Source organism: Mercenaria mercenaria, chromosome 9 (assembly GCF_021730395.1).
Source record: "Mercenaria mercenaria strain notata chromosome 9, MADL_Memer_1, whole genome shotgun sequence".
Taxonomy (NCBI): Eukaryota; Metazoa; Mollusca; class Bivalvia; order Venerida; family Veneridae; genus Mercenaria; species Mercenaria mercenaria.
In genome coordinates, this window is record NC_069369.1 from 21,021,386 (window position 1) to 21,162,589 (window position 141,204).

The window sequence follows — 141,204 nt, forward strand, 5'->3', positions numbered from 1 at the left end:
TGTGATCAGTCTACATCTTGCAAACATTACTTGTCTGTTTCATCTATTATATCACCATATACACATATTTATGTTAGAATTATCGTTAAACTTAAATACATATACCGAGCAAGGCATAATAATTAGTTTTAAGATTTCTTACCATCGGCCTGTCCGTTTATTGTTTTGATCGGTCGCAACAGGAAGAGGGGGAGTACAGTCGTTTATAGGGTATGACATTAGAACACATGAAAATATTACCTATGCCGGTTGTAACATGAACCAATTCTAATTATAGTTGCAAAACACTTACGACGTTCTAACCAATCACGATGTATAGCTTAAAGCTAAACTTGCTCGATCTTGAAATATTTATCAATCAATAGAAATGTTCAGGGTACGTTTATAATCTCTCTAAGTCTGAACTTCGGAGACAGTAGACAGCAAAACGGTTTAGTGTGCATACAGGCACCATGTTTGGGAAACAAACATTGGTAGCAGGTTGTTTAGCTATTGATGGAGCTCCACGTTTTTTAACAAAACAACAGCTTAACGAAATAATACAAAAGAACGCTCCAAAGGCAAACGTTTTGAAATATGAGTTTCAGGAGAGTGGTTTTTCAAAGCAATGGATTCTCTGGCTAGACTCATCGGAAAGTAAGTGTTATTTCATATTTGCCTTTGCTATGAAAGCCCTTTATATATATAAGTTTTGGTGGCGTATGTAGTGTATGGACAGCTAGATTAAAGGTAGAAAGACTGCGCTGCGTAAATCATATAATATGTAGAATTTAGCCTCTTAATTCGCGTTCTGCTTAAGTCGGTGTACATACAAGTCAATGCAGACATCATTATCACCTAGAGAAAATTAAATGCAAAATTTTTACTGTCAACTCCAAAAACCTTGTCTCATATGGCATGTTTCTGTAAAGGTCCTGTCTAAGGAAACAAGCGTAGTTTAAATGGAGCACACAATCCTGTGATAACACTGTCTGGCGACAAAACTAGCGGATTCTCCAACTAATATACTGACATTGGGATAATAGTATTTATTTCTGCCTTTTTAGATTTTACTTATATCCGTCATTAGTGTTCGTTGAGAAAAGTTGTCGCTCAATATCCAAGTTCTAATATCCACGGAGTTGTCGAATTTTATTTGTTTCTTTTGTGAAGTTTAAGATGTTTTGGAGCTAGATTGGACTACAAAACGTTCCATTTTATGCAGTACGTATCTATAGCTTCAAAGCCTGAAACCGAAGTAAAATATCTTGATATCTCAAATATGCCGACAGCAACATATTTAGTAAAAGTATGTTATGAACGTCTACCCAAAATGGCATTTGTATGCACTTGTTAATAAAATTTCGAGAAAAACTCAAATATTCAATGAGGCGTCTGATACAAAAGTCAAAATTAATTCTTTGCGACATAAAGTTCGGTTATTTTTATTAATGTATTCTTTCATTTAGTTTAAGATTGATTAAACTTATTTGGAGTTAACTTACATGAATTTAACTTTGACGTCGAGCTTTACGCTTTATTTCTCAATTCCATGTGTGAAGTATGTACAACGCATAGGACAACGTTATATTTTTGTTAGTGAAAGCCTTTTTTACATAACAGCCGTATTCATGGAGAAAATGGTAAATATTTGATTAGTAGCACTGTCATATTTTACATAAAACACGCACACTCTCCAAAATAAACAACTAAATATGACGTGTATGTACTACAACCAGTGTTGCTATTTGTCACCAAATTTAAAACAGATGTTGATGAGAGGTGTATGGTTTATAAAGTATGTTAGAGTCTTGGGTTATTGATTACGGTGTATTCAAGTAAATTTATTGAATTGTAAAGTAATAACTTTTCCTTTTCATTCGAGTTGGTGCTAGATACATACTACGTAAATGATACTTTCTTCATACTCCTTAGGTAGAAATTCGTTCGCAATAGGTTATGTTGTTGCGTAATTTTGAATAGAACCGTACCTGTGAGGTTATTATCGTGAATTACAATAACAAAATATGTGAACTTATTATTTCACACTATATCATGAAGGAAGCGGAGCTATGGAAGAGCATAAGTGCCAGGTGCATTTTATCTACTAACTTTAATTTTTTGAGATACTAACTGGAATGACTTACTCGAAATTTCGAGACAAGTAAGTCGAAATGTCAAGTAAGCAAATCAAAATTTCGAGTTACATAGGTAGAAATTTCGAGTGAATAACGCATAATTTATTATACTTAGTCTATTGCCATATTATCTTCAAAATTTGAAAGTCTGTCCGTCTTTCAATTCTAATTGGCTACTTCTACCTTCACATCGATATGTACCAATACATGTAGGTATTTAAGTATACTCTGGCCTCTAGAGCTACTCCAGATTTCAAGCTGTATCCAGGATATATATCTGTATTTACATGTATAGTACATTTCAGTGACAGGGGCTCGAGTTAGGTCGAAAACCTTACAGATATTGTCTAAATAATGATTATACTAAGTTTGAACACTACACTGTGCTCGAACCATGTCGAAAAGCTTCAAGACGTGGTTTGACAGTAAAACTGTTTAAAAGAGAACGTTGTCCAGTCCCTAAGACTGCCAAACCTAATCTTGGCAAGACCTGTACATCTACATATACTATGGAGATTAGTACTTCAAAATTTTGAGATACATGCACCGACTTAGTACCTGGAAATTTTGAGTTGATTATCTCTATATTTCGAATCAGTATCTCAAAATTTCATTTTATAAATAACATACACCTAGTCCTAATAATCTGCCGTATGAAGCAAACCACAGTTTAGTAATACATGATTAATGGTAGCAAAACAAAAACTACAGAATCACGAAATCCATTTCATAGAATTTTAAACTTGACTATCTTTAGTATTTTCATTTTGCATTCCTGGTAATGGCCTTAACCCAGATATCTATTTAAAATGTGGTTTGCTTTTACAAGTTTAGACAAGTATTATCCTTTCGCAATCGATAACAAACCCGCATTTGAACGACATTTAAAAGGGGAAAAATACAACTATGGAACACTTTAAGTGACGTTATGGTTTTCCACTTTTTTATTTTATGATTTTAAATGTTACATTTTTTATTGACTCGTAATAACCAAATAATATTTAAAAAATACGAAATATTATTTCGCACAATTTTTTTGTTTGTTATTTCGTAAGAACGAATCGTCATTTCGTTTTAACACGTGAACAAAATTATTTAAACGAAATAATACCGTGTTCAGACTACGTTTTTAATCCTATATAATATATTAACTTGTGTTTATTTTTTAAACTCGTTTGCGTCCGCACTATAAGTGGTGTAAAACGTGAATTTTGTAAAGGTCAAGTGGTTTCTGTAATGTAGCATTAAAACTACCTCGGGAGGTGGTTTTAATACTACATTAAAAAGTAATGCTACATTATTTTACAAATGTGAACGCAGATGTGGGTTATAACTGGTTTTACAATCCCAAATCCACAGATCTTACTTTTTGGAGGAAGAATATGTGTTTCTCTTTTGTATCAAACAATTGATGCTGTGGCTGGCAAAAGTAATTGGACTGTTGTTGAAACAAAACCATTAAATTGCGATATGGAGTCATGCTGACGCTCAAAATGGACAATAGATGGAATGAACAGAAATTCTTAGATGAACAGAGAAGTTTAAATATTGATGACCCCTTCTTGTTTCTGTTAGCCTCAATTCTTTGTAACCTTTTTTGCTTATTGCAAGATATTTGTTAACTTCAAACATTGCATGTATATATTTAAACCACATTTCTTTGCCTAGTGTGGACGTAAACTAGATTATATTTTGATGGGTTTTGAATGTCAAATACCAATTGTAGCCAATTAGTGCATAATAAAAATAAAACCGTTCTGCTAGTGTGAACACGGTATAAGTGAATATAAAATCTGAAATAAAAGTAGTCTGTTTTGTGAAAAAGAAATATTATTTCGTAAAAACGCATCAATATGTCGTATCTACGAAATAATATTTGTACGAAATACACGTCGTAAAAATGAAATAATTATCGTTTCTTCAAAATGATATTTCGTATTTTCGAACAGATTTCGTTTTCATGAACGAATTAAAAAAGAGGTTATAATGAATATCTAAAATGAAAGTGTCAGACTTCTTTAAACGGTTTTAGTTTCCCGTTCTACGATCTACAAAACTACAAAATACTTTGCCTGGTACTTTTGAACGCGACCCTGACCTGTTTGAATATTTCGTCTAATTGCTTGATGAATTGTAGATCAAAGTTAAATTAAATTATATGAATTTGTGTATTGAAAAAGACTAGCCAAATGATAAATAATTGTAATAATATATTGTAGTCGTGTTTCTTTCTTACCAGTCGACCAATGATTGTCAAATTTTCAGCCCAGAGTATTTGTCCTTTATATTGACGTAAAATCTTATGCATTCTTCCCTTTCGATTTCATTGTCATGAGTATCTTGGACGTACAACACATAATAAAGAGATGGTACCTAAAACTCAAATTGCATCATATAGTACTTTCTGTTGAAAACTTAATACCTGAGTAGAAGGTCAACATAATTTGACGTCCTGAAAAAAATGTTAATTTTTCTGCTTTATTTTCACGAAGAACATGAACTTCCCATGTACAGTTAAAAAAAAATGGATAAACTGACCCTCCTGTTGCCATTCATCCGTTTATTTTTTATTTCTCCTACTGTGATAAATTACTAAAAACTTTAAAAATTGGAATAAACCATTTCAGTTTTGGGTAATACCTCAGTCACACATACGGCGCGGATAGCTACGTCTAGCTACGGATAGAAACGTAGTTATCCGTATCGTTCCGTACCAGAGTCGTACCTCAGAGTAGTCATCCGTATCAATCCGTACCAAAACTTGGTCAAAACGTATTCAAAACTTGCAAGTTTCTCCAATTTTTGAACATGCACAAAAGTTTGAGCGAACCGTAGCCATTTGAGTGTGACTTTAGTCCAACTTGGCTGAAACGTATTCATCCGTAGTTAAACGTACTAAAACGTAGTTATCTGCGCTGTTACGTACCTCGCCGTAGCTGAACGTAGTTGTCCGAGGCTGTTCGTACTTTAGCGTAGTTCAACGTAGTTCACCGCCGACCCGTCCGTGCGCTGGGCAAGTTGCCAGGCGCAGTAAAACGTAATTCAACGTAGTACCTCGTACCTATCCGTACTTATTCGCGTCCTATATTGTTTTGTTTGTTTCCTATTTCTCACCATATTTCCCGTACTAAGACGTACTGCTCCGTAGTTATACACCCACAGACCAATTCTATCCGCACCGTACCTCAACGCACAGACATATCCTTATGTGTGACTGTAGCTTAAACTACTAAATATCCTGCATTTATTATGTGTCTTCTGATATTGAATGTCTCAGCGCGCACCTGTTCCGTGTCCCGTTTACTACAGAATCTAGGTCAAAATCCATGTTACACAGCTAACACTGGAAAAGATATGATGAAAATTAAATAGCAAAATTTTAACAGAATCGAATAATGACATTGTTTTACTCTCTTTATGACCCCAAATTAATTTCAAAAAGACACCGAATACACACGCATGTCTAAAATTTACGAACGAGCAAATTCCGTTATACTGCAAGAAAGATTTCTTAATCCTAGGCCACACCTTAGTTCTTCAGAAAATTTTAAAACGACTGGGCGAGTGAGCTAAGTATTTATTTGACGTTTTTGGGAGGCGGGTACATCTTTTTTGGAGAAGCGGGAAGTTTTTCGAATTTTCTATACTAATTTTGACAATTTTAACGGTGCGTTTACAAATAATACACTGTGTAGCATACACTGGTATACAAAAGTGGTATATTTACACAGTCTGGAAAAAGGTATAATCAAAGTACTGATAGCACAGTACTGCTGAGAGGTGATTTATGTTAGTACGTGCATGAAAAGGATCCATTCAAATTTTGGCACAAGCGCTAACAGCGCTTTAATAGTTACAAACCCAATACATATACATATAGGATTTGATTCGGGAAACCGTATCATCAATATGATACTGCGTTTTGCTGATATTATACAATTATGCATTCAAACCCCATAAAGTAAAAAGATGTGAAGTAAAGGCATGCAGCCGATAGTTATTCGTTCTAAATTACTGCGCCATTGGTATATATTCAAAGAATTTTGAACTATTTTACTGTTCATGAGTACTTGTATCCACGGCTGCCTCAGAGATGGTGATAGAGATCATAGAGGAGGCCATATTTCCAGTCTGTAACGATAGTAACGTCACAGGTGGTAAATTATTCCGCATTGAACTACATTGTACAGCGGATAGATACGAAATAGTTGTGAGCCAGTCTATTCCTGATTAAATTCTGCGCGGTTGCAAAAAGAAGGTGATTTTGATATATCGCCTTCCAAAAATATGTAAACATATTTCAAATTGTATAAATTTACAGATTTGAGGGTATGGAGCCATATGGGAATCAATTGAGATATAAAGCTTGCAAGAGGGTTTGGAGACACTTTAATTAAGCCTATAGTTATTGATGTACACACAAATTTCAAGGGGCATAACTGAAAAACATCAATATTCGCCTAAAACGATAATCTCTAAAATCCCAGACTTAGATATGAACTGTAATTAAGCTTGACGGAAAGCTGAAAAAGAAAATTACACTGGCTAAATTTGAAAACCAAAGTCGCATTATCAAGGGTTCATGCACAAGTTTCACAACAGTATGAATTTGATGTGATTTTGCAGTAAGCAAATGAGAAAAGAGAATTCTCTTTTAGAAGATACATGAACCATACCCTTTTTTCAAAATATGACATTTCCGTCCTTTATATAGAAGTCCTTTGATAGATACATGTACTACAAAAACTTTTTTCATAACAAATGGTACCGTTGCAAAGTACTTGCATCTTGTTACACGTTTATGGCTGGCAAATGTGTCGCAGTTCGCAACTGCTACTTCTTTTTTTATAATTTATTTCCATTTTTTTTTACACCAAAAGCATCATAAATTCATAACAAAACTGATTTTATGTGCCAGAAAAACGTTTACATATACAATTTTAAGGGTAGTTGGAAATGTAGCTCTACATGAACAAGAATTGTCTAAAAATACATACATGTACATGTCTACAGAATTATTGACATATATTGTTCAACATTAGGTGATACATATTATGTTCCAGTTGGAGGCTATTCTAAACAGAAAAACTATGCACATGATTATATAGTTTTACAAACACCATTCGAGTAATTAATCGGCAAATAAATTTGACTTGCAATGTTTAGGTCTTAAAGTTAACATCATTAAAATTTGTATTATAATTTGGTATCGATGCCCAAAAGAAAAAGAAAACGAGCACGAAAGTGGCAAGGCAGGCTAAATTGTCCAGCAGGCATCAGGAATCCAACTACACACATTAGGTTAGCGGCATAGTTAATATACATAGTTACCTTGCTTACATTTAACCTGCAAGGTTTGTACAATCTTTAACATGGTATTGATCTAGGGGAGGAAACTCTAACAAATACTTTTGTGTGGCATTGCAGACTTACATACCTTTTCTATAGTAACTTTTTCAACAAGTTATATGAAAAATAAACTTTTAAGGAAAAAAAATAGTTTAAAATGTACAAGGTCAGACCCACGTGTTACACTTAATCATCTACAAGTAGAGTCCTAAAACTGTTCCATTTTCTTTCAAAGCTATTCATATTTTGTTGGGTTTTCTTTGCAATATATTTCTCAGTTTTCAAATGTATTCTTAAATTATTAATAAACACCTGTAAGGTAGGAACCGCCTCCTTAAATTTACTTTGATAAATAGTGTATTTGCCAATCAAGATAAGTAATAGAATAGCTGCACTGAAATTTGTATTGCCTAATAGAATGTCTGACATTGAACAGTTGATATCTGCATTAGGACATTTTCTTTTTATCCATCTTTCAATTTCTTCCCAAAATATTAGCGAAATTTGACAGTCTGCAAATAAATGCTCTATGGTTTTTGAGTGATTGTGACATAGTTTACAAAGATTATCATTTCTTTTCCTCACTTTTTTGTAATAAATAATTTGTGCCAATAATTCTGTGATTTATTTTGAACTGAAACCACTAAAGGTTTTGGTCCTTTGTTATTGCAAATGGACAACTGTATATAAATTCCGAGTTAACATTAGCATTTAAATATAATTTATCTCTCCATTTCCTACTGAATTCTGGTAAATTATGAAGGCTTGACATAAAATCATAAATACACCTACAACCTTTTTGCACACTGAATGTTTTTACTGGTAATGGCTGCAAAGGATTTTGCTCTTTGACTGCGTAATGAGGAAATCTTAATTTATTTAAAATTTCCTAATTAATTCAATTATACTTTGGTACTGAAGAAAGTTTGTTTGGATATTATATATATCTATAAAACTATTAAACGATAACAGATTTCCATTTCTATTCAAGACGTCATTCACCAATTTAACTCCCAGTTTAAAGAATCTCGAAAAGTAGTAACATGTCCCGCCTATTTTAAACATACTATTTTGCCAAACCGGTAAAACACAGAAATATTTCTATGGTTTTGGGTATTGCAAGCTGAGTTTTATATATACCTGGAAAACATCTTTCCAAAAAAGATTTTTCACATTATATAGTTTGTTTTTTAGGAAGTCAGCACCAAAACTGCGAAATGTATTAAGAAATGGATATATCTGTGTAATAAAGTAAAAGTTTTTAGTATTTTATGTGTAAGGTACCTTCCAAACCATGTGATTTTAAGAAATGTCATAAAAATTTCTAAATTAACTACTCTAATGCCACCATATTCATAAGATTGTGTTATGACTGCTCTCTTTATCTTATCAGGCCCAGAAGTCCATAGAAACTTATGAAATAGGTTTTGTATTGATTTAGTTATTTCTGTGTTTGGGTTTGGTAAACTTAATATTAAATGGTTCAGTTTTGACAGAGCTAATGTCTTGCCAACTGGTGTAATAATCTTTTAGACCGTTTTTAATCTACCTCTACTTTTGAATAGTAGTTAGCAATAACAGTATTGTTCAGATTTAATGTAAAGGTTACATCCAGTAACTTAAATTGTTCTTGTTCCCATAATAGGCCAAGATCAGTGGATAACCCTAAATGACTATTTTTCCTTGAGCCTATCCTAACAGATTTCGCTTTATCTACATTAATACATAATTCAGAAATGTTGGCATATAACTCTAATGTTAACATAGTGTTTCTGAGAGATATTTTACTTCCATCTAACAGTTCATTGTGTTATCTGCATATTGTTACAGTAAAAATTCAGAGTTGTTAAAGGTAATGCCATATATTCTTGGGTTTTGTTTTAGCATATTTGAAAGAACTTCAGCACCGAGTATAAAATATAGGGGACAGCGGGTCCTCCTGACGACATCCGCGGTGAATATGGAACCAATCTGAGAGATGTCAATTAATAATAACACAGGATGGAATATGATTGTAGAAAAGCTTAATCCACTTGATGAAATGTTCACCAAAATTGAATAATTTAAGAGTTTTATACACGAATGACCATGACAGAGAGTCAAAAGCAGTAGCAAAGTCCAGTAGTCAAACTATGCTAGGTATATTATTTTTTTTCTGTGAAGTACTTTATATCATAGATTAACCTTATGTTATCTCCTATGTATCTGCCAGGTAAAAAGCATGTCTGATCTTCACTGATTAATTTATGTAACACTAATTTCAAACGTTGGGCAATACTTGCGGATGCAATTCTGTAAGATACATTTAATAATGATATTGGGCGCCAATTTTTTTATACTTTACTTGTCTTTATTTCCTTTTGGTATACAGGTTAGGACCCCCTTGTTTTAAAGTAACTGATAATTCGCCTGTACCAAAAGCATGGTTAATGAACCATACTCCTGTCTTCATCGCATAATTTTTCAAAATGATATACAGATTTTTACTTTAAAGTGTTTCTAGCTGTCTGCGGTAGGGCTGTGAAAATTGTCCGTTTCATATAGAATATATAGGGAACAATAATTAGGTACGCATACACACTGATATTTAGCTGCTTTGAAACTCGCCCTCTAGCCAGTTTCTATTGGTTCTTAACGCCGATTACCTTTTTGCTCTGTCTTCTGTAAAGACATCAGGTACATGCATATCAGTATAAGTTTGTAGGAATGTGTCGAGATAAAGGTAACAGCACCTTGTGGCGCTAATGTTTGCATTTATACGTCAAAACCCTAGTATCTCCTTTTAACAAATATACCTCTATATATCTGAAGGATAGCCAATGGGTATCTTTCAACATACTGTAGATGACAGTGCAATAGACTGTATCAGTTTCTGTATTATATTGTTTATAGTTTTAGTTCTTACACCGTAACTCTTTAAATGGAGGAACAAATAGCACCTCAAGGTGAGATTAACAAGTCTTCAAAGCGATAGTGAACTTTGATTTGGACAGAAAATAAAACACATTGTCAAAAATTCTTTTTGACTTCGTTACTCTATATTTTCCAGCTTTAAGCTGTCGGTGCAACTATTCAAAGCCCTAGCTAAAGTACAATATTCTGAAAGAAGCTATGAATCGAAAGCAATTGCATGTATTGTAAACATGATAAAGAATAAATACTAGTATATTGATTACAGCACAACGTCATATAAACATGTTGTTAAACGAAAGACACTTTGGGTCAATACCAATTAGCATTAGAACTGAGTAGAGGTGGTGATCATAGAACATGTTTCGTTACAATTACAGCACGCTTTAAAATATACTGTTTACCATCAATTTCATTTAGCATATACCACGAAAATGATGACAGGCCAATGTCGAATATAAACATGCTGATGAAGACGGGCACATGTCCCCATTGTATTAACATTGTATATATAATGTCCATTTATTCAAAGAGCAATACCACACTGGGTAACCGGCTATCCTGACGCCAGCTGGAAATGTAACCCAGCTGGAAATGTAACCCAGCTGTAAATCGCTAAGTAAAGCTTTTCATTTATTTCTATTAAAACGAAGCCAATTCTTGCAAATCAACTTGACAGTTTTGTCAAGGAATGACCATGGTTTACATTTACAATTTCTAGGCCAGAAACGATTGTTATGTTTTGAGATATTCGCTAACAAATTCTTCAGTTTGAAATATCAAGCAAAAATCCAAACTTTACCTACCGATTTACAGCTGGGTTACATTTCCAGCTGGGTTACATTTCCAGCGGGCGTCAGGATAGCCGGTTATCCAGTGTGAATACAATACAGTAAAAATGCATACAAAGGAAGTCTTTGGTACACCTTATATGCAGGTAGTCTTTGAAATACACTGAAAATTGAACTTAGAATTGAGAGTAAGCTAGTTTCGATTTAGATATGTTTTTGTCACATATTGGAATGTATAAATAATAGTGAAGTAAAGTGTACCGATGACAGCGTAAATGTAGTCAGCCGGTCATATTTCTCCACCGCTTCTGAGACGAATCCTCCACCGCCGCAGCAAAAATCAACTTGACAGTTTTGTCAAGGAATGACATCAAACACCCGAGGCGGACATTCTTACATGTCGCTATTGAAACTAGCTATTTAATAGTCTGGCATTGATCGAACACATGGGCCTACATACATATTACATATGACCTCCGTAGTTCGCGTCACATAGTGGGAATAACTTTAAATAAGGAAGTATAAGATCCCTCATAAAATCTACCCAACTACGTAAACAGACACGATTTTGTCATACGTTTATCCAGTGACATTGAAATGTAAAATATGCTGTAGTTTTGAAAATAAGGCCATGCCAAATTGATTAATTGTTCTTCGGAACGCCTTCATTCATCAAAAATTTCATCTTTGAGAAGAAATGGTCAGTAAGAATGAAAAACTCTTTTACTGTGCTGCTGATCAGTAACAGCGAAATCTTTACTTAATACTTATATAGTATCTCCTTTTCGCAAAACAACTCATGCATTTTCACCTGTATATATTTCACACTGGCCATAGTTTTCGCAGAAGCGGTGGTTCCAACGCTGCGGCGGTGGAGGACTCGTCTCAGAAGCGGTGGAGAAATATGACCGGCTGACTACATTTACGCTGTCATCGGTACTTTTTCTGATGAGTTTTTCACGTTTGACTGAAAATAACCAGTGAGACAGGAGTCCGCATGTGTACTCTTCAAGCCATAAAAGATAATAGGTAAGGGTAGATTTCTCGGAAGTACAGAGCACCAAAAACACAACCCCAGAGCCACGCATTTGCATAGTAGGCCCACAACAAAAAGAAGCTGTAATGAAAAAATATTCCAGACGGGTTGCTTCAAATATCCAACAAGTACATATTAATTTATGCTAAATATTGATGGAGGGGAAGGAAATGGTAAGGGGCGAAATAGGTCGGGGCGGGTGGGGGAAATAACCCGAAAGGAAATGTAGAACAACGAAAAATATACAAGGGAATGCCATGTTCTTTAAAAACAGTCACACTACAACGTAAACCACAGTAGCGCAGACACTCATGTACCAAAGATAAACACACAACTACGATTAACTGAATAACATAGAAAAACGAACAAACAACACATAAGAAAACAGTAGGGCACCGTTATAGACTCACAAGCAAACGCACCCATACAAGTAGGAAAAAGCAATCAAGTACCGTTTTAGGATTCGGCTGCCAAAACATAGGGGAGCCACGAAAAATTACTAAAAGTAAAGGGGGAGGGGATGCAAAATGTAGCGTAAATGCAAACACTTGGTCAGTGCAATTCTTTGTCATTAATGTAAACACTTCTGTACAGTTTGACGAGGGACTGCCGTTTTTGTAGAATTCCCATCAAAAGGGTAAAATCATGTGCAAAACGACCCCTGAGCATGTTTGCATCAAAACGTACGTATGACACTGTCAAGCAAAACCTTTTTCTCCGTAATCGGCGAATTTTCATTGCAGGCATACAAAATAATCGACCAAAAATGATTCCAACGCAGTGTGCGGTGGGTACAATTGCAACGCATTACGATGTATCTTGCTTCTTTAATGTTCGTTAAGGACTTTAAACTTACCTATACAGCATTTTTCCCGGGATTTTGATTGGGCAAGGGCCATGAAATCACTTTGACATTAGTCAAAGTTTAGAATAACATTTATATAATATTGATTTGCACATTTGTAAATACAAAATATCAAGTGACAATATTGATTGTTTGATTAAATGCTGACCACATGCGACATCTGCATCGTATGATATACCAACTTGACTAAAGTACAATACAATGACTAATACGCAGATTACCATTACAAAATGCCATTGAGCAGCTGCGTTATAGGAGTTAAGACTTTTTGCAAGTAGGCTGATTTACCTCTTCTTCTACAATATCCTTTTATTTTCAGACGTTTACCACAGGATCGCAAAGTGGCAAGGAAAAAGTTTAGATTTTTTTACGTAATGACAAGATGAGATTGTGTGATCGCCCTTCGTCCATCGTCCGTCCGTCGTTTGTCCACAATTTCTTGTGAACACGATAGAGACCACATTTTGCAATAGATTTTAATCCCTGAAAGAGCCAAAATGTATTAATGTTTACCTTATGAACACGATAGAAGTGATATTTTACTTTCGATTTTAACCACACTTACATACAAATTAAGTCACAATAAGATCTCGGTTCCTTTTGAAAACAAGCTAGATTCAATCATACGTTCTAGAGATACTACCCCTGAAAGGGGCAAATTTTCTATTCTGGTCCTTTCAGCCCTATGAGGTTTCATTTATGCTTTGATTGGATACAAACTTGCATGAAATGCTTATCTTAATAATCTCTAGGTCAAGTTCGAAACTGGGTCATGTGGGGTTAAAAACTAGGTCACCAGGTCAAATAAAAGGAAAAGCTTGTTAACTACCTAGAGGCCAGTCATGGCCTTATCTTCAGTAATGTTTATCTAAATTATTCCAAGGCTAAGTTTAACATTGAAAACTAAACGGAGAAACAGAGTACAAACAACTAACAACATACAAGCAGAAAGCAATGATACAACAAATAAAAGACAAGAACTTCATTCTCCTCTGAAAACTGTCACAACACCAATCAAACATTAGAGACCTTTAACTCCTTGTTCTAGTGCCAAGAGGACGACAAAGAAACAACTAATTTCAGTTATTCTTATTATAACAACTGAAGAGGAATTACAGCTGGGAACATCCATAAATATGTTAAAAATGATGAAAAATACTATAAAAATGACAAATGGTTGCAGCATGTGCAATATGTTAGAGAATACTCCCCCGCCCCCACCCCAATGCGTCACCGACTTTGATATTTTGTGGCCAAAACAAATTTAGGCCAGCGGAAACCCTGTCTCCATCATAGCAAGAGGTAAAACAGAAATAGAAAGAGAGTAATTGATACAGTAGCTGTGCGAATTTCGATAAGCTCAAAGTACAAGAGACAGGTAAATAAGTTGAATGTCTGTCGATATACAAGAATCCAGATGATATTCTGAAATAACTAGGTTAATAGTTTGTTATTGTTAGAGTGTCTTATAAATGAGGAAACGCAATTACATCTGATGATTGTTTTCTTCTGGTATACTAAAACGTGAACTCGATTGTTGTTAGTGCCAGTACGCAAGTAATACCGCTAGTTCATTTTTAATGCAAGTAATATCTATATTTCCTTTTTAATATGTATGCTTTTCGATTCTGCCCTATACAGGCAAATACACTGATTGTATTTAGAAGTACTAATCTTTGTATTGTATATTCGTTAAGATAACATGTCGTAAAGGCATGCTAAGTGTCTATGTTTTATAAGCATTTAAACGTGCAGAAAAATATTTTATCAAGGCCATTCCTTAATGCAGTCCAAATCAAATTGTTGTAAACGCGCTACCATTGTTAAACTTTACCGGACTGTTAAATTGTTGAATGCATAACAATATTATCTATGCCGGTAGTAACATGGATCAACTATAAACTGATTCTAATTTTAGCTGCAAATACTTATGACATTCTAACCAATCACTATGTTAACTTAAAGCCAAATTTGCTTGATCTTGACATATTTATTCACCAATAGAAATCTCCAACCTCTGTCTTATATATCTCTAAGTTTTAACTCCGAAGTCAGTCGGCAGCTTAAGGGTGTCGTGTGCGTACAGGCACCATGTTTAGGAAACAAAAATTGGTAGCAGGTTGTATAGCTATTGCTGGAGCTCCATGTTTTTTAATAGAACGACAGCTTAAGGAAATAATACAAAAGAACGCTCCAAAGGCAAACATTGTGAAACGCGAGTTTCAGGACAGTGAGAAATGGATTCTCTGGCTAGACTCATCGGAAAATAAGTTTTATTTGCATTTTTGCCTGTGATATGAAAGCTCTTTTTACACACATGTAACAGATAGTTTTGTGTCGTTTGTGTAGGGACAGCTAGCCTAAAAGAAGTTACACTGTGCAAAATCAGCGTACATAGAAGTGAATGCAGAGCCTCTATGTCAGCATCATTAATGCTTACCAATATTTTCGTGTCAGCTCCGAAACCTTTGTCTCGAATGGCAAGTTCATATGAAGGTCATGTCTAAGTAAACAAGCGTACTTTTTAATACATAAAACACATACAGAACTTTTCAAAAAATAGCTTACTTTATTCGCAAACTGTTTTTCAAGTCCAAACGCTTTTTCAGAATTGTTTGCAGACTGTCCCTTCTGACATGCCAGTACAACTAGTTACATCTTTCATCGACAATTGCGCATCCTCTTCGGCCACAGCTTTTACATCTCGGCAAGGTTTGGTTTAATGGCCTACCAGAACGGGTATCATCTTGTGAAATATAATTTCCCAGCTTTAAAATGTTTAACCCTCCTAAAACTTGAGTGAGCATCGAAATGGAATGAGGTGCATATATACCACACAATTCATCAAATATCTGCTTTGAATCAATATCAAGCCTATTGCGGCATTAAATACAGGAATAAATTTCAGTCTTTTTGTTCATTTTACAGTGTGACAAGTAAATTGATCAGTGTATATGACTGCATGTCTTAATACATGTATTTAGTATAGATAAATGCATGTTTACATTGTGATTCTTTATAAATTTCAATAAAATAAATGTATGTTGGAATTCAAAGATTTATTAAATGCATAACACAATAGTTTTTGAAATGTTGATTCAAATGACCTGTATACTTTCTTATATGGAAACTAGTTAATAAATATATGTTTCTCTTTGTCTATCCATATTTCATAAAGATGGAATTTCCTTTAGCTGCATGATTTATCAAATGATTTGTATAAAACTACATCCAGATGATCATGAAAATGTTGAATGAATGCTAAATTTGTATCATATATATATAGTTAACATTATTGTAACAAATTAATTTTTGAATGACTTTAACAGAAAGGCCTTTTCAACAGTTACTGCATATCTCTGCAAATCAAGCTACACCCAGTCAAATAAACGATTTGCCAAAACTGACTGCATCAGGTTTCAGTTAAATACAGCCTTTAGTTAGGAATGTATTAGTTTGATGAAACGCATTTCATTGAGCGATCTATTAAGCGATTTATTATATATGCGTTCCATTATGCGATCCATTAAGCGATCGATTATAGGATCCATTATACGATCTATTATGCGTTCCATTATACGACCTTTTATGCATTCCATTGAGCGATCTATTGTGCGCTCCATTAGCGTGTTATTAAATGACACATATTTATGTTAATTAGCGATCCATTAGCTCATTTATATGTGAAATTGGAACAGGGTTTTGATGGTGTTTATTGGATTAACAACTCGCTTGCGGATCATGGTTTTAGTGGCATTTATTGACAGTGTTTATTGGGCCTTTTTTGTTTGGGTGTATTTCAATTTAAAATAACGCGGTTATTTGAAAAGCAATTTGCACAAAATAAACAGATATCGTTAGCTTTTGGACACATTTAAGTGCAATGAATACCTTGGATAAAACAACTGAAGCTCAACAGTGACATCGGTGACATAACGTTTTACTGAATCTTCGCATTATCTGTTGATTCCTTGAGTGTAATACGACTAAATTTCTTTGCAGCTAGCTTACTTGTATGCAAAACAAAGTTTTCATTTTCATGTGCAAAGTATGTACACCATTACATTTTGTTACCGGAAGCGACTTAGCCTGTTTACAAAAAAGAAAAAAAAAAGAAGAAAAAAAAAAAACCCGTATTCATAGAGAATGGTATATGTTTGGTAAGCAGTGATCATATATTGTTCCCATAAAACACAATAACAAAAATAAAAACATGTCAATTTCTCAATGTATATATTTATAAATTTACTACTGCCACTTTTAAAAGTTCTATGTAGATCATTTTCAATTTTTGTTTGTCACCAACCTTGAAAGTAATGTTAAGTTCTATTGATTTATTAGAGGTGTATGGTATATGTAGTAAGCTAAATTCTTAAGTTATAGCTAAATTACAATATATTCAAGAAAAGATTGAACTTCATTCCATTTCTAGAGTTAGTGCTAAATACATGCTCTGCTGAAATAATATTTTTACCTATTCCTTAGGTAAAAATCGTTCGCAAAAAATTATGGCTGGAATCATATTTATGAGGTTATTATCTTTAAATGCACTGACCTACAGATCTAACGCTAATATTTTCTCACTAAAGCCGTTTCACAGAATTTAAAAGTTGACTATCTTAAGTATTTCATTTTGTATTCCTTGAAATGGCCTTAACCGAGATATTTACAACTAGACCTTCTTGCCCTTTAAAGATTGTGTGGTTTTATCTGTCGATCCTTTACAAATTCAGACGAGCTTAACTGTTGCAACCTGATATAAACACAAATGACAAGTCAAAATAGAAACGCAAATAACGACAGAGAGACGACGCTTGAAAAGATTAAAACAATGGTGAAAGCTTACTACTGAAAACTTTAAGTGACATTATACTTTTTAATTTCAAATGTTACTTTCTTTTATTTTGGTTCATAAAACGAAATTCGAAAATAAGAAATATTATGATCGCAATAATTTTATTTTTATTTTGTTTTATAATTTCGTAAGAAGGAATCGTAAGTATAGTTCTATTTTAGGTATAACATTTATCTGTAGATCATTTAAATCTTCAAGGTCTACAGTCGCGTGAAGCATGTGGCGACACACCATACATAAAATACAGAAGTCTGACATGATTTATTTTACTTGCCAGTCTACGCATAGAACAAATAGTGGTCGCTATTTATCTGTCTGTAATTTGTCTGTTCATCTGTTTCCTATTTTCCTTCTCAGCGTGAAGTGAAAGCCACATGATTCCGCGATTTCGTAGTGATTCATACTGTTTTACACTTATTCCATTGTTACTCCAAAAATTCTGTTAAAACTACTGATGCCATCGTAAAATATGACTTTAGAGCAATGTTTTAGCTAAGTCGCAACATCCATTTCCTTGTTTTAGTAAATTTAAATTTTAGAAATATGTTATTGACTTTTACAAAGTCACCAGATAACGCCATTTTCCCTGTTGCATTCTTGGACATTTACTGCTGACTGAAGAGCTGAGTCATCATTTATCGATATCTTAAACTCTCTACTGAGCAGATATTGTAGTAAGAACTGGTAGACACTACCAGATAAAGGTAGTTCTACCAACTTTGGGTCATTTCTACCACTGCCTTGTATATAAGCAGCACATTTTTGGTCACAAAGTCAGTCAAGCATACGAGGTTCTAGGGCAAACATATGCTATATTTTTCTGAGGAATCAAGGAACTTATATTGGAAATCTTGATTTAAAAATATAAGACAATTATTTACAAAGTAAATAAAGCATTTATATAAAAGTCTACTGTTTTGTCCAGAAACTTATTATATTTTAGCGCTTAATATTATTAAGCCAGTTTTACAGACTTTTATATAGTCTTTTTAATACTTTTAAAGATGACCTAATTGTAAGTGACTAAAGGATTGTTTGAATTTGTCTAACTTTATAAACCTGAGTTTGGTACCCATTGTCACTGCGTGAGTAATTTACGCGCATTTTACCGTGTATATTTTATATTTCATCAGTATACGGAGACCTTGAACGCGATATTTAATGGAATCACCATTTAATTTAATTGAAGACTTGATATTTAGTGTATTGCGTAATCAAACAGCTACCAGAATTATTAAAATTTTATTAATTTGAAAGCTGACTTAATTTATTCATCTTTGTTTCCATACCATCTACAAGTATATTAATACAGCAAGCGTATAATTGCGTATTTATCCTAATACGCAGGGCTTCATCTTATCTGGTACATACAACTACCGTATCTATCCTAAAATATGAAGCAGTGTTTCATTTTATCTGGTATACAACTAGGTACCGTACATATCCTAATACGCAGAGCTTCATCTTATCTGGTATATACAACTACCGTACTTATCCCAACATATAGAGTTTTTGTCTGGTCTGGTATACAACTACCATACTTACCTTACATACGGAGCCGTGTTTTACTTCGATTGGTATACAACTACTGCACTTATCCAAACATACAGTTTTGTCGAGTCTGGTATACAACTACCATACTTACCTTACATACGGAGCCGTGTTTTACTTCGATTGGTATACAACTACTGCACTTATCCAAACATACAGTTTTGTCGAGTCTGGTATACAGCTACCATACTTACCTTACATATGGAGCAGTGTTTTACTTCGAAGAGCAAACAGCTACCGTACTTATCCAAACGTACAGTTTTGTCTTGTTTGGCATACAACTACCATACTTACCTTACATACAGAGCAGTGTTTTACTTCGACTGGTAAAACAGCGTTACGGTGTCTTATCTAGTAATGTGCTAAACGAGTATCGTACTTACTCTAGCAGACAAAATAATGTTGTGATACTCCATCTTGTGTACAATACCGTATTTACCCTATGATTTGTTGCACATTACCACAGCATTGTGTGAAAGGAGAGCAGTTCGATTAAGGTGGTTTCTAAAGAAGGGCTGTTGTACTCATAAGTTAGTGACCCCCTACCCATTGGACCGTAACAATATATTGTCTTTTGGAATAGATATTTTGTTTTTACGACTTAAAAAGAATGTTATATATCAAATGAAAGTGTCGGAGCTCTCTTTAGCTGTCCGTAGCTTACCAATCTACAAACGGCAAAATACTTTGCCTGGTACCTCTTGACATATTGCATTGAAAGATAAATTTCGTCTAGTTTATCAGTACTTTACTACGTCTTGATAAAATGTAGGTCAATGTTCAAAAAATTAGATAATATGAATTTGTGATATTGAAAAAGACTTGCTTATAGGTTTTCTGATAAAGTAGGGCATAAGATATGAACTGATAACGATCATCGCCTTTTGCCTCCTATCAGAGGACATAAAGCACAAACAACTCCGTATGCATGACCAGACGTGCGTAATGATTACGATAATATAAGTAGCAACATAAAGCGAACATATCAGCCAAGTGAGATCTTTTAAAAGTTGCTAAATCATAAACAGAAAAACAAGATTTAACTTAGCTACAAATGTTTAATACGACAATAGACCGCAATAACTCTCCGGGAGAACTACGTTCCAACGTAAGTCATGTCTCAACGATATCATGTGACATATCTCAACGATGTCTGTTAACGGTATCGCTCAATATCACGCGGCTTATATAATTTTCATATATAATAATTACTTTGATTATATTTTTTTGTGTCTTTGCATGAACATGTATTCAGGTTTTAAAAGTAATCGCATAGATTGATTAAAACATTTAGATTTTGAAAACAGTCGTCTGTTACTTGAGAAAATAGAAGTAGTTTGCTTTTTTTCCAGAATAAAAAATATACACCACGTTTTCAAAAAAAAACCCCCAAAAACCCCAAAAAACAGACGGTCAATGATCGACTAAAGGCGATGTCAGTTTTAATCTTAGAAATATATTTCTGCAACTGCCTTATTATAAACAGGCAATATATTTATTTAATATCATGTTCCTCACTCTAACCGATGATGTTACTAACTCTAAAAGTGACATAGGCAATTGTTACTGACACTCGTCGAAGTCTTGCGGCTAAGCACATTACTGTTATTCGAGAAATATACCAGCAAGTCTATATGTGACTGAAAATCAGATTCTGTTCAAAGTGTGTAGTATTTTTATCCGGTTTTCCATTAACAGTTTCCCCAGCTTATGGGCGTTAATTTCCCGCGCTGTGCATACATACCCTACTTTAAGAAAGAGTGCTGCAAATAAAAAAATCATATTTGCTTTTTTACTTTTATCATTTGTGAAATACAGTATGCAAAAAAGAAATATGTCAGAATTAAACGCTAGTTTGTATATGATATGCAAAAAATGCAGTCATGTGTTTACGAATCGGATAGAAATATCCGTCCAGAGGGCACCTGCGCCTTGGACGGTCACGAGCTATGACGTCTAAAGTTCCTAATACATTCGCACGTAGTAATCATTATTATGTGCGGATAAAATGAGTGATACGCCTGCACATGATGACGAAAACATTTGTTACAAAATAGCTAATTTCTGTGCAAAGCTCTGGAAGTAATGCTTCACGATCCGGATAATGTGTACGTATTGACTAACAGCGTACGCATGTATCAGTTATTACCTGTTCTTACGTGAACACGGACTATTTAAACAGCGTGAACGTATTAGCTATTTTAAGCCCATTTAGTAACATTAATGCGTTATACGTCACTGAGACAATTTAAAATATTAAGGTTCATGGTGATGGAAGGCCCTAGGTGCCCCTGTGAACATTATTTCATATATACGGGCGGGCATCCTGGTAGAGCGAACGGCCTACTGCAAGCGTACTGGATGGCTTTCTTACATGAAAATCCCACACCCAAAGCTTAATTTCAAGCACACATTTGAGAGGGTAAGTAATTTGAAGTCAGCGACCTTTGCCCTCGGAGGCCTTTCACGTTATAACTTACTATGGGCGCACAGAATATACAATGCAAATTTAAATGATTTTTGTAAAATTCATACATAACCCTATTACAGATCTTGCGGATCATACATTAACTCTAAACGAAGATCTTTTTAAAGGAATCTATTGCAACAAAACAAAATCTTTTCACAAGAAATCGGGGGTTGGGGGAATGTAAAACTATACGTGATTTTAGTAAAATCAAAAGATCTCATTAATCTTGAATTTAAAAAGGCAAAGGGATTAAACATACATATTGAAATAGCGAAAAAATCACGAATAAATACACAATGTACTTGAGTCACTGCGAACATAGATTGGAGAGAAGAAATTAATAATGATTTAATGAGATTTTTTTGTTTAGAAAGGAACGTAGTAAATTGCAAATTTACTGAGATTAAAATAAATGCTTATATTTGCATGACTTTCAATTCAAAGAAAGGAAAAAGGTGATTCAGTAAAACGACAAAATAAGAGATTCGAATAACTGCATAACTTTTATGAATTCAGTTTGAAAAAGAAAAGTAAAAAGGTAACTGAGTAAGTATGGTGTATCGTAGTAAATGCTCACGTTTCGTGAATTTAATAGGGAAATTGAAAGATGAAAACAATGCGAAGTAATGAAATGTTCAGGGAATGCGCGTGTTTAAAAAGGACGAGGACGAAAGAAATGTAGTAATGTATAGAATTATAAAATTGTAATGTTCTTCCGAGTATTAAAACCTTACAGGTTCTCTACTAACTTTTAACGTAAAATGTAAACATTGAAATGCATAACATGTATACTCCTTTTTAAAACTGAATGTATGAGTAATGTTTCAGATGAACACCACTATTGTGTAGGAGTCACCGACAATGCTTACAACATTTCATGGTATTTAAATTAAATGAAAGTATTTCTATAGCTAACACCTGAAGATTCTTGTTTCTGTTGTAGAACATTAACTTTACGTTTTAATTTTCATGCTGAAACTGTGTATAATTGTATGCATCCTTTTCAAATACTTTTACACCAGCCTGCGTAAGACTATAATGTGTAAAATGATAACGACAACTGAGCTGCACCATGAGAAAACCATCATAGTGGGTGTGCGACCAGCATGGATCCATGTTGTCCGCTAACGGTTTCTCTAATTGCAATAGGCTTTGACAGCGAACAGCATTGATCCTGACCAGACTGTGCCGATGCAGGCTTGGATCCATGCTGGTCGCAAACGCACTATGTTGGTTTTCTCATGGCGCGGCTCAAATACATTCGTCATACTGATTAAATTGTTGTACCTTGCTCAGACATCATCTAGTCATTTATGAAAGTGTCGAAGACATGTTCTCAACGTAAAGATGAAATGTACATAAGAATTTTCTGTAAGTTCAAATGGTTATTAATATGTTAAGACTTTGCAACACTGTATGTGAGATGTTGTCACATATTGTCCGTTATCTTTGCGGCCTTGCAACATTTATGTAGCTTACATAAGTTTATTTGTAGCTAGTTTGTTTTATCTTCCAAAAATCTGCAAATAGCTAATATTGCTTCCACACATTAAACTCATCTTTTCAGTTATAAAAGCTTAGATTCAATGCTTTATTGCACATAATAAATGAAACAACAAGGTCATAAGGAGCGACACCGTAACATTGTCGTTGAGATATGTCACATGTTATCGATGAGACTTGACTTACGTTGGAACGTAGTTCTCCTGGAGTGAATATAAGATTTTTTTTTTTAATTATACGCAAAATCGGATGTTTTCGCCGCGTGATATACACATACGAGCACCTCTATTTATACACAAACATTTTACAAATATGCATTTACAAAACGCCAAAAAAATATCTAGACAGGTAAAACGTAAATGCTTGCTTTCATTTATTATTCCACTACTGGTTGAAAACCAGTTTCGGGGACTATAGGAAAGCGCTTTTCCGTCCGTCATTCCGTCCTTCCGGGCTAACGAATGGGTACTTGAGTGTCTAGCAGGTTAGTGTTTGGACTCTTTGTTTATATGACAGTAACTTTAAAAATAGTCCAAAAGTGGGTTTATGTGACTAATTTTTGAGTTTATAAGGCTAAAATTTAACATTGTAAAGTCACTTAAGTATCATACCGTGAGTACGTCCATGAAGAGATTTTAATATTACTTGGCACAAATGTTTCCCATGATGAGACGACGTGTCATGCGCAAACCCCTGACCCTTAGCTTAAAGGTCAAGGTCACAATTGCAGGTCAAAGGTCAACAGAGCTTTTTCCTGTCCGGTCCATATCTCTGTCATCCATGAAGGGAATAGTGTTTGGCACCAATGTACCTCATAATAAGACGATGTGCCTTGCATGACTTTCAGACCCCTAGCTCAAAGGTCAAGGTCACTCTTGGCAGTCAGATGTTAACATGGCATGAACAGGGTCTGTTTCGTGTCCGGTCTATAACTCTGTCATTTATTAAGGGATTTTAATATCACTTGGCACGAATATTCCTCATAATAAAACGACGTGTCGTGCTGAAATCCCTGGCCCCTGGCTCAAAGGTCAAGTTCACAATTGGAGGTCAAATGTCAACAGGGCTTTTTTCCTGTCCGGACCATAACTCTACCATCCATGAAGGGATTTTAATATTACTTGGAACAAATGTTCCCCATGATAAAATGACGTGTCCTGCGCAAAACCTGGACTCCTAGCTCAAAGGTCAAGGTCACAATTGGAGGTCAAAGGTCAATAGGTTTTTATTTCCTGTCAGGTCTAGAACTCATTCATCAAGGGATTTTAATATAACTTGGCATAAATGTTCCCCGTGAAAAGATGATGTGTCATGCCCAGCACCCAGAACCCTAGCTTAAAGGTCAAGGTCACAGTTAGAGATCAAAGGTCAATGGGATTTTTCCTGTCCGGTGTATAACTTTGTCATGCAAAACAGGACTTGAATATTACGTGGCACAAATGTTCACCACTATGCGACAGAGTGTCATGCGCAAGAACCTCGTCCCTAGGTTGAAGGTCAAGGTCACACATAGAGGCCAATGGTCAGATACAAGAAAAACTTTGTCTGGAACATTTCTTCTTAATTCATGGAGGGATTTTGAAGTAACTTGACATAAATATTCACTACCATGAGAGAAATTGTTGCGCGTAAGAACCAGATCCGTAGGTCTAAGGTAAAGGTCAAACTTAGGGGGGTCAAATCCCAAATTCAAGAATGACTTTGTCCGGATCATTTCTTCTTCATGCATGGAGGAATTTTGATGTAACTTGGTATAATTGTACACGATCATGAGATAGAGTGTCATGCGCAGGTGCCTTTTATAGAATTACTTCCCTTTGTTGTTACTATACATAGCTTATATTGTAACTTTTTCATTACTAGTCATAGGGAAAAATCGAGACCACTTTCCTGTAGTACAACATGCATGTTACATTCAGTTTGAGGTGTATTTTGACCTATCTCTACCTCAGGTGAGGATTTTTGTGTGGACTTAGAATTCTTTTATGGATTGTTTTTTTATGATTAACTTCCCCTAGTTGTTACTATAAATAACTTATATTTTAACTTCTTCATAATTGACCGTAGGGAAAAACCAAGACCACTTTTTTTCTGTGGTACAACATAGATGTTACTTTCAAATTTTAGGTGTATTTTAAGGTATCTCTGCCTGGTAAGGAGTTTTTTTGTGGATTCAGAAAAACAAAAGAATTACAATAATTACTACACAAACACAGAATTAAAATTCCATTTACAAATACAGGTGCTAGTATAAAGAAATTTGCTATGACGGGCGTATATTGTGACATTCTGACACATTTGATTTTTTTTACTATAAATAACTTATATGATACCTTTTTGATAATCGGCCAAACTATAGGTATTTATACATACAAATTTTAATTCAAGTGTTTTGTTATAACATATTGTATATATACATGTAGTACAATATTGCTTATACATGTACATTATTGACAGATATCAATTCATAATGTTATACTGTAGTAGAGAAAATTAGTTGCCTTCCAGTAGGGGACTTTGTATTGCATGGCAATAATTCATTCACTTGTTTTGACCTGCTTTAGGCGGATCATCGAACTGAAACGAAATGGAGAAACAATTTACACAGATATTTTGAAGCTAACAAATATCATGTGACAAGTTCTCACCTTTATTATGAATTTAGAAAAGCCTGATTAAATTAGGGCTAAACAAACAAAGTGATAAGATACAACAGTGTTTTTTTAAATTTTTTTTTAAATTTTTTTTTTATAATTATATCTCAGCATTGCAGGATTTTTCATTGAAATTTAAGAAAATGCATTCAGGAACCTAGCTTTTATAAATAATGAATTACGTGTATTTTGAACAATGATATCTCTTTATTGCTGGATTTTATCAGAAATGAAAGAAACTGTATTTAGGCCACACAAGGGGAATTATATATTCCCAAATCACATTTCTTATACTATAATCAGAATTATCTGCAATTAATGAAGTTTTCTTATTAGTCAGTTCACATTACCCATCTCAAATTTCATATTGTGTCATTGGAAAGGTCTCCAGTCAAACATTCTGTTCATTCATCGTGCCAATATAGTGTTCCTTCTGTCCATATTCCTTTTTATTTATTGAAAATGCAACTGAAAGCCTCTTCAGTTTCTAATAAATTCCAGCAATGATCAATATTTCTGGTTTTATTTTGTTACTTGGATGAAAATATTATAATAATTGAATAAAAAACTTGTCATTTGTCTCATTAAGTTTTAAATAATTATATTGAGATAATCGGGGTGTTGAGAGCTGGTGAACATCCCCCGGATTTGACACCGAACTTACATCTTTGGCTTTACTTACCTGAACTACCAATCGGATTTGTCAACGATGGGAGAAGACTGCTAGATGAGAGAGTTGGATGAAGTTACTAACTAGCAGCACCAGTGAAATATAACTGAACGGCGTGATTTGCCCGAATATAAGCAATATTTAAACAAGTTTCTAGAGGATTTTTTCTAGAAAATTACAGGTACAAACTAAATATCTTTCTACATCACATGACTAAGGCCGACTGCCGATCATTCATAAAATCCATCGTTTACATTTTTACTCGTTACCGGTTCATTTGTAAAACCACTATATTTTCAAAATGTGAAAGTACGCAAAGATCTCAGGTACGGTCAATTCTATTTAGGCAAGAACAATATGTTCATTGTCGAAGTACGAAGAAAATAACAATTACAGGGTATGTTAGGGACAAAATACTATGATGATAGTCGCATAATGAACAACCACTTTAATATTTTTGGGAAAGGTTTGCCTTATATCATATACAGGTATTACATTTACTTCACCCACTTCAGTACCTTAACCACCTCTGTAGCCTAGGGTAGAGCGCCCGATTCGAGTGCTTGGGGTCATATTTCGATCCTCGGCGTCAATACCAAAGACGTAAAAAATGGTACAAGTAGCTTCCTCGCACGGCGCTCAGCATTAAGAGGATAGTAATAGGACTGTTTAGTTCGATGTCAGTACAATGTGACTGGATGAGGTATCATGTCACGTGTCTACGGCGTGATATTCCAGTGAGGCAGCACTATTGGGCATGCTCACTGCTACAAGAAGATACCGTCGTTTAAAGCCCTGAAAAAAAAATTGTTGAAAAACACACACATACTTCAGTACCTGTACGAACTTATCAGACACTGACGTATTTTATTTCATAAATAAATAATATTAGCATGATTATAATAAAAAAAAAACTTTAAGCATTGGCGAGCACCTGATGTAAGTGCTGTTTTCTGATGTGAAGAATCAAAAAGTGGTTGATGTCTCAAGTAAGTAATGAAAATAAAAGTATTGTAATGCCATAAATTATGATTGACGTTGTAGCTATTATGGCACTACTTGCTATCTCCAAATGATAAAGTACAGTTCCAGTTTATCTTCTTCAGTTTTCTTCAGTGGAAAACAACACAGTTTAAAGTTAACAATCACAGTTTTCACAGGGATATCCGTAGAATATAACAATTAGTAACAAGCGTAAATTATTAAGATATTACAGCGTTCTAGTGGAAAAAGACTGTGCTTCTACTTGAAAATCCAAATCTATTCTCCTAGAAACCTGCTGTCTTGAAAATATATCCGCTCTCAACATACAATAACTGACCAATTAAAATGACCTTTATTGTGACTGTAATTAACATTATAAACCAGTCAAATTCAAGAAAGTGTACATGGTAACAAAATTAAAAGTATTTAAATATTAACAAGTTTTTACAGCAATCAACACCTTATCAGTCAGGAAGTCTTAACATTTAAATTATCCAGGTAGACGATCACAATGACCTTATCAGAAATATATTTAGAAATCTTTTAGCAAATTCTGGACTATAAAATCTGTTGAAGTTGAGACATACAATAAAGTTTTGATTTCTGTCATGAAAACATAAAGAATTTCCATTATTTAAGAGATTTAGTAACATAAACTTATTGAATAATTTATCCTTATTGTAGTTTCTATGTCAAAAACTATACATTTTGGTGCTAACTGATTTTCCATAATTTTTTTCTTGATTTTTCACTGCACATCTCTATATATGAATATATAAAAACGAACAGACGTTGTAAGTTAAAGAAGCCATGTCTGTTCCTTAACAAAATTATAAAGTTGATTTGCAAGGATTGGCCTCGTATCAATAAATCAATTTACCAATTTACATCGTGTTGGGATATTTGTTCTGCCATCGCGCATCGGGATAACCGATTATCCAGTGTGCGGCTATCCGACAAATCCATGTATGTTCGTGGTACCTATTTTCACTCTATTCTGGTGTGTGCAGCCTATGGCATGACGTGTTTGCAGAACTATGTATGAATGATACCATAAGTCACTATATCAAAGCTAAGTAAAAATTTGCATGAAGAACTCAGCAAGGGGAGGGGTGGGGTCCCAGTAAGGTGTCCGTCTTAGCATTTTTTAAAAATTTTATCTACATTTTATGGCAATATTCATACATGTATTAAGTTTCATTAACACGTGTAACTGTAACAAGTTTTGAATTACTTTTATAGATATTCACATTTAAAATGTGTGGAATAACTTGATATATGGCTTGCCAGCAACACAATTTCTGCTATTTTTTGATAAAGGATAAAACCTTTTACCTGAAACTTTCATTATAAGATAACTTTGCAATGGACATTTACACATGTTGCATTTTAACATCTTATTTTCATCGCATTACCACAAAGTGGCCTGATCAAAGTTACTGATTTTCAAAGGACGAACTTCACCAAAAAGCTAAAACATTTTTTTATTAGTTAAGATATTCAGGTGTTATTTTCAGTTGATATTGTAAAACGACTTATCCTCATAAACCTCGTAATGGATCTTCATCAATCGAATCTTCATCAATCATGGCATGTAGAATCATTGTAAAGTGCTATCGCATTTTTTTTTAAACGAGACACTTTATCACTTTTAGGGGCTACTACAGCTAAAAGAGACAAACACATTTAAAAACGATATCTTTTATTGAAATGCTTGATAAATATTCATCAAACTTGCTTTGTAGCATCATTGCAAGGCCCATTCTCAAATTTATTCCAAAGAGAGGGCACTTGCGCCTTTTAGGGTCTACTAGAGCTAAAAATGGAAGAAACCTTTATACGACTTCTTCTTCTGTTGAACGGCTTGATGGATCGTAATCAAACTTGGTCTGTCATTGTAAAGTCCTGTCTTGATTTTGTTCAAATGAAGCCACTTGGACCATTTCAAAAGCAACTAGAGCTGAAAATAGAATAACCTTCAGTTTAAACAGCATTTACTAGTATTTCAATTAAGTAAATACAACATAAACAGCATTGTAACAAGTACAGTTAAGATGAGGAAAAATGTTACAGGGCAACCTATCTGAACCATTTTCCTAAGCATTTTATGTACAAACAATTAGAATTTTATTGTTATGACAGATTGTAACAAGATGATCAAAACAACGAAGAAAAGTAAAGATAGAAGACAAAATAACCTTTGATCTGTTGCACTGTTATAAGGCCCTGTTTCAAATTGTCATAAGTTTCCGAACTGGTTGATCTTCATCAAACATGGTGGTCTGTAGCCTCATTGTAAGGTCCTCTCTAGATTATCTTTGAAAAATGGAAAAGCGTGGCCTCTTTTGGTGCTACTAGCGCAAAAATAGAAATACCTTTAAATGACTTCTTCTCATGAACCGCTTGTTCGATCTTCATCAAACTATACATATCATCATCATAAAGCCTTCTTTTCAATTTGATCAAATAGGGCCTATTGGTCCATTTTCTTGGTCCGCTAGAGGTCAAAATAGAAATACATTGAAACAATGTTTTCATTAGATGGATCTTTATCCCACTTGGCCTGTAGCATTCTTGTTAAGTTCATTCTGATATTTCTCAAAAGGGTTAAACTTGTCCCTTTTAAAGGGACACTTAGTAAAAAAATATAAATATCTTTAAATGCCTTTGAATGGCTTGGCGAAGCTTCATTTTTTAAATTAAACATTGTGGAGCTTTTTTCTAATGCGTTAAATTAGCTTTTTAAATAGTCAAGGTCAGGTATGCGCCTTAGGGCTTGTTTCATTTAACCAGAGTTAGCTTAGTTGCTTGTGGAAGGTCAGTGGCTCTACCCAGATGCCCGAAGCACTACAAGACCATTTGCCAATGCCATTTTTGATGCTTTTAGATCAGTCTAAAATTTCGCGTACATATCGTCACCACAACGCAGGAAGTGGATATCTGCACTGACTTAAAGAAAGACTTTTTTTGTGCTAAGATGACGATATGTTGCCTCCGGACGGGATTTACTATAGCCGATTATGGCAATAGGTAAAAGTAGCGCATCCAGGTTTTTATCACTTAAAAAACAACGGGATCATTGACAGCTGTTAAAAGTTATAGGTGTATGTCTGCTTCGTGAATATCTACTGGACATCGGGTGTTTAAGTACCCTGACCGGTACGTTGTGAAAAAAATCAGTAGCCGATGAAAGTTTTGGGTAGCCCCCGTGCTCCGGACATGGGCTTACTAAAACCCTGTCTTATTCTTTTGTAATGGCAAACTACATTTTTTATCTGTGTGCTATTTCCATAGGTGGCCTATTAAGAGAAATGAAAATCGCTGATTTCATATCACTTGCCCTAGAATTATTTCAAGGGCAAAAGCTAGCTTAGTAGCTTATGGAAGGTCAGTGGCCCTACTCAGATGCTCGTCTTTGCCTAAAATAAGGCACAGAGTGGTATCTGGAGTCGTCATCTCCACTAGCAGTTGGAAAGGTGCCGTTTGACCTTATTTTTGCCAGTGTGTCCTTAAACCAAACAAAAATATTTATGTCTGATAATGTGCGCTTATGATACTGTTGCAAACTTGTCAAAATGCTATAAATGAATTAGCCAAAGAATGGCGATCGGAGGAAAAGATCTTGATTTATGAATTAAAAAGTAAAATAAGGCCTACATGCACTGAATGCACCGTTTGACATTAGCCTTTACAGCGTACGATGATGGTAATGCATTTGCAAATACATGTATGCTATTTTTCAATTTAAACTGGTATACCAAATTTTCGTTTCAGGTGTTGAACACTTATGTGACGAAATTCAGGAAGAAGAGATATCTATATGTAATGAAAGATATACCATAACTTACCACAAATGTGACCAGTCTTGTGTTCCTGAAAACTGGTTGAAGGAAGAGGTAATAAATTTCTTCTTTGACAATTAAATCACACTGTATACAACTACACTTTTTTTGCATTTGGTATTGTCATTTCCTTTCTGTTGTTCGTATGGTCTGTTGTTTAATCGCTTGGTCGCAGTAGTTTAATAATAAATGTATAAGAATGTAGGTCTATCGTGCAGAATTATAGGGAGAACATAATAATATTCCAATAAAGAGGTCAAAGGTTTTATTTTCGCACGAGGCATATGTCCTCTCTGACTGGTTCAGTAATATTTTATTGCTTATTTTTACATCCATAACATTATACAACAACAGTTGTACATGTACAAAAATATGCAAATGGGTCTGGTCTCCAGTTCTTGCAACAACAATAATCGACCAACTCAGTCATCCTCCACATCTGGTTCATGTGGGGAAGTTGACAAGTAATTATGGGACCTAAACGTGCTAACTAAATCAAACAGTAAACATTTACTTAAATGCTAACTTTTATTTCTTCTTGAATTAGAAGGCTGCTACCATAAAATCACAGCCGGATGATGGACTACAGCAGTCAGGTATGGGAAACTATTTGTTGTATATTCTTACATAGGTATTTCAATGTTACTTACAAGAATGTATTTTCATTGTGTTTTAACGTTACCGTACTTCAATAATAGGCGACTTTCCAACTTCTGATTTTAGAAGAAGACCTCCGTGCATTATTCAATCACGGGCGGGCATCTGGGTAAAACCACCGACCTTCCGGAAGCCAGCTGGATGCCATTTACGATTCCTTTGGATCACGACAAAAATTAGTTACCGCCTCGGTACCCTAGTGGTAGAGCGGCGTCGGCTTCGAGTTCGGGAAGCCGTAGAATCTATCCTCGGCCAGCATCTACCAAAGACACGAAAAAAATAGTACCAGTAGTTATTTTGCTTGGTGCTCAACACTAAAAAGGATTCCACCAAGAATTAAATGCTAAGAGCAATTAACATATTGTTAGGCACGTCAAGGAAAGTACTTTGGGTGTTTATATAACGGAATTAACGACACTTTCTAGTTGAAGATATATTTATTTTCATAGCAAAACGAGTCAACGGAATTGACGGAAAGTATGGATGAACTACAGTACACATCCATAGATTACTATATAGGGTTCTATATATTTACTGAAGATCCGTTAAGGATTATAATAAAATGTTGTTGAGAGTTCTTTGGGCGTTTATATAACGGAATTAACGATAGTTTTTAGTTGAAGATCTATTTATTTTCATAACAAAACGACTCAACGGAATTGACGGACAGTATATATGAACTACAGTACACATTCAAAGTTAACTATATAGGGTTGTACGTATTTACTGAAAGTCCGTTAGAAGTTAGAGAAAAAATGTTCTTGAGTGTAAATTATTTTAAGTAATGTTTATGTGTCTTAGATTTCTTACGGTTTTAGCGGATTTTTGAGTCCAGTGTCTTAGTTTTTATCTTTGTTTGTTTTCCGTGTTTAACGGATTGGAAGCTAGTAATGAACAGTTCGGGCCTGAATTTATAGTTTCCCGCGTAGAAATCTTTGAAAGAAGGTGTGTTGCCGCTAGCCAATGATTCTGCAGTTCCTCTCCCATTAGCCAATCGCTGGATGCCGTCAGATCAGTTACTCAGCAATACATACGCCGTACAAGACAAAGATCCGTAAAATGCAAATATAGTTCCGTAAAACGTCTCTGCGAATCCGTTGACTCCACAAAATGTCTTATTCTGGTTTAGTTAGGATAGCAAAAGGCTTTAGAAACCCCGAAGCAAACATCACAGTTCTTCTCTTTATTTTCCGACCATTTCGGGTGATTGAAACGGTTTTGTATAATAGAAATAAGCATTTATCATATCTGATCGGAAGTTGTCTGTTCAATGTAAATCAGTTAGTAATATCTTGATTTTAGACGAAATGAAGTTACTTGTAATGCAAAACATGGATGTAATGCACGGAGATGTATTGTTACGATACAGCAGTATCATATTTTAGTAATAACAGTTCTGATATAGGCATAAGAATTATGATTGTCATCCGTTTTCACGACCAGGAAGGAAAATAATGGTTAGAGTTTTCCTTTATGTATTGCTTCTACCGTCTGTTTGTACGCGTTATGATAATTGCTGTAAGCATAAATTCAAGCCCATTGAATGTTTATGTCCACGAATTAAATAAGAATCTTTTGTGATTGTCACAGACACATAAATAAAGCAGGGTGGGGTATCTCATATAGCAAATATATATAGGCACAGACGCTTGGGGTTAGGTGAGCGGCTCTGGCGCGCAAAATATTCTTGTTTTTCCATTTCTTTTTGCAAATTATCATACCAGAAGTACTGCAAACAACTATTAAAACGATTAAAATAGTATTTGATGGCGTTTTAAAAATGCCACCAAATACCATCAAAGCATTAAATACTACAAGATAACAAACCATTCGCCATTGTTTACATGTAAAACCGAAATTCTTAACTGGTTTATGATCCCAAGATGACAAACACACGTATAATTCTGGTGTTGTTGATTCAGAAGGGTGTAATCTTTCAATTGTAATGCATGTCGCAAACCCATTTTGTCCACAACCTTCACATTTCTTCGAAAATTAACACCCGTACCAGTACTGACAGCCCAAAAGCATCAACTTCCGACTCAATTTGGGGAATACCCAGTTTCTTAGCGCAGATTGTAAACCAGTCTATAATATTGCTGACAGTTTTAATCGAGCTGAATGAAATTGAACTCGGTCAGATGTTGTTTATGTTGTATATACGTGTAGTTAACAACATAATATTTTGTTATTTTCCATTTATATATAGTTTTAACAGCATGTAGATTACTTCATTCTGTTTTGTTATCTTTATCATTTATATTATAATAATTATAACAACACGGTTCTCAATAGCTTAAAACTATGTACACTGTTTCACACTGTCTTATGATGAGCTTTTTAGTACCCAAATTTACCTCCTCAAGCTAATTAGGCGGAAATATATTTGCCACAACCTAAAACTTGTTAAGTCTAGACTTAAAAAGAAAATGAAAAGTGAATGCATTTACCACTTGAACTGGGAGTTGTTCCATGTATCAATCACCCTGAGACTGAAACATTTTACCGAGTTTCTGTACGAGCCCTTTTTGTATAATTTCTTGTTATGACCTCTAGAATTTCTGGAGAGACTAAACATTTCATTATTTTCTTCATGATCTATTTCATTTAAAATTTTGTATAATTCTATCATATCGGCTCTCTCACTTTTATACTCTAGTGTAGGCAAACCCAAGATGCTTAGTCGTTCGCTGTAAGTTTGTTACTAATGATTTTACCATTCTTGTTGCCATGCGTTGTACATTTTCCATGCTAATATACTTTTTTAATCTTTGGGACCAGACTGGGGAAGCATACTCTAGATGTTGCCGTATAAGTGCTTTATACTTGCACTTTATACTTTATACGAGTTTATGAACATATCTCTAAAGATATGTGTGAAGGTGATCAGACCAAAATTTCTCTTTGCTAATTTCATTTTTGTTCAGAGGATGTGTTGATCGAATTTCAGATTAATATAAAGTGTTACTCCAAGGTCCTCTGTTGAGACCGGCTGAATTTTCGTAATTATACTCTTAACTATTTTACATGAAGAATTATGTTCTTTGATCATCTCCAATAGTTAGGACCTTGCATATTTTAGTGTTGAAGACCATCTGCCATTTCTTTTCCCGCTCACATGCATTAAAATGTTATTTTGCAACAAGTTCTCATCTTCTGGACCGTCTTAAACCGAGAATGTTATACAGTATGTGTATGTGTGACCTCTTAGGCTCATTATACCATTAGGCTTTAATGCTGGAAATATTATGTCAGAATAATTTATATAATTGATGTATTGATTACGTAACATAAGAGCACAGATAGTGCTCGACTCCATTTTCATGCTATCTTTGCTAAAATACTTGTTGAATTGCTGTTAATAATAGAATTTGGGTCATTTATGGCTGATTTGGGTTTATTATATGGATGACTGGGTCCCTGCTTCGCACATTGTCATATACAAAAGTTAAAAGGGAACCAGATAGTTAATAGAGCAGGTACTCGTTGTAAGACGTTGTGTTTAAATTTGGACCAATCAGAAACAAGTTCTAAAAATAGCACGTCTAAAAATAGCACGTCTGCTGGGGTATAAATAGGTAGATTGATGACAGAGAGCTCATTCGGTATCCAGCGGTTGAAGAAGACACATCGAGGATTCAACTAATAATTTATCCCAGTACCTTGATAAGGAAGTTATTGCAACTACACTGTCAGGGCGGATAAATTATTAAAAGGAAAAAAATAGAAGTTCGTAGACTAAAGAAGAGTAGCAGAATTTCGATAAGGTTTCGAGCTATAGGGCCAGCGCATAGGAGTTTTACCTTAAAGGTAATTGAATGCTATAGACCATAGCATATATAGGCTGAGCATCGGGAAGCTGAGACAGAGATCCGGAGTTTGGTAATCTACTGAGATAGTAGGAGGGTTCCAGCTTATAGACGATTCAGCATTATTGGCGAAGTACAGCCAAGGCATCGGGGATATACCTATATGGTAGTTGAATGCTATATATGATAGCATATAGGCGCTGAGCATCCAGGAATCAGGGCATTCATATAGAGTTGAGAGGACAGAGGCCGAGCATCTATGCGATAGGACTCGTATGTTGTTGATTCAAAGACATTGTCTGACGGGAACTTCAACAAAAAGACCAGTCAAGTATAGAGTCTCCAGCCTATAGGAGTTTGAGCTAATCATTTTTAATTAAAGATTGTTAGTTTGAAACATTTAGTGATCTGCCTGATCCCTGAAATTGTCTAGCTCATAATAAGAAATCATTTACGAATCATTGGTACACGAATCATTTAGGCAAGGTAGCCAGAGGAAAATTCTATATTTGAGATATTTGGTCTCACCAGCTCTACGTTTTAACAAAGGACATTCTACATTCGTTTGTCAGCTAGTCTAAGACGTAGTCACCTTAGCGATTGGACCCAAACCATTGTTCAAGATACTAAAGGCGTAGGCACTTCCCTGGGTCATATAACCAGTAACCTGACACTTTGGGGGCTCGTCCGGGATCTATATCAAAGGAGGTACAGAGACTAGTGGTTTTAACGTTCTGTTGGTGTACCAGAAGGCGCTGTGACAGCAGGTAGTCTGAGCTTATAGTTGAGTTTTATAGATAGTTCCAGCTTAAAGTTTCAAAATGGACTACGATAGATGGGTGGCGATGGGAGAACGAATGGGCTTTTCAGGTTCTGAGCTTAGTGATTATGTGGATAGAAAAGAGAAGGAATATACTGAACGAGAAGAGCGTATGTTGAGACGAGATGCGGAAAGGCGGCATCATGATGATGAACAACGTAGGTTTGAGGCTCAAGAAGCTGAGAAGAAAAGGTTATTTGAGTTGGAACGTTTGGAAAAAGAAAGAGCTTTAAAAGAGGAAGAACGAGTTTTGAAAGAGCAGGAGTTTGAGATGTTAAAACTAAAGGCTGAAGCCGGAGCTTTAGGAGCTGATAAATGTGCTGAGCACTTCAGCAGTAAAACATTGCGGCCAATGCTACCGAAGTTCGAGGAAAGTAAAGATGATATGGATGCATACCTCGAACGATTTGAGCGGTTTGCAAAAAGCCAGGGATGGAAAGAAGAGACATGGGCTGTGAGTCTCAGCTCATTACTTACAGGAAAAGGCCTGGACGTATACACAAGCATGCCTCCAGACCAAGCCAATGACTATACGGCATTGAAGAAAGCAGTGCTGAAGCGTTATCAGTTGACAGAGGAAGGTTTTAGATTGAAGTTCAGGGAATGCAAGCCAGAGCGTGGTGAAACTGTTTTTCAGTTTATGGCAAGGCTGGACAGGTATTTCAGTCGATGGACAGAGATGGCAGATGTTGACGAAACGTATGAAATGCTGAAAGACCTTATGATCAGAGAACAGTTCATCCAAACTTGTTCCAAGGATCTTGCTTTATTCTTAAAGGAAAGAGTTGCAAAGTCGAGAGCTGAGATTACACAGTTGGCAGAACAATACATTGAAGCTCATGGTGGCTCTATCACATCTAACTGGTTGAATAGAAGTAATTTGTCATGCAGCAAAGAGCCACAGCCTTCGACCGAGGTTCAGCCAGTGTCCCAGCCTACACAAAGAGAAAAGCCAGCTTTTAAGAAGCCAATATGTTTCATATGTAATAAGGAAGGTCATATAGCACGAGAATGCAGAGACCTATCCAAGAGGAAGGTAAGCGGTGCAGCTTTAGCTAGTAGGGGATCCTACGAGGAAAGACAGAGAAATAGGCATGGAACGCAAGAGTCTACACTCACAAACTGGAGAAAGGAAGGTCAAGCACAGAAAGACAGAAAGGTTGATGACAGAAAAGTTTCAGCTTCATGCATAGCTGTACCATTATATGACAAAAAAGTAAAAGACAACATAGAAGATGGACGACTTAGATTAGGAGATGGACAATCCGTTTCGGTCATAGCAAGCACCTGTACCATTCAGTCAGCAACAGGTAAAAGGAACTTGGTATTGAAGAAAGGATATATAGGTGATAAAGAAGTCCAGGTGTTGAGAGACACAGGCTGTGAGTTAGCGGCTGTCAGGAAAGACCTTGTATCAGAGAGTCAAATGTTGGATAAGACGTATCTTATGGTTGCGATTGATGGACGTTCAAGGACAGTTCCTGCAGCAAAGATACAGGTTGATACACCATATTTTACAGGTGAAATTGAGGCAATGGTTGTGCCAAACATGATATGTGATTTGATAATCGGAAATATAAAAGGAGTTTCAGATAAACCAGACAAAAACTGGAAAACCCGAGATGAAAGACAGTCTTCATCCGGCGAAGATATTGCTGCAACTGGGATGACGGAAACCCAGCACGCAATAAATGTAGGTATTACAGAATCCTCTGAGGTTTGCGAAGTCAAAGAGCAAACGTTTAATGTTGAGCAAATGAAAATTGCTCAGAAAGATGATGAGACGTTACAGAAACTTTGGACTTATGCTACAGAGAAGTCGAAGCTGACAACAAAAAGAGGTTTCAGGTTTCATTATGAAGTGAAGAAAAACGTATTATATAGAATCTTCGAGAAGAAGAAGGGAAGAGTTGTTAAACAGATAGTAGTCCCAATACAGTTCAGGAGAAGTGTTATGACATTAGCTCATAAGTCAATAGCCAGGGGACACTTATCAGCTAAAGAAACACTTGATAAAATACGAACCAGTTTTCACTGGCCAGGCATCACAAATGAAGTAACAAGGTTTTGTCGGTCATGTGATGGATGCCAGAAAGATAAGACTGACCTGTCATCAAAGAGCAGTTACGGTAGACATGGTTTGCAAGAATACAGGCATCATGATAGAACAGAAAGAAACTGGAGACAATCTGATGACAGACCAGAGTCATACAATTTTGATGATCAAGGATTCAACCTGTATCATGAGAGGTCATCTATTAAGTACGCGAACAGAGGATCACGTTGGCATAACAGAAAGAATATATATGATAGAGATCATAACAGACGAGATGATAAGGGTTATAAAGTCTATGGCTCAAATAAATCTGAGCATAAGAAGTCATGGAGACAAAATGACATGAGAAATGAACTCAGAAAAGGGTTTATACGTAGGTCTGACGGGAGTTATCATGTAAAAGGAGGTTTTGGTGAAAACAATTATTATGTCAACAGAAAAGATGACAAGTACTCTCACAATCAGAGAAACAAATGAACGTCATTCATGAAGAATGATGATAGGAAATTAAAAGGTCAGGAGATTAACGTTGTATGATATTCTTGAGATCATATACTATTTGTTGAGTCTTTTAGAGATGTTTGATCTTTGATACTGATTTTATCAGTATATTAGTGAATGTATGTTAATGATAGCAGTGATATATAAAAATCGAGAAATAGTAAAAATAAAAGGAGATTTTTGTATACAAATTATTCTTTAAGTGTTTGAAAAACTGAAAGTATTTTCTTGAGAAGGGGGCTATTGTCAGAATAATTTATATAATTGATGTATTGATTACGTAACATAAGAGCACAGATAGTGCTCGACTCCATTTTCATGCTATCTTTGTTATAATTATTGTTGAATTGCTGTTAATAATAGAATTTGGGTCATTTATGGCTGATTTGGGTTTATTATATGGATGACTGGGTCCCTGCTTCGCACATTGTCATATACAAAAGTTAAAAGGGAACCAGATAGTTAATAGAGCAGGTACTCGTTGTAAGACGTTGTGTTTAAATTTGGACCAATCAGAAACAAGTTCTAAAAATAGCACGTCTAAAAATAGCACGTCTGCTGGGGTATAAATAGGTAGATTGATGACAGAGAGCTCATTCGGTATCCAGCGGTTGAAGAAGACACATCGAGGATTCAGCTAATAATTTATCCCAGTACCTTGATAAGGAAGTTATTGCAACTACACTGTCAGGGCGGATAAATTATTAAAAGGAAAAAAATAGAAGTTCGTAGACTAAAGAAGAGTAGCAGAATTTCGATAAGGTTTCGAGCTATAGGGCCAGCGCATAGGAGTTTTACCTTAAAGGTAATTGAATGCTATAGACCATAGCATATATAGGCTGAGCATCGGGAAGCTGAGACAGAGATCCGGAGTTTGGTAATCTACTGAGATAGTAGGAGGGTTCCAGCTTATAGACGATTCAGCATTATTGGCGAAGTACAGCCAAGGCATCGGGGATATACCTATATGGTAGTTGAATGCTATATATGATAGCATATAGGCGCTGAGCATCCAGGAATCAGGGCATTCATATAGAGTTGAGAGGACAGAGCCGAGCATCTATGCGATAGGACTCGTATGTTGTTGATTCAAAGACATTGTCTGACGGGAACTTCAACAAAAAGACCAGTCAAGTATAGAGTCTCCAGCCTATAGGAGTTTGAGCTAATCATTTTTAATTAAAGATTGTTAGTTTGAAACATTTAGTGATCTGTCTGATCCCTGAAATTGTCTAGCTCATAATAAGAAATCATTTACGAATCATTGGTACACGAATCATTTAGGCAAGGTAGCCAGAGGAAAATTCTATATTTGAGATATTTGGTCTCACCAGCTCTACGTTTTAACAAAGGACATTCTACATTCGTTTGTCAGCTAGTCTAAGACATAGTCACCTTAGCGATTGGACCCAAACCATTGTTCAAGATACTAAAGGCGTAGGCACTTCCCTGGGTCATATAACCAGTATCCTGACATATTACCCCATTCTACAGGATGTAGAAGTAGATCTATGACATATGTATAAATTTCTTGATTGTGAAAGTTATTGTTTTGAGTATAAATAACTATATTTATCCCTTTTATGTATAACATAACTTTTAGCTCAACTTGTCACATTCATTGACTATTGAAATACTTTACTAGAACTATCATAAATGTGAATCATGCCTTCACCTGGACTTTGTTGTCATATAGAGCAAGACAACACAGGACCATAATCCAGATAATTAAAGAGCAATTAAAAATGCAAAACTCGGTATCAATATTGATTTTTGCTGAAAGTTTGAATAAATTATATTTAATAATGAATAAGGAATTCAGGTAACAAATATTTCTGAGTGGCAGCTAAATTGCCCCCCCCCCAAAAAAAAACAACAACAACAAAAAAAAAGAAAAAAAAACAAAAAAAAAAACCGGCGTTCCATAAATGCGATAAGCCAATCGTATGTTGATATGAGTATATTGAAATCACCCAGTCCACATGTGCTACACTACTTGTTGCTTTCCAATATGCCTCCAGGCCGCAGGTAATCGCAAATGGTCATTTTTGTGCAGCAATTAATTGATATTTTGCGGTTAAAATTCTAAGCAGGACGACCTAGACTGTGACACAGTTTGTAGAGTCGAAAGTTGATGCTTTAGGGCTGTCAGTATCGGTACGGGTGTTAATTTTCGAAGAAATGTGAAGAATTTGAACAAAATGTGGGTACGACATGCATTGCAATAGAAAGAGTACACCCTTCTGAATCTATCAACACCAGAATTATACGTGTGTTTTTCATACTGGGATCATAAACCAGGTAAGAATTTCAGTTTCACATGTAAACAATGGCGAATGGTTTGTTCTCTTGTAGTAGTTAATGCTTTGATGGTATTTGATGGCATTTTTAAAACGCCGTCAAATACTATTTTAATCGTTTTGATAGTTGTTTGCAGTACTTCTGGTATGATAACTTGCAAAAAAAAAAAGAAAATAAAAAAAAAAGGAAAAGCAAGAGATTTTTTGCGCGCAAGAGCCGCTCACCTAACCCCAAGCGTCTGTGTATATAAGTGGTAGTATATGTTGCACAGTGGCTAAAATAAATAAGTATTATTAATTAACATTGTATTTTTACAAGAGCAGATAAAACACTTGAGGATATTAAAACAGTCAATAATAAATAACTTGGGTCTTTCGATAAATATAACACAATACATGTTTAAGAAATTAGTATACCTGTTGAATATGGTTTACATTGGTAAGTTAGATTTCTTTTTTAATTTTAAGGTAAGTGCATAGTTTTGTTGGCCATGCTCTTTTTCCTATGAAAAATTAATTAAGTGAATACAAAAAGCTCCTGTAATATTTTTTTTCAATTATAAAAATGTGAAAATCTGATTTTTCTCCTGTTATATGGATGGTGTTTCTCTAAAAACAATATTTTCAGATGATACAGGTGCATCTTGGGGACCAAATTCATTTAAAAATACATTTGAAGAAGATCCTGATATTCCACTCCGATGTCAGGCAGGTAAAATTAAATTGTCCAATCTACCAGAAGATACAGATGAAGAATATCTGGAAATGTATTTTGAGCAAAAGTTTGGCAGTGATACAAAGACCATATCGATAGAATTAATTGAAAATGGCACGGCAGCCATAATAGAATTTGAAAAACAAGAAGGTACGCCTTTTATATAAAACTACAGGATAGAAATAATAAATAACTATTTGCCAAATATGACGTGTAACGAAAAGTGTATAAAATACTCAATCTAACATTTTGATGCTGCTTTTTTTTTACTCCAGAAAACTTAAAGAATATGCCAGGGTAGTTTAGAATTTTCAGTCTCTGTCGTATACTATTGCTACAATTCTTTACTTAAATCAATATACTTTGCAAGTGAAAGTACCTTGAAAATTAATCTAAGATTCCTTTAATTTAACTCCCTCCAGGAACAAAATATTTTATCTTCGCATTATTTGACAGATACAAACAATACTTAAACATCAATGAATTTATTTCAGTAAATGAGATGCTTATAAAAAGGCAACCAATTGATATGGAAGATCAGAAGGTTTATGTTGAATTGTTTGTAACACAGCAGCTGAAAGAGGATGAACCGAAAACAATAGAAGTGACATCAGAACCCGGTGTTATCACAGAGAAAAGTATAAGGACAATTAAAATGTACTTTAGCAACAAAGGGCGTTCCGATGGAGGCAATATAGCCGAATTCACATTGTCAGAAGAAACTGAAACTATTACAATCACATTTGAATCGGCAGAAAGTATGTTTTTTTGTAACAAGCGATATTAATTATTGTAGATAGTTGAGTACATTAGTCTGATTTCAAGAACTTATTAAGACATATAATAAAACGACTTATACATTAACAGAAATAAACTAGTGTGAACTTGATGTATGACACGATATATGTATAGAACACGCATATGTATGTGAGTATTCGTATTTGATTGTATTTAATCATTTTATTTCATTCTTTTATTCTAGATATCGAGCAAGAATATGTTTACAGGTGTTCTATTTAGGTGTTCTGTTGATGTCTTATATTCACGAAAATACTTCATGAAAGCTGAATCTATTAGTTATGGCGTCTTTCAGGCATTGATTTGTATTTGATATTCAACTTTGTAACTGTTTCTCATATTGCTTTTATATCCAATATCTATTTTAATTTAAACTGAATACCGTTCAGTGAGATTAGAAAACATGTAGACATTTAGTTTAATAGAGCATTAAATCTGGGATGACCATGTTGTATCGAGATATTTTGTTGCTATTTTATGAGGAGTAATATTCATTCATCATACCTTCAGAAAAAAAAAACTAAGATGATTTTAAATATTTATGACAGCTGTAAACGTTAAATGGTAGGAGATTTATGAACTGACTTAGAAAAGTTATGCTTCTAACAAAAAGCTAATTTTCAGCGGCCAAAACAGTGGCGGCAAGACATGATCATAAATACAGAGAGAACCTACTCAATGTAGTTCTGCTGGATGCTGACTTGCTCCGAAAAAGGAGAGAAGCCGACGCTAAACGAAAAAAATCTAAGGCTATCATCATTACAAATTTACCAAATGGAGTTGATAAATCGACGCTGGAACTGGTTTTCGAAGATGCTGAAACTTTTGGAGAGGAATTCCATGTTGTAAATGTTGAATTAGATCCAGACACGAACACAGCTATTGTAGAATTTGAAAATTCTGAAGGTTTTCTTTTCTCTCTTATTTAAGTCATTTAAATTTTCTTCATTTTTGTATACTTGAAGTAGCCTTTTTTTCTGTTTGAATATGGACAGTTCGGGAAGGAGCTGCTAATGGCTGAATTACATGTCACTTTCCTGCTTTACAGAGATTAGTCGATTTATACACTACCTATGTCATTGACTCATGTTTTAATGTTGGACCTCTGATAGACCATAAACTGTGAGTGTGATGAAGGCCGATGAAGTCATAATCAAAATCTAAGTGTGTTTAAGGAACAGTCATCTGTAATTATTTTCATCCTCCTCGTTGATGGCAAAATTAATGTTATTCAGAATTGCTTATTTATCGAAAGATTAATCTTCAAAATGCAACTTCTTTTTAAAGATATGACTTTACTGTTTTAAGCCGTGGAAACAGTCGTACAGAAAAAAGAAGTAGACATTGAAGGACAAAAAGTACATATCGAAGTGAAACAGGATCACATACAAGAAGAACCTTGTACTGTAGAAGTGAGAGGACCGCTTGACTGTATAAAGGAAAAAACATTGAAACTGTATTTTAACAACAAAAGACGCTCAGGGGGTGAAAATGTCACTGAATGTCGTCTGACTGAGCCTGGTGTAGCTGAAGTTACATTTGAAACGAGCGAAAGTAATTACCTTATTGAGATAAACTTTCATTATACAGTAGAGGTACAAAGAAAATTATTATCATCGCGTTGTTATCTCATTAATAAATGTTCGAAAAACTAAGAAGAACCTATTTTGTCTAAGCGTAAGCTTATGAAAGCAATTCCGTTAGAACTTCTCAAACGTTTCTATACTTTTATGTCTTGTTCAAAATTATTGTATTGGTAAAGTGAATAATTGACTGCCAATATTTTCATTAACGTTATATTCATTAACGTTATTTTCTTTCTTTTTTATCTTCCTTCATAATGACGTTCTGTCTTTCTGTTACCGCTCCTGCCCCCATCCCGCCCCCTACACACACACAAACCAAGAAACATGAAAGTCCCTCATTGTAAAAAAAAAGTAAAATATGACCTACAGTGGCAGTAATTTGGGGTATCAGAGACCTGTGGACACATATCTAGTTTGGTACTAGTTTGGTGGGTTTGGCGATTAATTAACGTTTCTTATGAATTTTTAATAAAAATTTAGTTATCATTTGCTTTCCTCTTTCAGTTGCTAAACAAGTGGCAGAGAAGGATGATCACAAATTGAAGTCACAACACATTCAGGTTGCTCTTAAACCAATGAAAATACCCGAAACCACTCCTCCGGTCAAGTCAAATAAGCTACTCATTTCAGGCGTGAATGCAGCAGTAAGAGAAATACTTGCCTTGCACTTGGAAGATATGTTTAAAGACGTGCATGTCATTGGAGAATGTCCCGGAGAAGAAGACTCAACTGTTATACTAGAGCTTAATGGACCAAGCAGTAAGTATTTAGTTTACACACTGTAAACTCCACTCGGTCTTGGGGCCTTTTGTTAAATGAACGTTTGACAAGGACATCGATACACTGTGAAATTTTCAAGATACTGAAATATCATTATTGTTTTGAGTTTTTCAAGTAAAGAAAAACAGTACATCGTTATGGTTGTACTTTTAGCTTATACTACAACAGTTACAGGTAATTCTTTTTGGCCATCCTGTTATATGCGGAAGATGGTAGATGTTTGCTTTTAGTTCATTTCGAACTTCGCGTGAAAGTCTAGAAACTATATCACATTACTTTCTATCCAATAATAATTTTGGGGATAAAAGACAGAGGCTTGAACTCAGTGTTGATGTATTCTGGTTCTGTGATGATTGGATACCATTCGATGTATATCTTTGTAGAACTCCACCTGTAGACGGTGTATGGGGTGGGGGGAGGATGTGAGAGGTAATGAATATTAAGTTATCTCTCAGAAACAGTCAAACCAAGTCTTTATCCTTGGTTGTATTCTATGAATCCTAAGGGTCTTTTGACTTTTTATTTTACTATCACATTAACAGTCTTTATTTGATGTGTCGGCCAAAGGCTCAGAGTGAGCTATTGTGACCGCGCACTGTCTGGCGTCCGTCCGTCCGTCCGTCCACACTTCCCGTTAAACAACATCTCCTAAACCATCCGTTCAATTTTGATGAAACTTCACAGAAATTATCATTGGATGGCCTTCTTTCAAAATTGTTCATAGAATTGAATTACACACAGAACTCTAATTGCCATGGCAACGGAAAGGGAAACCTTTAAAAAGTTTCTTGTCCAAAACCTTGTCCAAAACCACAGATTCTAGGGCTTTGATATTTCGTACGTAGCATCATATAATGGTCCTCTGCCAAGATTGTTCAAAATATTCCCGTAGGGTCAAATATGGTCCCGCTCCGTGGATCACATTGTTTATATAGACTTATAAAGGAAAAAACTTTAAAAATCTTCTTGTCTGAAACCAAAAAACCATGCCTTTGATATTTGGTATGTAGCATCGTCTTATGGTCCTCTACTAAGGGTGTTCAGATTATGCTCCTAGGGTGAAAGAGGCCCCGGCCCGGGGGTACCAAGTTTTACATAGACTTATATAGGAAAAACTTTAAAAATCTTTTTGTCTGAAACTGCAAGGCCTAAGCTTTTGATATTTTATATGTATCATTGCCTAGTGGTCCTTTACTAAGGTTATTCAAATTATGCCCCTGAGGTGAAAAGAGGCTCCACCCAGGGGGTCCAAAGTTTTACTTAGATTTATATATAAAAACCTTTAAAATCTTCCTGCCTGAAACTGAAAGGACTGATATTTGGTATGTTGCATTACCTAGTGGTCCTCTACCATTTATAATTGTTCAAATTCTGCCTCTGGGGTAAAAAGGGGCCCAGCCCCCGGAGCCCCAAGTTTTGCATAGACTTATATAGGAAAAACATAAATATATTCTTGCCTGAAAGTTCAAGGTTTATGCCTTTGATATTTGGTATGTAGCATTGCCTTATGGTCCTCTACTAAGATTGTTCAAATTATGCCCCTATGGTGAAAAGTGGCCCTGCCCAAACGGCCCCAAGTTTTACATAGACTTATATAGGAAAAAAATCTTCTTGTGTGAAAGTTCGAGGCTTAAGCCTTTGATATTTGGTATGTAGCATTGCCTAGTGGTTCTCTAACAAGATTGTTCAAATTATGCCCCTGTGGTGAAGAGGCTTCGCCCCGTAGTCACTTGTATATGAGTTGTATAGGAAAAATACTTTAAAAATTATCTGACCAAATTTTCTATACTGTTTAGTTATAATTTCTTGATGACCCCAAGTAATTAGGAGTCACTTGACTGTTACCTGACCTACTGACTTACTTTTTTGATTTTTTTTTAAAATGCAGCCTTGAAATTGGATGACATAAACAGTTATGCACACCGATCTTAACAGCATAGAAATTTGGACCACGTCAGTAACTTTCAATAAAGATTTCAATACTCATTTTTAATGATCTTAGCCCGGACCTACTAACCTACTTTCTTGTTTTTGAAGCTACAGCAAAAAGATTTGGACATATGTATAATGTTTGATACAGATTCAATACTCTTCTTAATCATGACCTACTGACCTACTTCATCGTTTTTAACGTTACAGTACAGATCATCTGTATAATTATTTATAAAGATTTCAATACTCATCTTGAATAGTTTTAAACGTGACCTTCTGACCTACGTTCTTGTTTTTGGAAGATACAGCATGGAAATTTGGAACACATGTAGAACTTTTGATACAGATTTCAATACTCATCTTTAATGTTATCAACCTTGACCTTCTGACTAACTTTCTTGTTTTCGAAGCCAGAGCAAAGAGATTTGGACCACCTGTATAATTTTTAAACATATTTTAGTACTTATCTTGAAATAATCTTTACCAGGACCTTCTCATCTAGTTTTTCTTGTTTTTGAAGTTTTAGCAAAGAAATTTTTTAAAGCAAGCAATTAAACTCAGGTGAGCGATATAGAGCCACCATTACCGTCTTGTTTGGTTGTTGGGAACAATTAGTCCATTCAATGTACAGTATCTGTTTAATATTACTCCAGTGAGTAGTTATTATGCACATTTCATTACCTCTTATGAATTACTAGTATCTTAGTAGAGTAGGTTACTATATTGTTTTGATGCATTTTGTGTTTCCAGTGGAATACTTTGTTTGAAATAATTTGTCTTGTCATGTGTTGATATATCATGTTTTGCACCTGGATATTCAAGAATGTTATGTGAAGATGAAATATTTGTGTACTTTGGAATCTGTAAAGTGACTACTGTACTCGAAAAAAGATGTGCATCGGTGCACTTTATTAGCCTTTTTCATATGAAAATTGCGTATGGTAGCCTTATCAATTATGCTTAAATATTCATATTTACAGGCGCTCAAACCATTTTGAAAAGTCAACCTATCTGTATAGACGGACACACTCTAGACGTGAAGACATATAGAGATGAACCAGACCGACTGTGCACAATACAAGTTCAAGGACTTCCAAATATTGACAGGCAGTTAGATGCAGTGACTTTATACTTTAAAAACACTTCTCGGTCTGGGGGAGGGCCTGTTGTTAAATGCACGTCTGACAAGGACAACAATGTTGCTTACGTTACATTTGAAACAGAAGAAGGTATCGTTAACTTTTAAAAAAAGAATTCTATATCACAAACCGCAACAACTGGCAAATTGCTTGTGAAGTAGAATTATCTAATCAAAAAAAAAAAAATCAATAACAACGGTTAACAACAAAAAACAAATGCAGAGATTTTGTTATATGATCTTAAATTGTGCATGACGTCATATATCTGTATCTATATAAAGTCATTCCTGAATCGTAAAAAGTTCGTTCGTTAGGGATTTTGCAAAGATCAAAAGGTTTTTAATCGCCAATTAACAAGTTATTACAATGTTTTATCATAATTATGTAATTATATTTCATAAGTTGTTTTATTACATGTATATACACGGCTTTTTATGGGTAGCTGTAAAATGTCCAGGTTAGAGTCTCATGGGGTAAAATGTAACGGTAAAGTATATTTTATCATAGAATAATATTAAAGATATAATACGTTTACGGATCTTGTTAGAACTAATATATTATATTACAGCCGAGACAAAATAAGACAGGAGTTCGGATGAGTAATAATTAAATCACTAGTTCGTATTTTTAATTCTGACAGGATTAGTTACATAAATGTACTCGAGATTTTAAAAACAATAACATGAATATGTTTTAGTTGCACAAAGTGTTGTCGGTAGACCTGAACATTACTTAAAAGGTCAACTACTTGATGTGTCACTGTACAAGCCGAAAGACAAAAGTGGAAATGCGTGTAAAGATTCAGCTCCAACAAAGATATTAATTACTGGGCTTCCAAGTTCAGTTGACAAGGAATTTCTGGAACTTTATTTTGAGGGCTTTGAATGTACATGCGAAATGCAAGTTGAAAGTGCTGATATAAATCCCGATGAAGCTACAGCAGTAGTACAGTTTCATGACCAAGCAGGTAAGCTTCACTTTGAAGATTGAAACGTTATAATTTAAATTCATATCATTGTATTCAAATCTTACTGTTGTTACAAAAAAGTTACCTTTAAAAGTTTTCTTAATTAATAAGTTTATTTATAAAGTTAGCCAAAATTTTAATGTCCCCTTGATATTTTGGAAATATCATCCATTTTACCAACAGAACATCTGTGAACTTTATAAAATATCTAGAAACATACGCTTACAATAATTTGAAATTTGTGATTATATCATTTGTCTGCGGTTACAAACTGAATTAAATAAAAATCAGAGAAATAAACATCAGTATATAGAATTTACAACAGAGCGAACTGTGATATAAGACAGGTTCTTTATCTTGCCGTATCATAGACAAACATTTAATTTTGGTTTAGTGATATTTTATTCAACTGTCCCATCTAACAAGTTTAATATAGGGTCAATTTGAGATTGGCATGTCCCAAATATGATTAAACCTCCCAGTTCCATTTACCGAGGTTACTGACCCTTCCAATGCTGTTCCCTTTATTTCATCTTGCTTCTTGGTCGTACCGTTTTATATGTTATGTATGTTGTCACATATGCATCCCTCCTCCTTTAACGCCCACCTTTCTTACCCTTACCCCTAACCCATCCCCAGTCTTTATATCGTTTTCATATAAATAAAATGTAAGATACCTTGCTGTTTTATGTATGTTTGTGTCTGTTTGTTACTTCTGTGTTTTTATCAATGCATTCATTTGTGTTTATGTATACATGTGCTTCGTCTGTATTCTGACCCATGTTTCCAAGTGGAATGCTGTATGACTGGCCATGCCTGTTGGACATTTTTCTTGTTTTGTTGATGTTTATTTGCAGCACTCCGTTTGCTATATCTTTTCACTTCTGTTTCTTATTGCGGTCGGACGTTGCTGTAGCTGTGTTTTGTGTGCTCAATTTTTCAAAGATGCCTTATTTTACTTTTTATTTTGATAATTGACTGAATATTCCAGATCTGAACTTGTTTGTATGTCTCGTTTGATAAAATTAAAAACATAATGTAATAATAAGATAATGTAAACTATGCCAGTTTTGTGTGTGTCTTTTTAAAGTAGTTAGAGGTCGTATCTTGAATGAAATGAAGTAACTTGCACATTACTCGATTTTGTTTAAACTGAAATCAGTTATTAGAAATATACTTTTATACATGTGAGATATTTTCTAACTGTGCTGTTACAATTGTCAAACATAGAAGTGTATTACAAATTTTGATTAGTATTGTATGTAATCACGTACCATTAATGATGAATAAATAATCTTAGAAATAAATATAACAATTTTTTATTCCATCCTGCTGATAATGTGGATAGTGGTGTTTATTTCATTTTTTACAGCTGTGGATTTCATTCTACGAAGTCAGAATTTACAAATGAAAGGACAAGCAATCACAGTTCAAGTTTATGAAGAAGAGAAAAAGGATTTCTGCACAATTGAAGTACATGGACCGTCCAACATTGAATCTGATTCCGACAAGTTGCTACTTTATTTCAAAAATAAGAGACGCTCTGATGGCGGTGTGATAGTAAATAGTTCTGTTGATACTGGGAAGAATGTTGCATATATAACTTTTGAGGACCAGGAAGGTTTGTTTGCATTTTCATTTGCATCCATAATCTTTGCAATGATGTTTATATTACAACGTTGTTACAGTACTGTGGTCATGCGTTCTGTTGTGACACCATTAAATGTATGTTTGTAGGAAAGTCAAATCTAGTTATTTTTAACGTCACCTATTAATGGATCGCGATAATTTTATCTTAACGGTACTTGGTGAATCCAAAAGCAGGTAAAGCAAGTGTATTATCCGATAAGTGGTGTTAATTTTGTATATTGTAGTATTCTTATCTCTAAAATAACGAGGCGTTATTCCAGGACAGATTTGTAGTCTGGTTGATAGAATGTCAGACCTTTATTCTTTTTATGTTTGTATGGTGCATGTTCGAACCCTTCTTTTTTTCAATAATTTTTACCTATCTGCTTCTGCAGGTCTTTTTTTTTATATCGTCTTTGTATTTATTTTCTCTTTCATTCCTTTGTTAAATATTTGTTTGTTTAATTTATTATGTATAATACGATATAATATAATAATACTTACGTCAATAAATACTCAATATAATTGCACGAGAAAATCATGATACAAATAGTTTTATCTATATTCATTTTCGCTGGGAAATATAAAAAGTAGCTCGAACCAGTACCGTAAGCTTACAATCTGACTAAAGTACATATCCTATTACGCTACGCTTAGGATCTGAGAACGACCTATTCATAGCCTCGTTCTGACGGCCCTTTCGCTAGCCAATCAGAGCTTAAGTTACAACATTTTGAAAATCTGCCTGTAGCCTTGACTTTTGATATTTACAATTCTTATGTCGTAATGTCAGATTAGCTCAGTCGGTTGGTCATTTCCTTTATAAGCGAGGGGTCCCGGGTTCGAGCCCTGGAATGACTGCACATTTTTCTTACTCTTTGACATTCGAACAAGTCGTCTGATTTGTTAAAATAAAAATAGCAATACTGGAAATCCAAAATATACAGAAGATAATGTGAATGGGTCGTTCTCAGATCTTCGTTTAGAAGATCAAGTACTTTAGTCATATTGGTAAGCTTATAAGTTATACATGTTAACCACAAGACCACGCCACTACTTACATTGGTTTTGCTATATAAGAAATTTGTAATAAAATGTCTCCACCTGATTTCCTATTCCATTGTTATGGGTTGGTCCGGTAAGAGTAAATAAAGGCCACAGTTATCGCATTTTGGTAAGAAATACAGATATATGGTATGAATACGAGAAAAAAGGAATACTTTGCTTATTTTAGATTTTGTAATAACTGTATGAAGTACTATTTATTCGTGATTTCAGTCGCAAAGAGAGTAGTAGCAAAAGATCACAGTAATCTAGGGTTAGAAGTAATGCTAGTGACAGACCAATCAACATGTGATAGCTCTACGGATCAAAATGTCAGTACCGTGAAAGTTAGAGGTGTTCAAAAGACAGTAACAAAAGAAACCCTTACATACTTTTTTGAAAGTGAAAGACGAGGAGGACCAATTGAATCAATATGGAGTGACGACGAAGACAAAAACGTTGTGTTTATCAAATTTTCAAAGTCTGGAGGTAAAACAATATAATTCTAACTATTAAAACATTCTGATTAATATGTAAAATTACATTTCTTTTTAAGAAAATAACTGAAAGCAACATCTAAAATAAAAATGTTATCATTTTCAGGTATGTGTTCGTTTTTTATCATTTGATATTAAATCATAATAATTTGGTACATTTTTATAGTTTTTAACACACTGAAGTTTCACAAAACGGTATTAATTCGTATTTGATACAACGCTTGCGTCACAATTGATAGAATTGTCCGGTATGATTATTTATTATAATATAAGGTATCTGTTGCAAGTATAGTTAAAAACAACAATGAAAACATTTCTTTAAAACCTGAAATATTACTTGACGTAATTATGACCTCTGTGACTGAATGGTAGCAGTTGCAGACTTTGAATAACTTGTTCAACACCACTTACGGTTCAAACCCCAAAGAGGAAGAATTAAATCACATCACAATATATAGAATCCATCTAGCAAGACTTCGAAATGTTGGTGTTATACCTATGTGTCCATCCGTGTAGATCATCAGGAATCTTCGGCCGCCATTTATGCTGGAAAGTCTCCATAAGTCAAACACTTTTTTAATGTAATTTAACAAATAATGTAAAGCTGGACTTTATAATGCTACGATACGGAAATTGGTAACACAATATTCTTTAGATATTAATTCATATATTGAATTTATTACACAAAGAATAATAAAATTTACTTGCGACTGTATACGACAAGATTAGTCTGGAAATATTTAGGACTTTTTGGGAAAATGTTCAATTGATAACTTGAAACCTACACAAAGACAATTTGTTTCAGCGGGAAGCCCGTTTTAAGTACATTGATAAAAATAAAGCATCATAGTAAGAAGCAGGCTTGATTTGGTAAAGTCTTTTCACAAAAGGAAACAAAATAGGCAAAACCCTTCACGCCATCTAGCACCGGCTTGACATAAATTTTAATGGACTCCACTAGTAACAATGATACAAACAATTATAATAATTATAGCTAATTTGCCAAGAATATACAATGTAATATGGTTTATTTTATTTTTCAGATGCACGTAAAGTTGTTGACAGAAGCCATGAAATTCAGGAATGCACTTTACAAGCTAGCCTGTACTTTCCTCCGCCATGTTATGATAATAAAGTACTGATCAAAGGTCTACAAAGTACTAAAGATGCTTTATTCCTATTCTTGGAAGCAACTGCGAATGCAGAGCCTATAAGTATTGATTACCATGAAGAGGAGGAGAGTACTGTTTTAGTGACAATGAAAAATACCATAGGTAATTTTGTATATGGAATAGATCTTATATTAACGAAAAAGTGCACAACTTTTCAACAGCAAAACTGACATATTTTAAAGAAAAAGTACTTATCACCATACGCTGTTTTGCGATTTGTATTCCAACAATAGACACTATCTGGGTTTGTTTAAAATTAACGGGGTATCTGGATAACGTGGTTATTCACAATAAAAGTAGGTGTTATTCAGTTAAGTTAGTGTTCATATTCGACTTTGTGGATTAGCTATTCATGCTTAGCTTTATTTGTTTCCTCACTTATATGCTTTACATAAGTTGAACTCGCCAATTTCAAATTAATGAATTTCAAAATAGTACAAAAATGTTATGTTAAGTGTTTTACTGCTTTAAATTTGTGTGACATTTTAAAAGTATTTCGATGTATATAATGGCTTGTGTTAAAGTATTTTTTTTCAAGAAGATTCATTATGTTCCTTTAGTAATTATTTTTTTATTTTTTCTGAAAAGATTTTGAAAAACTTGAAAAGGCGTGCAAGGAAAGAACTTTAGAAGGAACAAGACTCAAAGTTTCAAAGGTACAAGTATCCAACTGCATTTTCGTCTCAAACCTTGCACCAGAGGTTACAAAAGATACAATACAGTACTATTTTGAGAACAAAAAGAAATCTGGAGGAGGTGATGTTGAAAAAGTGTTGATGAATGAAGATGAGGTTGAGCGTACATGTTTGGTGTACTTTGAAGATTACAAAGGTGAAATGATAATTATATATAACCGTCATTATTTTACACTGGTTTATGCTTGAAATAATTTGTTTGCATGATGTTCTTTCATACTTGAGGAGCTGATTCATGTTTTTCATGTTTGCATGTGCTCTAAGGTGATATACATTTTATACAGGTTCATCTAAAAATTTAACAACATGGTGATTTTTTAAAATATTTTTTCGCATGCCCGTTTGTCGGTTAAATAAGAATTACGCTGAAGCACGTACACCGGTTTTGCAAAAGAAACATGAAACATTAATTGCTTACAAAGGCTCTTATAGATTTTATTGAATTAAGCGGTTAAAGTAGTATAGCATATTAAGATGACGAATTGTGCAGTGTATTCAGAACTGATAGAACAAGAGGTGTTATTGCGATACTAGTGTCTTTATTGTAGACCGACCATAGGCAAACAGATAGTTTGATGGGATTTCATGAATGTGAGAAAAAACAACAACATTGCCTTTTCAATGTATGTTGTATTTACTACTTATTGACTTAACATGACCCCAATGCGAAATCGACAGTGACTGATATATGATTCTAAGTTTTGGTATATGGAATGTACTGTTCCATCCTTGTTCCATTTTCCCCTTCGATCCCCCTTTCCACACGATATTCCTTCCTCTCCTTTTTAGCTCATCTGATTTATTGTCATCACTTGATCGGCGTCTGCGGCGGCGTTGTCTGATTAATTTTTATGTTCGGTCAGCTTTTCTCGTAAACTATCAAAGCTATTGCTTTAAAATTGCAAGATTTGTTCATCATCATTATTTGACTAGAAATAAGTAGCAAAATTTGTATTAATATCTTAACTGGAGAAAATCAGTATGGACATCGTAATTCTTTACATAAAATAATTGATATAAAATCATAAGTTATCACAGACTCTGCAACTGTTTATTTCAGAATAAAAGAGACAAACCGTCGTACAACTAAGGAAATGGACATGGTTACTATTTCAGTTTTAAATGTTAAACTATAAAAGCATTAAAAAGTTAAGAGTATAAAGTGCTCATAAAACACAGCTGGGATAAGATAAGTAACTCTACTAAAACTACTTTCGTAGAATTGTATGTTAATTACCAAGGACGTAAATATCTTTTTCAAATAACTAAATAATGATAAATATATGCATCACCTTTTTCATTATCTAATGTAATGTACACGTTAATCAAAACGGCTCTTCAAGCATGTTAGGTTTTTGTCTTAAAACAGTTTTATATGGAAAGCCCTCTTATGAAATTGTTAAAATTGATAAAATCGTTATCCTTTAAGCAAATTCTGATCTACAAAACGCACTAGGCAGCTACCTTGCGCGTTTAACAAATGTGAGTTAGGTCAGCCGATTTACATATCGTAGCGCTTATCTAAATTGGTTATTTGCACTGTACGATTTACAAATAGCGCAGATTGATTATTGTAACATTTGCACAGCTACTATCAATATTATAACGCAAACGGTAATCATTACAGTACACTTCGCCAAATAATTTGATATGCATTGATTAAAATAAAATTCGTAATATCAATATGTGCTTGAGAAATGCAGTTCAGTATGTGTAAGAGTTTATGAGAAACACGCTCATCAAAACAATAACTTCTTGCGCATTTATCAAACTTAAAGAAAAGGAATTTTCCACGTGATGTCCGACAAAAAATACTTTCTTTTCTGCTCTTTGATTTCTGTCCTGCTTCTTTTCTTCTTAATAAAAGTATTTTTCTCGTTTGTGTTTTTAAATCTGATGCCATTACTGTGGGCCAAGCCAGGCATTAAAAATGAAAATTTGAAATTTGCAAATCGAAAGGACCAAATCATCATTTACGACATACAGTGCCCTTACAAAAGCCATCATAAATACTCCGCGCCTGTGGGCGCAGATATTTAAATAGGTGGTACATTTATTGTCTAAAATATTCAATATACATTTTTGTAGTCGTGCATTACCTCAAAATATACCAGTTAAGGAAGGTCAAACCGTTTGAAGTGAACACCAGATGTTTTAAATTCAAAATTTGATATAAATACAGTGTATGCTTAAAAAAAAAGAAACTAAAAATTTTGTCGAAAAGTTGAAACAATTCTGTTTCACCAAACATTCCAAATCTGGTTTCCCTTTTAATGCGCAAATTTCATTTTGTCATCAACATTTAAATATCAAAGGAAAAGGCATTTCTTTTTTCAGGAAATAAAAACTAATTTATCTTCTTAATACCATCTTATGAATTGTTCTTTATTTATATAAAGATCTGCATCAATCGCAAGCAAAACGAGTTATATCCTGTTTCCTGCCATTTGATATTATGTTTCTAGGTTGGAATTTTGGATCCATGAATTATGTAAAATAGTATTAGTAATTTCAAATGATTTATTGCTTTGACTCTTCTAATACAATCGATAAATCACAATTATGTTTCGATTGCCAACAAAATACTTGTTTGTTAGCATGATCCAGGTTTACCCAACATAGAGGAATGCGCAAAATAATGAAACAATCGTTATATAGTTTAATTTTCAGCGAACCTGTATATCTTTAGTATATCTTTATTGAAAACATTGAACTGATATACATTGTCCAATGTATAATGTATATTATTCCAGTAATTGACATCGTTCTTGACCGAAAACACACTCTCGGTGGCAAAGAGCTAGGAGTAAAATGTTTCCAAACAGCACTTGGACGCCCTGAAGGGGAGACGGAAGAAAGGACATTTAAAGTGCCACGTGATTTTGAGATAAAGGATGCCGATCCTCATAAAGTCAAGTTTGTGGCTAATTCACCCGAATACCGTAAAAGTTTTGAGCAAGAGCTACTCAAGCATTACACAAAAGTCAAATGGCCGACTGATACCGATGCACATATGAATGTACACCTTCATTGTACGCTTACTAAAAATGTAAAAGGGTGCTTCAAAATCGCGAAAAGGTGGGAAAAAGAAGCTAAGTCTATGTTTCCAAAACTTATGGATGCGATCGTTCTCTATCGTATTGACGTTTTGCAAGACATTAAACCAAAGGTGATGGACTTCCTAAAAAACACTCAAATAAGCGAACCAGCCAATGTAGCTATTGTCATTGAAAAAGAGCAAAAGGTTATTGTTATCGTTGGTAAAAAAGCTGTTGCTGACGATCTAAAACTGAAAATAGAGGATACAATTAAGAAAATAATAGATGATGCTGAAAAAGAGAGGCAGAAAGTTACAGAAGTTTTTACAAATTTAATGCCGATTGAGACAAAAATGATGGTGTTCGAAAAGCTTCAAGAGTCTCTGGAAAAAGAGTTTGGGGACATAAAAGTACAAATCAAGATCGAGAAAAACGAAATACATCTTCAGGGTTTGATAAGCAGCGTCCGAAACGCAAAACTTGCTATCTATGACAAGAAGAGCAAGTTCGTAATTCAGCGTATAGATAATATCTCTAAACCCGTACTCTCATTATTGCGATTAGATAGAACAAGTTCTTCGCTACAACAGAAACTTCAATCGGATGGGATACCAGCAGTCTGGGAAATTTACACAACTGGAATTGCAGTGTGCTGTGGTAAACCAGGCTGTTGTGAGAAAGCTGTCGAAGTTATACGTACATTTTTCCAAGAGGATACTATATCGATTGAAAGAGGTACTGTCCCAGATTTAGAGACGGAGAAATGGAAGAGTAAAGTTGAAGAAATTCATGCAATGCATCCAGGGAAAGTAGAAATAGGTCTAAGCGATGATTTAACTAAAATTCATGTCTGTGGTACAGCTGATATTGAAAAGTCTGTTACAGAAGAAGTCCAGAGCTTTCTGCAAATCAACACACTTATTACAAAGAACGTATCCAACTCAAGAGAAGCTATTCGTTTCTTAGAAAAGAACTGTAAAGTGGAAATAGACGATATTTCTAGAAAGCTTCAGCAATATTATGTGAAAATCAAAAGTCTAGATCAGTACAGGGGATTTGAAATTAGAGGTCTACAAAAGGGTGTCCAAGAAGCAAACATTCAACTTCAGAAGCTTATGAACAAAATTCAGCAAAAAAAACATACAGTCTCAAAACCAGGAATTGCAGAACATATTAGGTCACCGAAAGGAAAAGACAACATCAACACAATTGAAACGACATTGTCATGCGTAATCGTCGTAGAAGGAGATGAAGCTTATAAGCAAATGACCGACAAAGCTCATGGAACTAGAACTCATGCAAGCTGTAACGTATTTCAAGGGACGACTATATATGTCTGGCAAGGAGACATGACAGAGCTTGATGTAGGTGTACTTGTTAACCCGTCAGACAAAAACTTGGGATTTTCAGGTGGTCTTGGAAAGGCTATCATTTCAAAAGGTATCTTCCAAAACATGTAATTTGACTTTTGATGTTGATCATTCCAGCATTGCTTCACAAAGTGTTTTTTTATATCCAATAGGTACCAAGCGAATACTTTTTCGAACTGCGAACTCGTAATAAACCTTCTTATTCATCCGATTATCAGTGTTAAGAATTTAAGTCAGTTGGTTCGCTAAGATGTATTAAGTGCCCCTTGAGTTAGCTCTGATAAGTTGTCTATCTGTTACTGAAAAGCATTAATTCAAATGAAAATATTTAATTTCTAAAATACATTGTCAAATCTAAATCGAAGCCACTTTCGGAGAAATATAATGTTATGATATATAGTTATGTATGTCGAAACCGATAGTAAGTTAACATGTTCAGTATGATTGAATTATGTAGGCGGACCTACTATAAAACATGAATGTGAGAGCTTCATAGAATCACATAAAAGTTTAGACGATGGCGAAGTCTTCATGAGTAGCGCAGGTGATTTGAAAGCGGAGTATATTGCCCACATAAAAAGTCAACATTGGGACATAGGAAAAGCTATGGATAAAGATTTAGAGGCAACAGTCTGCAGTTGTCTACAAGAAACATCAAAGCTACAGGAAAAATCTGTTGCAATACCAGCAATAGGTTGTGGTTTAAATGGGTAAATCGCTACAGTTATTTTACTAGGGATAAATCTGTAAAGTATTTCAAGCTATTTCAAGTATTTCTTACAAACATGTTCATAATCTGTATTGCATGAACATTATTCAAAAAAAGAAAACGTTATGTATCTTAAATTATCATCATCGGCTGTTGTACTTCTATCATTACATTGTTATACACGTGCATGTTATCAGAACTTAGCTGATATATTTACCGTTTCTTTTATTAAAGGTTTCCAGTTGAAGTTGCCACGTCAAGCATTGTCAATGCAATAAAAAGGATGTTGATGGAATATCAGGATAGTTCGATTTGTGAGGTGTATCTCTGCGACATGAATGAAAATAATGTTCAAGCTTTTACTGATGCACTGTGCAAGATATTCGGAAGAACAAACATTGTGCTTCATGAGGGTGGCGAAACTGTTAGAGCAGGTAGTAGCAGTGTTGACAATTTATCAGGAGCAATGGGTGCGCGTCCGAAACGTGTTACATCATCAAGGCGACCTAAGAATACAGGTATTTTCTCTTTTCCACCTCTTTCTTTAGTACTGACTAAATGTGAAACCATTTTTCCATTTTGTTCTATTTTCTGGTCTTTATAATGGTGCTGGATTAGTTCTGCTTGAACTTGGACGTGATAGGTGTTAAAAATGACAGTACCTTTTATGGACCGACCCAATAAAACCAAGTCTGTCATTGTTTTTGCTGTGCTAAATTTTAAGAAATTTTATTAGGATTAAAAAAAAAGATAATGTGCCGTAATCACATGTTGAGTAAAAGGCACTGACCACTTAAAATAGCTGGTTATATACGAACAAAAGAACATGAATGTTTGTTTATAAATCTTTTAAATGCCAGATAAAGAAGAACTTGCCCAAGTCGGGACAAGAAATTGGTTCGCCGTGGCAGTAAAACTTTTCCTGCGTTCACAGTGGAATATGTACAAAACAATCAGTTTATGTAATGCTTTATTTTTAAGGCAGTTTTAATAATTCCTGTACTCTGTTACAAACGCTTTTCAAGTTTTAAAACATATCTGGAAAAATAAGTAAAAGCTACTAATGCTTACGCGTTCCATAGCTAATAAATTGTAAGTCACTAAGTTTCAAAGCCTTCTTAAGAAATATAGCGAGAATTTTCTGAATATGAAATCATTTTGTGTTGCCGTTCTATCTGAGTGCCTTTGATATTTTAATACTCTTATAAATATCAAAAGCTGAAAACATACAATTGTGGGAAACAAAATCATACTCACTACTATACATTTACATCTTTTGTTTAATTAAGATAGAAAAGAGTTATCATATACGATGCCAAGTTACCATTGCATCTTTTGTTTACTTTAGACAGAAACGAGCTATCACGAACGATGCCAATTCACCCTAAACATGAGGGAATTGCGGTTGGAAATATACTTGTGACTGTAGTAAAAGGAGAAATTGCCAGACAAAAGGTAAAATAAACTTACTAAACTAATTCAGAAGATTTGTAATTTACAGGATATTTTTTGAAAATGTTTACAGCTTTTGTATTTAAAATCACTATTGACAGGTGGATGTGATTGTGAACACGACATCAAAAAAATTAGACCTACGAAATGGTGCAGTCTCACAAACGTTATTAAAAACCGCTGGAAAGGAGTTACAAGACGAAGTATATGCTAAGTATCCAAAAGGACTAGAAGGTATTGATGTAGCTGTGACCACCGGACATAAACTGAATTGTGAATTTGTCATTCACACCGCATTATCAAACTTTAATGATAAAAAACCAAAGGAGAGCATAAAAGTAAGTTAACTTAATGGTTATTTTTCATTTATAAACAAACAAGTATTCTCTGAAATAAAGCATAAGAAAGGAAAATAGCGTGACATTTTTCTAAAAAGTATGTATGTTCTCTCTAAATGTAAAGCCGTGTTATCTGACAAGGTATGTAAAATTGCCAACGCATTTCAAACATTAAAATACATGAAGAATACATTTTATACAGTTGATACAATACGAAAAATCATAGTCAAATAATTTTGTCGTAACCTGACATAAAACGGATACCTCTGTACAATTGAAACAATAAAAAAGGCAAAGTTAGCTTTAACAACACGTATGTTACACACTTATTGCGTATGAAAATTGTTGTATTGTTGTATATTTGACGGTGCTTGCGAGAAATCTGCCAGACCGTAGGATCGTTCAGACATCCGTTTTCGGCTGACAGATTTCACATTGCGACCATGAAATATTTTTACCACGTAAAAATCGTCTGAAAATATATAGAAAAGTTTTATGTAATTGGTAAATTCGTTTATAAAGTAAAAATTTAACTATGTCAAAATTAGGATACTTAAGTTTATTTTTCAATTATATTGGGGGTGACGGAGGACTGAGGTAGAGGGCGTGGGAATAATTTAAGCTTTGGCCAAATTGAACAGACAATGACAGGGGATTTGTTCATGTATGTAATCGCGGACAAATTCTGATGTTGTTTTTCATAATTTAAAAGACGGTACGGAATAATACGAGGAACATTCTGAAAGCCTTGCAATTTTAGCGTGCGCAGTGTATATATTTTGACGCACTTCACAGGTATGAATAGGGAAGTTCCCTCTGCGTTGGTTGATATGCAAAATGCACGAAGAAAACATTATAGTTACCAGACACCGTCCGTCGTTCGTTCATTTTTTCTTTGCAAGACATTTTATGGGATCGAAGGAACTTGAAGATTCTTTCTTCTGTTCGGGTGAACATACTAGTATTTGCATCAGAGCTAAAAGGGAAAAGCTCTTCAAACGATATTATCGCTAACATCGCTGATCCGATTCTAAAGGAATTTAACACAACAGATTCTTAAGGGACCCTCTAGCGAATTGTTCCCATTATGTAAACAAGTCAAAAACATTACATCCTGAGTTCGAAATCATTTCTTCATGAATGAAAGCGTATCCAAATATTTTATTCAGTGTGTTGCGATTATTACCGTTTGCGTTATTTGCGTAGTTATATTGGCAGTAGTATTATATAATCATTTTGTGTCGATTCGCCGTAAAACCTAACTCACGCACTCACAACGGCCAGACGTTGGCCCTACATCGGCACATTTTACCGACATTCCGACATTATACCTATATCGGGCCGATATAGTCATGCTGGCTTGGCTGGTACTGATGATAAACCCGGACAGATGATAAAGTCGACCACCTTGAAAATATTCGATTGCAATCGGTTATTTATAAAGTTGAACAAACCATCTAATAGTTTCCACTTATAACACCAACTGGTGTAACAAAAACAAAATTGGTAAATATTCTGTATAAATAAATGACTTACATAAATTTGTATAAAAATATTTATCCAAAATTACTGGGGAAGAGGGTATTTTTTGCGCATGCTCACTGTCGAAACATGAAGGCCTGACATTTGGTAACTTTTCATTACTTGATCAGGAATGACTGTTGCAGCTTTTTGGGGAAAGTTTCAATATAATAATACCAAGAAAATTTTGTAAATGACAAAGTGTTCGAATTTATCATCAGTCAGCATTCATACAGTCCCCTTTTACATACCCCTTTCAGGGTCTCGCTTCGTGTGAGTTTCTTTACTAAATGTAAATTTGAATTATGTAAAGTTTTCAGCAAAGGTTAAGCTTTATTTTGATACCGACCGTTGATTACAATTTGCAGAAATAAAAAAGTCACAGGTAAAAAACCTCATTTTCTGTTCGGGTTTATCATCAGTAGCAGTACTGATTTCATCTTACGACGAAATTTCATAAGAGGACATTTTATGTTAAATTGTTTGATGATACAGATGACAATAAAACGGACATGCTTAAAGGTGTGAATTATTCGGCCCGTTCTTTTTTAAGTGTACATTTCATTAAATTATAAAAGGGTGATCCATATATATTTATGCACTTATTTGAAAAAGATACTTACGTTCTTAGTATTCCTTAAAATCTTTTTAGAGTTACCTATCGTCATCCCATGTGTATTTTATGAACACTTACTATTCTTAACTTTTTCATTTTTTTATAGTTTAACATTTAAATACTTAAATTGTAAGTTTCACTAACAAACGAAAAAAATATCAAATCCCGACATATATTCTAAGTGTTTTTTTTACATGAAATTTTGTAATTTTTACCAAAGAAGTTATTTATGTCCTTAATGTTACTTTTGTTTTGCACTATAGTTCAATGTTAAATTATGCCAATAGGTAATCTAAATAATAACATTTGTCTTTACTAACAAATTGTGAGTTTCACGCCTCTTTGTCCAATATTCTTGAAACCTTTTCAGACTGACTGTTTGCCTAGGGTTTACAACAAAGTCACAAACATTTTTATATCGTATCCTCTTCTACCATTACTACATACGTTACTTTGTTTGGCCTGGAGATTCCTTTTGCAGCAATGTTCGAACTCGTAAACCACTTGCCTGATTTCAGAAACATTAACACAGTTCTATTAGTGACAGCAATTATCTACAACGTCACTATAGGTGTACCTAGTTGTTGGAACACAAATTTAAAAGAAACATTTAATACAGATATGTATTTTATTTACGTACTTGAGCTGTGAGATGAAATTTAGCGATCTCGTCGGGTCGTCATTACCCTTATTCGTGACAGTGAATCTATCAGTCATTTTTTAAAAATGGTAACTTATACATTTTGATATATTCTAATTATGTTCCCCGAAGAGGAAACATATATTCGCTGCTTCGTCCATCCGTCCGTCCGTCCGTCTGTCTCACTGTCCGAGTTTACATTTGCATATTTGGGTAGCTATAGGAACAATGTAAAGGTAAATGTACTTTTTCTTTGATGTCAGTCATTCCGTAAGCTTTCATTTGGCAATTCTGTTCTTCTTTTACGTGGCTAAAAGAACAATAGAGAGAACAAAAGAGTAGCCATATAAATATCCTTATGTGGGAAAGTCCGTCCCGCATTTCTTGTACAGATTTAGGAAGCTTTACTATCTAGAGGAGATACGCATGTTATCTTCGTGTATCGGTCATATGATTTTTCATCGAGTTATTGTCCTTTGACTATTCAACAATAGTAGATTATAGTACAATTTTTGTACAGAGTATTTCTCAGCAATGACAAAGTCAAACTTCATCAACAGTTTCACTATCGAAAGGAGATGCGCGTTTTATTTTCGTGTTTTATTCAACAATAGTATCAGTATAATTCTTGTCCGTAGTATTGTTTAGCAACCAATGGTTAGAATTTAGCGAAACTTTGTAGGAAACTTACAATTAACAGAAGATACGCACATTGTCTTTGTGTTCTGGTCGGATAATTTTCACAGAAAATTTGCCTTTTCATTAGTCAAAGGTAGTATACTACAACATATTTCTTGTCCATTATCCGTGGGAGTGAGTTTTCAATGCGATATTATCCTTTGATTATTCAACATAATTTAGTAAACTATATGTGTCCAATTAGTAAATGCCACTTTCGTTCTTTTAATATGCAACTTTTTGGGAGCATCTAGCGATTTTGCCGACTTTTCTTGTTTTATACAATAATTATACAGTTCATGGTTTTCAGGAAAAGCTCTTTTAGCGATTTCCTGAGGTGCAGAAGTGTCTGTTTTTGAAACTCTTATGGACTTTCGTAGCCTTATTGAATTTAACTGCAGGAACTTAAGTTGTCTAGCCGTAATCAGATTGAATTTTCTAATTAATTAATGAAGTATTTTCAGCACAGATGTAGCCTTGATATAAAACATTCACCAACTTAAGTTTCAAATTTGTTCTTGAATAAATATGAAGATTATTTGAAATTTAGCATTTCAAAATGTTCCAGTAAAATGTCCCGGAATGTGGTATTAAATTACAAGTTTTGTCCAATACATAATATTTCGACGGAAACCTGTATAATTATGCACAAGACAAGTTATTTTATGCAATCCTTCTACTCGAATGACATTTAAAACTTGAAAAGGATGATATTGAGTTATTCCTCAAGGAACTTCATCGTAAATGAATGTAATACATAAGTATATGAAACTTAAGTGACCATTTAGACATATAAGAGTTTATAAAAACTGTCCCGCCCGCTTAGCTCGATAGGGAGAGCGCAGATCTAAGAATCTCGGGGTTGTGAGTTCAAGCCCTTGCGGGGCATATGTTCTCAGTGACAATTTGATAAAAAGAAAAGTTTCTGATATCATTCGTCCTCTACCACTGGCGCCAGATCAGAAAGAAAATGCCTCTGTACATGTTATACCCTACACCTAGGTATTCTATAAGAACCATGGTCATGAACGGGAAAGTGCACTAACCCGTTTCAATCGTACATTTCTCAACTTAAACGCGCAGTTCGGTGAATGGGTACCTAGTATATTGAACAAGCGATAATTTATCTTCCATCGTGCACCAGTCACATTGTCTCAATATTCCATATTGCTGAGATTATCAACATATTTTATGCTTTCCTCAACGTTACAGAAAAAACTTGCTTGAACTTCCCTAATGAACATCCGGTCTAGAGGTCACGGCAGTGCGCACATGTTTGGCGAAACGTAAACAAACAAAAACAGATTTAAAAAAAATCAAAATTTTACACTAAAACTCGAAATGATGAATGAAATTCATCTTGTATATGATCTTTAATTTGAAATCGTACATTGGTCTGCGTCTGTTCTGTATATTTTATTCATTTTGCACATTTTGCTGCATTTTCACATTTTAGCGAACACGTGTAGTAAAATGACGATTGACATACATTTTTACAACAGCCAATCAGAATGGTTTTGTAATCTAGAACGGAACTTCACCAGGGAAGTTCAAGCAAGTTTTTTGTGTAATGTTGAAATTACTATAAACTACGCGTTGTTTTTCTAAGAAAAGATGTATTGAAAAATGTGACCGGTACACAATGGAAGATAAATTACCACTTGTTTAATATCCATAGTACACATTTACCCCACTGCGTGTTTTAGGTATGAAATGCGCGATTGAAACAGGTTAGTATATTTTCCCGTTCACGACCATGGTTCTTATAGAATACCTAGGGGTAGGGTATAATATGTACAGAGGCATTTTCTTTCTGATCTGGCGCCAGTGTCCTCTACCACTGATTCAAAAGGGTAGATGACAGGTTTATACCGGTACATAATCCAGGAACACTAGTTAGGTTAACTGCCCGCCGTAACATAACTGAAATACTGTTGAAAACGTGGTTAAACTCAAAATAAACAAACAGATAAGTACACTGGCATGGTGAATAACGTAAGGAGCGTAGGGGCAGTAAAGATAGACAGTGATAAAACACCACAACTAATCTGAATAAGGTAAGAAATTGGCAAATAGTGTAGATGCAGAATCATTGTATTATTCAAAAATATGTCTTTGATTTCCCTGACTAGGCACTCCACAAATTAATTATGAACTGTTTAGATGAGGCACAGCGACATAATTGTCAGAGCATTGCCTTCCCAGCCATTGGTACAGGCAGTCTAGGATTTCCGCGTCATGTTGTTGCAGAAGAGATGTTCAAAGCAATAACAAAATTCCAGGCAAAGTATTCCCAATCACGTATAAAAGATGTCAGATTTATTGTGTACCAGATGGACGGTCAAACCATGACGGTATGTTTTTGTGCAAATTAAACTCGTTTATATCATTTAATTATTGTTTGAAATTTACTTTGATCATATTTTGATAACAATGTTATGATACGTAACAATGGCAGTTAAGTCAGTATGTAGTTGGTAGCTGAACATTTGAATAACCATTTACAAATTAGTTGCCAGTTGGTTATTTAAAATTTTCAATGATTTTTTAAATTGAAAATAAAACAGTCTAGCAAATGCTATCAGACTTGAGGTATAGGTTTTACTGTAGAAGTCTTACCGGAAGGCAGTTGGTTATTCAGCTTTTGAAAAAAAAGACTAACCTCATGTAAAATGATCAAATCATTCCTTTTAATGTTTGATTTTATATATATAAGAAAAATTCAGCGCTTTAAACATCTTGAGGTCAGAATTGCAAGTTGCCAGTCCGGCTGAATAACCAACTGCCCACAGGTAGGTTGTTAGTTATTTGAAACCGGATTTTAGAAAATATTTTCCTGATTAATCAAATTAACGGAATAGTAACTATGCACCAGTCCTACCTTTTAATCTTAAATGGTCACTGAAAAAGCATGAAAATCCTCTTTTCATGTATATGTACACGTTCAACTGTGCTTTAGAGAATAAATTGCAAACAACACAAACAAATACGCATACAAAAATGCATTCCACATTAACAAAAACAGTGAATGTAAAACATTTAGATAAAACAAGACAAACATACATACATATGTAAAAGGATTTTGAAGTGACCCTAGGATACCGTTCTACGCTGTTTTATGAAAAGAAAAACAATGTATCGATCAGTTAACGAAATATTGTATAAAGAAGTGGGTTTCTAGAAAGCTTCTGAAAGCAGCTAGCATGTTAGCTTCCCTGATCTTGACGGGAAGGGTTTTCCAAAACTTTGGAGCAGTGCACGAAAAGCTGCGTTTGCCATACATCATGGTTTTAGTTTTTGGCATAACCAGTGACAGCGTGTCTTGTGATCACAGGTTTCTGACCGATTTATACACTTCTGTCATATCCCATATAGGCAGGGGACTTATTGTGTAAAGCCTTAAAAAGGTATGGGTCAGAACCTTTTACTGCACACTGTATTTACTAGCAACCAACAGAGCTCCCTCAGAATCGTTGTTATATGATTGCGACGGGGCGTCTTAGTGATGACGCGAGCTGCCTAGTTGTGGGCATGTTTTCACTTGTTATGCGTGCTGTTTGGATTACCACTTAGCAAGGCATTACAGTAGTCTAACCGTGAGGTAACCTCGCTGTTGATAAGGGTCTTTGTTGAATCACTGGTAAGATACCGTCTGATGTGACCTATTCTGCGTAGTTGTGCATATCCGGCCCGACACACAGAGTTGACTTGTAGTTCCATATCCATACTGTTGCAAATTGCTCTCCTGAATGTTTCGAAGACTGACCTATATATGGAAAGTTTTGAATTATGATATCTAAAAAGGAAGTAAGTGTTAAATTGTACCCTTTTACCTTTTAATATCTCAAAATGATTTTCTGAAACATGTCACAAATTGGCAACTGGTTCTCTTAGTAATTTCCACATTGCTGAATGCATCTAAAGGGTTAAATATTAATACAGAAGGATAAACCAATTATTTAACTTAATGTTTCTCTCATTTTGCGACTGAAATATTGTTCTTCCATAGCCAATAGCCTACTAATGTGTACTTGGTTTTTTGCTTGGTAACTGGCTCTGAAGAGGATTGATCTATATTATAAAAACTAATCCAGCATTAAATGGGATAATTTGATACCTTTAAAAACGGCACTTTTTTTACTTCAGAATTAAAATACCAACTACCTTCCAGTAGGCCGTTAGTTATCCGTGCGAATTGGAAACTGGCTAACCTGGAGAGAGATATAAACATTTAAAGTGTGAATATCAATATTCGGAATTAAGCATCCCATTCGTATTGTCTTTTTAAAACAGTATAATAAAACTGGTAGCTTTGTTGTTTTGTAAATGTTTATATAACAAATACGTTAACGTTCAATATATTGAAATGTCGTAAATTTAAGCTGCTAATTAAGTCGTCCTTTTTGTAAAGTGATAAACTATAAAACCGTGATTGTCATATCTTATCAACTTAATTCTCCGGTAATACCATTTGATTAGCAATAAACGAAGGAAGTTGGTCTCTATTGATAATTCATTTGTAGGGAGTTAGTATTTCCTTATGTGATACCACAGTCTTTCTATCAATATAGAATAGTTCTGATTTCTTCACACATAACTTATCGCATTTATTTCTTGTAGGAGTTTAACGCAGAACAGTCCCGCTTGCAGAAAGAAGTACAAGCAAGGACATTTTCAGGACAATCAGGTGATTGACAATTGTTGATTTTGGTCTGTGGATCAAGGCCAGAAAAATTACAAGTCATAAGCCAGAAATTAGGCAAAGGTTGAGCTATATCATGATGTTATATCCTTCAGGAAACTTTTAAGGTTGAATGACGGTCTGAGCAACATGTCAAAAAATTAATGACGATTAAAAAAAGCTTGTGTGTTTAGCCTGATATTTGAATAACGTTAATTTTGATGGTGAAAACAAAGTTTATGTGACTTTTTTATTATAAATAATTTCCTTTGATGTCTGGAATAATTGATAATTTACTTTGATTGTCACAAAATGCTATTTTATGCATTACATACCGAATAAAATGCGGAACGTTTGTGTTGATGTATCCCACCCACCATGTTAGTACATATACTTACGCGGAAAATCTTGAGAACTTTTAGTATTTTATAAAGATGCATTACTCTTTACAATAAGAAAACAAAATAAATGAATAATTAACTAAGAAATCAGATACCTTTGCAGCCCAATGTCAGTCGGCTAAACTTATGGTTCATGTGTCATTTCTGGACAATTTGCAATCTATCTTTGCTAGTATGGTTGAAGTGATAAAAGTATTGCACTCAGACTTTTCAAGAAAGTTCCACATCGGGAACATCAAAAGGGAAGGAGATCCATCAGTATAAGTCTTTATTCAACATGAAAGCTAGTCATGTTTTGAAACTGAAATACATGGGTCTTTCATAATTCAAATCACTTCAATGCTAGTTTGGTCTAATTTCAGGGATACATTGCTGTACCTTATACTTAAATCACTAAAATTTAAGTTAGTTGAACTATTAACAATATACGTCATTTGTTTACACAAACTATTCAAATTAAGATGAGAGCCAATTTCCTAATGACTGCCATAAATTCGATCAAACATGTACATATGGAAGAGGCATAGCTTTTCAAAAGGTAAAATATGTTCAGATAAATCTTGTAAATATATCATCATTTTCAAAATGACCGCCAAAAATAAGTTTACAAACATACATAAGGAAAAGATATAGCTGTCTATATTACCATTGCTGTAACAGAAGTCGTCTTTTTTGTTAAAATAATTTCCATTGAAAACCACATTAACAATATGAGATATTTCGTTTGTTTTCATCAAGATGGTGTCATTTTCAAAATGCATTCCTGAAAAGGCGTTAAGATAATGATTTAAATGCTGCTTTAATTTCTTTTAAAACTAAACATATTACCCACAATTTTCATTCAGAGGGTTCTGAATGTAACGAATATTTATTTGTATAAAAAGTGCTGCTAAAAAGTGTTATATATATGTTACATATACAAATGTATGTTACATATAAGGGTAAAATAACGAGCAATGGAGAATCGAAGCTAAGAAAGCTGTCACTTTCATTTAATAGTCAACTGAAAAAGATCGTTGAACAAACAGTTATATATTGTTTTAAACTGAAAGGAGATATAACATTTATGCATACTTTATATATTTGTCACAGTTCCGTTGAGGTTTTGCAACCTTTTTTAAAACAAGACAGAATTAAAAAGCAAAGCACATTTGTTTAAAATAATGCATTTTGTAGCAATACACGTGTAACATTATTTTGAAACTGTCGTCTAGAAAGCTTTTTTTTGCTTACAATTGTATATATCTAGGTCGATAATTATCAAGGGTAAAGTCTGAATCATAGACTTTAAAATAGCAAATATTCATTTTGCCATAACTTTATCTATAGTATATTTATACTGATTAATTTTTTGAGAGTTTGTATTTTACAGTTGAGTTTTGCCCAGTTGTTACAATCTGTGTAAATATTACAATGAACGAGAAAACAGAACAGAACAGAACAGATTTACCTTAAATTGTTGATGAATGAGGGAACTGAACTGACACAAAGTTACTTTAATGACAGATAGACTATATTATAAGAATCTTACATGCCTGCCTGTGTAAGACCGGGTTATCCCTATCCGAGGAATAGTGTGGAATGAAAAACCAAGCGTTAGCGAGGATTTTTTATCCAAACTGTCCCGAGGGTTTGAAAACAGCTGACATGTAAGATAATTTTTCTTGCCTATCACGTTCAGAATAGATCGTGGTGACAAATAGAGTTGGGTATTTCCCTGCAATATTTTTATAGTTTTTGACGTCATAACAGTGCCAGTACTATGTGACGTCACCTAAAAGCACGCTGTTTTAGACAAGGGTTTTTCCTAGGGAAAGACAGAGATGTCTATCCCTGGCGCATGCTCAGACAAATGTATACTATTCCCGCTAGGTGGGCAAGAATGTTGGATAATTGCGCAGAGAAAAATAAGATTAAACATCAAATTTGAATTTTCACGAACGTGTATGACTTAAGTCCTATGTTGCATGAGGAACTTTATCGTGAAACTTCCAGGTTTTCTGTCAATATATTCTGAAAATATCCACGGAAATTCAGAAAAACTGGTTTGTTAACGTTAAAGTCGAAATAAGTATTTTTGTTAAAGCATTAACTTCTTGAAAATTGTATAAAAATAACATTGATTTTTATTTTATTTCAAACAAAACTATAGGCCAAGATGCTAGTTCTCTTGGATACGACATTGTGCAAGCAAATTCCGACAATAGCGATACATCTGGTAGTGGTAACTACACATTCGGAAGTCTTACTGTCACAGTCAAACAGAGTGATATTACACAGGAGGATGCTGACTGCATCGTTAATAGCACCAATATTGACCTGAATCTTACCAGAGGTATGCGCTCTTTCCAAATAATTTATGTAATTTTCTGTGCAACTTGCCTTTACAGGGACGCGACGTATCAATGCCATAGTCTTGCATAAAAAATTAAAATAATCGCCTTTTACCTGTTTTCTTGTTAGCTGCTTAGTTATCCGGAATGTTTTCTAAAAGGGTATGATATAACTTTTATTTCAGGTGAAGTGTCGAGGACATTGATGGAAAAAGGAGGATTAGAACTTCAGGAAGAAATAGAAAATCACAGTAAGATTCTTAATCTGATTTGCTAAACACAGTGTTTATTTCAACCTAAATTTTTTATTTGCGTAAATAAGTTTTATTTGCACGACTTAGGAAAATAATTGCAGCCGTAACGGAAGGAGCGAAAAATTCGTACCTGTTTCTCAAAAATACGAACGTATGCACTTCAATTTGATTTAATATTACATTCCACTGGTGTTTGTGATTGACATATCATTAAAGGGTATAATTAATTCGAAAGAAACATTATTTTTAACAACTTCGCCTTTTAATCGCCGGTAGATTTGCCGTGTTTTCGTCCCCAAATATTCACGTACTTGCGTACGATTTATTCTCGGATAATTATACAATAGCGAAAGACTGCAATAAAATCATTGGAGACAATTCAAACTAAGTTAGATATTTTTCAATATTTGCATTTTTAACAATTCGGAAGAATAGAATGCAACCAAGAAGAATAATAGCAGACTCGGTTTGATTGAGTCTGTTCATGAGAGGTAATGAAATGTGCAACACCTTTAACGCCCCCTAGTAACGGATTAAACGGAACTCTACATATGTTGAATGGACTCCATGATCCCAAAGGACCAGAAAATATAACAACTCTAAAGCATGCATGTTAAATTGTCATGATTATGAAGCATATTATATTAATCTACAGCTGAAAAATGACTGAATGCAACCCGAAGATCACGATGTGTGTTGATATTAGAGACAGTAGTAGTTGTTTTGGTTGTTTTAAAATTGAATGAAACATTTAATTTCATTGTAAATATTCTTTTATGGTTGCTTTTAGTTTAAGAACTATTCTGAAGTGTCTTTTATCTATGTAATTTATGTATAATATTCGTAGCCTGCTTTTACCGAGATGAAATCTCATTTGAAAATAATAAAAAAAAAAATAACCTGTCAATGTCACAAGGGCCTGAACATGGAAACCCGTTTCTGATCAGTAACTTGAGAACCACTTGACCCAGAATGTTGAAACTTCGTAGGATGATTGGACTTGTAGAGTAGATGACTCCTATTGATTTTTGAATCACTTGATCAAAAGTTATGGTCACAGGAACCAGAAGTTTGAAAACAGTTTCCAGCCAACCACTTTAGAATCATTTGACACAGATCCTTCAGTCACGATGATAGGAATTACGTCGATGACCCTTAACGGTTCTGGGGTCACTTGACTTAAGGGAAAGGTCATGAAGATGGAAAAACTCGTTCTGGATCAATAACTTGAGAATCACTTGACCCAAATATTGAAAGTTAATAAAATGATTGGGCATGCAGAGTCGATGATCCCTGTTGATTTTGGGCTCACTCGATCAAAGATCAAGGTCACAGGGGCCGGAACATGGAAAACGGTTTACTTTAGAACCACCTGACCCAGAATTTTGTAACTTCATAGGGTTTTTGGACTTGTCAAGTAGATGATCTCTGTTGCAGCCAATCATTAGTGTCTCTTTGTCTTTCGCTTCTATCCTCTATTGACGTCTTGCCTATTACGACTATGCATTGAGGAACTAGGGATATAGGAGGGGTATATTGTAAATATTAATGTTTAATGATGGATGTTGGTCGGTCTGTAGACAAATCAGTTTCCGGATGATAACTGGAGAACGCTTGGCCCTAGGATCATGAGATCGGGAGATTTGTCATAACCAGCAGATGACCCCAATTGATTTTTAGTTCAGTAAGTCAAAGGCCAATATCACATTGACAATAGAACTTTTTGCCAGAAAACCAGATTATGCTTTGGTCTAAAATTACATTTGATACGTAGGTAATTTAAGACTGGTGAATGACCCATTATTATTGATTTAAGGTCAATACGTTAAATTTCCAGTGAGCATTGACCACATAATTTCTGTTCCAAGTCAGATGACTTCATGCAAGTGTTTTATTATTATTATTATCATTATTATACCAGATTTATATAGCGCCCTTTTCATGATCAATTTCACATTCAAAGGCGCTTTACCTAGTTCAGATGCAGCCACACAGGGCGCATGATTCATCCTCTACTAGTACAGACACAGAGCGATCTGACCAGAAGGACAGAGTGAAACAAAGCCCCCACGACAGAAAGATCAGAAATCAGATACAGGCTTGTCCGGCTGACTTAGCCTAGCTCGATTTGTTAATGTGATTGTGTTTGTGATTTGTTAAAAATGCTTATAATTCAAAAAAGAGTTTTACCCCTTGATTTGGTAAAAGAAAGGTTAAAAATGCTTATTAATCAAACGCTGTTTAACTTGAATCGCTAAACTTAAGCTAATTGTTCATGCCCATTACTAGAAGCTGTCAACCGCTGCCCACATCAGTTCTCTCAGTGCTTTAATTGAGAGATAGCATTGATTTTAGAGATTTTTACTTGGGATATTGTTGTTAATTAGTGACATATGACATCAAATATGTGTTAATATGTATGGAATTTGCACTCTTTGTAAATTGAAGTAGCTACACAACAAAGTTAATTTCATGCTGTTGTGAAGTACAGACTGTTGAATTAAAGACACAAACCAAATGACCATAATCTCTCATCAGATTTTATACGATGCTAAATTTAATCATGCACCGATGTAAACAACAAATAAGAACTTTATTATGAAAATTTGAATTTTGAAACAATTTTGTAGAATTTCTAAAGAATCAAAAACAAGTTATCAAAATAATTGAATTATTATAACACAACATTTTATAGAACAAGAGACAGAAAAAGAATACTCACGAAGATTATTTTACTTGTTCATACACACATGAGCATTCAGTCCTATGCACAACCTACACTGTTTTATGATAACTTTAATCAAAAAGGGTCACCCATTAACTGGTATTACATGGGCCATACAGTAGATAATAGACATCAGTTTGTTATTGTTTACATAGCCATGTAGTTTTGATACTGGAAAAATAGTACATCTTTATAAAACTTTTTTACATTATATGATAAGTACAAAGAATTTAAGTGATAATAACAAAATATAACACAGTTTAATATTTTGCAACTCGTACATTAACAAATATCTTTTTTTAAAATGTGAAAAGATGTGCAAAGAATTTATAAATTGGCCCAGTAGCCAGTTCTAATTTAAGTTTATTTAGAAATAACCCCAAACTCTAGAGGGCGTGAACCCGCCCGCTTAGCTCAGTAGGTAGAGCGTTGGTCTACGGATCGCAGGGTCGTGAGTTCGATCCTCGGGCGGGGCGTATGTTCTCCGTGACTATTTGATAAACGACATTGTGTCTGAAATCATTAGTCCTCCACCTCTGATTCATGTGGGGAAGTTGGCAGTTACTTGCAGAGAACAGGTTTGTACTGGTACAGAATCCAGGAACACTGGTTAGGTTAACTGCCCGCCGTTACATGACTGAAATACTGTTGAAAAACGGCGTTAAACCCAAAACAAACAAACAAACTAGAGGGCGTGAACGATAGCATACTGCAATTGCCGTCCATACACAGGCTCAATTAAACCGATCCTGCAACATTTTCATTTTTGTCATATTGAGCAACATGTGGACTTTCTACTTTTTCTCTTTCTTTCTATGATCTAATGATAATGAGTTACATGTACCTTGTTGATGTAATGGAACCTGGTAACTTTAATCATTGCACTATTTAGTTATAATTATGAAATTAAACCAGTATAAATACGTTAGTGTGTGGAATAAAATCTGTAAAAAGATCTTTTGGAAGCATAGAATACAACCAAGCAGAAAAATAGCAGACTCTCTTTGATTGAGTCCGTACATGAGGAAGTTAATGTTAAATGTTTTTGTTTTGTTTAAACGATACTTTAAGAATGACTGATGTCATTTTAATGTAATGTTAAAATCAAATGAATAGCTGTCAATCAGTTAATAAAATAATTGTTAGGGGATGACAACCGGGTATGTGGACAGTGGCAGAATAGTTAAATAATATTCTAGCTCCAGCTTGACAACAGACAAATAGCCTGGCCTTAGTTTCAACGTAAATGAAATTTTGGTCTCAGTTAGTGAGTGAGTGAGTGAGTGATTGAGTGAGTTAGTGGGTGAATGAGTGAGTGAGTGAGTGAGTGAGTAACGACTTTAGGGTACACCTTGGGTGTCCCCATCTACCATTTGGCATGGAATCCTAAGATATTCCAAGATTAATCGTAGAATTTCAAAAAAGCAAATATATTTTCTCTCTTCGCTCGCAATCATAAACTATTTGACGAACTCCTTCTGCAATCAAAATACATGTATATTATAAGTTGGCTTCATTTCAAGGATTTGACACAAAAATGCTTGCATCGATGGCAATAACTTTCCCTTCTTTCCATATCCTATACGTTCCTAATCAAACCCAAGTTTGAAAGAAAATATTATAATGTGATAAATCTGGTTTTAAATCCAGTAATAATATCCTCATTTGAAACTTAAGAAATATTTAATGCTTGCTCATAATGATCATTATAATACTTGCTATATAATAATACATTTAAGAGTATTTTTTTCGTAGTTCATGCGAAATGAATGGAAGAATATTATCGGCAAATTAATTATATAAAAGGCATATCAGAATCAAAATTATGAATAACAGAATGGTGTTATATTTAATCGGTAATTCTTGACCCACAATTATTCAGTTGACCTCTACACACTCCTAAGTTATTCGTAGGACGTGTAAATTCCCGCCGTGCTCTGATGTCACACGGACCTACTATTTCGGGCCATTCATATGTCAAGAAATAGTATTCCCTATTTCATTCAATTTCTATATAAAAGACATATTAGATTCGAAACAATATATATATAGCAGAATCGTGTTTTAATATAGATAAACACTAAATCTGTTATATGCGGAATAGAATAATTTACTTAGGCTATCAGGGCTTTTCCAACTTTTCTTACGGGGCTAAATATCGGCCCCATTCCCAATGCCAGATATTCTCCAGTTTTCCCAATTTGAAGCAATAAAAAGTCTGAAACAAACTGAAATCAGTTTTTGAATACTCAAAGAAATTCCTTGCGTATAAAGTTTTGTTGCTAATGAAAGTACAAAAATTATGTTGGAAAAACCGACTTGTTTCTATTTTTATGTCTGCCCTTCAATAAAAATTAAATAAATTATATATTCTGTAAGTCAAACCCTCTCAAACACATAAATACGTTAAATTTTTTTATATATAATACTAAATAAGATACCAAAAATGTGTGCACAGATAAGGGTCTACACCATTAAAATCAAATGTCAGATATTTACGCGACCCTCACTCGAACACACGCACACACACTACGTTTTAGAAAATGCATTCGTCATTGTGCTGAAACAATAAACATGAAAAATAAGGAGTGATTCTTTTTTGCAAGGTCTGTATAGAATTAGCAACTTCGAAAAAAATACTCTAAATATCTCTAAGGGATACGTTAGATTTATATTCATTCATTTGAGTGCCTACTATCAAACTTGAAAATAAAGCTTTAAAGGTCCAATACTAAGGAAAGTGAACATTTTAATTTCTTTTAAAAAGCACAGAAACTATTTCATTTTATTGGAAAATGAAAGTTGGTATGTAGAAATTCGAAATAAATCGCAGTATATGTACAATTATTTTTCTGTGAAGTATGAAGAAAGTTAAAAAGACCTGGGGGGTCATTCTGTCGATTCATTGAAATTTCAACATAATACACATACATTTCTTTGAGTTCCAAAGACCTTCTGTAAATTTTGACCTGCCAGTCTTCATTATTTAGTGTCTTGCAGAAGTCTATGCACTGGCTATGAAAAAAAATGCCAACTCACTTTCCCTTAGTAATGGACCTTTAAAGTAATATAAATTAATATAATTAAATGTTAAAAACTCATAATTTACTTGATTTTGTCGATTTCTTAAAAAGCAATTATTTACACATTTGATATTTAGATGTGTTAAATATTAGGCGTTTTCTTATTTCATTTAAAAGTATTGAATTGTGTCTTATTCTTTTACTTTGTGGCTCAAATAACTTGTACAGTATGAATTATATACACAATATTTCTTTGTTTCGTTGTAAGATTGAAATAAATAAAGTGTATGTTCTGTTCTGTTCAACCAGATGCAATAATTTAAAACTGTAACCAGTGAATGCTGTTTTAATCATAGATGAAAAACAAATTTTCTTTCATGTTTTAAGTTTTAACTGAATTTTACGCATGTTATATCTACTGTATGGTTTCTTAGCAGTAAAATCTATGATGATATTTTGACTGTAAAATACCTGATATATTCATTGTAAGAACTGTAAACATACAGATTAACATAAATGTGGCAGTTAAATAAGAACAGTATGATAATCGTATGATAATCTGCAAATCGTCTCATCATCACCTACTTAAATGAAAAGTTTGAAGTCAATACCTTGCATGGTTATAAAGTTATTTTCGGCACACAAAATATGATGGACGGTTTTGACATTTTAGCTTAATTTGTGATCTTGACCTTTGACCTACATAGCTGGTTTCAGTGCTCTGCACATCGTCTCATCGCTGTCAAGTTTAAAGTCAATACCTTTAATTGTTATAAAGCTATGCTTCGTCTTGAATTATGACTGATGAACGGACAGACGGACGGGCAGACAGACAGACAGGCAGACGCACGCGCCATCACATAAAACGTCCGTTTGTTTCGAAACGTGTGTATAAAAATAATATCAGACTCGATTATATTTGGCATGTTCATGTAATAAAATGCTCAACATCCCTTACGCCTCCTGCCACCGGCTTAATCTAAAACTATTATGGTATAGTACTGAACAGACCCTTTGCTTCCAAAACAAAAGAAGTAAGTGTAAGAATGGGGCGTCGTGTTTCATATTAAGTACATTTGTAATGAATCATGATACAGTCTGTCATACATTTACTCAATGTAAATTAATTAAGATCAAGTGAGTGACTTGGATCACTATGTACCTCTTGTTATTATTATGCTCACTATAGTCATGATGTACAAATATGTTGGTTTTGTACATCTTTTGGAGTAACATACTCAGTTGTTTAGTATATAATTATGTCTTGAATTACGCTTTCAGTTTGGAAACAAAAACAAATTCATAACTATCGGAAGAATGATACATTCAAAGTATAATAAATTGTTTCATTATAATGTACAATGTAAAACTTGGTTGTTGCAAAGTTAGTTTATGTTACACTTATAAGGAAAACTATTTTCAGAGAGTGACATGAGAAAATGTAAGATAACTACAACTCTTGCACCTGGTTTACCATGTAGAAATATAATCCATGTAGTAGCAGACTCTAAGGATGTGACAAGCACTGTGAAAAAATGTTTGAAAGAAGCTGAAAATGAACGAATGAAAAGTATCGCACTGCCAGCATTCGGAACAGGCAACATATTTTCAGGTTTGGTTGTCGTTTCAGACAATATGGATAAATGGAAGTATTATTTAAACTACGGAAATGTGTTCACATTATTGTACTGTAGTGTTGGCTGCTTGATATTGTTTTTGTCAAAATCGACATAATTATTTCACGTTTAGCTCTAATCAGAAGCTATCATGATACGATTATTTCTAACATTACTTTGCCAATGATAGAAATCAAAGACAACAAATAAATAAATCGATAATGAAACTATATTAGAATATGTAAACATCTGAAAATCTTAACCTTTCCCTTTTTTGGATATTAGCGCCGTATTTCAACAGCATTTCTGTGACATGTATTTACCGCTTGACAGTTAACCTAACAAGTGTTACTGGATTCTATATCAGTACTAACATGTACCAAGTAACTGCCAACTTCCTGACATGATACAGAGGTGGAAGACAGTACATGTAGAAGAAGCACTACGCTAGAAAAAAATTCAATTTAGATCTTACTTTTATCATTATATTTCTTCTTTAAAATAGTGAACTTTTATAGGTACCAAAACATTCAATACAGACGCTGCTGCTGAAATAGCTAAGAATATGGTGAAAGCCGTAAGGGAGTTTTCGAAAACGCAACCGAAATATTTGTTGGAGGTTAGATTTGTTATTTTGCAAAACGAGCTATTACAAGAATTCCTAAAGGCTTCACAGGCTGCTGGTGATCAGAGCACTTGGTTTGGACACGTGTGGAAAGGAGTTAAAAGTAAGAATTTATTTATCTTTTATTTTTATGCGGTATTTATAAAGGTATGCCATTATAGACGTTGATATTTAAATGTCACTAATGAAACAGTATATCAAGGCATCAACGCACTTTAGAACTGGTCTTTTTGATTTTACTAATGTATAAGAATAACAAATAGTTCAAAATCTTGATCCTTTTAAAATGTCTGTAACCTACAGTTATAATAAAAAAAGAAAATTGAAGATGCAAGAAAAACAGTTTAGTCTAACAAACACTGTGCACACGATTCAATGATGATATCCCGCATTTTAACTGTTTTGTATAGACTATGATGAGTTCTAAAGTGCCATTACTTCATATTGAAAACATTGCTTTATTATCAAGAATAAACATGTCATTCAATTTCAGCAGGACAGAGCAAATTTTCTTCATAGCCAAAAAACAACAACAAAAATGATTAAAAAATAAGAAATAAAAGCTGAGAAATATTTGAATCCTTCATTATGTATCATTTGTCTCTCTCTCTCTCTGTTATCGAGTATTTCGTCTTCTATAACAAAGAAGAACAAGAGACAGAAATAGGAAAAAGACTAATTATTTGGCAGTACATTTCAGAATAAGACTATTTGCCAGGATATATTTGTAAAGTGCAACTTGTCTATATGCATCACAAAGTGGCCCAGAAACGATGCTGATTTAGATTTTTATAGCAAATACTTAGCTTATCTCCTGAAACGATACATTAACGAATTAAAAGATGTGTACACAAAATCTCTCCTCTACTGCTTGAACTTTCCACATCTCGATCGACGCTGTAGACATTATAATTACTTGAATACAGTTACTTACAGTTCCTTACATGAACTACTTTTGTTCGTTTGTTTTGGGTTTAACGCCGTTTTTCAACAGTATTTCAGTCATGTAACGGCGGGCAGTTAACCTTACCAGTGGTCCTGGATTCTGTACCAGTACTAACCTGTTCTCCGCAAGTAACTGCCAACTTCCCCACATGAATCAGAGGTGGAGGACTAATGATTTCAGACACAGTGTCGTTTATCAAATAGTCACGGAGAACATACGCCCCGCCCGAGGATCGAACTCACGACCCCGCGATCCGTAGACTAACGCTCTACCTACTGAGCTAAGCGGGCGGGCTTACATGAACTACTACAGCATTCTGCATACAACATTCTGAAATACGATACATTTATTTTGTTGGGTGGGAGGGATGTATTTGACAGCAACACATGTATGTATTGCCGACTATTTGTGAAGAAACCCGCAAAACAGCTATATAAATTACCTGGGATGAGCACAAATTTGACGTGTTTACCTGCCAGTCTAAGGAGGCCTTAAGTTTGGTAATGCCCACTAACATTGCTCTATCCGATACGATAATAATTTAGTTTCCTTAAGACACGCTTTGTACTTGTATATGTTATTCGTCCAAACTGTTAGCAGGTCTATATTTTCCTTGATATATATTTCTATTTATGTACTTGTTATTTAGATTGTAAAGGGAGAAACGATAGCATAATGTTTGTTTGGTTTGGGTTTAACGCCGTTTTTCAACAGTATTTCAGTCATGTAACGGCGGGCAGTTAACCTAACCAGTGTTCCTGGATTCTGTACCAGTACAAACCTGTTCTCCACAAATAACTGCCAACTTCCCCACATGAATCAGAGGTAGAGGACTTATGATTTCTGACACAATGTCGTTAATCAAATAGTCACGGAGAATGTACGCCCCGCCAGAGGCATAATGTTTTTGACATTTCTATTAACCTGGATATTATTTTCAAATCGTATCTATGCTTTACTTTCATGATTTTAGATGTTCTTGGCATGGCCGCATCTGGCGATGAAAAAGGAGATAGAGGAAGTAACGTTGAGCCAGATTTTAATTCTGTTACTTTTATTGTGTTTGCTTTGAGTGAGGATACAATAAGAAAGGCTTTAAGGAAACTTGAAAACTCACTTGAAAAAGAAATACATACAAAAGTCATCCCTGACCACACTATTCGCCAACTTGAAGATCACCAGGTTAATAACACTTTGTTTATAGTATTTAATATTTTTTCTCAATACAGCAACATTTTACGATTATCTTTGTTTTGCTTTCGGTATGATTATGTAAATCTCAACTTCCACCGAGGTGATTTTTTCCAACTTTTGAGATAGAACAAACACCAAATTATTAAAAGTCTGAAGTTCTGTTAAAAATGAGAAAGCGATTATCTTTACCGATTATCTAAAGATGAATCATTATATGTACTAGAGGACGTAACCCCCCGATTGTTAATTTAAATTTAAAAAAGCCAGTAATCACTTCAGAGACACCTTTGTCACTTAATGAGTGTTTTATTATGTGTATAAACACGAAACGTCAGATTCAGTCCCGTTTAATTTTGTTAACATGTATAGTAAGGAATTTAAAAATGATTTTATTTAAACCTGATACATACTGTTTGTCAAGATGTCTAAAACTTGCTCCAACATCTGTGTATCAATTGAAATGATTGTGATAGGTTTATTAGGTATTTTGCAATTTGATGACATTGACATGTTCATTCATCTACTACAGATTAACTGATGATATATAACATTTTAATTTTACTCATTCATCGGATACCAAAAATACGAATTTGTTTTACTAACTAACATTCTCCTAAGTATGTAACAGTTTAAAAATATATATATTTTGTGTTTGATATTCAATTTGCAATATAAACACATATATAATACAAATTTAGGTTGATGAAATGAATGGTATAGCCATCCAATGTCATGTCCATATTAGTATAAATAAAGACAAGGGTATCGTTAAGCTCACTGGAATGGCCGCAAATGTCATGAATGCTGCGGAAAAGATAAATGCGTAAGTTGTATTGCTATATCTATTAATAAAACCTATTTAAGTGACATAAATAATGTTGCTATAATAGTAATATCCTAATGTTTTGATATCGTTCAAGCTTATATATTACACATAATTTCCTTGCAAAGTGCTGCGTGTAAACTTATTGACATTTACCAGTTAGAAATGCAAACATGAGTCTTATTGGCGTTCATGTAAATATTTTGCCACCTGATCGGAAGTGAAAACAATAAAGTTTAAAATGCATTTATCACATAGTTTTGGCTCTTTTCATTGCGTGGTTACAAGTTGCAATACATGAAGCAAATACATATCGTTAAACGTTTATTGTATTTAAACTTCTAAATCTCAGTTAGGAATCAAATATTTCATTTTAAAACACTTAAGTTATAATTTATATAATAGGTTACTTAGGGATGCAGAGCGGATGGAGTTGATGAAGAATATTGCGCAGTGGTTCTATATTGAGGTTGCAGAAAAGGGCGAAACAGTGCACCCTTACGAAAAGGATATAAATTTGACAATAGAAAATGCCTACCGACAACAAAAGGATTCTGTTACATATTTGTAAGTATCTTTGTGTATTTTTTTTTCTTTCATACCAGACTGAAATTTCCAGTTATTCCACCAGTGCTGGAAAACTCCATCTTACATCCCGGACTCGTGTGCTTTAAACGCCATATATAGAACTATATCGATGTAGAAGAATTATGCAGTAATATATTTTATTTATTTATATTTTAGTATACATAAAACGAGATAAAATCAAGTATCTTTAAAGTTATGCTTTGTACCTCATAGTATATTTCTCGATTCATAAAAACATTTTGTGAAAAATATATAATCTAACGCTGCAAATGATAAAACAAAACTGGAACTAAACGTTGTTATTTATCTTTGAAACATCCTGATTAGAAAATGTGGAAACTCCACAGGTCGCTAAACACAACAAAAACGAAAATGTTGCAGGCTCGGTTTGATTGAGACTGTTCATGGACGGTAGTGGAAATGCATGCTACCGTCCACGCCCTCTAGCCCCGGGTTGAGCAGAACTCAACATTTACACATGTTAAAAGTACAAAAAACAATTTAGAGACATCCGCAGATGTTTTCATACGGCGGTGCACATGGAACCTTCAATGCTACACTAGTGTGTAATACCATGAAAAGCGGCGTATGGTCCCCAGTTAAAATAATGGGTTTGCCCTAAACGAGAAAACAATGAGCAGAACTAAACCAACTGGAATTTAGAAAGGGGATCTGAGGTTATGGAGCCTGCATATCACAGAAACTGCCAAAAGACAAAATTAAAAAGCAGGCGCCATATCCAAGGGGTGATTATACAATACCCAAAGCTATAAAAGCGGGAGTCATTCCTGTTAACAGACATTAATTTGTTTAAATCGCCACTGTAAGAAAAAAGTGCTATTAAGTAACTCAATTGTTGAATATAATTTTTATTATTGTTTGTTGAATATGACATGCAAGAAAAGATATAGTCAATGGCTGTAGGTACGGATATGAATATCCGGCTCTCGGATAACTGTTTACGCGGTTACTCGGCTTAGCCTTGTTACCCTCTAAACGGTTAGCCTTCAGCCCGACATTCCTATCCGCAACTACCACCATTGAAAGAGTCTTATAATCTTTTCAAATTTAAGCAATATTAGCGGCATTTGCATTTGCATAAAGTGTGAGAAATAGAACTGATCATTGCAGCTGCCCAAGTATATCCCACATAATATATACATACATATTTACAGAACACGTTTGTACATCGGCACGTATGTACATGTACTGAATATGTATTACAATTAGTTGTTTAAGAATATTACAATATATACTTTTAGAGTAGATGGAATTGACTACATTCTTGACTTTGCATCAATGGAGGAGTATCCTGAACACGATACTACAGATAGAGCAAAAGTCATGCGGCGGGATCTTGTTAAAGGTACCAGAGGCGATGCTGATTTAGATTTACATAGCAAATGCTTAGCGTATCTCACGACACAATAAACTAGGACCCCGAGTATGGCACGAATAATGAAATGAACATTTCTATAAATAGCAAACGAGAAAATAAGCGACAAGTTTTATGTAGTTCTTAGTTGGTAGTTAAACATTCGAATAACAAACTACGTACTTATTGCCACTTGGTTATTTAAAATGTATTGGTAAGGTCAATTCTTTTTAAAACTCAAACTGAAACACAGTCCAGCAAATGTTATCAATATGGAGGTATGGGTTTATCATTTTCCATTTCGCACAAATATCCAACTAGATGGTAGTTGTTGTTTCAAATTAGAAAATATAACGTCTCAATAATCCAGTGATAGAGCATCCATATAGAGTACAACAGTCGGGAATCGATCCCTGGCTGCGTCATTCCAAAGAAGTGAAAAATAGTACTGGTAACACCCTCGCTTGGCACTCAGTATTGAAAGGGTTGTACAAGGAGGTAAAATTTGCGTAACTATGTATAAGTTGCAGGATGTGTAGTTTGTCGCACATGAGCTTTCTGTTGATTATATTCGACGTTGAATAAAGCTTTCCTTATCCTTTAATTTACCTCTTTATCGTTTGATTTGCTATGCTATATTAAATTTACAGAGGTCAGGACAGCTAGTCTATAGTTCGGCTGAATGACTAGTAGGCAGTGTTTTAATTCGATAAAGAATTTTAGAAAATATTTCACTTTTACCATTTCCTGACCAATTCAATAAAACTGAAGTGTAACTATACTATATATAATAGATTAAAACTATTTTACACTTTACCTTAAACACATATTTTATGTGTACTTGCAACACAACACAGTTACCAGTTTTCAGATTTTTTATTCAAATTTCTGATAATATACACTTTTCAAAACGATACAATTATTCAATTTAACGTTTGGTTTTAGAGATCAATATTCAAAACTTCAAATATATAGGTCTGTCTCCGCAACGACAAGGTCAGCCAGTTGCCAATTCGCGCAAATAACCGACTGCCTACTGGAAGGAGGTAAGTTGGTAATTCAAATTTTGAAGAAAATAAGTACCTCTTTGAAAAGGATCAAATCATACCATTTAGCGCTTGATTTGCTATAAAATATAAATATCTAACATTTTGAATGTAAAGATCTACCTCCCCAAAGATAAGAAGAGTCAGTCGCCAATTAACGCGTAGGCAGAAGGTTATTCGACATTCTTAAGAAAATCAAATTTCTAGTCGCAAAATGATATTCACTTTATTCCTTGATAAGCACTTAAAACATATATTTAACACTTTAGACGTATGCAGCATTCGTTTCAACAATCAGGGAAGCCAGTTGCAATTTCCCAACATATTTCGGACATAAAATAATAAAATCATTCAACTTAATGCTTTTACTCTTAGATATCAATATCCACTTGTTTCAATACACAGATTAGTCTCCCAGTGGTTTTCAAGTTTTGGAAGAGCAGTTTCAGATTCGCGTGTTGATTTTCGATGACAGAACGTCAGATATAAAGAACGTTTTCATCGGCGAAGACAGTTTCTGATTTTAAACAGCGATAAAATCCGATTCGTCCCCGAGTATAAAGCAGCTATGGCAGGAAGATGATTTGCAAAAGCATAAAAGTTAAAAAAACGAAACTGTATGTAACTAAGTAGGATTAAACCTAGTGTTCAATGTTGTAAATTTGCATTTAGCTTCTTCTTACAACTTTTAACATTATCTTAACTGGTGTGCTTTATGCCAAAATGTATGAGATTTATTCAAATGGAGCGAAAAGTACCGCTTTGTACGCCGTTGCTCGCTTGTTGTGCGTAAAAGTATACAACTGGGGCCGTATTCATAAAGCATCTAAAGTATAAGTTTTGACTTAAGTTGAAGAGTTTACTTAAGTTTGTGGTGATTTCAGCTTAAGTCTAAGTAAAAACTTAAGTCCTATTCATAAAACAGCTTAAACTTAAGATACGTAAGAAATGACTTAAGTCGGAAAATAAAATAGCGTGGAGAGTATGATTAAAGTGTTGTTTTTCAGATAAAAGCACTTTAAACATAATTGTGCATGTTGTTTCTATCTGAAATAAATGTTGTTGTTTTTTAATGTTTTCGTCCACAATATAAAACAAAAATTACTTATTAAGTTGTTTTATGAATAACAAATATACTTAAGTCTACGTGGACTATGGACACCTAAGACGATCGATTTTTCATGGGGACCGTCTGAACATGATTTTATTAATTTATGTTTGTTTGTTTGTTTGTTTTGGGTTTAACGCCGTTTTTCAACAGTATTTCAGTCATGTAACGGCGGGCAGTTAACCTAACCAGTGTTCCTGGGTTCTGTACCAGTACAAACCTGTTCTCCGCAAGTAACTGCCAACTTCCCCACATGAATTATCAGAGGTGGAGGACTAATGATTTCAGACACAATGTCGTTTATCAAATAGTCACGGAGAACATACGCCCCGCCCGAGGATCGAACTCGCGACCCCGCGATCCGTAGACCAACGCTCTTACCTACTGAGCTAAGCGGGCGGGCTTTATTAATTTATGTGCGATAGGAAAACATTCCTATAATGATGATAAGGTCTTGCTTATTATGCCACCGCACAGGATAATATTTGGATTTGTCTGTCCGTCCGTCTGTTCGTCAGAGAAATGTTTTATTACACATATCACAAAAAAGTATTTGATCTAGCGTCATAATACTTCCTGAAATGTTCTTCAATATTATAAGTTGCGCATCTGTGACAAAGTTGAAAAGATGAGCTAGTCTGATCGCAATGCATCCGTCGTCGTCGTCCGACATGCAAAATATGGGAGATAATTCAAAAATGGGACCACCTAGAGTTATGGTTCCTTGTCACTGTATTTCCTATCAATGAACTCTACCATTGTATTAAATAACAACTTGGTACTTCAGTACTTTTTGAGTTACCCTCTGGACAAGTGGTGTGACGGACGGACGGACGGGCAAGGTGGCGACTATATGCTCTCCCACTTCGGGGAGCATAAAAATTGGAATCAAGAATATTTACAAACTTTTCTTTGATCTAAACCTAGTTGCCTAGTGGTAAAGCCAAGATGACCGGATTTCAAACTTTGTCGAGAATTTGTTTACTCAAACCGTTTCATTGCGATTTGGCTAAAAGTTTAACCTCTACAGTGTTAACAGTGTACGGCGGATGACGAAATATCAGTGCGTCTTTACGGCCAGGAGAGCCAGTTGTCCGTTCGCAGCGTGTTTAGAAAACGTGTTTTCAGACGAAAGGATAAAATCATACAATTTTACGCTTAATTTGCTCTAAGCGTGTCAATTGGCTATTTGACTTTTTCCCAGGTAATCAACTTTTCAGTCGAAAATAATATAACCATTTAATTTAATAATTGATTTGTTTTTGACTTTGCATAGTTACTAAGTCGGTAAATTGTAACAGGAAAATATCTATCTAAAACTATTTCTCGAATTACCATTTGCCTACCAGTAGACAGTCGGTTATTCTGTCAACTGGCTGCCCTGATCGCTATATATATAACAAAACTTTGAATAACCTTCAGTAGATACTTTGATAACATTTGCTAGATTGCGTTTTATTTTGAGTTTAAAAAGGTATCCAACTTGTTAATAAATTTTTAAAAACAAACAACCGTCAATTACCAGATTGTTTGTCCTACTAGATTATTTGTCGTGAAATTTGTATCAGGTTTGATCGTTAATATAAAATTATATAGTTAATTTCGCCCATACACTATTCATTCTTATCAGTGTTAGCACATGTATCTGCTGACATTACATAAACAATATCTTCTTAGACTTAGTATTGATAAGTGGAGGTCGAGAAACTTCTAAAATACTTAAAAATTGGGAATGTGTCCATGTCTCATGATCAAAATGGACGAATTGTTAACACAATAATTGCAGTTTTCAAACTAAATCTTTTAACATTATATTCATGTGCATCAAAATATAACAAGTCTTTTTTTTCTTTTTGCTAAATATGAATATATAATCTGCTAATGGAAAATATATAAGAAATGTTGCCTGTAGAAATAATAGTTGGCGATTACAGACTTTTTTTTAGCTCACCTGTCACAAAGTGACAAGGTGAGCTTTTGTGATCACCCTTCGTCCGTCGTCCGTCGTCAGTCCGTCTGTCCGTGCTCGCGAAATGATGGTTAAGTGACTGCATAACGGTACTTTCTCTTTGATGTCATTCATTCCGTTCTGTTTATGTGACCTTTTTCTTTTTATGTGACTGTTAGAACAATAGAGAGAACAATGGGGAAGTCACATAAATACCGTTTCGTTAGAACGTCCGTCCGTGCGTCCGTCCGTCAGTGCGTCAACAATTTCTTGTCTGCACAATAGCAGCTTCATTTATAATTTTATTTTAAGCAAACTTGCACACAACTTGTATCACCATAAGATCTTGGTTCCTTTCTTCAACTGGCGAAATTCCATCATGGGTTCCAGAGTTATGGCCCCTGAAAGGGCCAGAATTAGCTATTTTGACCTTGTCTGCACAATAGCAGCTTCATTTATGTTTTGAATTAAATCAAACTTGCACAAAACTTGTGTCAAAATAAGATCTCAGTTCTTTTTTTAAACCGACCAGATCCTATAATGGGTTCCAGAGTTATGGCCCCTGAAAGGGCCAAAATTAGCTATTTTGACCTTGTCTGTACAATAGCAGCTTTATTTATGATTTGATTTTAATCAAACTTGCACACAACTTGTATTACCACAAGATCTTGGTTCCTTTAATGAAGTGGCCAGATTCCATCATGGGTTCCAGAGTTATGGCCCCTTAAAGGTCCAAAATTGGCTATTTTGGCTTTTGCAGCCATATAGAGACTTCATATATGGTTTTATTTGATACAAACTTCCAAAATATCTTCAACAACAATAAATCTTGGATTCCATGACAAATCAGATCCAATCGTAGGTTCCAGAGTTATTTTATATCTGATTACCTCCCCTGATTGTAATCAAAATGGATTTATATCAGTAAGTACTTATAGGACTTATTTGAAATTTCATTATTGTCATTAGTTGGACTGAGCCAATCAGAGTAGTTAACTATGGACTGATTTTATGTCAAATTACCTCCCTTTAATTCAAAGTTAAATGGGTATATCTCCGTAACTAATGAAGATACTGATCTGAAATTTCATTTATGTCAACATATTTATTTGGCAGATCTTTCTTTTGTTCACTTACAATATTTTTTTTAATTACTTCCCTTTTACGTTACTATAAATAGCTTATTTTTAGTAACTTTTTTTATTATTGGCCGTAGGGAAAAACCGAGATCACTTTTCTGTGGTACAACATGGATGGTAACTCCAATTTTTAGGTGTATTTTGACATATCTGTACCTTGCAGGGATGTGCCTAATTATTTTCAAAAATAATTAATTCCAATTAAATTGAATTAAATTACAAGCCATTTTCAAAAAGTGATTGATTAATTACAATTATTTTGCCAAAAGTAATTAATTATAATGGATTATTTTATCTCTAACAATTCAGTCATTTGCAAAACAATTTTTATTATTCAACATAATTATTTACAATTCAAAGCTTTTTTGACAAAATGTGCATAAAAGCAGCAAATCAAATCATTTACTTAATACATGCACGTTAATATCAGCAAATGTCAGCAAGAAAACATATGAGTGATAAAATTTGAAGTGAATTGTAGACTACCCCTGTATTCCCTTGAGCAGTGTCTGCATTTTGCTTGAAAATTTCCACTACCGGTAGTATCTTTTAGAGATAAAATGTTTGAGAGCTGATGAATTCATGATGTGCACTATGTGTAATACCATGACAGAATGACAAGTTTCAATATTAGTTTTTCTGTACATGTAATAGAAAGAGCATTGAAACTCAAGGGTAAACGATTTGTACGAGGGGGCGTAGCCCCGAGTAAAAATTGTTTGCCCGAGAGTTTTAATGTTCTTTCTGTTTTGTATCATAGCCATCCATATATGGTAGTTGTAGGCGTTCCACATTGCCATATACAGCAGTTCAAGTGAATACTTAAAATCCTTGCTTTACAAAATTAATGTGTAAAGCCCAGGTAAAATAAACCATTGCGAGAGCAGAAAATCAATAAAATACACTTCAATGTCTACTGTTAAAGACACTGGCCTACTTCCCTATCCAACAGTGCGGTAACTAACGTGCAGGTATTAAATACCTGCACACTTTTAGTTACCGCACCCTGTACTCAGTGTATACGATTTATATGCACCAAATTTGTTAAGAAAAAACACCGAACTATGATACAATCCTAATTATTAGGTTACGTGACTAAAATGTTCACCAAGTGATCACACTTAACAGAACTGAATAGAGATTAACACCTCTAACACTTGATTGTTTATACAACAATACCTGTCAGCTATTTACTCTCACTGTGAAAATTCCACACGCCCATTGATCAGTAAAAAAGCCAAGGTAATTGAAAGTAATTAGATTTAATTGACAATTGCAACCCAAACCTAAGTCAGTATTTAATTAATTTCAATTACTATAATTTACTTTATGCTTAATTATTCATTATTTTCAATTAGATCAAAATTTGTAATTGATTATAATTAATTAAATTACAATTATAATTAGGCACATCCCTGGTACCTTGTAAGAATATTTTTTTCTATTTGGTTAAATTTCTTCCCTTTGTTGTTCCTGTCCTTTGGACTTAGATATTTTTCCTGAGGACCTTCTTGTCCTCAAGTGCAATGATAACAGGTGAGCGATATAGGGCCATCATGGCCCTCTTGTTTACATAAAGCTGGGTTTGGTTTCCATACTATATTGGGTCGTATGCTTTTTACACTATTCTGCATAGACTCCTGTAAGTACTAAAACATGTTAATTTCGGAACATACAGATTTTTTTTTATTTTGTTGGGTTGAACGTCACACTGACATAGTTGAAGATCATATGGCGACTTTCCATCTTTTCCTTACGGGCGGAACCTGAGTAGAACCACCGACCTTCTATATGCAAGCTGGATGGCTTCCTCAAATGAAAAGTTTTACACCTCAAGTGAGGCTTGAAACCACGTCGGTGAGAGGCAAGTGGTCACCTTAACTACTCGGCCACAGATGCCCCATACAGAATGTTTGTTTGTTTGTTTTGGGTTAAACGCCGTTTTTTTCAACAGTATTTCAGTTACGAAACAGCGGGCAGTTAACCTAATCAGTGTTCCTGGATTCTAAACCAGTACGAAATTGTTCTCCGCAAGTACCTACCAACTTCTCCACATGAATCAGAGTTAGAGAACGAATGATTTCAGACACTATGTATGATATCAAATCGTCACGAAGAACCAACGTTTCGACCGAGGTTTGAACTCACGCCCCCACGATCCGTAGATGGTGCGCTCTCCCTAGTGAGCTAAGCGGGCGGGCTCCCATACAGATTGAGAAAGTATTGAAGGATGACATTAATCTCATGATTCCTCATATCATCGTTTTAACTCCCTGCGGCCGAAATGCGATTATAGGCGTTATATTTTATATCCCTGTAGCGTCGATATGCGACTATACGCGCGTTATCAGGACTCCCCAGGACGGCGATTGACGAGTATAGTCGCGGCACCGAGATCATGATGATTGCGATAAGTACTTGTTAATTTTTGATAATCTTGACAAAAGCAAAATTACTTTGCATACTGGCTATTATTTCTTTGATGTAATAATTACTAGTTGTGCTAATAATTAGTTCCCTTGTTAAACAAATGTATGTAAATATGCGGTTATGTAAATGAAATAAAAAGACGATCTCCGCTGTGTTTCGTTCATACTGTATTTCAAAAGAGTAAAATAATGTCGTCGGCCAGAGATTTTTCTTAAAATGAAGAAAATATTTATTTATTATCATGCTGATTCTGAAATATCAATTCCGTCGGATGATGATTCCGACGATGCGATTCCATTATCAGACAAATGAATGGTCGGAAAATTTTAAGTTTTAGAAGGCTGAAATATTGGTACACTTACATCACATACGATACAAATGGATAGAAAATAACACAACAAAGCATGTTTCATAAAATACAAATATATATATATATATATATGTAAATAAACGCATGTTTGTAAATTTAATAATTATTCAAAGATGGATGTAAATATTATACCTTAACTGTCTCAGCGCGTGACACACAACATTTGTTTACATGTTTAGAAATAGATTAAACATCAAAATAAACCATTGATCTTCACACAAAAACGGGTGTAAATTTCGCGTAACGCTGATGAAAATATTCATTGTTAATGATGAATTTCTATTTATTGGAATTTAATGTTCAGATATCTATTAAACGCAGGTGTGTTAAAATTGTGAATATTACGAAGTGAAAATTTTGTTCTATTTGTATATAAGCTACGGACGAAATTGGATATAAAAATATTTGTTCAAACTTCAAATATTTAAGTATATTTTAATTTACACCCATGTTAATAATGTTTCCCTGCATGATTTCAACTGACTGTATGCGAGTGTGATTATGATAAGGTTAGATAATGTTTTTCGACAACAGGTGGTAATTCTTATCCCGCCGCAGCAGGTATGTTACGATATCGGCCTCAGGGAGTTAAGGAAAACTAAGCAAGACTAGCTTCTTTTTTTCAGGAGGAACGTATGAGGTACCTGCTCTCTGGGATGACATGCAAGGCGGAAATTTGAGGGTTGTTTCTTTAAAGAGTGATTCAAGCGAATACAAAGGCATTGAACAAAGGTTTCAAGATTCTGCAAAACGGAATGAAGGTTCCAATGAACAGACAAAAGACTGGACTGTTGTGAAGGTAAAGTTATTTGCTCTAATTCTAGAGATAATAATTATGTTGGTATTGCAATCATGAAGGTCTTCTTGTATAATGTCCTGAAGTCCAGATTGTTTGGGATCAAGATAAGGAAAGAGACTTCAATAAGACTGGAGAAGTTTTAAGATTTTCATATCAAATGAGGATCGACACAGTAGCACCGCCGAGCAATAATAATTCCGATTACATATGTGTTCTTTAAAAGAAAATATTTCATAAAACTTGAAGCATTGTATGTGAATTTAGAAACCGTTAATTACTTGAAGTTTTGCCAAAGATATGTGTTTGAGAAATGTGTATAAGCATCTATATATTGCACTTCCATAAATGGATGGTGTTTAATCATGTCTCGTTATAACGCTTTACTATAATCTTTTCAGACATGCCTTCTTTTCACAAGAATAAGAATCATGTAAAGTATTCCGAGCGATCTATTATTTAAAAGGTGGCTCCATACAGCTTAACATATGAATTTATATAGGAATTTTTCTCATGGCTTCCTGCCTATCAATTATGTACAAATGATTCGTAAATAATTAGATTTTCAAAAATAATCAACTTAAATTATCTGTTATATCAAATAAAATAAACACAAAACTATACCAACGGTAGCTTGACTTTTCTTATAACTTAAGGTTTCAGCTACGGCCATATAGAAATACCTGATGTATCTACCTTTAACTGCAACCCGATACATTCCTATAGTCCAATTACTATCCCACTAGCTATGACGCGAGGCGTCAGTTAGGCTCATGAGATATGTAAATGGTAGGGATATATGACAAAGTTCCAGCTATTTGTAGATACAATGTCTTTAGCCTTATAATACTTATATCTATTTCAACTCAACTTCGACCTGGTTTTTAAACATTAATATGTTACCATATCTTTGTATCTTCCAATTGTCTGACTCTGTCGAAAGTTTGCAACAATCTGATCAAAATATGATGAGTCTCAGCATTTATAGCAGCTGAGCGGATTACTCATGCGTGACTTAAACTTCATTGGCTGTTCACTTAACTCTGATTAAATTGAACGCTCCCTATCAAATATATCAATCAGGCGCCCAGTGACCAAATGTACGTGAAACGTATTTCATAGCCAAACTTTCTTCAAACAATTTACATGGATCAAATTACACCTCTATGGTATTAGTTTAATCATATCTTGACTGTTTCTTACCTAAGAAGACGATTATCAACTATCAAAGATAACGTTGGTTTAGTTCTTACTGACGTAGAAATGGCGTTTGTAAAACAAAGGGGAGTAGCTCACACTGTCCTGAGTATGCTGTTACGGTACCCTAGCCTCTGTTCAAATGCGTCTGGCATATTTATCATAAAAAAATTAAATATACCCTTCAACAACGTTACTTCTCTGTAAGTATTTAACAATACGTTTATATGCACAATTTTGTTTAAGATACTTTTCTTTAAGTATTACCTATACATAACTTGTTTGACAATGTGTAATTTGCATTGTTTACTAATTTCTATAATGTCATGCTCAAGCACTTTAAAGCATTATATGTCTTCTCTATTTTTATTTATATGAAATGTGTAACTTCAGCTTTTTTCCTTCTACCACGCACTCAATATCTTCTACTCTTATCAAAGTGCCTGGTGTCATAAATTCTTTAAACTGGATTGTTATATTACCATTACTTAAACCTTCTTTCACAACAGATTTCGAGGCAATAACGGTATTTCCGATGTTAACTATTTCTACGGATCTATTTGGTGTCTCATTGTCAAAATGAATGGCTATCTGGAATGTCTTCTGCTTCTATTTTAACAACTGTTCTTGCTTCCATAATAGGCATTGCAAAACTTTCTGTCCACTTGGTAAAGTAATCGGCAATGAGAAGTTTATACTTATTTCCTTTTACTGTTTGAGGTAATTCTCTTAAAATTTCAGTATCTTTTCCATTGGATATCCTGATCTTACAATTTGCATAGGTGGCTTGTTTGTTTGTAACGGCCCTTTCCTTTTCATACAGAGTTCACAACCGGATACATAATTTCTCACATCATTTTGCAGGCCTGACCAATACTATCTTTGTCTTATTTTGCCTACTAGTAGGGTTTTCTTTATTCCCAGATATCTTGAGGTATTAATGTCATAAGAATATTTGAGGACTTGACACCTAAATTTAAAGATACTGATTCAGGTATGCAAGGTATGTGGTCTATGGTCTGCGTATTGGAAGTAAGAGCCAATATACAAGACTGGGCGATTGATAGAGTTGCTTCTGTTTATCATATTAAGCTACTGTATAGCTACTGTGCAGTACATAGATTGCGTGTGATATTTTTCACCTTTAAACCAGTTCTTACTTCTTTGCGTGTAACACAATACAAAATGTACCTACGATCAGTAATATAATTTGATAAAGTTCGACTGACATGCCCAATTGATTTCTTGTAGAAGTATTCCTGAAATGGCAAAGTCACTTGCATCACAATCAAGAATAAATGATTTTTAAAAGTCAGGATGTGCTAAAATAGGAGAATTAATAAGCTTTTCTTTTAATGTCGAAAAGGCTTTTGAACATACATCTGTCAATTGAAATTGTTTATTCTTTTATGTAAGTACACGTAAAAGCTTATTTATCTCTGAAAATCTAACTATGAATTTTGATTAATAACTACAAAGTCCTAAAAGGATTATATTTTTCGGACACTTTTAGGTTCAGACCAAATTTAATACATTCAGTTTTCTTAGGATCGGTCGTTGCGCCTTCTTCGGATATAATATGCCCTAGAAATTCTACTCTCTTCGAAAATAAATGACATTTTCTGGGCTTTAACTTTAAACTTTAATATATGGCTTCTTTTAATCGGTTTAAAACAGTGTCAAGATTTTGATCATATCTTCGAAAGATTTGCCTGTAGCGATTGTGTCATATGTTAAATTAGTAATGTAGCTCTGCTAGTTTAGTTTCTATTGAACGTTCGCAAGAGCATGACATAGACCGAAAGGCAGGACCTGAAACTCGAATAAAATGTTCCTAGTTCCGAAAGCAGTTTTTGGTCTATTTTCTGGCTCAGCTTCAACTTGCCAGTAACAGGTGTTAAGATCGAGACACAAAACCCATGTAGAACCGGCTAACTGATCAAGGGATTCGTCAATCCTTGGTAACGAATATGCTTCTTTCCTTGTAGCCTCGTTTACTTTTCCGTATTCTGTTCAAAACCAATGTGTACTATCCTTTTTTTTAACCATAACAACGCCGCTTGACCATGGGCTAATAGATGGTTGTATTATACCTTTGTCTAACATACCTTTTACTTGTATTGAAACGTCGTCTGACATGTGTTGTGATAACCTTCGTAACGGCTGTTAATAGGTCTAGCATCACCTGTCGGAATTGATGGCGTATTATGACTCTCCTACTTATATCATATCTGATTCTGAAATTTATCCATATCCTCATTAGTACGTTCGAAAAGTTCGAAAATGTGAGAAGTTATATGAAAAGATTCTTTACTTTTGTTTTTACCTGGCTTAATGTTTTCAACAGGACTTAATACTGATATATGTGTGCCAAGATATATGACTTGTTTCCCAACAAAGGGGTTCAAAATTCTTATCGATACTTTTTCCAGTGCTTTGACTAAAACCCGTGCTTTAGAACCTTTATTATTAGATAGACAGTTTTCATTTGGTTCCGTAACTTACGGGCCTTTATCTGTTATAGGATCTACTAATTTTCCCTGAATGATTACTTCACACCTTGCCGGAATTTCAACCTTTTCAGCAGCAACTACCCGATAGCAACCGATAGATAATGAACAATTCAACTTTATAATCGTTCCATTTACTGATATCTCACTGCTGACTATGTCTATAACAATGTTACGGGCTTTCATAAAATCTAACCCTAATAAAGCATCTCCCTATATTTTAGATACTACTACAGTCATTGATATAGTTTCCTCATTAATTTCTATATTTACCTTTTTGATTTCTTCCGGTGACACAGAGACAGTTACAATGTCTTTTTCAAAGTTTTCTAAATCAACTGTACAAGAATTATTGTCTAGAAAACTTGACGATATTACAGAAAATGTAGCCTCCGTATCAATTAAACAGTTGGCTTTGAAACCATTTATTTTTGCTTCAACATATAGCCCAGAGCCTATGTTATTTGAAGATTTAACATTATGCTTTTTCGAAATATTCAAAAATGTTTTTCATTCATTGCCAGGGTATGGGCAGTTATATATCAAATGTCCACTTAGTCCACTGTGTCTCACTGCATCGTTTAAGCTAGTTGGGCGAGCCTGTTTAATTCCAAATTTAATATCTGAGCTTACTAGAGAATCTGTGAACTGTTCTTTTGCTAAAGTTCCCCTTACATCCGACCGTGCTGACGGATATGCTAAACTTGTCAATCTCCTTATGTCTTGTGCAATTTCTGATAAAGATTCTGCAGTTTTTTGTCTACGTTCCCGTAATTGAGCTCTATATGAATCTGTTTGATTGGGCAGTGAAAATTTCTCCTGTAGGGCGGATACCCGCTCTTCAAAATTTTGTGTTTTGTTTTTCAAGTTGCCTTGTGCTTCAACTCTTAGCGAAAATGGTATATAAAGTTTTTTTTCTTTATCTGTCCAGTTATTTATCTTTGAACGTGCCTCAAAATGTGCTTTATAATCTATCCAAGAGTTAGTTCCATCATATATAGCTGGCTTCGTCATCACAGTTCTTTTTTGATGTTGAGCTATATTTATGTCTCCCCCAACTACATATTGTTTTGCCCTGTCCGTCCGTCCTTCAGAACGTCACACTTCATTTCCGATCAATAACTGAGACCCATTTGACCTAGAATCTTCAAACTTCATAGAATGATTGGACATGCAAAGTAGATGAACCCTATTGATTTTGGGTTCACTGCTTTTAAGGTCAAGGTCTAATTGCTTTAAAGGTCAAGGTCACAGGGGCCTGAACATTGAAAACCATTTCCGGTCAGTAACTTGAGAACCACTTGATCCAGAATGTTGTAATTTAATAAGATGATTGGTGTCAGAATAATTTGTATATTTAATATATTGAAAACGTAACACATAAGCACAGATAGTGCTTGACTCCCTTTTCATGTTGTCATTGCTATTATTATTGTTGAATTGCTGTTAATAATAGAATTTGGGTCATTTATGGCTGATTTGGGTTCATTATGTTGATAGCTGGGTCCCAGCTTCACACATATTGTCATATACAAAAGTTAAAGGGAACCAGATATTTGATAGAGCAAGTACTCGTTGTAAAACGTTATGTTTAAATTTGGACCAATCAGAAACAAGTTCTAAAAATAGCACGTCTGCTGGGGTATAAATAGGTAGATTGATGACAGAGAGCTCATTCGGTATCCAGCGGTGGAAAAAGACACATCGAGGATTCAACTATTAATTTATCCCAGTACCTTGATAAGGAGACTATTGCAGTTACCCTGTAAGGGCGGATAAATTATTAAAAAGAAGACTTTGGAAGTTCGTAGACTAAAGAAGAGTTGTAGAATTTCAACAAGGTTTCGAGCTATAGGGCCAGCGCATAGAAGTTTTACCTTAAGGGTAGTTGAATGCTATAGACGATAGCATATATAGGCTGAGCATCGGGAAGCTGAGACAGAGACCCAGAGTTTGGTAATCTACTGAGATAGTAGGAGAGTTCCAGCTTATAGACGATTCAGCGTTATTGGCGAAGTACAGCCAAGGCATCGGGGATATACCTATATGGTAGTTGAAGGCTACATATGATAGCATATAGGCGCTGAGCATCCAGGAGTCAGGGCAATCTTATAGAGTTTGAGAGGACAGAGGCCGAGCATCTATGCGATAGGACTCGTATGTTGTTGATTCAAAGACATTGTCTGACGGGAACTTCAACAAAAAGACCCGTCAAGTATAGAGTCTCCAGCCTATGGGAGTTTGGGCTAATATAAACTTGTTAGTTTGAAACATTTAGTGATTTGCCTGATCTCCGAAATTGTCTAGCTCATAATTAAAATCATTTAAGAATCATTGGTACACGAATCATTTAGGCAAGGTAGCCAGAGGAAAATTCTATATATGAGATATTTGGTCTCACCAGCTATACGTTTTAACAAAGGACATTCTATTTCGTTTGTCAGCTAGTCTAAGACATAGTCGCCTTAGCGATTGGACCCAAACCATTGTTCAAGATACTAAAAGCGTAGGCACTTCCCTGGGTCATATAACCAGTATCCTGACAATTGGATATGCAGAGTAGATGATCTCGATTGGTTTTGGGGTCACTTGGTTAAAGGTCAAGGTCACAGGGGCCTGAACATCGAAAACTGTTTCCGGTCAATAACTTGAGAACCACCTGACACAGAATGTTGAAACTTCATAGGATGATTGGTCATGCAGAGGAGATGACCCCTATTGTTTTTGGGGTCATTTTGTTAAAGTCAATGTCACAGGGGCCTGATCATGGAAGACCATTTCCTGCCAGTAACTTTAGAACTACTTGGCCTAGAATATTGAAACTTCATAGGATGATTGGTCATGCAGAGATGACCCCTATTGTTTTTGGGGGTCACTCCATCAAAGGTCAAGGTCACAGGGGACTGAACATAGAAAACTCTTTCCAATCAATAACTTGAGAACCACTTGACCCAAAATGTTGAAACTTAATAGGATAGTTGGACATGCAGATTGAGTTTTGGATCACTTGATTAAAGGTCAAGGTCACAGGAGCCCGAACAAGGAAAATCTTATCCAATTCATAACTTGAGATCCCAGAATGTTAGAACCGAGTGGGATGATTGGACATGACAAGTAGGTGATCCCTATTGCAGCCATCCATCAGTGTCTCTTTGACTTTTACTCTTGTCCCCTATTGACTTCTTGCATATACGACTATGCATTAGGGGAGACATGCGCTTTTTTACAAAAGCATCTTCTAGTCACCATTTATAGTTTCTCTCTGGCATTGATTTCATGTAGGTACATTACCCGTTGAAGTCGTATTTTGCCCAGACGGCTGCTTAGGCTTTCGATCTCGTAAAGTAAAGAATTAGTCTCGGGGACTCATAATTGTATTGAAAATTAATGGTGATGCATATTTAAAATTTCTATCTTTTTTGTTTTGAATGTCTCTGTTTTAATATTTTTCAAAGCTGTATTTAATGCAGGTGTTGGAGGAAGAAAGCTACGTCGTCTCTCATCAAGTGGTGTTGCCAATTTTCTCTTCATAATTTTAGGTGTTTAGGATAGAGATGCTTGATCTTCCTGATAGGCTTTCATGTCTGAAAGCTGGTGTTGAAATGAGATCTGCATAGAGTAAATCTGTCTTTCTAACAGTGGTATTTCGTTTTGCAACTTAAGAGCTTCATTTTGACGCTGTAATTCTCTAAATTGCCCATGCAACAATGATAGCTCATCGTCATTGTGAGTTAAAGATAATGGTGTTTTTTTATCTATCCTACCCCACCACTGCCATCAATTTTGTAACATGTTTCGAGCGGCCTGTTATTTAAATGGTGGCACTGTACAGCTAAACATATTATATATGAACTTTTCTTATGGCTTCCTGCCTATTGATTATGTATAAATGATCCGTAAATGATCAGATGTTTCAAAAATCATCAACTTAAGTTATATGTTATATCATATGAAACAAACACAAAACTATACCAACGGTAGCTTCACTTATAATACTTACATTTATTTCGTTATACGTTATCATATCTCTGAAAGTTAGCCTTCTAGAGATGATGGAGGTTTAATAATGCCTAGTCAACTTCAGAGTCCCAGTATTTCCAGTGGTCTGACTCTGTCGAAATTCTGATAAAAAATGGAGAGTCTCAGTATTTATAGCAGCTGATCACCCATGCGTAACTTGAATTTCATTGGCTGATCACTTAACTCTGATTCTATTGAACGCTCCCTATCTAAAATATCAATCAAGAGCCAAGTGACAAAACGTACGTGAAACGTATTTCATAGCAAAACTTTCCTCAAATAAATTACATGGATCAAATAACACCTCTAAGGTTAGTTTAATCATATATTGACTAATTTACACAAATGACATACAAATGGCGTTTGTAAAACAAAACGGGAGTAACTCACACTTTCCTGAGTATACCGTTACAGTCATAAACGAGTTTAGATAACAGATGCTAAATTTGAAAACAATCAGGAAATTTTGAAGATAGTGGTTGTTGGTTAGTAGATGTATACTTCAACATGTAATGACGGTTTACTTTTGCAATTGCACGCTTTGCTTGTCCGGAGTATAACTTAAGAAATTTACAAGGAATTGACTTCAGACTTGGTATATGATAAGATGGCATTGAAGAAGAGCACTGCCCTCTGGCCACAACTAGAGATACAGATATTTTATCCTTTTTATTGTTATTTTCTACCCGTTGTCTGTCATTATAGAAGATAATCAGTATTTTAATTTTGATTGTATAAGAACCGTAAGTCTAGCACAAACACAATTTAAATGATCATATCAAAACTTAATTTTGAACTTCCCTTTTCCATATATATTATATTATAAAAAGGCAAATGCAAAATTTGGGCTAATACGTTGGTCTTTAGTACCTTTTGAAAGAAGGAAATATCAAAGGGAGTGAAAGAAAAGCTTTTTAAATTCTGGTGTGGGACTTATTTTTGTTAATTAGATGAGACCGTTGATATGGCATTTGGTTTAGTTAGGTCAAAGTCATATTTACTAAACAGAAATGCGGTTTCTGTCCAACTACTTCTGATCTACACATTATCACTTAATGGTGTATAGCAAACGTATACAAATACCTGACTCGGTGATTTATTTAAGCCACTTAACATTCAGAAGATGTAATAATAAAAGAATAGAGAAAACAGTACACTGTAGGAAAATCTTTAAAACTTACATTCTTGTCTAAGTAATCTTAGACTAGTATAAACCCTGTATAAAAGTTTTGCGTTCGCTTAGGACTGTGTAAGCATAATCCTCTTGAAAGAAAAACAAAAAGTATAATAATGATTTGCCAAAGTCAAAGTGACAACATGCTTAATAACTTAGTATACAGGTCACCTATGAGGGGCCATAATGAATGTGGGACCTATTCTTTTTCTAACAGCTCCTGTTTAAATTTTATTGATTAGTTATTGTTGCATACAATTTCTTATAATTGTTTTATCATTACCCTTTTTCGCTAGTAAACTTTAATTGAAAGCAATGTAATGCATACAAGTATTGTATCGTTATCATGTATAAACCGTTCCTCCTGTGCGTAAAGTATATAAATAAAGATTTTATACTCTTTCCTTTCATTCTTATCAAATATGTTCACTTTACTGTTAATTATTTGAAAGATCGAACGAATACAAAACAAATCACTATGGGAACAGTATCAGTCTAAAAAGAAACAACTTGAAGATCAGAACCCACCGGGCACAATTAATGAGAGAGAGCTCTGGCATGGTACGAGCGTTGATCCTGTTGACAGCATAAATGCCCATGGATTTAATCGAAGCTTTTGCGGGAAAAATGGTATGTATACATTTCTTATAAAGTAAACTAAAGTGGCAAATACAAATGTATTAAGAATTGAACCTTTTTCAATCTATACACATCTTTTTTATATGCGCCTGAAATATAATATAGAAATAAATGCAAAGCAGGATCATTTTCAACGAGATTAAGGAAATAACTTCAATATAAGTTGCATTGATAATAAAGTAATAATAAACTGAATTTTGGTATGACATTGGGGCTAGTCAAGTATGATTATTTTGATGATCTTAAACACTTCACGAGTCAAGTTGTAAATGTATGACAATAGTTGTATGCCTATTGCCTATATTGTGTAAGGTCTCAACTGTTGAAGTATCAACGCTCATATTCGTCAATCGTAAATTCTACCGTTCATATTTCCCGTTCTGATTTATTTAAAGTGTCATGCCAGGGTTTCATACGTTCACCCTGTGGATTTATATGAATTGTTTATATTTTTATTATAAACTCCTCTGACAACGTGCTTACATGGACGTCCTAATGTCACATGTTTTGGATTAGAAATCCATTAACCTGCTCTAGTCCGTCGATTTCTCATGCAGCTTAATAGCTTTATTTGAACGCCAAAGTATTTCAAAATGCGTCTGTGGATCCCTAATTACACAAGTATAATCAAAGTATACAGTTAAAGAATGCATCAACAGTACTATACAAAATGTTTTTTTGTTGCAAATTTAGATAGGAAAATGGTCAAATCACTAATTATTGAATGTAAACAGACAATAAAATCAAACAATATTGATGTTGTAATAAACCAGGTATAAAGAAATATGTATATATATTTGCATATTGGCTTCTCCCACAAGGATGTATTTTATTTAGTGTAACTTTGGCTAAAAGCAAATGGAATTTTATATGACTGAACTCCATAAAATATAAGTGCACTTAACAAGTCTAGTATCTTATGTTTGCACAAAGTGTCTCCCTTTTGCAATTCTATTTAATTTTTCACATTTTCAGTATTATAGGAAATGACATTAATTGCATTGAATAGATTTTGACAAAAGTCGATACAGTTATACATGTTATAAAGAGGAAAAGAAAGACACATTTACCAAAATTCTGCCCTGGATAATGATAAAGTTACTCTTTCTTCAATTTAGATTAAATTATCTCCCAGATTGAACATATTAAGTGCAGTGAGTATCGGAGAGTGTTATTAACTACCAATATCACAATTTAACAAGGCTTATAGTGAGGGTATGAATCAAGTTTAGTGATAGCTCTAGCTCATTTAGAAACTTTACTTCTTCTCGTTTGGCAGTTATCGTTAGCGCTCAAAGACAATGATATGGTAGTTTATTGTGTAAAGTGATCTGTGAACTAACTGCACATAATATTTTGCGGATAAACATATTAAAGGCACTCGCTACGATATTTACCCCAACACCGTACCAATTTGTAATCGATGTAGCTCACTGTAGGTTATAACACACTAAATAGCCACCACTATATATTCTATATAAAATGACAAGTTTTCACAATGCTGCAATACACACCTAGACCCATTTTAAATTTCTTTAACTTACATTTTCTTTTAGAATAACATTTATACTATAAAAATATCCAAAGAAAAGTAGGGGTCATGTTTGATGCAAGAAAAATATTTCTGGTCAAACGGACACACCGTAATTTTTACATTGAAATGACAATCACAATTTAGGGTAGGGGTGTATGAATAAATTTCACATGTTAAATCAGTTTGGAGTCTTTTTTCAACATGCAAATGCTACCAGTATGTCAAGTATAGGCATGCAATATGATTTCAACCAATATATAGCAATGATTTCAAGGAAAAATCCTTCTTACAGCAAAAAAAAAACTGAGAACTATTTGAATCCGCCATTATGCGACTACCATTTTTTCATAGGTGCTCAGGTTATTTAGTGTCTGTATGCCTGTAGTGTTGGTGCGGTCTTCTGCGCATGCCCGGAAGTAATTATCTAATGTCGCGTACGTCAAAAATTCGCAAATTATTGTATGTTCGCATGCATTTAATGTACAAAATGTATAATATACTGACTAAAGATTATGGTAAGTATCACCATGGTTACAAAATGTATACATTTAAAGTACTTTTAGTTCAAATTGCTTCAATCCGACATATACTGGAGTCTGTTATTTATATCAGCGCTCCAACTCTACATTGAGTCACAGCTGTTTCTAATCCCGTACCGTACCCGTACCGTACATTCGTAAACTATAGGTTTTGTTTAAAAAAAAAAGGCGGAAACGTTCATCGTTCTATGCCATCAAAATGTTTCAGAAACACCTTAAAATCCGCTTATTAGGAAATCTGCCGTTTGATAATTATATATATATATATTTCTAAGTCATTTGCTCAAACATGTATATTGTACTGAAAGAGTATTTCGTACCAACATGCGCTGTATAAATGCCCGCCGCACCCGGCCTCGTTGTAATTTGATTTAAGCGAGATCTAATAGGGTGACCTATCAATTTTCTTTTTGTTTTAGATTAGGTAGACATAACCAAAGGTATGTGCAGAGTTTGATTAAATTCTATTATGTGAAACTCGATAAAATAGCAGAAGTACCAACTTAAAACTGACAAAAATATGCAAAAATAGCCCTTGGGTCTGCTGAACATGTATTCCTTTCTTTACAAAATCATGTTCTTTTGATTTCTCTGAGCATGTTTCAAATAGATATATTGTTTTCCGTTATAAAAATGCTTAGATAATCAAATTTATGCTGATTATTGTACTTTACTGAAATATATGTTAGGATTACAGAAATTTTGAAAAAGGTTTAAAAAAGCACCATATCTAGGGGCAAATTAAATTGAAACAAAGCTGGTGACCTAGTATTTTTATTTCATTTTTCAATACATCATAACATGATCTTTTAATACAAAACATTTCATCAAAATCAATTATTGAGAAAAAAATTACGAAACTGTAGCGAGCGTCCTTAAAATGTTTTTTTTTACAACTAACTGACCATGAAACTAAAATAATGGAAAACTAAAATTATATAACAAGCAAATGCATATAAAATTTTAAGAATTCAATAATAATAAATAATGATGAAGTACAAGAATATAAAGATAGTTACAAAACACGCTTGTTCCTCTTTACAAAACAATGTGAAGTTCAGTCGATTACTTAATAAAGTGTGCATTTTCAGTAACATCAAGGAGCTGCATGTATTTATACTTTACCAGTGCGATAGAAATACAAAATAGATTAACAAAGTTCCGCATGTTGCAGGCAGGGCCAGGGAATAGAAAATATTATCAACTATTTTTCACTTGTTTAAAAGTCCCATACGTAAAGAGTTTTAAAGTCCTAATCAGGGATTAAAAATTAGAAAAAAAAAGCACAGGACTCCCAACAACTAAGTCTTATTTAAGAGCTAGTTTGTCATACATAGGAGTTATTATGCTCTACTCCGGTCTACTAATCGCTCTGTTGGGGACCATTCCATACATCACAGTGACTGTTCTTAACCATGGAGAAAAAGTTTAAACATCTTGATTCTTATGAAAATGAGTTTAAATCTGAATTAAATACTTAGTAAGGAAACACATTAGTACTTTGTCAGTATACTTCATAAAGCAAATTGCGATTATTCGGATTATAAAAGTTCTATTTTCCAAAAGAAAATGAATTGTATTCATGTTTTTTTTATAATTTGTATATTTTACAGGAACTGTGTTCGGTGATGGAGTGTACTTCGCAATACATGCTTGGTATTCATGTCAGAATAGATACTCTAAACCAGACGCACAAGGAATAAGAAGGATGTACCTTTGCAAAGTTCTGGCCGGAGAATATGCTAAAGGAGAAGGAGGAATGAGAGTACCACCACTGAAACCAAGCGGCGGACCAAATGCGCGATATGACTCTGTTACAAATGATATGATTACTCCGCAAATGTTTGTCATATTTCACGACACACAGGCATGTCCGGAATATCTTATTTATTTCAAAGAGTAGAGTAGTGGTAACAATTTGACAGTTCACCGAAGTAGAAAATGCATCTTTAATTTGCATTGCTACGTATGATTGTACTTTAGTTTTCATTTCTCTTTGGTAGTCGCATATTGTAGAAATGGTGTTATGTTATTATTGACGCAAATATTTCATTGTTTAAGATTTGTACTACATTTACATTTATTTTTTTCATTAATGTATGTATGTTTCTATGTAAATGTGTGTGCAAGAGAGTTTGTTATGCAGAATAGGCCAATGGAGGTAAAGTATTACGACTTAAATATTACTACATGTCGAAAATCATACCGTGAAAATTATTTTTCCACTAGGCCACATTTACCAAACAGTAGAATGTAGGCAGATTATTTATTTGTGCTTTAAAAATGCGTGGCTGACCCTAGTTGAAATAGTGCATACCTGTTGGCTAAATCTACACAGTATTTAATGCACATGCGAAAAATAAAAATTTTCACCGTAGAGTTTATCCACTGGATAAGGGTTTGAGCAAGTCATGTCACACAAGTTAATACCTCTATCATGCGCACAAATATGTTATAGTATTTAATATTGTATACTGGCAGGCTAATTAGTTCAAATAGTTATAGTCTGATTTGCATGTTATCAGATGAATCTATACAGCTGATGCATACCAAAAATTACCACTGACCTTGTGTTCCTTACGGCAGAACATTCATCTGTTGGCTTCGCTTATTTAGATATATCACGTTGTTATTCAAAAAGCGCGATAGGCCGGAAGCGATTATTGTAGACCATTTGCTAGATCAATAGTCGCCAGCAGGCGATTTAGCAGGCGATATTATATTTACATATCATTATGTTCCACAGAGCAAATAAACCAATGTGAAAGAAAGACGGCAATAATTTCTGATAATAGCGAATGAATTAAGGTTATGCACTTTTACGTATGTCCGCCTCTGTCTACATTTTTACTGTCTAATATATTTAGTATTAAGATGGTAACTAAATAGCCATAGTTTATTCCTTAAATAAAATTTAACTAGATGTGCAGAAGCAAACTTAAAAAAATATTGTCAAATATTGTCAAATAGGAAGCCCTTTAAAATACTTAATACAATTCCGTAAAAGTAATGTGCATATAGAAAAAAAATGAAATAAGATGCCAGCATGACTCCACTCACATCGCATATGGGGGTATGTCACAATAATGATGAGGCTGACATTGTTACATTTTTTTTATTTTCTTCTTAAAGAAGATGTTCTGCACGTTTGCATCGAAATATATTCTACAATGTAGAAATTGATTAAACTTCAGAAAATTTGGTGAAAGAAAATATATGGGTCCGTGAGCTTATGTTTGAGATATTTGACCATGATTAAAGTGAACCGAATATTTCACGCTAATTTTAAGACATTTTTTAATTATTTAACGTGTCATATGTTTTAATATCATATTATGACTTTGGAAGTAACAGTGCTATTCTAATAAATTCACTCACAAGGTGTGATTAATTCATAGAATGATTTTCATTTCCGTACGCCGAATCTAGGCTTTATTCCACGTTTTCCGGATTAATGACGTTACGCCATCACTTCCAGTTTATCAAACGTTCAGAACTACTTTAAATAGAAGAATAAGTTTGTCAAAAATAAATATGATTTTAAAGACACAGTTTAGCAGTCTTCAATGCCTTTTACAATGATATTTTAGTGATCCTTCTATATTCGAAGCTGCATAATAGTAGTCAAGTCAGAAAATAAAATCGCGTCTGTCTGCTTTATTTGAAGCTACACAATAGTAACAGCTTGGCAAAATTTGTACTGACATTTGAATGACTTTGGAAATATAATTACAATGCACCACGGTATTGTTACATTTATGTATAGGCACAAGGTACCAAATAGTTTGAGGTCCCCATCATTTGGTACGATTGAAGAGATATTTTTTAGGTTTTTAATACATGTTGATAGAAAAAGGGAGGCGTTTGTTTCAGTGAATGATTGAAATATCTTTCACGAGTGGATATCAGTTGCATAGCCACGAATATAAATGTAAGATATGGTATTCGAGAGTGAAAGCTATGTTGATCTTACATGTAAAACAAACAAAATTTCTTTTTGTTTCATGTTTTAACTAAATCAACCCATATATTTGAGTTTTTATTGTGAAAATACCAGATATATTTCGGTCTAATATTTCGATAAGTCACTGCTAGATGTGTAATAATTGCACATAATTGTCTATATTCGAGAACATATAAAACAAGTATGTAGTGGTAGTGGTTTGGAATATATACCCCCAATTGTTATTTCGGACAATTTTAAACTTCATGAAAACTGATGTATTGGGGTCATGATTCTTTTAAAACAATAATGGAAATATCATAGATAATAGCACAGTATTGAAAATAAAAGCGTTGATTTAGAAATGTAGTTTTATTTGCCAGTCACGATAGTGCCGTTATTCATGACATCATAAAAGTCCACTCGCATACTCTAAAAGAGGTACATTGGATCTTTTATTGTTAATCTCTATTTTCGTTTCGTATATATCGCCTTGTAGAACAATTATTTTCGAGTTGCACTTAATTTCGATATACACTAACACTCTTAAATACACTGAACCGCTTTAAAAACGCAAAACTTCCAGAGCTCCAAATAACTTACTTTCGATTAAACGTTTCTATGAACTTTGCATCATATATGGCCCATATTTGACAAAAAAACTTTCTATTTGCAAAACGAAACTACAATGACAGTCACAGTATGACAAAATAATTATTGTTACTTTGAAATTTCTACTTGTGTTATAAAATTATGTGCCTTGCGATGGAAAGCCAATAATATCCTTATCTACACATTTATAGAAAGACTGTTTACAGGTCCGACTGTTAATATAGTAAGAATTTTCATGATTATTATTATTACCTCACATATTGCATCAAATTTATCACAGACCAGCAATCGTGATAAAAGCCTTTCGTTATTTACACCGTTTTCTTGTATGAACGATTTCAAAATTAAACATTAGAAATCATACAAAAGAGGTTTTTTATTTTGTTATCAAGAATATTCAAAATATTTTAGCGGAATATAAAAGTGTGTTATCTTTTTAAAGCGGTTCAGTACACTTCAAAACGCGATCGTAAAAATTAAACTTTACAGTCTTGTCTCTGGTTCGGAAATGCTGATCATCATAGGGAGGTTCTGTGTCATGTAAATGTTATTTTTACCATAAACCCATTAAACGTTAACCTTTGATATTCTGAATATTTACAAGAGTATGTACGCCAGCCACTGGTACATTACCTACTAATGTTTGCTTACTAATTACTCGGGTATTCTTAAATTTCCGATATATATCTTGTAAACGTATTTTAATTAACTTTTTTGGAACAGTAATTATCATTAATTTATCTTGAAATAATCAAAATATGAATATGTTAGAGATATCTTTTTTAATTTTAATAATGATTTTGGCAATTGTAATGGTGTTTTCCAGTGTAAATTAACACAATTGCGAACCGTAGAATTTCGAGCAAATGCAATGTTGTTTCAATTTGCCGCTTGACTCGCATGAAGTCTCTGCCCTGTTAATTTTTCAATAGTCAGATATTTTCATACAAAATTCAGGTTTCGACATCATTTAATATTAAGTTGAGCAGTGTTTGGTGTAGGTTATACTGCCATCTCCCTGTTTGTTTTTATATCAACACTTGTTAAAATGTGTCATGCAAGGTTACAGCGAAGAAATAATGCTGTCGACTAGAAATATCAACCCGAAATAATGCGTTTGAAAGCCAGGTTAGGTGCGTGATAAATTACACTCGTGAAATTTTGAATGCCTACAATATGTATAAATTACAAACCATAAACGACGCATTTTTGTAATATATCGACCGTAGGTGCAAAACAACCTATTACTTGCCATTGAAAATAAAACTATTTTCTTTTTACATATACAGATAAAATAACATGTAAATATAGTTGTTTTGAATGCGGTTTTTACATTATTGTTAAAAATGATATCATTATGGTGGTGGTGTCCTGAATGAAACTTAATAAAAAATATCAATAAATATATAAAGATATGAAAGAAATGATGATTTTGAATTGTGGGTTCGTTTGCGTAATATTGACAAGACCCGGTATTGAATTAATCATGTTTATGACAATTCAGACCGTGAACTCACCGTAAATGGAAAATTTGCGTTTTTACTGAATTGTAATAGATTTTTTTCTAAATATTTAGTTCTCACACTTGATAATAATGAAAATAATTTTATGATTGCTTTTTTGTGTGTTGGAATATTTTTCATTTGTTGAAAACTTTTCTTATAACAAATCGCTAAGATTGATAGCGAAAATCCAAGTTGCTTTTAAACACTCTATTCTAGATATCTGATACATTTATACCTTTCTGAACATAGATAGAGACCTTTAAAGTGAAGTAATAATTCATTCGTAAGTGCGTGAACACAGTCTTGAATTTGAAAAGATTCGTAAGTATTAACAGAGATAGTACCTTTGTTATAAATTTGTAAAATGTCCAATAGGAATTATGCTTTCTTACATTTTCATTGCTGGGTGCATCCGAATTCCACATTTAAATGAAATCGAATGTCTTTTTATTTTTATAGCACTTTTTGAGGGAAAATCAAATAATCAGAATGTTTCGTAAATATTTGTTTTTGCTTCTGAAAATTAGGTTGAAGAAGTTAAGAATTTGTTATACTTTCCTTGTCTGGGGAAGTATTTATCTGCTGCTTGTTGAATGCAATGTTGTAGACATAGTACTAGAGATCAATGACACAACCTGCATTAACCTGTACATCTATAAGACAACAAATAAGAAATGAAGTAACTGTATGGTTAAAAACTTAGTCATATGTCATTTCAAATTTCATGGTAAATGCCACTGGCACCAGATCAGAAAGAAAATGCCTCCGTACGTGTTACACCCTACCCCTAGGTATTCTATAAGAACCATGGTCGTGAACGGGAAAATATACTAACCCATTTCAATCGCGTATTTCATATCTAAAACACGCAGTTCAGTAAATGTGTACTATTGATATTAAACAAGTGGTAATTTATCTTCCGTTGTGTACCGGTCACATTTCTTCAGTAGTTCTTATCTTAGAAAAACAACGTGTAGTTTACAATTTTTTCACAGGTACACAAAAAACTTGCTTGAACTTCCCTGGTGAAGTTCCGTTCTAGATTATAGACACACTCTGATTGGCTGATGTGAAAATGTATGTCAGTCGTCATTTTACTACACGTGTACGCTAAAATGTTTATATGCAGCATAAATGTGCAAAATGAATTAAATAAACAGAATAGATGTATAACTATGTATGATTTCAAATTCAAAACCATATACAAGATGAATTTCATTCATCATTTCGAGTCTTACCGTAAAACTGTGAATATATTGCATTCTGTTTTTGTTTGTTTACATTTCGCTTAACATGTGCACACTATCGTGACCTCTAGACCGGATGTTCATTAGGGAAGTTCACGCAAGTTTTTTCTGTAACGTTGACTAAAGCATAAAATATACGGAGCATCTCTGCAATATGGAATATTGAGACAAGGTGACTGGTGCACGACTGAAGATAAATTATCGCTTGTTTAATATCAGTAGTACACATTTACTGACCTGCGTGTTTTAGGTATGAAATACGCGATTGAAATGGGTTAGTATATTTTCCCGTTCATGACCATGGTTCTTATAGAATACCTAGGGGTAGGGTATAACATGTACAGAGGCATTTCTTTCTGATCTGGCGCCAGTGGTAAATGCAGAATGGTTCTTTTTTGTTTTCATATATGATGTGTGATATGGTAGAAATAATATATATGGTAGAAATAACATTCAGCTTAAATACTGGATCTGAATTTATTTTATTAGACTAAAACATTTTTACGATGTCATACAATAATCTTGTATAATTTTACAATTTTTTTTGGCATTGAGTTTAGTACTTCCCACAATAATTCAGATATAATTGGGGATTAAATATTGATCAATGACTTGATAGGTAGGAGTATCTGCAAGAGGGGATACATGGAAATTAAATAAAAAGTTTAAGAAAATCTCAACAACATGCTTCAAATTTCATGTTAAATGCTGAGGAGTGTTTTTCTTGTTTTATATATTATTTGTGATATGGTAGAAATAACATTTAGTTATATCTAAATTTCAGCTTAAATAGTGGATTTGAATTTATTTTATTAGACATAAAACATTTTCCGATGCCATACAATAATCACGTATTTGAAAACTTTTTTGCATAGAGTTAAGTTCTTTCCGCAATAATCCAGATATTATTGTGGTAGGAGTATCTGCAAGAGAAGTTACATGGAAATTAAATTAAACGTTTAAGAAAATATTAAACAACATGCTTCTAAATGATAAAATCAAGACTTTATATAATATTCCGTCTTAAACAACCAAAGTTATTTTTAATTGCTTTTCATAATTTAAAATTTCAGGTACTATCCGTAATGCACCTACAGAAAATTTCCCAAACGTATTACTTTTGCAAAACCTGTTTTTGTCCATGACAAACAATTTCGTTTGTCTAAAATTACTTCACACGTGAATACGGTATTGTGCATATCTATATTTTATGTAGAGTTTTGTATACTTCTAATGGTCTGATGCCACCAGTTTTCAAGAGACCATGCAATGACAGACAGTGTCGCGATATCGTTAATTGGACAAAAAAAAGATAACATAAAACATTATTTATATACAAACAAATTCCTATATTAAACAAAAATATAAATATATGGACCATTCCATGACAAAACCTGTATTAATGACAAAAATAATCAAAATTGAGATAGTAAAATATTCACGAATAACATTCTTTTACCCTTCAAACCTGAAAATTTAAAGAAAATCTCTTCACTACTTTAAGACTTACAATGCTTTTAAATAAGTCACCAAAGACATTAAGAAACGTGATTTCAAGAACAACATGAAAACAATATGACGTTGTCGTGCATGGCGTGTATTTTGCATGTCATTTATACGGCAAATTATGGATAATGCTAACTAATTATCAAACATTTGAATATTTAGAAAACGTTTAAAATTATTTTACTTAAAAATAACTTAAACGAGTATTTTGTGTTTCATCACTTGCCTTTCATGTATACACCTCTATATTCTCATGGTAAACGAGTATTTTGTGTTTCATCACTTGCCTTTCATGTATACACCTCTATATTCTCATGGTAAAAGGGTGCTTTGAATTTTCCTTTTACAACAGAAATAAGATTTCTTTGTAAGATATGGCATGATTTATTTTGCCTTTGAAAAACAATGGTTTTCTAGTATTTCTAGTAATTATATCATGTAACTAATACAAGTATTCTCGTTGACTATACGAGCGTACTAGTCTAAATATGCGTCCTGTTTGACCATTGTCTGATTCTTAAAACTTTCTATACATGTCAGTTGCATCCGTTATAACATTAAGTGTTTCTCAACATTAAATTCTACCACCATTTCAGTTTGAGAAATAAATTTCGTATGTCAAGTTTATAAATGTGGTCAATACACTATTAACAAGAAATGAGCTTTTGATAATCAGCTTTTGTTAGTCTTAATATCATTCTATGTAGAAATATAGCTATATTTTCAAAGAAAATAATGTTTTTGTTTTATATCACCATTGGTGCAGTTTCTAAGGGGATGTACAATTTGTAGAGTATATCTGTAAATATCATCAAATCAGGAGAACTCCGTGACCGAGTAGTTATGGTAGCTGACTTCGAGTAACTTTCCCCTTACAGTCTAGCTTGGGTGTAAGATTCTTTCAAATATTCAGCTGTCTTACGGAAAGCCGGTGGTTCTATCCAGGTTATTAAAAGTAATGGCATGGCAAGAAGGCCACATGTGTTTTTTTTTCCACGATTAAAAGCTGAAAAGTTGTCATATGACCTAAAATTGTGCCAGAGTGATGTTAAATCCAACAAAAACAAAAAGCAAATAGTAGCGTACAATATATGTAAGAAGTCTCAATGGAAGATAATAAAAATAATAGCAGACTCTGTTTGATCGAGTTTGTTCATTAGAGATTGTGAAATCTGCAGCACCCTTCATACCCCAAGGGAAGCTGAAATATACGCAGACCTACACCTTATTTTACGACAAATCCTGATTTAGTAAATTTTGGAATAATATGTTTAGTGTACGGCTAGAAAGTGACAATGAAATAGAACAGTGGAAGAGATAACAGTAACCTCTTTAATTTATTATAATTGCAGTAAAAATAAACCAGTATTCAATAAGAAACATTGAATTTCATGGTTCTTTTACACTGGAGAAAATTATTGAATAACTATTGCGGGCTAATTTATGATTTCCCTCTTTACCATCTAACATTATGTAAGAATTCTTGAAAGTTAATTATCTGGAAAAAATTGAACGTAGCTGCAAGTACTTTGGAGTATTTATCTTTGCTCTCTGTCTCCGTTTCTGTCTCTCTCGCATTGTCATCTGTCAACATTTCAAGTTTAATCAAACTCTTTCACTAGTTAAAAAGGTGGACAAACGGAATTACAGACTGCAGAGGATAAATGTATCTGTATTGCATTAAATGTAAAATGTGAAACTTACCTTATTTCGGAACGACAAATGATGGTTATTTGACTATATTTCTCAATCAGAGAATTCGTACGTATTCCCACCCGCCAGACGTGATCCTGGTGATCCTGTTTTTTTTTTCCTTCCAAAGGCTGAACGTCTCTCGTCTTGGAGCAGATATAACTCTCGAATGGTCCCATGATCTGCCGTATAACAGTGTAAAGAAATTTGAAATATCGCTCTTGCTAAGAGTAAAATTAAAATGTTCAGCCTTTTACCTCTCAGCTTTCAGTTACATGTTTATTGCATCGCTTTAATAACAATGTTTATAAATCCGTAGAAGTTTGGAGAGACTGAGTGTGTCTCTTTATGCATGATACTGTAAAAACAATCATACATTTAATCAAAATAAAACATATTCCGTTAGCTTTTATTCGCATTTATTCAATTATTGGGAGATTTGAGGTCAGCTAATTGTCAAACAGCAACACCCGACTAAAATTAAGCCAATATCGGTATATTCTTTTCAGTTGAGTTATTAAAATCAAATTGACTCATAAATATACTTTGTGAGCCATACTCACTTTATCATTAACCCTTATCGTGCTGGACACGATTGATTCTGCCTTTGCGACCAGTGTAGTTCATGATCAGCGTGCACATCCGTGCAGTCGGATCATGATCTGAACTGTTCATCATTCAGTAAGTACTTTGTTTTGGTAAGCAACCATTTTTGACAATTAATGGTACTGTCCAAATTGAAAGATGGAAATTTAGCAGGATAAGTATGATTTCGCCCGAGATATTTCGTTGTTTGACATCTAGTTGACCTTTAAATAAAGCAAGTATCTTGTATGTTTATATATATATATTCATAAACATTTACAAAAAATATAAAGACTGCTTTAGCCTATTTCTTTGGTCTTGGTATTTTGAACATGGTTCTCTCACTCATCATATTGACACCACTAGGTTACCTATATATATTTTTAAGTAAATCCATTGCATACTGATTGTCAGAATATACTGATTTTCAGAATAGCGCCATGAGGTACGACGAAGTATCTGTCACAGTGATCAAACTATTTAAGATTGAAAATTGTCGGCATAGGTATTATTTCTTTTCCAACCTAACTCCATCGCATAATGATTGTCAGAATAGCGCCAAGAGTTACGACGAAGTATCTGTGACCAAACTATTTAAAATTATCATAGATAAACTTTATTATCACGTTTATTTAATTGCAAATGCTTTTAAGTGAAATACGACCTACGTCATTACCCCAACAATGTACCTGTCTTAAAAGTTTTAACTTACAAGTTAATTATATTGAATATTGATAAACCGCAGTAAACTTTCCACCACAACTCGGCCGATTAAATCCACTAGGCCGGCGTTTGCAACAATAGAAGCCCGATTGATTATTGATGATCCAACACACCAAACCTTTACTGTACCTAGAACAACTTTGTTCAAATTAACTATGAAAGTCCACAACCACATTGCAGCATGTTGTTTTAATTAAAACACCGTCTGGCTTAATTTATACACTGCCAGCGAAAATTTTGTTAATCTGGGAAACGTATAAACTGACTCTAGTTTAAGGTAGGCACGAGAAGCCTCTGAACGCCTACTGCCAGCTCGCTTAATTTTGTCAAAAGGATAGCCTGTCATAGCTGCAGCATTTGCCGCCCATATCGTTAACAGGTCAGATGTAACTTTCCCATAATCAGCCTGCAAATTACGCACACATTATAATACAGAAGTGAACTGATATTGTGTAATCGGCTTTCCATTTAAAAGGCATAGATAAGGGCAATATTTTCTTGAACGTCGTTTTTAAGAACTTACTGATGCTACTGACCGCACAAAACTTAGTCTGCCATTCTAATTTTTAAACCACATTGGTCAGTTTTAGAATATCGAGTAGCAGTTATAACTGTACCTTATTTTTCATTAACATTTTTCATTAACATTTACGTCAGACATTAAAAGGACATTGAAAAAATACTGTACTTTTTACAGCAACTCACCCTGCTCTCGAGAAAGCAAAGATAGCAAGGCAGTTAGCTGCCGAGGACAGATGGTTCCCTCTCCTCCCTTCAGAAAGACCTCTTAAAACCTTCTGACGTTTTCTTCAATAATATCAAACATAGAAATACAAGACCGTTTTTCATCTTGCATAGAAATCTAACGTGCAAACGAGCCGTAGAAAAACTTTGTAATGAAACATATCCATTTGTTATACAGTTGGCGGACATGCCAACCGTATAACGTCCTAAAGCGCTCATGAATTAAGACCCGTTTTGTATGAATCTATTGTATTTTCAGAATTTGAAACATTTAACAAACATGCAGCTTGTAAATCATTGATCGAAAGCGATCTGGTATCTGTTGAAGTTAATGATTTGCATCTGGCGCTGAATTCCAGAAACGACCACACTGCATACAAAAAATAAAAAAAAAAGCAATTGAATTTAAATGCGTAAAGATATGCAATGCTTTAATCCATAGCCAATAATATATACTGCCTCACCAGCTGCAAAAGGCTTTTAGATTTTGATTATCAATAATTCCGATTAAAGCTTCATTATCTATTCTCAGATAATACCTTTTTATATTGCAATTGCTTCCCCCACAAACACAAAGCTATAATAATAGGAATCATTTCTAAAAATGTTATATCTACATTATCAGCTTTTAAGCCATGGACAAAAAAAAATCGAAAAAAAAAAAACGAACACTCTTTCAAATAAATACCCAACAACCGAGTTAAGAAGACCCTGCGCTATCAGTAAAAAAGTGTCAACTATTACTGTCCAACCAGTCAGTCGGATGCAGGAGTGCAGATCATACAAATAACTCAAGAAATGTTAACAATATGCTTAAATCAAGCTGAATTACAAACTGTAATGAGGATTTTTACACCTGTCATCACGTAAGTATCTTCTAAACAATACTCTGCTCGGACGGATAGCTAAAACAACTTGCCAACTATTGACTGAACCTCTTTAAAAAACACTTTCTTTTTCTGCAGAACATATAATATAATTCCTCTATTTCTCTACTTATTTTGATAAAGGGTATATTTTACTACATGTATCATTCAAACTGAATCAAGTTCTAATCCTAAAAATATCAAATTTGCACAAGGACAGACTTATTTTTCTTCAGAAATAGGAAGCATGGTACGCCCAGACGCGCTGCATATAGAGGTTTAAACCCCCTGGTTAATGATGCCATATAATACTTAACACTACCCTACCCATAGAGCCTGTACCAACAAGCCCGTTTAATTAAACAAACTCTGGAGATACAAATGTTGAAATGTAAAACCCTTGACAAAAATTTAGAAACTGTCACATGCTGTTATCATATATAAACATATAAAACTGTTATCAAAAAATTAGAAACAATGCCAACAAATCTCTGAACTACAGTGTCTTAAGATTTTTTTAATGTGTCAAGCGATTTACTTTTGCGAAGTTCTAACGACTGTTTATTCCACAGGTTTGGACCAATAGTACAGAAACTTCTATCATTGAATGTTTTGCACTGGAACAACATAACGACATTCAAAATTTTCTGACGATCTCAAACCTTGTCTACTAGAAATATACTCTGTAAGCAATTCTGTTAAGTACATAGGTGCTCTGCCAATGTGACAGATACATATCAATTCTTGCTTTCACCGGCAACCAATATAAGTGATACTATGCTTGTTTAGAACTGTCAAATTTCCTCCTGTTAAGGACAAGTTTTGCACACATGTTTTGAATACGTTGCATCTTACGCACCTCACAGTTAGCTACACCATACAGTATGACATTGAAATAACGAGAGACAAAACTAAAGTTTCAGTTTGTTACTATTCATCCAGTCATTGATTATAACTGCGCACCTTCAAGGTCTCCGATCGCTTGTGATTCTACGGAAACAGATGTAGGACGAAAGCTTTTATTTGCTATATGATCATCAGCAAAACCATAGACGGATGTAGATCTTAGAATGACATCAAAAAGAGTTCCAGCACAGGTGAGATACAGCCAAGGACCAAGGCAACTGCCTTTGGGCACACTGCATTCAAGACGGCGGTCTGATGAATATACATAGTTGATATTAATCTTACAAGAATGAGGCCTTATATTGGAGTCTACCCACTGAAGAGCTGTTTCACAGACATCATACTTTGCTTTTAGGCGTCTAGAAGAATGTCATGGTCGACAGTGTCAAATACCGCACTTAAGTCGATTACAATAAGTGCCATGACACCCTTTTTTCAATACCACTTAAAAGATCATTAACCAACCGAAGCAGCGCAGATTCATAGGAGTGGTAGTTCCTGGTTCTTAGGCAAAAACAGTTTTGATTTACATGTTTATTTAATCTGTAAAAAGCAGTTTTCTCAATAAGTTTTGATAGAAATGATAAATTACTCGCAGGACGATTATTGGAAAGCTCTAGTTCAAGACCTGCTCTTTTTAGCAAAGGTCTGACAACTGCTTGTTCGTATTTCACTGGGAAAACACTTTGTTGTAATGAGAGATTCACCAATTTAGTGATACTAGGGAGAAATTCATCTACATATGATTTCAAAATACGTGTTGGCAAAATATCTAGCTCTGAAGACGAAGTATTCAATTCATTGATGAGTTTTTTCACTTCATCTTGAGTCAGTTCAGTAAATTTGTTTAAATTTTGTATGTCCTTTACTTGAGGTTCAAAGTTTTGGTACACACTTTGGAAGTGACGTATTTTTGAGACTTTTGTCATGAAAGAGTCAGCAAATTTTTCGGCCAGTGAATTATTAGACTCTCCTTGAGGCAATAGGTTTTTAGATTTGGTACCAGTTAGTTCAGATACCAGTCCAAACAGAGTCTTGCAATCACCTTTAGTGTCTCTATCGTTTTACTGAGTGTGTTTCCCTTTTGACGTTTGATTTCAAAATCGTATTCATTTCTTTCAAAGTGATCTGATTTACCGTAACGCCTCCATGTACGCTCGGACTTTCTAACCTGTTGTTTTAGATGTTGCAATTTTTTGCTGAACCATGGTTTGGGTGCTCTCTGAGTTATAGGTTTTCTTTTAGGGGAGTGTGCTTATTCAGAACATCCTCTATTTCCGATTCAAACTCTTTCACAAAGTTGTTGATATTCTGTGAATCAACGTTTATTGCACTTAGGTCGTTGGAAAATTCTGATTCGTTTAATTGTTTGAAGTTTCTAAATGACACGCTCCTACTAGTAATAGTCGCTTTTATTTAACATCTGAGAGAAACTTAACAACAGATAAAAATGGTCCAGGCTCACATTTCTCTACATGAACACCATTAAGTGACTCGGTTATAACTAAATCCAAGCTATGTCCTCCTGTATGAGTACTGAAATCAGCGCGTTGTTCCAGGGCCATTGCATCTAGGGAGACCTCGAAATTTGTAATAGAACAGTTGTCACCGCTTATATGCAGATAGAAATCACCCACTAATTGTAAAATGTCATAATGTGGTAAAATATTTTCGGTGATATCAAAGAATTCAGCAACGAACTGGTTACTAGTCGATACACCCGGTGTCTTTACACACCCACTATTCAAAGCTCCGAACAGTACCGTGAGTTACCCTTCGCATATTGGTCATGTTTCTACAAGTGATCGCAACACCACCACCTTTTTGGTTTTTTTCTATTAGTTACACTTAATTTATATCCATTCTGGTCCAAGTCAGAAGTTTCAATCTGATATTGTTTCTCGTCTCAGTACCAAGTTTCAGTCAAAACAGCGAAATCTGTTCTCTCATACCTGAGGTATTGGCTCACAAAATATCTTTGTTTAAAACAGATCTACAGTTCAGAGTAATACAAAATATAATTTCGCGTATATTTTTGTATTGATTGCATTTCTTAGGGTTTATCAAATTTTTAAAGTTCACACCATTTTGTTTAGGAAGCTGTAAGTAAATTAATTATTCTCTAAACTCTTTTAACCCTGAACTGAACCAATAAAACTGAATCAACTACTAGTGAATACAAAGACAAAATTTAGTATCTGTCAGCAAATATTCATAAATTCTCGCGGAGTTAATACAGCATTTCATATTTTGTAGTCCTTGGGTAGTGGTTTGGGATAAAGACTTCGCTTGTGCGTCTTCGGAAAACAGAAACGAAACTAAAGAGAATTGAGACAAAGTACAAATCACGAAAACATTTTACTGGTAATTTCGATTTTCTTGTCAGCTCGACAACCTGTGCAGGAAGGAAGATAAGTTATTAACAATCCTGAACTGCTACTTTTGTCAAGTAAACCAGAAAATAAGAGTTCTTATGATAGCCATTATGCCACCGCTGGGCGTGTGGGGAGGTGTATAGTTTTGCTGCCAAAAACTTAGCCTCGAGTGGCAATAAACCGCGCAAACACTACTTTTATATCCCGGTAAAACGATACCGTATGAAAAACACTGATGAATACCTGCCAAAATGTACCGCTAACTTGACCAAAACTAGCAAAACTGGTTAATATCGAAAGGCGAATAATAACGTTTACTCACGCTGAAACTGTGAGTAAATTAATTAAACCAACTGAACCAATAAAACTGAATAATCTACTAGTGAATACAAAAACAGAATTTAGGAATAAAGCTTGTATTTGGCAGCAAATATCGAGCGAACAAAGAGAGTTAAATAAAAATGTTCGAATAAAGATTTACTCCTGAAGAAATTTGTTCTATTCATATAAGTTTCCATTGATTTAAACGTAACGAAATGAACACCTTTAATAGCAGATAGAATATTGAAAATGATACTCATAACGTTGGTTTAATCACCGACAGATTTTACGAAGGGACCGTCATCCTCATCGCCCGTGACGAACCATTGTGTCTTGAAAGCAGTTAAGGAGGCAGGTTACCTTGTTACAACGGTAAATTCAAAAAAGTTGAACCGCAGCATTTTTTTTTTTTTTTGTATTTCGTGTAATATGAAGTTTTAACTGCTACAATCTCAATTTCGTTTGTCCCTGTCCCTTCAAGTTCAATTTTTATCCAGGTTTGAAAAACATGACCCTCCAAAGGTATTTCATATTGAAAGAAGAAGGAAAATACGGATATTTAACACTTTTCAGTGTATTTTAGTTTCACTGATATCCGTAGAAGTCTGCATAATTGATAATTGTACTAGTAGGCACGTTAGCTTTCTAATATAAGCTTAAAATGTATATGTCGCGGGGCTCGTATTTCCATGGTAATGCATTTTCTCTCATTTTTAAACAACTGTGTATAAAAATAGGGGTTTTCGTCGGCTTCAGTACCATTCTGTTAATGACCAACATGGAATAGTTGAGTAATATTATTAGCAAAATACCAAGCACTTTGCATGGTACCCTATTTTTCTTAAAGTTTAAAGTACCCATGGCAACAGAGATGTTTAAAATAGCTTATATCTTGCTTTTTGTCGTAATTTCTTATAAAAAAAATTGAATAAGATTATCTTTCTAGTTGATGTAGCTTTAAAACATATCATTTCTAACGTAAGTTATATATTCGTGTTATTTGCATTTATTCAAACAAATTTCACAGCTTAGAATACTTACAGCAGTACCCCATGTCTGGCATTTGTCATGGAAAAATCGTTCAGCATGCTGTTATTATTCTCATGGATATTGTTGAAATGAAAATAAAAAGCCGAAGCTGTGTTTCTTAAATAGACCAGTGTCAACGCTTTTGAATTTTACATTTAGATACATAGGTCACGGGCTTCGTTTCCATGGTAACATCAATTCAATTCAAGAAACCACAATTTTCTACTGAAATTTTAACAGTTTTAGATCTTAGTTTTAGTGTATAGGTAACAAATTATCAACGGAACCTGAAAAATAGGTATTACAAATCAAACTGCTAGATTGTATTTGAAAATGGCCGTAACAAGTAACCTTTCACCCAACTATATTCCAAAAAACATTGGTTACCATCATCCATTTTCTTACATTCCGGATAACATTTTAATATAACTACATAAACGAAGCAAAATATTGATTATTATTCAGAGCAAAAGACTCATAAAATATTTCAGCAAATAATTGTTATTTGAGAATATATAAAATAAAAATAAATGCACAGAATTACGTACTTTCAAGATAAAAGCTATTAATTTTGCGCGGTAACTGACACGTAACGTCATGACTTCAGTGACGTCATTTTAAGGCAACATTGTTTTGAAGCGTTTCTGCGGCAATTTATTCATTATTTCTGCGTAATTAAACCATAAAGCATCAGATCGAAGACAGGTACATGATTTGTTTTCAGAAGAATGAATATACAAACACATTTAATTTGTCGTGAACGTCGTCGTAAATCGTTACGTTAGCTTCCGGTTGGACATGCGCACATACAAATATGAAGGTAACCTACCTCCTTAAAAAAGCAAAGCCAATCTGAATAGATATATTCAAAGAATAACCAACGGTTTAACTGTCAGTTGTAAAGTTAGTTTGTATCCAGCTCGTTTTGACAGATTAACATTATATCAGGCGGGTAGCTTCTCTAACGTACTACTAATACTAATTTTGTAAATGGGCATGGTCTGGTTCAAACCCGCTATCCTCGATACGTAGGAGAGGTTACAGCGATTAGAAATCATGGACTCAAAGTACTCAACGACATGAACAATCTAAATGTAGGAACATTTAGCTGATATCTTTTACTATCGACAATTTTTTGCAAAATGAAATTCAGACCATTAACAAAATGACAGGCTAATAAGAAGATCGAAATATAAGTATACTTACTGCCAATAAAAAGGTCCTATGCTGTTTAAAAAGAACATCTACAACATTTGCTTGTGGTCGGCCCTAGCTGCCAGGTTCCATACACCACTTTTGGATTACATACGCTGACTTTCAGTCCCGCTCGTGTATACTCGCAGATTAACCACAGTGACATTCCGTCGTTTCTTGCAGATTACACAAGTGACATTCCGTCACTTCTTGCCGATTATACAGTGACATTCCGTCATTATTTGCAGACTACATACAGTGACATTCCGTCACTTCTTCCAGATTACTCACAGTGACATTCCGTCACTTCTTGCAGATTTCTCACAGTGACATTCCGTCCACTTGTGCAGATTACTCAAAGACATTCCGACACTTCATGCAGATTAATCACAGTGACATTCCGTCACTTTACGCAGAATACATGCATTGACATTCCGTCAACACCTTACAGTTAACCTACTAATAAATTACACTTATTGACATTTCGTTTCAACTTCAAATTTGATACATAATACACGAATTGTAAAGCTCAACTGTGATTTATTTGCAGAATGTCTTTACGAACAATTATGTGAAACACACATGAAATAACAATGACTTATTACTATTTAAATGTTCATTTACATGACACTCATAGTGTTTGTAGTAATCTATATTCAATCAGATACCGAGATTTAAAGACACTGACAAACGATCTTTTAAACTGTCCTTTACATACCCATCCCTTGCCGCGGAAGACTTCCACCTGCCATGTCTCTGCCGTAACCGCTCAGAGGTATTGTTATTAGCTGAAGTACTGACACCTCCAGAACGGGAACTATGAAGGCTGTAACGAGAAGCATCTAAACCCAACGAACTCATCAAATTTTTGAAAATATCACAAACACTGGAATAGGATAAAGGTTTGTCGCAATTTGGTCTTAGAACATAAGCGTTTTAACCTTAGAAAACTGTAACGGTCTAAATATAAGTTCATCAGAATTTGGATTTATGCAAGCTTATAACAAATACCTCTCGAGAAGAGCGACAGGACAAGAGAAGTTTCAAGTCCTAGAAATAATGACTGTGTTTCCTTTCCATAACACATCTGTCTTTGAATGTTCAACATGTATTTCACAATGAGTATTGAAAAAAAATAATGTCTGATCTTTTTGTATGTAACGATTCATTTATACAAAAGACACCTGCAAATGACAAACAACAACAACAACAAATAAGTCTTAAATATCTCAAAGAACTGTCCTCAGCAGCATAGTGTTGCACTAATTTTTAAGTATATCTGAAGTAACCGGTTCTTTCTTGTTAACGGGTTTAGATATCATTCTAATACACCATTAAGGAATAACTTTAATCATTCCTCTAAACACGGATTTGGTGAAAAAGAAACATTGTGTATCCAGTTAATGGCATAAAAAACAATATTTAATTTAGACTTGCTACATGAATTACAGTTTTCGTCCCGGAAAACGGAAACAATATAAAGTGCTACCGTAACTGGCTTCTTGAAAGCTTGAAAATAGCTACGTGTTACATATGGTTCTTTTCCCCTCATGCACACTTGTTGCACTGCTGAAAACAGATCTGGATTGAAATGACTGGCTTGAATTTTGACATCATTCCATATGTTTGTTTCAAACAAATCTATAAAACCATGAGAAATTTATAATATATTGTAACTTTTAACGAAACTAACATCTCATGATATAGCAGAGCAGTCTAACCTCACTATCAAAACTTTGCTGGTGAACGTTTTTGAACCAGAAATGGTGTCTTTGTTACGACCTTGCATATAAATATTGTTTGGGTCATTAAATAATAGAATGCCGGAAATATATGGCTTAAAGACCGATTTTTCACTAAATAACAAAGGGAAAAAAGGACTGGATGTCCAACAAGGTGCTACTAGAGTACCTTTCGCTTTGCAAAATAACAAAAAAAAATAGCGCTTTGGGCATTAAATATTAAATAAACATTAAATAAATTTGGCGGTACTAACCAATTGTTATCATTGGACCAACTTACAGAGAAGGCGTCTACATCCTCGGAATCAGGGATCCAGAATAATGAATTATAAGGAGGTAACTTTGTATTGTATTCATTGGCAACCCGATCAACTTCATGAGGCCCGAACATACTGTCTATGAAATGGAAAAATCCTGGTGTTACACCGTAATCATCGTAATCTAATAATCTGCTGAGCTCATCAGCTGTAATATTCTTATTTCTACTAATCTAGGTTGGTAACAAGGAAATACCGTTTGCATTCATGCTGCTTTTATTAATAATATGTACACAACTTTTATCATCAGTGTTCCAAATGACTCTTTTTTCTACGTAACTGATTTTAAATGAACACAGCAAATATATTATTGCTAAAAGTTCTCTGAAAGTAGAACTTTAATTTTGTCGAAATCTAACCAAGCCTTCTGTGCAATATCACCACAACACTCGAAGCATCTGAGAAAACTATCTCTGCAGGAAGATAATCCTGAAAAAGCACTTTGTTAAAGAGGAATCGAATACAGTTTTCCAAAAATTCAAGCAACTCCACAGATCTGTAATATCTATATTTTGTCCCAACTAACTCTTGCCTCTATGAAACTATAAAACGGTTTTGTTTGCAACGGACAAACATTTCCTAAGACGGGTGCCATGGATATGATTTTACGAGAGCAAGTCTCGTGACAACAAAAAGGGGAAGTATTTTGATATTTTCTGTAGGCATTCTCTTGTGATTTCTATTCTCCTAATAGGGATACGCAGGCATCCGCTTTTAAGATCCCAGACAAAGCCTAACCATTCTAAACACTGAAGTGGAAGAAAAATGGACTTTTCTAAATTTACCAAAATCCCGCCTTTTTAGAGTGCCGAAAACAAAACCGGCATCTGATTTAGCCAATTCGTAGCTGGCATTAATACCCCAACCGCCGTCCAGAAACAATACTATCCTAATGTCGAATGAACACCAGTACATACCAATGGGACGTAACCATTTTTTGAAAATGAAAGGGACAGAAGATAATCCGAATACGAGCACAGATAAAAGAAAATACTTAATTTAACAGATAAAATGTCTGTGTTTGCATGAATAGTATCCGGGCTCCCAAAACGGAACTGCAGCTTGAAGTCTCTTTTTTTACAGAACGATCTAAAACACAAAAGGAGCTTTCAATTGTCTCACAAAATACTTCTTTGAAATCTAAATCTGACAAAGTCAGTAAAAAGCCAATAGTTATCGTCCTTATATTGACAATCTGAATCTTAATATTTCTTTTGTCTCTGGCTTGACAATGGTATTGTCCAGAATGGGGACCGCCGACCTTCTTGAGGTTCGAGATTCCAAGGGTCGCGCGATATTGAACATCCTGAGATGGGCGGCGCAGCCGGTTGCGAAGTGACCTAGTCCTCCGCATGCGTAACAAACGATGTCTCTACTGGTAACAGTTTCCTGTTGTTCCACCACGGTATTTCTTGGTAGGTCTCTTCGATAGCTACGAAAAGACTGTCAAAAGCAAATAAGTATTTATTTATTTATTTATTTATTTATTTATTTATTTATTATTTTATTTATTTATCTATTTATTTATTTATCTAAGAATTTTATATGTATCCAAATCAGATCAGCATTTGGCTTTTGAAATTTCCTCCCGCATAAGGGGTGACGATATACTCAATATAAAACTTTACACACAGTGTATAAATTAAATAGCTAAAACACGGTGCGCGCGCAGCATAACTCAGCTTAATAACCAAAGATAAATTTGGCTCTATGAATATTTAGGTTATTAGCTGGATATAATATTTAGTTGCCGACGTACTATCTGACTAAAATAACTTGATAATGTCAAGTGCGAATAAGTCCATTATCAAGATTAAGGGGACTTTTTCGTGCAGAAAGAAGAAATTTACTCGCACTTTGAACAATGCTATTACAAAAGTTACCGTTGACAAATAATATGTTATAAATAAATAGAATACTTTTATTGTACACAGAAAAGCAACTAAGGTTTGCGGTAAAAAATGTCAGAATGCAAACGGACAATGACATTACAGGGGAACAGATTCATGTAACTAATTAAGTAATGCAATAATTTTTATTTCCCTTGAAATTAACGAAAGTTATAAAACATAATAAATAAATAAATAAATAAATAAACAATAATAGCTTACAATGAATTCACCGTGGGAAAATTTTGACATGTCCTGCACGGAAGTCACATGCAAGAGACGTTATTTAAAAAATAATATATCTCATCCAGTGATTTGTCGTTGAATAAATCATTGTTTGGAGTTCAGATGCGAAAGAATTATATCACGAGGGCGCAGCAAGAGCAAATCACTAAATGAGATATATTATTTCGATTCTAACACGGTACCAAGGATTTTTAAGTACATCCTTGATGGCATTCATTAAATACTTGCCCGTTTTCAATCGGTTTCTTTTCCAGCGCGCCACTATGCCGTTTGACGCCATGACGTAATAATTGTGACGTCAGAACAGTGATTTGTTGTATAATAATTCACTGTTTTCTGCCTTCTTTGTTTAATAGACAAATGAATTGGATCGTGTTAGAATAACTGTTTATTTGCTCGATTAAAGATCGAGCTTGTATCTGTAATGAAATAAATTTTGATCTTTATAATTCTTTATGCATGTACCTATTTTACAGTATATATAACAGATTCGTATAAGCAGTGGATGCGCAAACAATGTTTGCATATCAGAAAAGCCATGGTACTTGAAAAGAAAAAAAAAGAAAAAAATACATGGTTACTATTACCAGCTGGGCTACTATCAGACTTTTCCAACCTTGCATTGACTCTCTCCTCGGCTCTACGGATCTTTTTTATCGTCATCCGAGTCGCTAGCGACTTCGTTATGCTCATATTCCTATAGTTAACCAGCTTGCCGAAGAAGAATCTGCTATACGGATAAATTTATTCCTATACTTTATTTTACTTTTGGCTTCCTCCAAGAAATCATTTGCCTTACAGGCGTTTCTAAGATCAATAGCTTTTAAAGCCGAATCTAGTAAATCTGCTATTTCGGCATTAAAAAGATACTGCTTCTTGTTTGAAACGTTTTTGAAAGATAGAGAATTACCTTTCGTACATTTTTTCGTACGTTTTCTACCCATTCGAAGTCTTCTTTTAAGCCTTGCTTCAATTCGGTAAACTTGGAGTTAAAATATCATTTGAGTTCTTCCACGATTTCCTTCCTAAGCTCGAAGATGTATTTTGTGAAGGTTGCCCACGTACCCTTGTATCGATCTCAGTATCCGACATGTCCAGTGTATAGCTTTACTGCCAAAAACGTAGCCTCGAGTGGTAATAAACCGCGCAAACACTGCTTTTATATCCCAGTAAAACGATACTGCATGAAAAACAATGATGAATACCCGCCAAAATGTACCGCTAACTTGACCAAAACTAGCAAAACTGGTTAATATCGAAACGCAAATAATAACATATACCTTTTATCACCTCGTTTACTTCTATGCGTTTTCTTTTTTCTGGGCACATTGTGTAAGTTTATAATCCTATATGCCGCAGGGTCTAGTTTCCCTAATCCGCTATTCATAAAAAAAACAGAAATGTGGACAATTTTTAAAATAATATGTTGAAGATTTTTTTTCATAAATCAGATATTTTTGCGTTTAATTTCGTCAGATCAGTCCTTGTTGCTACCAATTTTAACATTTAAAAAAACTGCAAATACTGGCAAAATATTATTTTGGAAACAGCATTATACGTACCAATTTCGTTGTGTGAACTACGCTACATAATGAGTGGATACATTCATTATACATGTATGACCACTAGAATAACATTAAAAACACCAAATTATAAAAGTACCATTGTCAGTGGCCAAACATTTTTTAAACGTAGATAATGACTATAGCCTTAAATCAAAGCAAACTTGTTATACCTTCTACTCTTGAAAAAGGAAGAATATGTTTGAAACGGCATTTTTACGTAATAGTCCACTTTTCCGCTTTTTTTTAATTAACTACGGTCTACTTTGCTAATATTTGCTACTTTGCTAATATTTGCAATTGTCACATGCGGCAGATACAAGTATTTTGACCTGTACCTTTGCCTATATGGTTCTAATTTGCTTTCAATATTTTTACGCGAGCATTTTATTGTTTTACATATCATTCCGTTTGTTTCCAACACGTGTATAGGGGATTCACCTGCAACTTGCGGAAATAACTTATTCATACTGTCCTGTAACTTTTGAACATTGTGCGGTTATGAAAGAAGTTTGGTACGCACTATTTACCGGTTTCGATTCTTCAATAGAAATTTTGCAACTGAACGTTCTGAGACGATGCCCCACCTTGTAACCGGTCGTGTCTTTAACAAGATCAAAATATACAAGTGTTCATGTTCAATAAAATAAATAATTCACAACTTTTAAGCACCAGCTTCGGTAGGGAAATGACCTTCTTTGCCATGCCATCCCATACGCAAAGTCTACGGGCGACGCGAGTTTGCTACAGCACATTACGAGTATAGACACGAAAGAGAGACATCAATGTTGAGTTTATAATTTCATGGGTGTTCGCTCGACCACCACACACCCATTCCCATACCGTGAGTTTTGCAAACTTTTCGAGTATACACCATACTTGAAAAAGACGATAAAATGTTAATACAATGTAGGTTCTACTACTGTGTCCGTGAAATACAATTATATACATATTTTTTTTTACCTGACCTGGCACGTAGTGACAAGGTAAGCATTTGTGATCCTCCTTCGTCCATTGTCCGTCCGTCGTCGTTCGTCCACAATTTCTTCTTAACAAGAGAGAGACCACATTTTGCAATTGATTTTAATCAAACTAGCTACCAACTTATATTGGCAAAATATCTCGGTTCCTTTAGAAAACTTGCCAGAACCCATCATAGGTTCCAAAGCTATGGCCCCTTTGGCATTTGCAGTCGTATAGTGACTTCATTAAATTTTATGGTTTAATTTAATACAAATTTTGGAAATTATCTTTAACAACAATGATCTTGGATTCCATGGTGAATTCGTCAGATCCAATCATATGTTCTGGAGTTAAGGCCTCTGACTGATCCCTAAAAGAGCCAAAATTTGTTAATTTTTACCTTGTGAACATGAATGAAGTGACATTGTACATTCGATTTTAACCACATTTACACACAACTCAAGTCACAATAAGATCTCAGTTACTTTCGAAAACCGGCTAGATTCTAGTTACTTAAATTTTCGTCCCGCCCGCTTAGCTCAGTAGGTAGAGCGTCGGTCTACGGATCGCGGGGTCGTGAGTTCGATCCTCAGGCTCGGGTTTTTATTTGATAAACGACATTGTGTCTGAAATCATTAGTCCTCCACCTCTGATTCATGTGGGGAAGTTGGCAGTTACTTGCGGAGAACAGGTTTGTACTGGTACTGAATCCAGGAACACTGGTTAGGTTAACTGCCCGCCGTTACATGACTGAAATACTGTTGAAAAACGGCGTTAAACCCAAAACAAAAAAAACAAAAAAAAAAAAACTTAAATTTTCTATTTGGCCCTTTCAGCCAAATATAGGTGTTATTTATGCTTTGATTTGCTACAAACCTGCACAGAATGTTTATCTTGTGTGTTCTTTAGGCCAAGATAGAAACTTGGTCATGTGGGGTTAAAAACTAGGTCACCAGGTCAAATCAAAGAAAAAGCTTGTTAACACCCTAGAAGCCACATTTATTACTCTATCTTCATGAAACTTTGTCAAAATGTTTATCTTGGAGATTTCAATGCCAAATTTGAAACTGGGTTATATTGGGTCAGAAACTAGGTCACCAGATTAAATCAAAGGAAAAGCTTGTTAACACTCTTGAGGCCACATTTATGATCCTATCTTCATGAAACCTGGTCAGAATGTTTATCTTGATGATTGCAAGGCCAGTTTTAAAACTGGGTCATTTGGGGTCAAAAACTAGGTCACCACTCAAATCAAAGGAAAACCTTGTTCACAATTATGACTATATTTTCATGAAACTTGGTCGGAATGTTTATCTTGATGATTCCAAGGCCAAGTTTACCAGCTGAGCGATTTAGGGTCATCATGACCCCCTTGTTCAGAATACTTTGTTTTGGTGGCCTTTTTAAACGCTACAAATTGCAGAAGTGTATAATTCAACTATTTTGCATTAAGTAAACAGATGTGAAACTCATTTTGTACACATTTGACGTACTTAAACAATAAATGTGCTACATCATAATTGTTTTGAATAAAAACAATCCATAAGGAGCATCTTTTATTTCAATATTTCAATGCACTTTTTAAAATTTCAATAAACAGACCTTCTAGTCCTACAGACTTTCGACTTAGCTCTAAGATGAAGTTATGGAAGCTTTTATCTCAGGATTGGCCTTCAAAACTTAAAAGGACTCCTCAGCCGAGAAATTAAGGTCGCTGGCTTCGAATGACTTGCCCCTCACAGATGTGGGACCAAGACCTTGCTTGGGGAGTACACTTCATCATTTGAGGAGACCATCCAGCTACCTTACGGAACGTCGGTGGTACCATCCAGGTTCTAATCGCCGATGAAATAAAGTACGGATTAGCACAAGGGTTCTTTCGAAATCATCTGTAGCCAGATTAAAGGAAAATCTTGTTAACACTCTTAGAGTTCACAGTTTAAATGTGAAATTCATGAGAATTGATAAGATTTTTTTTTCTTGATGACCTATAGGTTCAATTTGAAACTTGGCTATGTGAGGTCGAAAACTATGTCAACCGGTCTAAAGGCCACATTTATGATCCTATCTTCATGAAACTTGGTCAGAATGTTTATCTTGATGATCTTTAGGTCACGCTTGAAACTTAGGTATGTGGAGTCAAAAAAACTAGGTCACTACGCCAGATCCGAGAAATTCCTTTTAACACTAGTGACCACAATTTCAGTTTAAAACTCATGAGAATTGTCCAGAATGTTTGTCTTTATGACCTCTAGATCAATTTAGAATTTTGTTCATATACGGTCAAAAACTAGGTCACCCGATCAAATCAAAGGAAAAGCTTGATAGATATTCTAGATGCCACATTTATAACACTATCTTCTGAGACTTTGGTCACAATGTTTGCCTTGATGACTTCTAGATCAAAATAGAATACAGGTCATGTGCGGTCAAAAAGAAGGTCACCCGATCAAATCAAAGGAAAAGCTTGCTAACATTCTAGAGGCCACATTTATGATAATATCTTTTTTTGAATTTGGTCAGAATGTTCGTCTTAATGAACTTTAGGTTATGTTTGTATCTCGATGATGTGGGGTCAAAATCCAGGACACCCGGTCGAATCGATGGAAAAACATGTAAACACTGTGGAGGTTATATGTCTAATTACTCAGGTGAGCGATCCAGTGTCATCATGACCTTCTTGTTTGTGACTTCCTTCACGCCCCAATTTGCATAACCGAACCTAGCATCCTCCCAAGTTTTTATATCATTTTCATATTATTAAAATGCAAGTATATTTTTTAAACAATTCGTTTGCTATATCCTTCCACTACAGTTCTTTTTGTAGTGGACCTGCTTTGTGGTGTTCGACTCTCACTACTTTTACAGTGCTTAATTCTTTCACTACGTGTTTGGTCATATCGAACAATGAAACAGCATTTTGTTATGCCAAATACTTTGTTCCAAAATGAAAACAGAAATAAATGTAAAAAAATAAACAACAATTCGTTTAACCATTGAATTTGTTGTAGAAGTTTCGCCAATATTATAAGAATCCCGGTCATAAAACGACATTATTTTGTAATTGTTACTCGTATATTACAATGTATTTTTGTCTTAAAAAGCAAAACATTGCGTATTGCTGTGATTATTTTGGGTTGGATGATGTCGTACAAGGTATAAAGTGCATGATTATTAAGTTTTTTTGGTAAAATGATTCCTATCTTTCTAAATACAAAGCACATGTTACATTGCAGCATAGGTGAGCAATAGCAGATTTGTTAAGTGTACATCGGAGCTACTTTCTTACCAGGACGAGGCTGATTTGTGTCATTAAACACACCGTTGTCATTCTTACCTATCTATATGTCATACACAGGTCCCACGGACTGTCCTGGGCTGCAACCTGACAAATATATACAATGTCATAGAAGCAGATGAAAGGGATGAATTGAACATTGTCCAAGCATTCTACCCAAACCGCCTGGGCATGTCCCACCAATATTTTGCCTTGCTATACCAGTTGCCCAAATTAAAGTAAGTCCATTTATTTTATCTTTCCTCTCCCCGTTTTTCAAACGCTGGATATTTCCTCTTTATCACATATCCTAACCCCGTGTTGTTGAATTATCTAAAGTCAGTGATCAAAACTTGCCCTACACTTACTAGGGAGACTGCTGCGTGCATGTAAATGTCAAATTATAGGCTATACTATACATTTAATTGAGAACACTATTTTAAAACGATATCGCTACGACTGTGCCAATTTGTGCAACTGAACGTTATCGGCCTCGGTCATGATTAGTTTGCGAGCACATTTGACCAGAGCATGCAGCAGTATCAAGATGTGTAAAACATTGTAGCAACCATGTCCGAAAAAGGCTCTTTGGCAGATCTCTGCGTGGCCATTAGTGGTGCTCCGGCTCATGTCGAAGAAAATCAGTTTCTACAAGTACTACAAAAACATGTTCCAAGCGTAAAAATAGAGCGACTTACGTTTGAAAACAGCAGCAGCTTTAAGAAATGGATTCTGTTGTTAGATTCGTCAAACTGTAAGTAGGTTTCATACATTTAAACATTCTTTGAACAAAATAAACGAATTTTGTTTTACTGCCAGGAAGCAAAATTCTTATCGCAGTAGATGAAAAGTCCCTACTTTCTTTCATCAATTTTCATTACTCGGTAAATGAAATGTTCCTTTTATATTCATACATTCGTAATAAATTAAAAACATTTTTGCGAATGGACATAAAATGGTCATAATAACAGTTCGTTGATCTTGCGCGATAACCCTACAGTACTAACAAAACTAGTCTAAGACTAAGACGCCGTTGACACACAATTTACGGCTACTTCGGATGTTTTCAATGGACATTCATTTCGTTCTTGCATCTAGAGGTTTATGAATAAATATAATTGTGGTCGCATGATGTCCGATGTTTGCCGCAGCTCCTCTTTTGTCGCAAAGATTATCGTTTGTTGACAAAGATAAAGGCTACTTGAATCATTCGAGAAAGAGTGTCAGCCAGTTTCTATATATCTATATGGTTTCATAAGACATTCTGAATAGTTTCCTTGCCAAAACCAATATTTTAAATTCAATATGATTTCTTTACTACGATACTAAATGCTGCTTGGTCGTTCGTAAACAAGGCTTACATGGGGTGGGACCAGCTTTCACTATTTACAAAATATATACAAATAGATAATGTATGGGTGAACTTAATTCATGTTAAAATATTAGTGACAGGAGATATGCTTATTTACGTATATGGCTGAATGAAATTTTCTTATCAGTAGGACATGAATGCAAGAAGCGACAGATTCGCCCGCACTCTGAAAGGCATGTTGTTTTAACCATGATGAGAAGTGACTTAGATTTAAACCATATATCAGTAAGAGTGGTCTGTCGCTTCTGACTATTGACAATAAATAATTATTGCTGATTGAATGGGAGAAGGCCGTGACTTTTCATTACAGAAAATTAATGAAATATCATGGCATATTGTATGAGATAGAAGTATCATGAAATGAAGCTTGAGGTAATATATTTCTAGCCAAAATGCATAGAAACAAAATAGACAAAGCTAGGATGCTAAAGCTCTAAATATGATAAGCACACACGTACTAGATAATGCAAGGAGAACGTATTGTACTAGGCGGCAAGTCTAGCTACCGAAAATCTGAGGCTAGATGCTCAACGAATTCTCAACATAACGATGATGTTTTCAAAAGAAACAAAAATATGAATCTATATAAATATAAAACTGAAATTGTGCCTGTAAAATTAATATTTGTATTTAATGCTTTAATACAATTTTTATCCCTCATTGTATTATTTGTATAACGGACTCGGTTGTTAGGTTTGGATCGGGAAACTTGTGCCACGCTATGATTAACCATCCTAGCACATGACTTCACTAACCTGTACACTCAACAAAAGAAACAGGTGTGTGTGTGTGTGTGTGTAGGGGGTGGGGGGGGGGGGGGGTCATGTCTGTTTCAACATACCCAGGTGTAACCTCTAGGTTGGGTTGAGGAGGATGGGTATTTTTGTATTTTTGTACACGAAGTGTAGACTTGCCTACTTAGTTATTTGTGAAGGGATGAACCGGTTTGAAATAGAAAATGACCGAAATGACCACACCCGTGAGCTGCTCGTGCGTGATCGAGGCACGTTATATTTTATGGACTGGATTGAAATAACAGAATAAGCAGAAATTAAAGCTCTTGCGTGTCTAATGAAAAATAACATAATTTTGTTTGAAGGGCTATTCAAACATAATTCATATTGATTAGTTCATATCAATTGAAATTAATTAATGTTAAACTATAGATGTGTCAATAGCACAAATTATGGACAAGCGTCCTATAATAATAATTTGAAATATAAAAACAACAACAACAGAATATAAGCACTTTTGTTAATAAGAAATATACACCAGTAAAATAAGATTCATTAACTGTTATTAGATTTTTCAGTAGGCATAGTTTAATGCGCAGCTGCGAAAACAATTCCCCTACAACACAAATTTTGGGTCGATGGGGTTGGGTGCGCAAATAAAAAAAAACAATTTTGACACAGTCCACCAAATAAATAAAAATTAAATGTACAAAAGGATACATTTTTTTATATTTTATGTACACCATGGAAAACAAGAGCTTGTAAGCTTAAATTGCATACACACTCACAAATGAACTATTCTGAACTGGTTTATATCTTATCATCTCAGTATATTATTGTTTTCTTTATGTGCAGCTTGTATGCATAATGCCATTTTCAAAGCCACCAAGGATATGTATTATTTGTGTTTTTGTATGTATATATTTCGTAGTAAAAATAGACTTGTGAAAACATTTTTCATAATAAACTATACAGATACCACAGTTGACATATCATAAGAACATTACATAATGTTTATTATATAAACATGAATAAAACTGCTATTAAGATAGGGATATGAAATTACTACTTTAGGTCTGCATCCTGTATACATGCAATTGGCTGGAGACGCGATGTCTCAAAAGACAGACATTGTCATACTAGAAAGCAAAAATTACGAATGGATAAATATTATGCACACTGACTTTTTTCGTCATATGCAGTAATTTAACCAACAACATCAATATTGTTGCAGCTTTTGTTAAGTTTCATTGGCTTGAATATTGTTTTATATTTTGCCGACTGTCAGTGCCAGCTATATTGTACGACAAGCCGAAACAATCTGAATTTTGGTTCAACTAAAATGTGTACAAAATAACAACCTTATCGGCTGATGTTCAAACAACAGTTTCGGAGAGAAGACTCTTCACGGAGATGGTACTTGGACTTAGTAAGTTGAGTCCGTAAAAACATTAAATTCCTCAGTGTCAAAGACACATGTGGCATAAAGTGTCTGAATGTTTGTCCCATACATACTTTCAAAGGGTCTTCTTACAGATTTTAAGCGCATGTCATGCCCTTACCATAATTTTGTCTCGAAAGTAGGTGCACATCCAATTACTGGTAAACAAACAACAGATGCAGCAAAAAGTCGTAATTAACAGTATTATACCGTGATAATTGTTTATCTTAAATACAGGTGACTAGTGTTCTTACCTGTTGAATAGCCAATGGGTGTTAACTACTTTAAACGTCTATTGTCTTATAAAACGATAATTGTATACGAAAATCATGCTTTTCGATTAGAAAATGTTTTCAGTAAATGAAGGTATAAGTTTGAATACCAGAAAAGTTGTTTGCGTTGTCATAACAGTTTGTCATTATTTTGTAAATCTGTGAAAAGAATATGGATAAAATGCTACAAATTTAGTGTTGAAGAATTATTGAATGGTCCGAGAGATTGAACATTATTTGCAAATTATGTACATGTAGTTCATTATGCTTTAATTGTGTATTGATACTGTAGGCCTATGCAATAAAAGGAAGTAGTTTACTGCTCATGAACGTTCATGACCATATTTTACTTTCGTTTTCTCAACCAAGGTAAGCACTATCAATTTTCCTAATATATCAAAAATAGGCGCGCACAGCTTGTCTATAAGCGCATATCAAATATAAGCGCATAGTTTTGGCTTAAGTATAAACGCATATCAAAAATAGGCGCATAAAAGTGTACACTTATTTACCAGATTTTACAGTATTTCCACTCGGTTAGATTGCCCGTCACAAATATTAAACAAACATTAATCTAACCGTCCAATTATTTTGAAGAGTTTGAATTTTTATCACATGTATATTTGTCAAGGGAACATGCGTCATTGTACTTGTAAATTGCACTTCGTTTTGAACAGAACTATTAAAAATTAAGGTATTAATATGAAAAAAATGTGTTTGCAAGTTGATACTCACTTTTACTCTAAAGACTTCTATTTTGCAATTTCTTTGGTTTCATTCATTTTTATCGATTGTGGTATTTCTCTGACAGTCCCACATGAATTTAATCGTTGTCCAGTTTTAATATACAGACAACAAATCTCGTATATGTGATACGTCAGATTTTTCAACATCTGGACAGCGTTGTTAGTGAAAGTCATTTTTCGTATAGTTTTATGTGATTATTCCTAATTTTGAGCTTTAGCCGCAGTAATTTCTACTCTGATTCAATTCGTTTACAATGCTTGTTATCTCTGCCAACTTATTCCAAAGATTATTGTCTGTTAACTTGTATAGTTTTCCTATTTAATTTCACATAATTTACATTCATGCAAGGCGCTATTTTTCATGCGTCTGCTGATCTTGATCAAACAGAACCTCTACCGTACAGTTAAACTTTTATTTTTGGCAGTAACAGTTATGGACGGTAGGAGGGTAAAACGAAGAAAAAGTACAGCAAATGACTTTTATTTGTACGGTGCCCCTAAAGTGACATGTTACACACTTTTTTTCCAATTAGGTAATGTGAGACTTTTTTTATTTCGTTTAAACGAAATAAGTTATTTCGTTTAAACGAAATCATTTCGTTTAAACGAAATAATCATTTCGTTTAAACGAAATAAGTTATTTCGTTTAAACGAAATCATTTCGTTTGAATGATTTCGTTTAAACGAAATAACTATTTCGTTTAAACGAAATAACTTATTTCGTTATTTCGTTTAAACGAAATAAAAAAAAGTCTCACATTACCTAATTGGAAAAAATGTGTGTAACATGTCACTTTAGGGGCACCGTATATTTGTATTTTGTTTTGTCAAATAATTGAGTCTACGCTCCTGTAAACCAGAAATTAAAAAATGCTGATCCAATGGAAAAATAATCATGCATCCATCAATGTCCTTGAAGTAGTTAACCGACATTTTCAGACTAGTTTGATACCACTTCTTAGCTAGGACTTTGATAACATAACATACTAGGGCGCATATGTTATCTCAAGATAAAATGTAGGCAATATAAATGTAGTTAACCGACATTTTCAGACTAGTTTGATACCACTTATTAGCTAGGACTTTGATAACATAACATACTAGGGCGCATATGTTATCTCAAGATAAAATGTAGGCAATATAAATGTGTTCAATATAATAAGCACACACGAACGTGCAAGAAGAGTTATTTCAAGAACATGAGCTGAACGTGCATAGTGTATATCCTTATACAGAAAATTGTACAATAAAATACTTCAAGGACATTTCCTGTCTGTGGACAATTTTTTAAAATTGTTTACATAA

The 141,204-nt window shown here is 34.3% G+C and overlaps 1 protein-coding gene across 3 annotated transcripts; it reads left to right on the top strand.

The window, feature by feature from the left end:
- The first annotated feature begins 382 nt into the window (after positions 1 to 382).
- Positions 383 to 112,938, top strand: LOC123546622 (protein mono-ADP-ribosyltransferase PARP14-like). Of its 3 annotated transcripts, none has more exons than XM_045333062.2 (32): positions 383 to 636; positions 31,530 to 31,651; positions 32,145 to 32,193; positions 42,369 to 42,605; positions 42,950 to 43,213; positions 43,878 to 44,159; positions 44,562 to 44,807; positions 45,344 to 45,598; positions 48,532 to 48,780; positions 49,388 to 49,657; positions 51,030 to 51,278; positions 52,565 to 52,819; positions 53,871 to 54,101; positions 54,588 to 54,830; positions 57,448 to 59,172; positions 59,560 to 59,812; positions 60,046 to 60,329; positions 61,160 to 61,266; positions 61,365 to 61,601; positions 67,189 to 67,410; positions 69,677 to 69,743; positions 72,291 to 72,473; positions 72,657 to 72,722; positions 79,897 to 80,085; positions 80,608 to 80,817; positions 82,634 to 82,842; positions 83,553 to 83,677; positions 84,083 to 84,244; positions 85,528 to 85,631; positions 94,308 to 94,480; positions 103,831 to 104,008; positions 107,704 to 112,938. In XM_045333062.2, exons 1-32 carry the CDS (start codon positions 453 to 455, stop codon positions 107,991 to 107,993), a joined length of 7,920 nt encoding a protein of 2,639 aa, XP_045188997.2. In that variant the 5' UTR covers positions 383 to 452; the 3' UTR covers positions 107,994 to 112,938. The 3 variants fall into 3 exon arrangements, with proteins under 3 accessions (XP_045188997.2, XP_045188998.2, XP_053406949.1); XM_045333063.2 differs by having other exon boundaries at positions 32,148 to 32,193; XM_053550974.1 differs by lacking the exons at positions 94,308 to 94,480; positions 103,831 to 104,008; positions 107,704 to 112,938 and adding an exon at positions 92,836 to 94,217.
- The last annotated feature ends 28,266 nt before the right edge of the window (positions 112,939 to 141,204 follow it).

Excerpts from the sequence above, each read along its gene's own strand:
- LOC123546622 (XM_045333062.2), top strand. The coding sequence starts at position 453 with ATGTTTGGGAAACAAACATTGGTAGCAGGTTGTTTAGCTATTGATGGA. Across the intron at positions 48,781-49,387 it reads TACATTTGAAACAGAAGAAG|TTGCACAAAGTGTTGTCGGT; the intron begins GTATCGTTAACT and ends AATATGTTTTAG. Across the intron at positions 59,813-60,045 it reads ATAGGTTGTGGTTTAAATGG|GTTTCCAGTTGAAGTTGCCA; the intron begins GTAAATCGCTAC and ends CTTTTATTAAAG.